The following is a 144,179-nucleotide window of genomic DNA, read 5'->3' as shown; positions in this document are numbered from 1 at the left end:
TTTTTAAGTCAAGACTATTTAAGTTGCTTAATTTTTTATGTGTCGGATTCCTTAATATGTATATGCAGCCTTTAAGCCTTGAAACTAAGCAAATAAACTGTGTCAGAAACAAGTTGTTATATGTCTGTGTGTATATATGTATATATATATTCATGCTCAAAAGTTTACATACCCCGGCAGAATATTTTCTTTCTTGGCCTTTTTTCAGAGAATACCACCAAAACTTTTTCTCCTCTCACCATTAGGGGTAGGGTGAAGTCATTTATTGTCAAACTACCGTGTTTTCTCTTTTTAAATCATAGTGATAACCAAAAACATCCAAATGACCCTGATCAAAAGTTCACATACCCTGGTGATTTTGTAATGATAGCATGCACAGAAGTTGACACAAATAGGTTTGAATGGCCACTAAAGGTAACATCCTCACCTGTGACCTGTTTGCTTGTAATCTGTGTGTGCATAAAAGCTGAGTGAGTTTCTGGGATCCAGACAGACTCTTGCATCTTTCATCCAGCCACTGACGTTTCTGGATTGTGAGTCATGGGGAAAGTGTAGGGAAGGTGACCTGACGGACGGACGGACTAGTCAGAGTGAAGAAAGATAGGTTTGCACAGTGTAGGTAGGAGACAGTGATTACAGTGGGGAAACAACTAGAAAAGTGTAGTGGACGTGCAGTACCTTGGGATGACCATTAGATGGCAGGGTGGAGTGTGAGCAAAGGACTTTACAGCAGCTTAGGGCTTTAGAAACCGTTGGTCATGGGGGGCGTGGTGACAGTTAGTGACAGTTTCAAGGAACCGGGGAAGTTATAAATTCTGAGGGAGGGTTCCAGAAAGTTCCAGTCCCCAGGGGGAGCCCAGGTGACAGGAGGACTTCGCCAGTCTGTGTGCCCTGAGGAGAATCCGACCAGGGGGACTGAGGAGAGGAAACGTCAGGGGGGTGGTCCTGACAGGGAAGGACCGCAGCAGAGACAAGGCTCTGGGTGGAAGACACCGTATGTGTAACGACGAGACTGATTAGTAAAGTGCTGTTGGTGTACGGGCCTAAGGCGGCCACAGTAACCGAGCTGTCAGGATTGTCACAGTGTGAGACGGGACGTGACGTGTAAGTACGTCCCTTGTGTAACATACGGTGTTGAAGCGGCCCTGAACACGGAGGGCAGAGAGAGATATCGCGGTGTGCCGCGAGGACCGTCAGTCGGACGGTGTGAAATAAACTTGGACCTGTTGCACCCAGAATCTGCCTCATCGTGTCTCTGTATCATCTCTGCGCGGTAAGAAGTGGGATCACCCCCTATCACCCCCCCCAGCTCGGCACCCCACCACCGACACTACATTTGGCGTAGTCGGCAGGATCGCCGCCGCTAATACGCTATCTTCTGCGGCAGGCCTGCAACTGAAGGACTGAGGAAAACTTAGACTGCTCTATTTCGGATTATAAACACCTGTGGACTAAAAATTACTGACCTGTGGATTACAAATTGGGACGCTGTGTCGGATCTGTGTTGCTTGCAGAGGATCCAAGGCAGTAGCTGATTCTGCCCAAGATGGCGGTATTACTTCAGCGCAGAGGAGAGGTCCGGGTGTTTGCAGTTGTTCAGAATGGACTGGGACCCCCTCCAACGTACCCCAAAAGGAAGCAGTATATGCCCGGAGACCGACGTTTCCATATATTGGACCCTGGCAGATGGATGGAAAGGTCTGCCAACGCCCCACCCAGCAGGAGGAGTGGCACAGAAGAAAAACTTGGCTGCGGCTGTCTGACGCCATTCGAGTGCTGCCCAACGGACGGTATGAGATGCTGCGGGTGTCGGGGCATCGGCCGCCTAGAGTGGCAATGGCGGCGAGAGATGGAGCTGCATCAGAAGTCATCTTCAGATTTACGGGCAGGCAGCGGGATGCTGAGCCGGGGAGCGGAGCCTGAGGGGAGTCAGCGAGAACGGCTGCCACCAATACCAGCAGAGGACTTCTCAGCGGAGCCCCCGAGTCCGGAGGGAAGGCCCGCAGGACAGTGGAGCAAGGAACGGAGGCTGCGGGGGAAACTGCGTGATGATGGAACGGAGGCCGCAGCGCCAGGGAAGGTGAGAGTACCCCCGGCCCTACCAGTGCCTCCGCAAGCGGCCCCCACCATTCTGCTGCAGCACGCGGCCCCCTGCGCACCGGAAGGCCTAGTTACCACGGGCCCCGTGGTGTATGTAGAGCTGAGCGAGGTCCCCGCTCATGTCCCCGAACTACCCCGCCCGGAGTCACCAGTGCAGAGCTCACCCAAAGAAGATGCTGCTGCGCTTTCCCTGCTAATAGCAGCTGCATTGTTGAAATCGGCCGTTACTCCGACTCCGTTGGAAGTAGTGGATGCGGCCTGTCCTGAGGCCGCGGTTATGCCGCTGCTGGAGTCGGCTGCGACCGATTTAGCGGGCCCTGTGATTCCAGCCCCCGAGGACCCGGTTCTCCCCATTTGCCACCTGACCCCAGCGGCTGCTGGGCCGCAGAAATCTTCGGCCGTTTCTGTCTTGCGGTCTTTTTCAGCGGAGTCCCGCCCACCGGACTCCAGGGCCCGTGCTGTTCCCTCCGTGTGGGAAGCGGAGGTGAACAGGAAGAAAAAGGCCCGGGAGCAGGAAGTGTGGAACCTGCTCCACACTCAAGAAGAGGACTTGAATGGACACCCTCAGTATCCCCGTGGAGCCCACACCTCTGTCCATTGAGAGTGGTATAGACTGTCAGGAGTTCGATGCACCGTTGTGCAGATTATAAGGACAGTTGCATTTAGAAAAAAGTTTTGTTGTTGTTTAACTGATGCAACTATTTTCTCTCTCTCTCTCTTTCTTTCTTCTTTCTATGTTCTTTATATACGAAAATATGTTTACCTGACAGAACGGGGATATGGAAAGCGGAGGAGTGTCCAGGTCCAAGGAAGGGGGGAGGAGGAAAGAAGACATGCAATGTTATGTTGTTATATGTTGGTTTTAAAATGAGCAAAAGAAAACGGAAAAAAAAAAATTATAAAAAAATGGGTACTTGTGCTATTATAAAGTTGTTTATTGTATAATATGCCAAAGTAAAATGCAACAGGTCCGGGTAAGGGAAGGTCTGCGGGACCAAAGGAAAGTGTGAGATCCGGTAGGGATCTAAGAGTTGAGGTCTGGGAGACCGGGACGCCGACCATGACATGTAATTGAAAGAAGGAAAATGAATGGGAAGACGTGAGAAAGACAGCCGTCCTAGGTCAGGTCCCCAACACCACGGACACCCCTGAAGAAGGAAAGGCGGGCGCCGGTAATGATCTGGTAGGTGAGTGGCCTCGATCATGGCGTACCGGATAGTGAAAGGTAACAGTAGGGGAGAGTAGGGGAAAGATACACGCCGTAGAGAGAATACGGGTGTACCTTGCCCAATTTGAAAGACGTTGTCATGTGGCGTGCGCGCTGGTGAGTAGCAGTAGGCTGCTCAGAGCATAGTGCTCCCAGTATAGTTCGGCCCCCGCAGATAGTGGGCTTGGCTCAACTTCTGGTCCGACAACAGAATGTAGGTGTAGATTCAGAACGACGAAGGCAGGGATGACGATTGTCGAGGACGACAATGGACAAAGGAAGGGGGAGTGTAGGGAAGGTGACCTGACGGACGGACGGACTAGTCAGAGTGAAGAAAGATAGGTTTGCACAGTGTAGGTAGGAGACAGTGATTACAGTGGGGAAACAACTAGAAAAGTGTAGTGGACGTGCAGTACCTTGGGATGACCATTAGATGGCAGGGTGGAGTGTGAGCAAAGGACTTTACAGCAGCTTAGGGCTTTAGAAACCATTGGTCATGGGGGGCGTGGTGACAGTTAGTGACAGTTTCAAGGAACCGGGGAAGTTATAAATTCTGAGGGAGGGTTCCAGAAAGTTCCAGTCCCCAGGGGGAGCCCAGGTGACAGGAGGACTTCGCCAGTCTGTGTGCCCTGAGGAGAATCCGACCAGGGGGACTGAGGAGAGGAAACGTCAGGGGGGTGGTCCTGACAGGGAAGGACCGCAGCAGAGACAAGGCTCTGGGTGGAAGACACCGTATGTGTAACGACGAGACTGATTAGTAAAGTGCTGTTGGTGTACGGGCCTAAGGCGGCCACAGTAACCGAGCTGTCAGGATTGTCACAGTGTGAGACGGGACGTGACGTGTAAGTACGTCCCTTGTGTAACATACGGTGTTGAAGCGGCCCTGAACACGGAGGGCAGAGAGAGATATCGCGGTGTGCCGCGAGGACCGTCAGTCGGACGGTGTGAAATAAACTTGGACCTGTTGCACCCAGAATCTGCCTCATCGTGTCTCTGTATCATCTCTGCGCGGTAAGAAGTGGGATCACCCCCTATCACCCCCCCCCAGCTCGGCACCCCACCACCGACACTACAAAAGCAAAAGAATTTTCAATGGATCTACTTTTGATCAGGGTCATTTGGATGTTTTGGGTTGTCATTATGATTTAAAAAGAGAAAACACAGTAGTTTGACAATAAATGTCTTTACCCAACCATTAACCAAAGCAAAATTTCTTCTGGGGTATGTAGACCTTGGGCACCGCTGGTTAAAATTACTGTTATTGTGATTTGTTAAGCAAGTTCAATATGATATGATCTCTAAAAGATCTAAAGAGGACACATTTCCTTTCTATTTTAGGCAAAAAAAATAGTCATTTTTTTATATATTAAAAAATGTTAAAAATGAAAATGGGCCGATGCAAAAGTTTATACAACCTTGGAGATTTGTGTGCTCAAATGACTTTGACCAAGGCTTCAGACCTTAATTAACCTGCCAGGTGATTCAAATTTCCCAGCTTTAGAAAACACAACCTCCTCTAACATTGTGCCAAAAAACAGCAGTCATGGGTTCTTCTAAGCAGCTTCCTAGCACTGAAAATGGTGAAGGCCCACAAAGCAGGAAAAGGCTGTAAAAACATAGCAAAGCATTTCCAAGTTGCGTTTTTCTCAGTACAAAATTTAACTAAGAAATGGCAGTTACCAGGAACAGTGTAGGTCAAAATAAGGTCTGGAAGACCAAGCAAAATTTCAGTGAGAGCTGCTCCTAGGATTGTTAGAGAGGCAAAACAGAACTCTGCTTAACCGCAAAAGACCTTCAGAAAGATGTAGCAGACAGGAGTTTTGTGGTAATAATAATAATAATCTCTTTATATAGCGCCAACATATTCTGCAACGCTTTACAGTTTTTGCACACATTATCATCGCTGTCCTGATGGGGCTCACCGTCTATATTTATCTATATCTTTGTAATGTGGGAGGAAACCAGAGTACCCGGAGGAAACCCACGCAAACACAGGAAGAACATACAAACTCCTTGCAGATGTTGTCTTTGGTGGGATTTGAAACCAGGACTCCAGCGCTGCAAGGCTGCAGTGCTAACCATTGAGCCGTCGTGATACATTGTGCTATTGTTCAGAGACACCTGCAGAAATATGGCCTTCATAGAAAGGTCATCAGAGTAAAACCTCTCCTGCATCCTCACCATAAAATTCAGTGTCAGAAGTATGCAAAAGAACATCTAAACAAGCCTGATGCATGAACAGTTAAGCAAGTTGAAGATGAAATGATTTCTAAAAGGCCTAAAGTTAAAGGTGACACTAATTAAGGTCTGAAACCTTGGTCAAATTTATCTGAGCACACAAATCTCCAAGGGTGCCATTTTTATTTTTGTAATCTTTAAAATGTAAAAGATGAATATATATATTTTGCCTAAAATACAAAAGAAAGTGACATATTTAACTTGAGGCCTTTTAGACATAATTTAATCTTCAATTTGCTTAACTGTTCACACAATAACAATAATTTTGACCATTGGTGCCCATGGGTGCCCAAACTTTTACATGCTAGTGTATATATATATATCACAAATATTCGAAAGTGGATATAAACTACATTATATTGAATTTAAATAATTCACAGAATTATATTGATAAAATCTCTATTCAATAAAGTCTTACAAACTTATGGTGATTTTTTTTATGCTGATTGATGATTTAATGTTTGTCTTCTTGAAACTGCATTTTATTATCCAGCAGCTCCACGGTTGGTTAAAAAGTATGCGGTCAAAAATAATTATTCCAAATAATGAAGTACTGGAGTGAAGCTGCACAAACTTTTGGTCTCTGTGCCAACGATGAGTTTTTCGTGAGTTTTTGACAGTGTGTATTTTTGCTGCATGAAAAATGCAGTCTTACAGTTCTAGCAAAGTGGATGGGATTTACAGAAATATCATTGCCTGCTGTGATTTTATTTTACTGAGCGTAAACTGACCTGCAGTGCGTGTTTCAAATCCGTGCAGATTTTTCCCATTTCTCGAATTAGATGCCGAAAATCCGCAAGTAAAAAACACACAAACGTTTATAGTGCATTTCTGCAGCAGAAACACAAAAAAATGCATGTAATTCACACATCACTCTATCAACAAATTCAATAAAAGTTTGTAAATGCTAAATACCAGGAAGTATAAAAAGACAAATCAGCTTTATTTAAAACATGACAAACCAACAACAGACAAAAACGCGATAAACCGCAAGTAATCTAATAGAAGTAGAACATCTGTAACACTCACCGATAGCTCATCGTGGGAAGGTAGCCTTGTAGGGAAGCAGGATTCTTGGCTAATGCAGCATCACACATTAAAGAAGTTTATGCCAGATTTACTGTGGCAAGTATTGTCTACTAGGACTCACTCAGATATCAATTTTCACCTACGTATTTTATCACGGCTAGAACATGCACTTAGTATGATCTATGAACTGTTCACACGACCTTATGTCTGCAAAACAAAAATGAAGACATTTGTACACACGTGGCCAAAATTGTTGGTACCCTCGTTTAAGGACAGAAAAACCCACCATGTTCACAGAAATAACTTGAATCTGACAAAAGTAATAATAAACCAACAATTTTGACCACGGGTGTATAAATAGGTGATTCGGATCAAAAATGGAATTCTGTGAATCAGTGAAAATCATTGATAACAGGCGTAGTCATCCATGTGATTAACGTCTGAATGAGGCCTAAAACGTTATCAAAATATCAATTTGCAGTCATAATCGGAAAAAGTAACTTATATGAATTCACATCTAAGAGGTTGGGGGATGGTGATTGAACATATGGCCAAGACATCGTTCGGCCAACACCTAAGGTGTATGGTGCGCTTTACTGCCTGATTGGAGTGGTCTTGACCATATCTCAAATAAGATTTACCTTTTAGGTTACTCAGTATATCCACAATGGATCTAGAGAGGGCTGATACTGCTATTGATAGGGAGTGTGCTCATTCTGGGTCAAGATCCAGTGGGAGCTCAGTGGTGGGGAATTACATGAAAGAATTTGCAAACCGGATGCCCAAGACCAAAACAGTTAGTGCAAAAGGGCTTTGACTACAAAATAATTTTGTACTACAGTGGAGGCATGCAAAATGCGTAACTACAACTGTTCCCTGCTATGGGGCCTGGCCTGCATGTGTTACATATGGCCGACAAAGATGCAGAAAGGGAATAAAGGTACAGGTACAGAATGAATCAAGAAAGTGGGAGAGTAATATCAGCAACACTGGCCAGTGGGAGTGCTGGTGGCCAACAGTGGAGTCCTGCTATGCTGAACGTTCTCCTTTACAAGAGGTAGGGCATAGAACAGCAAGGTCAAGAGAAATTGTTCTTTTTCCTTGAGTGGGCTAGCTGTGCCTCCTTCGAATCAGGAAGTAGGGCATACAAAAGTGAGGTCGAGCTGCATTGTTCTTTCTTTAAGTGGGGTAGCTGTGCCTCCTTCCCTTCAGGAATTAGGGTATATAACAGAGACGTTGAGCTGCATTGTTCTCTTTTCACTAGTAGTGTAACTGGGTGATGATTCAGCTCTGCATTCTGAGGAAGGTCTGACTCTTAAGGACATTAATCTATAGCAGGTTTAGCTCAATAGCTGCAATAAGGGAAAATGATATTGGGAGGTAGAATATCTACTTAGTGTTCACCTCCTAGTGGCAGCAGCTTTAACCCAGGGTCCTTTGTCATTAAATGCCATAGATGAGAAAATAGTTTCATATATTAATTACCGAATCCAATGCCAAAGCAGTATGTATACATAACAAATATGTTTACAGGACAAAACCAATTTTATATGTACCCTAAAGCTGCGCTTCTCAAACTGAGGCTAACCACAAAAGAAAGTGGTTGATGATCATATGCCTGCACCGTGCATTAAATAGGTCAGAAATCTAAGATCGCAGGTGGTTGAACACCCAGCACCCCCAAAACATAGAAGTGATCTATAATACTAAGCAGCAGCCACTAGACAATGTAACTGCGATGTTCTGCTCTTGCTGGAGGTGATAAGAGCTGATGAGTTGTAAAGGTCGGCTAGGGCCATAGTCAAGGACGCGGACAACGGGACACCTGATCCCTGGCCTCCCTTCAAAGACACACTACATTTCTCTTGTAGTACACTTGCCTCCACATTCCTGGCGCTGCTGAGGCCTACCCTCCTTTTTGTGGGATCGCCTTTGGCCTTGGATGAATGATCAGATACATGATTGGGAGTCGCCATTCACTCAGCCCTGGACGTCTGGTAGTTCCGGCCATGTTCGTCCCACGGGTGTTGTATCCCTCTGCGGACACACCTGCGCACTCCAGCTCCCGGTGACGCAGTTCCGGCGTGGCCTTATCTTCCGGCTCTGGGTCCTCCGGGGCTGTCTTTACTTCTGGTCCCCGCAGGATTGAAGAAATGGGCTCCGGACACAAAGGTTCCGCCTCTTGATGATGCTCCGACTCCTGTTCCAGTTGTTACGGAGGCTGCGGCCTAGCATACTGTGACTCCGGTGCGGGATGTTTCTCCAGCAGATGTTCCAATGGGGCGGTCCCTGGTTCTGGCTCTCGTGGATGGCGTTCCTACTTCAGATGACGTGATGGCTTGGGCCCTGATAGCCGCCAGGGAATATTCGTCCCATTTTCGTATGAGTCATGCCTCTTCCTGCTCCCGCCGCCACTTTCACTCTACTCGTCCGATGCCTCTACATTGGAGGGTACAGCAGTGATGTATCGTTGCCGATGTCACGTTTCGTACTGGCATCAGGCAGCTGCACACAGGTCTTACTTCTGGGCCCCACCTGTTCCAGGGTGGGGTCGCTTCCTGTCGCTCCTCCCATGTCCTTGCAACCTGTTGTAAGGGGCGAGTCTTTGTTCTTCTTCGCCGCGCCCACCGAGGGCAAAAAATGATGAATACAGTGGCTCAGAGTCCGCGTTGCCCATAGTTCATAGATACGATCACACACAAAGGTAAGGCACAAGGTTGAACTGGCCTGGCAGGGTGTCAGTGAAATCCCTGGTGGGCCATTGCTGAGGAGAGAGATAGAGGAGAAAATAAAAATGAAAAAATATATAGTGACTGTAGGCCCTTTAAACGTGCAGGGGCAATCGCACGCAGCTCAACCACCGTGATGCACAGCACAGTGGCGGGCTTGTCCAGGAAGCAGAGGAGCAGGGATTGCACCCAAGTCCAAGTCACAATTAGCAGACACAGCTGCATCCTTATCTGCTAAAAGTGATGTTACTCAGCGCACCCTGCATTGCTGCTTCCCGCTGTAGAAGCACTTGAATTGAGCATGTGAGCCGCATGCGAGATAAGCTAAGGTAGGGTAATAAATCCCCAAATGTGTTTATGAGGTTTTGTGTATATCCCTGCATGTGTATATATCTCTGTATGTGTTTGTTAATATGTCTGAGTTTCTGCGTGTGCGTGTCGGCCTGGGAGTGTATGTCTACGTGTAATGTGTATGCATTTCTGTGTGCGCGTGTGTCTTCGTGCACGCACCTGCATGTGTTTACCATTGCATTTCTGTGTATGCGCATGTCTTTGTATGTCTGGGTGTGCGTGTATGTGCGTGCACGTTTCTACATGTGCATTTCTGTGTATATGTTTCGGTATGCGTGTATGTGCTTGTTTCCCTGTGTCTGTGCGTGTACATTTCTGTGTCCGTATCTGCGTGTGTCTGTGCTTGACAGTCTGCGCACACATGTCTACATGTTTACTTGTGCACTTCTATGTATGCGTGTCTGCACGTGCGTATTTGCATGTGTGATTGCTACATGTTTAGGCACTGTATGTCCACATTTCTGCATGTGTCTGTGTGCCTACATGTACAGTACGTGTGTGTGTTTGTGTGCACGTCTGTGTGTGTGCGTATCTGAGTATGCCTTACTGTGTATGCGTGCGCGTGTGTCTGCCTGGTTGTTCATGTGTACGTGTCTGCAAATGCATTTATGTGTGCGTGTCTGCATGTCTACGAGTGCATTTCTGTGTATGCATGTGCATGTGTGTCTGCGTGCATCTATGTGCACATTTCTGTGTATGCGTGTGTGCATGTCTTTGTGTGTCTGCGTGAATCAGCGTATGCATTTATGTGTATGACTGTGTGCGAGTGGACGTCTTTGTGGGTGCATGTGTGCGCTTATCTGAGTGTGCATTTCTGTGTAAGTGTATGTGTCTGTGCATGACTCCATGTGAATTTTTGTGTCTGCATGAATGAATAAATAGTATGGTGTATGGGTGCGGGAACAGAATGGGGAAGAGCAATGTATGAGGAGACAGTATGGAGAGCGACGGAGGAATGTGTGAGGAGACAGTACGGAGGGTGTGGGGATGTGTGAGAAGACTATTGAGGAGAATGGTGTGAGGAGACACTATAGGGGTTAGAAAAGTGCTAAGGGACACAGAATCGAGACTAGGTAGTGTGGGGGAGGTATAGAACGGGGGCAATCAGGGAGGACAGTGTGAAGCCACAGCAATGCGTGAACAGTATGCTGAGTAGTGTGATGACGTGGCACAGTATAGCGACTGGGCAGTATAGGGGGGACACAGTGTGAAAGGATTCTGAAGAGGAGTCCCAGTATAGAAAAGAGAGTACAGTGTGACGGACATGTACCATAAGAGGGGTAGAGTATGGGTCATATCTTGTGCAGGGAGCATTGTGAGAGTTAATAGTTTATTCAGCCGCTTAGCCTCAGACAGATATTTATTCAGGAGCATGATAATTACTATGCTGTTTTTAAGGGCACAGTATCGGGATGTGCTGCAGAAGACCATTGAAGATGGGAATCTGCAGAGATGGAGCTGTGGGTGTGAAAAGGTATCATGGAGTCTGGACCAGATAGAGACGAAAGAAAGAAATCGACTCCAATCACAGATGTAAATGTTTATTTGTGATACTGCCTGCATCTCATCAGTGCTATGATTACAGTATGGTTCGCAGTCTGATGATGACTGGAAACGACAACTCCCAATATCTCCATTGTTAAGGACATACTAGGAGTTGTAGGTTCATGTGATAAAAAGATACAGTATATGGAGCTGACCTGACATTCCAATTGATGTACCATGTACTGATGGTGGTTCAGGTGATGTATTCATGTACTGGTGTGCTTGTGCACCTCTGTGTTTCTGGAATTATATGTATTTTTGAAAGATGTGTGTATGTATTAGTGTATTGTGGTGTGTAAATACATTCATATGTTTGGGCACATTTACTAAATCTATAAGGGCTCTTTATCGTGTGTTAGGAAATTCCATTTGTCTTTCCACGTTTAGGAACAGACAAGTGAAATTTGCTAACCTTGACATGACTGTCACTTTGGGAATGTGCTTTTATGGAGCAATCTACAGGGCAGATGTCGGCTGTGATACACTGCCGGCATCTGCCTGTAACAGCAGTGATCAGAGCTCGCCTTGATTGCTGCTGTATTAAGTATTTAAATGCTCTTGTCAATTTGGCCAGTGCATGCATTCACCTGCTCCCATCAGCCCCCTATGATGCAGGTTTCAGATGGGTTATGTGTTGCTGCCATGTTAGTCGTTCAATGAAGCCCAGCCTGAGGTTGGACTCATGGGACAATATTACAGCATGCTCAATTTGTAGTTACCTGTGACTGTAATGTCTCCATCTTGCACTGACCCTATGACAAGAAGCAAGTGGTGGCAGGGAAAATAAAACGTTATTTTCTCCCTCTAGCCAACACTTTTCCATGAAGCTGGCTAACCAGGCTTTAAATTCTCTTTACCTGCGGATTAACTCTAGATTGCAAATAAATAGCGTTTCTCAATGTGACAAGTTACACTTAAAGGGACTGTCAGTACAGAATGACTGTTCAAACTGAGTCGGTGCTTCAGGGTTGGGCCAAATATCTAAAATCACCTTGTCACTTACTTGTTTTCCCTCTATCTCCACCACCCTCTTATTTCATTGACAGCTCTCTCCTCATAGAGTCAGAGAAGGGTGGAAATAGATGGAAACCAAGCAGGTGGGAAGGTGTATATAAATGGTTGGCCCCGCCATGAAACACTTAGTGCCTGTGCTTGGTTTGAACAGTCATTCTGTGCTTACAGAGTCCCTTTAAAGAGGCGTCCAATACACTTGAAGGATTTCACTCTGACTCCTAGCATTTTATTTAATGCACTTGGCATTATATATGAATATATATCAGTATAATCCCGGCACGATCCTCCTCTAGAGAGGGTCCACTGTGGGATACAAGCAGCGTGTTTCATGCATTGGAGTTGCTTATGTGAAACTATCCTAGAGGTGTCCTCAAGGGATTTTGTTAAAGGGAATCTGCCATCGATTTTATGGTGTCCTAATGAAGGGTAACAAACTAGTGACCAATGCTCCATTGCAAAATGCTGGGTCACTCGGTTGAACCAAAATCTTGTATTGGAGGTTCCAGCAAATAATAATGAGTACTGAATATTCATGAGTTCCTGACTTGTTCCGCCACCCTGCTACTAAATAAGTTTAAAAACTCACCCCTGTAAACCATGTGCAGTGTGTACAGAAAGCAGTGAGTTCATGTATATCAGGACTCGTCATTCGCTGCTGACAGATTTTACTTAAAGTGTAGGTGTCATTTCTGTGTGAAGAACCTTTTTGGCAATGCTGTAACACTGTTTCTAAGGAGAGTCTGTCATCAGCATTTTACTAAGCCCTGAAAATGCCTGTGTGAAAGCCAAAAAACTCAGACAGGTGATAGTCAGTAATAGAACACAGGTAATCTACATTGACATGGAAAGTGCTTGTGTGTAAGCAGTCAGAAAGGCAGTTGAGATGGGCAGCATCAAAGATCGCACCCAGGGGGGTCGTAACTGAACCTACTCTCTAACTTTGGAGCGAACAGCTCTCTGCTGTCCCCTATCGTCTGGACAATTACAATTACATGATCGACCGACGATCAACGAAGGTTGATAGGTCGGTTATCGGGAAACTAACAGTAAGCATATGGTATATACACCTCCGATTCAAACACATAGAATATCTGTATATAACCCCAGTACCTTCACTGCTAACTCCACGATAACCCAAGACTAATCGCTATCACCACCATTCATTTTTTATACAAGCGGACTGGAGGCATGGTTCTGGTAGCGTATGGCTTCAGGGTGCGGTTTACAGAACAAAAGGAATAGAACTATTCAATTTTATATTTAATCCAAAACAACAGGCAGTGTTTATAAAAATAGATACAAAGGATTATACAGAGGTGACAAAACAATACAGCATATACAATTACAGTACATAAAATAAAACGAGATTAACAAAATAACTTACTAAACCGATCACAGAGATGATTAAGTTTAGCAAAGACCACTTCGACTGGAAGCACTCAGTGAATGGGATTCATGCATACACCAATGTGTATCTCTCTGCAGAAACACAGATCATAATATGTCTTGACCTTTCATCAGCACCTGAGTTACACCCACACACATAACCCCCCAGATGACCTCATGTAGGCCATGTTGTGGGATGCTCTCAGCCCTTCAGGATTTTATGAAATTCCCAACTTATGCGATATCTTTACTCCTGATGATCGCAAAAGTTCGATATCACTGCCATTTTTTTAAAATCAGGATTTCACCTTTCCATAGATAGTAAACATGACATGGCTGGTGTTGGTTATCTGTCCATTGTTGATTTGGGGCTTATAGGCAGTTGTGACAGTTATGAGAAAACATGCATATTCTTCCCCTATTAGCGCTAAAATTGAAAATGTATGTCCCATCACCATCGGATCTATACACACTCCAATAAATCTATCTGGACCCAGGAACCGGTTAGGCTATTGTAGATATAACAATTTCCCTGAGGAACAAAAGCTTATTTTCACATCAGGATGTACCTCCTGGGGACAAAAAGCCTCTTCCACTTTTCTATATATGTGTAAACACAAGTACCATTTTGTTATCCAACATCTACAAAGACCTTTCCTGCCTTAATTACCTGTCTACTAAAACTCTGTCTACACATAATAAACATCCTCGTTGGCACTGCAGGGGTCCTTTACTTAAAAAAGGAGCTGCCTGCATGTTAATTAAGATTATCAAATCCCATCTATACCTAATCTCCTACTTCTTTGGGCCCATTGTACATCTATTTCAAGGCAGCTTATATTGCAAGCTCTTGTATTACTACAAAAGAGAAAGGAGCAGGGAGGGTTATGAATGCCCCCCTCACTAGTGGCTTCAGAGTTCGTAATATTTTCTATGACAGGCAGTGATAGGACACAGATATTGTACATAGACATGGAGAGAGCCTGTGTAAAAGCAGTCAGATAGGCAGGTGATGGGCAGTGATAGGACACAGGTAATCAATGTAGACATGGACTGCATTAGTGACAAGAGGAAATTCCAAGCCTCTGCATGTTACACAGAGACTTAAGACTCAGGGCTTTGCTAAACATACTTTTTTATACTCTGTTTTCTACTACAGAGAAACTTACTTTTCTAATGAAGTATTTTACAAATATGTTTAACCCCTTCCTGACATATGATGAATTATCCCATCCAGGTGACCCGGGCCCGTATGACCGTGGATGGGATAGTACGTCATCGCAATCAGCTGCGCTCATGGGGGAGCGCAGCTGATCGCGGCCGGGTGTCACCTGATTATCACAGCTGACACCTGGCACTATGTGCCAGGAGCGGTCACGGACCGCTCCCGGCACATTAACCCCTGGCACACTGCGATCCAACATGATCGCGGTGTTCTGGGGGCATAGGGAAGCATCACGCAGGGAGGGGGCCTCCCTGTGTGCTTCCCTGAGATCCTCGGAACAATGCGATGTGCTCGCGTTGTTCCGAGGGCCTCTTCCCTGCAGGCCTCCAGATCCAAGATGGCCGTGGGGGCCTTTCAGGTCCTGCAGGGAGGTGGCTGGTCAGTGCCCGCTGATAGCAGGCGCTGAGAACCCGCCTGCACTGTCTGTCACTATATAGTAATGTCCCCCCATCCCCGAAGCAATGTATTAATGTTAAAAAAAAGTGTAAAAATAATTTATAAAAAAATTCCTAAATTAAAAAAAAAAAAAATTCCCTAATAAATTCTTTTTTGTAAATAAAAAAACAAAACAATAAAAGTACACATATTTAGTATCGCCGCGTCTGTAATGACCCCTCCTATAAAACTTCACACTAGTTAACCCCTTTAGTAAACCCCTTAAAAAAAAAACAAAAAAACAAAAACAAGGCAAAAAACAAAGACAGATATGAATAAACATGGTACCGCTGAAAATGTCATCTTGTTCCACAAAAAACGAGCTGCCATACAGCGAAAAAATAAAGAAGCTATAGCTCGCAGAATAAAGCGATGCAAAAATAATTTTTTTATATAAAATTCTTTTTATTGTATAAAAGCGCCAAAACATAAAAAAAAGATATAATTGAGGTATCGCTGTCATCGTACTAACCCGAAGAATAAAACTGCTTTATCTATTTTACCACACATGGAACGGTGTAAAAGCTCCCCCCCCCCCCCAAAAAAAAGGGAATTTGTGAATTGCTGGTTTTTGTTCATTCTGCATCCCAAAAATCAGAATACAAAGCGATCAAAAAATGTCATGTGCCCGAAAATAGTACCAATAAAAACGTCAATTCGTCCCGAAAAAAATAAGACCTCACATGACTCCGTTGGTCAAAATATGGAAAAATTATTGCTCTCAAAATGTGGTGATGCAAAAAATATTTTTTGGAATAAAAAGCGTCTTTTAGGCTATGTGCCCACGTAGCGATTTTTAAGCGTTTTTGCCGTGATTTTCGGCGTGAAAACGCTGCGAAAACGCTTAAAAATCGTGTACAGAACGCCCCCCATGCATTCCTATGGCATTCCGCACATGCTGTGCTAATGCTGCGCTTTTTTCCGCGGCTGAATCGCATCGCGGAAAAAATCGCAGCATGCTCATTCTTTTGTGCGGAATCGCAAAGAATTGCCGCAATTCCGCACCCATAGGAATGCATGAGAATCGCTTACTTTCCGCATGTGGCTATGCCCACCATGCGGGAAGTTAAGCGTCTCATGTGCGGATGGTACCCACGGTGTGGAGGAGAGGAGACTGTCCTCCAGGCCCTGGGTACCATACCCCTGTAAAAAAAGAATAAAAAATCGGGGTATATCTACCTTCCGGTTTCCCGCGCTGCATTTCCGGCCTAAGCGTTCCCAGTAATGCCTTGCGGCAAGGCCCTGTAATGACGTAGTCTCGCGTGACTCTAGCGGTCTCGCGAGATCGCTATAGCAACGCGAGACTACGTCATCACAGGTCTCGCAAGGCATTACTGGGAACGCTGAGGCCCGGGAATGCAGCGCGAAACGCCGGAAGGTAAATATACCCCGATTTTTTATTTTTTTTTAGCATTTTAACATCCTATCTTTTACTATTGAGGCCGCATAGGCGGCCTCAATAGTAAAAACGTGGTCACACTTGTCAAACACTATGTTTGACGAGTGTGACCAACCTGTCAATCACTTTCCAAGTGATGCTTCAAATCGCTTGGAAAGTGCTTGAATATCGCACGCGAAAATCGTGGCAAAATCGCGGTAAAATCGCGGTGAAATCGCACGGAAAAAACCGCGCGATTTCTGGGAAGGAGTCCGGTTTTTAGTGAGCGTTTTAAAATGCTACGTGGGCCCACAGCCTTAGCGTGTGACTGCTGCCAAATATAAAAACCTGCTATAAATAGTAAATCAAACCCCCCGTTATCACCCCCTTAGGGGAAAATAATAAAATTAAAAAAAATGTATTTATTTCCTTTTTCCCATTAGGGTTAAGGGTGTGTTGGGGTTAGGGTTGGAGTTAGAATTGGGGGCTTTCCACTGTTTAGGCACATCAGGGGCTCTCCAAATGCAACATGGCGTCTGATCTCAACTCCAGCCAATTTTGCATTGAAAAGTCAAACGGCGATCCTTCCCTTCCGAGCTCTGCCATGCGCCCAAACAGTGGTTTACCCCCCCATAGGGGGTATCAGCATACTCAGGACAAATTGCACATATTTTGTGGTCCATTTCCTCCTGTTACCCTTGGGAAAATGAAAAATTGGGGACGAAAAGATCATTTTTATAAAAAAAAAATGATTTTTTATTTTTACGGCTCTACATTATAAACTTATGTGAAGCACTTGGGGGTTCAAAGTGCTCACCACACCTCTAGATAAGTTCGTTAGGGGGTTCTACTTTCCAAAATGGTCTCACTTGTGGGGATTTCCACTGTTTAGGCACATCAGGGGCTCTCCAAATGGAACAAGGAGTCCGATCTCAATTCCAGCCAATTTTGCATTGGAAAGTCAAACGGCGCTCCATCCCTTCCGAGCTCTGCCATGCGCCCAAACAAAGTGCACTCAGGACAAATTGTACAACATTTGGGGTCCAGTTTATATTGTTATCCTTGGTAAAATAAAACAAATTGGATCTGAAGTAAATTTTTTGTGAACAAAAGTTAAAATGTTCATTTTTTTTAAAAATATTCCAAAAATTCCTGTGAAGCATCTGAAGTGTTAATAAACTTCTTGAATGTGGTTTTGAGTACAGTCAGGGATGCAATTTTTTGAATGGTATAACTTTTGGGTAGTTTGTATCATATAGATCCCTCAAAGTGACTTCAAATGTGATGTGGTCCCTAAAAAAAAAAAATGGTGTAAAAATGAGAAATTGCAGGTCAATATTTAACCTTTATAATTTCCTAACAAAAAAAATTTGTTAGAAATGTTAGTTATTAAGTATTTTGTGTGCCATATCTCTGTGATTTAAGGGCATGAAATTTCAAATTTGGAAAATTGCGAAATTTTCAAAATTTTCGCCAAATTTGTTTTTTTCACAAATAAGCACAAGTCATATCAAATAAATTTTACCACTATCATGAAGTACAATATGTCACGAGTAAACAGTGTCAGAATTACCAGGATCCATGGAAGCGTTTCAGCGTAATTGCCTCATAAAGGGACAGTAGTCAGAATTGTAAAAATTGGCCTGGTCATTAACATGCAAACCACCCTTGGTGGTAAAGGGTTTAAGGCTGGAGTCACACTAAACGTATGAAAAATCGGTCGGAATCTCCCTGCCGAGAGTCGTAGGAGTGTAATGCAAGTGTCATGCAAGTACAAACCGATTTCTCATACCTAGCATCCGTTTGACATCCGAATGCAATGCGATTTTAACCTGAGCTTTTACATACAGCAGTTCTCTGTCATTTACACATAGTTTTCAAAAGGAAATATTCTGTAAAACACACACATATTATACAGTGGGTATGGAAAGTATTCCGACCCCTTTACAATTCTCACTCTTTGTTCCATTGCAGCCATTCGGTAAATTCAAAAAAGTTCATTTTTCTCTCATTAATGTACACTCTGCACCCCATCTTGACTGAAAAATAAAACAGAAATTTAGAAATTTTTGCAAATTTATTAAAAAAGAAAAACAAATATCACATGGTCATAAGTATTCAGACTTTTTCTCAGTATTGAGTAGAAGCACCCTTTTGAGCTAGTACAGCCATGAGTCTTCTTGGGAATGATGCAACAAGTTTTTCACTCCAGAGATGCTCAATTGGGTGTAGGTCAGGGTTCTGGCTGGGCCAGTCAAGAATGGTCACAGAGTTATTCTGAAGCACACAGCTAAAATTACAAAGGAGTGGCTTAAGAACAACTCTATGACCATTCTTCTTGGTTGGCCATATCAACTAATCAGATTCCACCTTTCATTTTCCAAAAGCGCTCTAAAAATGATTGGCTGCTGTGGGAAACTAAGCCAATTTTCCTTCACATAATTTTGACAAATCTCCCCCATACACCTCCCTAGTGCAGAGTTTCCGTGTTCAGCTGTACAATAAGGCTGGGCAGGGGAGTATCCAGGGGGGGGCAGCCGGGGCAGTTGCCCCGGGCGCAGCCAGCAGGGGGGCGCAGTCGGGCCGCCTAATGCAAAGGTCTGCAGTGTCTCCCCCCGTCGGCTCAGTTCTGCCGCCCCCCGTCCTGTGTGTCGGCTGTTCTCTGTGTCAGCTGTCAAGCTGACAGCCGACGCAGAGAAGGAGGCCGCGCCGGCTCCCAGGCAGCAATTGTTGTACTTGGCGTCTATACAGACGCCAGTACAATTGAAGCTCTGACAAGAGCGCCGGGTCAGAGCGACGTCAGCAGCGTGATCAGGTCATGTGATCACGCTGCTGACGTCACTCCCCGGCGCCCAGAGCCAACGCTGGTGGTAAGTGTGCTCCTCTGTGGAGCTGAAGAACCACCGAAGATGGGGGGTGTTCATGAGTGGAGATGGGGGCTTAATGTGGGGATGTGGGTTAATGAGTGGGGGGATTAATGAGTAGAGGGTTAATGAGTGGAGATGGAGGTTAATGAGTGGGGATGGAGGTTAATGAGTGGGGATGGGGGTTAATGTGGAGATGGGGGTTAATGAGTGGAGATAGGGGTTAATGTGTGGGGGTTAATGAGTGGAGGGGTTAATGAGTGGAGATGGGGGTTAATATGTGGGGGTTAATGAGTGGAGATGGGGGTTAATGTGGGGATGGGGGTTAATGAGTGGATATGGGGGTTAATGAGTGGATATGGCGGTTAATGAGTGGATATGGGGGTTAATGAGTGGGGATGGGGGTTAATGTGTGGGGGGTTAATGAGTGGAGATGGGGGTTAATGTGTGGGGGGTACATAATGTGTGGGGGGATTTGGGAGTAGGGACGGGGGTTATTGAGTGGGGATGGGGGATACTTAATGTGTGGGGGGATTTGGAGTGGGGATGGGGGGTTATTTATTGTGTGTGAGGGATTTGGAGTGGGGATGAGGGATTTAATGTGTGGGGGGATTTGGAGTGGGGATGGGGATGTACTTAATGTGTGTGGCGGATTGGGGATGGGGGTTTTGGAGTGGGGGGATTTAATGTGTGGGGAGATTTGAGGACACAATGAAGAATATGTATGTATGAGGGCATGTATGAGGAAACAGTATGGGGCATGGGTGCAGACAGTAAGGGGTGTGAACGGGTAAATATATGTGGACACAGTATGAGTAGCGATGGGAAAAATGTATGTGGACACAGTATGGGGAGTCAGGGGAATGTGTGAGCAGACAGTATAGAGAGTGAGGGGGTAAATATATGAGGAGACAGTATGGTGAACAGGTGGGATGATAGAGGAGACAGTATGAGGATGGAGGGGAATAGTGTGAGGTGACAGTATATTGCAGATATTTTTATTTAGGAGCATTATAATGACACTTCTATCTTTAAGGGCATCGTGTGGAGAGTTGCTGCAGAAGACCGGAGAAGATGGAAGTCTGCAGAGACGAGATGTGGATGAGAAAACTCATCATGGGGTCTGGACAAGAAGAAGAAAAGAAGGACAACGACTCCAGAGATGACGTCATCTATAAGGTACTTGGATGTAAATGTTATTTGTGACACTGACTTATTCTCTTATTTTTATTTATGTTAGGAACATTAAAGGGGTTGTCCAGGTCGGTGATGAGTCTGCTGTCATTCTATGTGACTGCAGACTTCTGAATTCTCACAGTGCTCACTGAACGCTGTTAGGATTCTCTTGTGCCGGTAATATACATACATACATACGGTCACATGCTGACTAGACATGTGTGGCCTCACTCAATGAAAATGAATGGAGCGAGGCCGGGCATGTCTAGTCAGAATGTGGCCAGAAGTATACAAATCACATGCTTGTGCTGACATGACTGTACATCGGCAAAGGAGAATCCTAAATGTGTGCAGTGCATTAGTTGTGAGAATTCAGAAGCTGCAATGTCAGGACTCAGCTCTGCAGGTTCCAGTGTCATCACATAGACACTTCACTCATATGCGATTTTCATAGTTATGGTCTTGTGACAACTAGCTTCTCTGCCTGCTTTCAGTTTTTTATTGAACATTGAGAGCATTATGGAGAGCAGCTCGTGGGTACATGACTAAGTGTGCAAATCGCATATGTACTTGGTTGGGGGGGGGGCCCCGAAACAAATTCTTGCCCCGGGTGCCAGAAAGCCTAGATACGCCTCTGAGGCTGGGTAATCAATAATAACTGAAATTGAAAATGTAGCCTGATAAATAGAAATGATCTTATCTATGTCAATTATTTTGGTTACATCAGTTGCAGCCAGCACTGTGGTACTCAAAATCCACTACTCTTTAGATGTTTGTGTCCCCAACTGCATCCACCTCCCACCATTATCAACTACAATAAACAAGTAATAAAAGCATTTATTGTAGCTATAGTGTGGGCCCCTAGAGTCAATCCACTGGTGGGCCCTAGACACCGCAGTCTGGTCTTGGCGACCATGAACGATGTTTATTATGTCAACATGTTTCAAGGTTTTCAAACCTCTTCATCAGGACCGAACCACACTGTGGTTTTGTCCTGATGAAGAGGATTGAAAACCTTGAACATGGTGATGTAATACACCAAGGTTACTTACCGGTAGCCGGTTTGTCCGGAGCCCATGACGGCTCACATGAGAGAAGGGATCCGCCTGGTCAGAACAGGAACCCTACTGAAATAAAAGAGCGGTACCTCTCCCTCGCTTCAGTTGGCTTACAGAGCATGAGAGGACCCCCTGGTTAGTACCCATGGTAAAACTATCACATTATATTAACTCAAAACACCTGACTATAGTGCACACCAAAGGAGTGATAAGGGGGCGAATATACGGGTGCCGTCATGGGTTCCGGAAAAACCGGCTACTGGTAAGTAACCTTGGTGTTTTCCCTTCCCCCATGACGGCACACATGAGAACCTCTGTGGAATGAAACACCTTATGGAGGGACCACCGCTTGTAGCACCCTTCTACCAAAGGTTAGGTCAGCAGAGTAAGATAGATCTAGTCGGTAGTGTTTGAAAAAGGTCAAAGGTGAGGACCAGGTAGCGGCTTTACAAATCTGCTCAATCGATACCTCAGCCTTCTCTGCCCAGGAGGTAGTCATGGCTCTGGTGGAGTGAGTCTTTATGCCTTCCGGAATTGGAGCGCCACTCGCAGCGTAGGATAACATAATGGCCTCCCTGATCCATCTGGCAATAGTACTCTTGGCTACCCCGTACCCTTTTCTACTACCCTGTAAGGCTACAAGCAGGGACTGATCTTTCCTCCACTGACTAGTCACGGATATATATTGTAGTATGGCCCTCCTTACGTCTAGCGTATGGAACTTTTGCTCCCCAAGGTTCGTAGGATTATTGCAGAATGATGATAAGGTGATCTCCTGAGCCCTATGTAACTTAAGGAATACCTTGAGGAGATAGGCCGGATCTGGTCTTAGAACCACTCTGTCATCAAAAATGTTAGTATATGGAGGGCATACAGATGGAGCCTGTAGGTCGCTCATTCTACGGGCCGATGTTAAGGCTACCAGTAATACTGTTTTAAGTGTAATTTTGGTGACAACTCCTGTAATGGCTCAAAGGGGTCTCTGGTTAAAGCCTCCAAAACTAGATTTAGGTCCCAGGGAGGTATCATCGGGATAATGACCGGTCTAGACCTACTACAAGACTTTATGAACCGTGACACCCACCAATTGGACGCTAGGTTGCAGTTATATAGGGCCCCCAGAGCTGAAACTTGAACTTTGAGGGTGCTAGTCGCTAACCCGAGTTGCAGCTCCGCCTGTAGAAACTCTAGGATAGGCCCCATCGGAGCTACATCTCCTAAAGGTTCCTCCCAGGAAGTCTAGGAACTTTTTCCATGTTCTGCCATAGATTCTGGATGTGATAGGTTTGCTACTCTTCAACAGGGTGGAGACTAACCCTGGTGAGAATCCCTGGCGACTCAGTAGCACCCTCTCAAATTCCAGGCTATCAGATGGAAGCCCTTCACCTGAGAGTGGACCATTGGTCCCAGGGTAAGCAGGTCTGGAAACTCTGGTAAGATCCATGGATCTGTAACTGACATGAGCCTCAGAAGGGAGAACCATGGCCTCCTCGGCCAAAAGGGAGCTATGAAATTTACTCTCGCTTGATATTCCCTGATTTTCTTGACTACCATTGGGATTATTGTCATCGGGGGAACGCATAGGCCAGGGAGAACTTCCAGGGTATTTGTAGGGCATTTACTGCAAATGGATGTTCTTTTGGATTTAGGGAGCAGAACTTTCTCACTTTTCTGTTGTGTGAGGTAGCAAACAGGTCTATCTCTGGTGTTCCCCAAGCTTGTGCTATTTGTTGGAAAACCTGGGGGTTTAAGGACCATTTCCCCTGTCTCAGGTGTTTGCAACTCAGAAAGTCTGCTTGTATATTTTCTACGCTCCTTATATGTAGTGCCGTGAGAGATAATAGGTGCTGTTCTGCTAATTGGAATAGTAGATTTGACACTTCCATGAGGCCCCGGGACTTCGTCCCTCCCTGGTGGTTGATGTAAGCTATCACTGCTCGATTATCCGCCATGACTCGAGTATGGCGGCACCAAAGCAAGGGGAGAAAATATCTCAAGGTTTTTCCACTGCCCACAGTGCTTTCACATTTGAACCGTGATTCCTTTCTAGTGAGGACCAGGTTCCCTGTACTGAGTGGGATCTCAGGTGTTCTCCCCAACCTGCAGCACTTCTGTCCTCGACTGTTTTTTGCCACAGGACACCGGCTGTCAGATGCTCCTCTACAGTCCGCCAGATTAGGGAATCCCTTCCGGCCAAGAAAAGATATAGTTCTTCTAAATGTCCTTTCAATTGTCTCTGTGCTGACAGAACTTCCCACTGCAGCTGTCTTAGGGGGAACTGTGCCCACCCTACAGCCGGTATACAGCAGTGTAGCGTGGGGGGGCGGTCCACCCCAGGCGGCACGTGTGGGGGCGGCGCGGCAGCAGCAATTCCTTTCCTCTGTTGGAGAAGCGCGGAGGCACAGTGCAGCAGCCAGCAGGACCTGTCTGTGTGTCTCCACCGTGGGCGTGGCAGCGCACTTCCGGCCCGGCGAACACCGCTGATGGCAGCTACCAACAGACTTGTCCTGGGTCGGGGGCAATCGATCAGGGCACTGGATCCACCTGCCCGCTTTTTGGTAAGAGGGCACAGGAGTGCTTGCCTGTGTACGTACATCCATTGTGTGCATGTCACATTGGCGTCTATGTGGGTGTGTGGTGTGGCACTGCCCTGGTGCGGGGTGAGCTCTGTGCTGACCCGGGCTGATGGGCACATCTGGCTACAAGGAATGAATAGTCTTATGGAATGGCCACCAGGATTCTGGACTATGTGCCTGGGCAGGGACTGTAGATGTGTATGTGCCCACTGGGCACTGCCCAGAGATCTCTGCCCACCTGGTCCTGGGGTGTCACTGTAGATGTATATGCGCCCAGAGATCTCTGCCCACCTGGCGTCACTGTAGATGTATATGTGCCCACTGCCCAGAGATGTCTGCCCACCTGGTGTCACTGTAGATGTGCCGAGAGATGTCTGCCCACCTGGTGTCACTCTGTAGATGTGTATGTGCCCAGAGATGTCTGCCCACCTGATGTCACTGTAGAGATGTATATGTGCCCAGAGATATCTGCCCACCTGGTGTCACTGTAGATGGGTATGTGCCCAGAGATCACTGCCCATCTGATGTCACTGTAGATGTGTATGTGCCCAGAGATCACTGCCCATCTGATGTCACTGTAGATGTGTATATTCTCAGAGATCACTGCCCATCTGATGTCACTGTAGATGTATATGTGCCCAGAGATCTCTGCCCATGTGGTGTCACTGTGTGCAGCAGGCGTATGTTGTGTTCACTTACTGACTGATGGTTTCAATTGGCACTATATTTATCTGACATGACATCTTGACTCCTTTGCACTATTATTATGTGGCTGCATTCCACGCTAGAGTGTGTAATTTCATATGTCTTTAGTGCTGATATAATCCTATAACTGTTTGAATAGGGGGATAACAACCTTCTTATCCCATTACTCTAGACAGGTCATATACAACGCCTGTTGGATAATGGAAACTGGGCTAACCACTAATTCAGTGCACTGTTTGGTGTGAGGACCTACAGATACCATTAGATATTACTTACATGAGCTATAATCTGCCATATATGCCTACCTGCCTGAACACTTTATTTACCTGTGATTATTACTTGTGCACTTTAAGGCTGGGTCTGTTGTGTAATATAGTTGGTATTTGCCCAGCTAATAGAATATCGCTCAAATATATGGAATGACTATTGATTTGGGCTTGTTAATACGCGTCAATCTATAACCTCGCCCTGTCAGACTGTACTGCCATTAATTTGTTGAGCATCACTCACATTGGATAAATTTTCTATGATACTGGTTTGTTGGATATAATCCTGGAGGAATTCTATCTAGTAAGTGCAGTTGACTATTGTCTTTAAAAATTTGTATTTACTGTTGGAATACTGCATTATTTCTCCTGTTACTGTAATTGATACCAAGTCATACCTGAATCCCTCCTTGTTCACATTTTTAATTGATTTTATCTGTGTGTCCATGTATTTGTAAGTAAAATTGTTATATATTTTAACTATTTCCCTTATCTGGTTGTGCTCCCCCTCCCATATGTCAAAGTCTTTTTCTTATGGTATATGTACTTTGTTTTTGACATGATGAGCACCCACCCTTGATTATGATTCACTAGTAGTGCTCCTCTTTCATCCTCTTGAGTACTGCTTGTTGACATACACTGGGGTTGTGCAGAGGTTTACAACCCCAGTAGGTGAGTGACCATTTGGCCCTATACATACTCCTCATTGCGCCCCTTCTCTTTGTGTTTTTTTACATGCTGGCCATTAAAGAACGTTGAAACACAGCCTGCGGCAACGTTGATGCGCATCCTGCCAAATTAGTTTGGCCTATGCTTGTATTTTCAAGAATCTTTACGTGAGTTATAAGTGAAGGCATCATAATGAAGAGAGTAAAAGAGAGCGGTGCGGCATTCCGTAAAAAGAAAAAAGCCAAAGAAGAGGAGGCAACAAAGAATAAAGGAGCGCTATTAAAGTTTATCCGAAGGACATCTACGCCTACAGCCGAAGTGGCGGAAAAAAAAGGCGACATTCATGCTGAGAATGAAGATGAAGTTGATATTGCCAACGTTGATACTGATACTGCCGAAGGCGCCATTGACAGTGTCGATGCTGCGGAAAGTCGGTGATGCAGAAGATGGTGCGCGTGAAGTTGAAGAATTGGAAGGGCAACCACTAGTCGGTCTGAAAACGGACATAGCAACTGATTTTACTGATGTTGGTATGTGGCCTGTTAAGATTGACCATGAAATTCGCGCTATGATTGTCCGGCAGGGATATGCTGCTGTGCAGCACCTCGAATGTGAATTCAAGGAAGTAACGCGACCAGGAACTAAAACAAAAGGTGACACGAGGAAACTAACAAAAACATGTTTTTTTCGTGATTTGCGGAATGGAGAGAAAAGTTTGAGAGCATGGATGGTATATTCTCCTTTGAAAGAGGCCCTGTTCTGCTTTTGCTGCAGACTTTTTTCAACTGGGCTGTCCAGTTTTTCTGCTGCTAAGGGCTTCAGGAACTGGTGGAAATTAAATCCTAAAGTACATGAACACGAAGTTAGCACATCACATGCTCAGGCATTCCTCAACTGGAAGGAGCTAGAGATCCAGCTTGCTGAAGGAAAGACAATTAACAAAGCTATGGAAGGCATTATTGAGAAGGAGACTAAGAAGTGGCGAGAAATTCTAGCTAGATTACTGGATATCGTCAGATTTCTCTCCAAGCAGAATTTGGCACTACGGGGTCACCGGGAAGACATCTACAAAGATGAAGAAGGCCAAGAAAATAGAGGTAATTTTTTGGAATTGGTTCATTTGTTGGCCATGTATGACCCTGTGCTCCGCAAACATTTGGTAAAAGTTAAGCTGGGAAAGAAAATCGTTACTTCTTATCTGTCACCAGAAGTTCAAAATGAATTTGTGAGCATTTTGGCAGAGCATGTGAAAAAAAATGATCGCACAGGTAAAGGAAAGCAAGTATTTTTGCATAATTTTTGACAGCACTCTGGATATATCTCACAAGGACCAGATGAGCGAGGTGTTGTGCTACGTGAAACTGGACGGAAATGAAGTGAAGGGTAAAAGCGCAGAGGAAATTTCCAGACTGATATTGGCAGAACTGGAGAACGATGGGCTTCCGATAGATGATTGCCGTGGCCAGGCATATGACAATGCTGCTGTTATGGCAGGCCATCGATCAGGTGTCCAGAAGCGCATCTCCGAAATCAACCCGAAAGCTCTGTTTGTGCCATGCTCAAACCATTCCCTGAATCTGGCTTGTGTACATGCAGCTTCTGTGTCGATTTACTCTGTGACATGTTTCGGCACAGTGGACCGGTTGTTTTCCTTCTTTTTTGCATCTACGCATCGCTGGGATGTTTTGATTCAGGTGACTGGTCTAAGCATCAAACGGCTTGTGGAGACTAGATGGAGAAGTTGAGCAGATGCTGTAAATGTTGTGGCGAACAAATTATCAGAAGTCGTCATGGCCCTAGAACAGCTCACAGAAGAAGGAGAAAATGTGACGAAAAGAACGGATGCATCTTTGATTCTCACCTCATTACTGTCATTTCCGTTTCTGTCATTTCTGAGCCTTTGGAAATCTGTTCTGCCAGAAATCAATGATGCCCAGAAGTATCTTCAAACTAAAGGGCTGGATCTGCATCAAAGTTCTGTCAAGCTCAAAGCGTTGAGAGATTATCTCCTTTAGAATAGGGAAGAGATGGTGGACAGTGCAATGCACGAATTCAAGAAGCTCTGCTCTGAAATGTGGATAAGCATGGAGCGTAGAATTCACAAAAAGAAACAAACGGATGGTGACGGATCGACTGATGCAGTGATGACATTTGATGCTGAGTTGAGACGGGAAATGCTGTCTGTCAGACATGTTGACTGAAGAAATATACAGCAGATTTCAACAAGTTGATGATCTTGCAAAAAAATACGCTGTCCTTGCACCGTCAAATCTGCTTGATGATAATTACGACTGCCAGCTCAGCGAAGTTGATGACGAGGTGGAAAAAGAGGAATTCTTGGTCGAAAGGAGAAGATTGAAGTATTTTGTGGAAGCTTCAGGAAACGACGGAATCGACGGACCTTTAGAAGTTTTGAGCTTCATACAGAGATATCGCCTTGGAGATTCTGTCCCTAATATTGTTATCTTCCTTACCCGAGCTATTAGCCTTGCCAGCTGCGAGCGCTCCTTTTCCAAATTGAAGCTCATAAAGAACTATCTTCGATCTACAATGAGTCAAACAAGGCATACAGACTTGGCAGTCCTCTCCATAGAGAGGGAGCTTGCTGATGGTCTCAATTTTGATACTGTTATCAAAAACTTTGCAGAAAGGAAAGCACGAAGAGTTTGTTTGTAAATTTTGCATTGAAACTGAGTTCATGCATTGCAGCAGTTCTTTTTGTAGTCGAATTAACTATTGTGAACATGGCCTGAATAATGAATAATTGTTTGTGAGTGTTACGTGACTGTTACAAATAAAACAACTTTACCCAAGTTTCGAAAATAATTTGTACTTTGTTTTTTTTCTGTCTTATTAAAAATTATTATTAAAAAAGCCACTAGGTCTTCATCCAGCATCATCAAGCTAATCCAAACATATATATATATAGAGAACTGCAAGAAGATGAAAGTCAAGAAATGTAGAAATAAAAACAGCAGAGTTAGTAGCAGACTAAAAATTAGATGTTTGAGTGTAGTGTGGGCTCTTCGGAATCCGAAGTTCGGATGCTTCCGGATTATCAACGACCAAAGGGGCGGCAAATTTTTCGACCGCCCCGAGCGCCACAAACAGTTGCTACGCCACTGCCGTTATACATGATGTTAATGAGCCTAGAAGAGACATTGCGTTCCTCAGTGTCATTGCTGGCTGTTGTATTGCTGTACAAGCTAGGCCCCTTATCTTGACCACTTTGCTCTCTGGCAGGAGGCAGAGCTGTCGCTCGGAGTCCAGTATTAACCCTAGGAAGGATTGCATTTTTACTGGTGTTAATCTTGACTTGGGAATGTTTACTATCCATCCCAACTCTATTAGAGTTGACGTTACCTCTTTTACTTGCTGAGTGCAGTGGGCCTCTGATCTCCCTACCACAAGAAAGTCATCCAGGTATGGGACGATCACTATGTCCCTGTTAGGAGTGGCGGAAGGCACTAAATAAAAATATAAATAAAGTGCCTTCGCCACTCGGGGTCCACCCGTCAGAAGATGTAATAACTGCTGCTAGGTGACGACAGAGCAATCTGGCGGTACTGTGCACAGGGTTAACTGCACCCAAAGTGCACAGCACAGACTCTGTTGAACTCAGAGTCCCAGAAACAATAATAAACACAAAAATGCTGCGTCTGTTTAGGACACAGAACTACAGCGCTGCACCCGCGGTATCTGGTCACAGGAGTAGCACTAGATGGCGGTACTTACTCTGTCTAGACCTACCGACAAAGACTGGGTGTAGAGCGTCGCAACCGCGAACGCACGCAGGGCTGCAACTGCAGCGCGGCAAGAACGGAGCCGATGCAATGACACTGCTAACTAGCAGGTGCAATGCTGACGCTAGGCTGCTGAGGCGATGGAGCAATAGCGCGCTGGCGCTGATACTGGCAATAACTCAGGCACTCTCACAGACGTGAGGGTAGGGGTTTCCAATGAGTCATTCACCAATCCATGCATCCATCAACAAACACACAGCAGCAGTATGGCTATACTAGCGCATGGCGGAACAGCCATGCGCGCTTTTTATAGCGAACAGGACCTTCCGGAAATCTCCAGGTCTCCAAGAGGAGCCAATGGAATCCGACACAGTACCTGAACACCTGACTCCCGAACAGAAATGGGAGTTCGTCCCATGAGCATGCTCAGATGCAGGGGTAGAGGACTTAGCCTCTGGAGAGAGTTGCCGCAAGGCAATCTCCTCTGCAGTCTCCTCTACAGCAGATGAAGGGCAGGAAACTGCAGAATGGCAGGGGAAGAGTCTTGAGGAGATCATTTGCATATTCCCAGTGCCTTCTGGGATAAGTGAAGAGTCTCCGCGAGCTCAACGATCACTGGGTTTTGGCCGTTGCAGCTGAAAAGAGGAAATCGGAAAACCAGGGGAAGAGTCTTGAGGAGATCACTTGCATATTCCCAGTGCCTTCTGGGATAAGTGAAGAGTCTCCGCGAGCTCAACGATCACTGGGTTTTGGCCGTTGCAGCTGAAAAGAGGAAATCGGAATTTTGGCTCAGCTTTCATCGTTTTTAAGAAATCTCAAGATGGAAGAGGCCAGGAGCCATTTGGTGAGCTGCATTTCTTGCTACATGTTCACAGATTTACCAGTGGAAAAGCCAAACTTCACATGCCACAAATGCAAGCTTGTGTCCCTGTTGGAGGAAAAGTTGCAAAATCTCGAAGAGAGGTTAGCTACGTTGAAGATCATTAAGGAAGGTGAAGAGTTCTTGGACAGAGCAGAATTATCTCTTCATGTTACAGAAAGAGAAGAAATTCGAAGTGCACCTGAAGAAACAGAGGAATGGAGACATGTGACCCAGAGAAGCAGGAGGATCAGGAGGCAGTCAGCACCCATACTGCTCAGAAACCAGTACCAGGCTCTCACACCGGAAAACGATGAAGAAATACATCAGGATAAGACTTTGCCAACAAACAGCAACCTTGTACGCCTTCAGAGTCCTCCTGGATGGAGAAAGAAAAATGTTGTGAAGAAGAAACGGAGAGTGGTGGTCATGGGGGATTCCCTGTTGAGAGGAACAGAGGCCGCTATCTGCAGACCGGATATAACTTCAAGAGAAATGTGCTGTCTTCCAGGTGCAAAAATTAAAGATGTGTCTGACAGGATATCAGGACTCTTCAGACCTACAGATGACTACCCATTCCTGCTACTACATGTGGGGACAAATGACACCGCAAGAAACGACCTGGAAACCATCTGCAGAGACTTTGAAGACTTAGGCAAGAAAGTAAAAGAACTGGGAGTGCAGGTGGTCTTCTCTTCCATCCTCCCAGTGGATGGCCATGGAACAAGGAGGTGGAATAAGATTCTGCAGGTGAACAACTGGCTACGTCGATGGTGCCGTCAGGAACGATTTGGATTTCTGGATCACGGAGTGAACTACTTATACGATGGACTACTTGCTAGAGATGGGGTGCACCTTACGAAGACTGGAAAGCATGTATTTGGAAGTCGCCTTGCTAAACTTGTAAGGAGAGCTTTAAACTAGAACAACATGGGAAGGGAAGCAAAAGACCAGAAAAAGCCATACACCTGACAAATGCTATTGAGAACTCTGCTATTAGAAGTGGAAAGCAAGAACAAAGACGAAAGAATCTAATTAATAAAAATATTGGAGAAAGAGAAACCAATCACAAACTAAAATGTTTCTATACTAATGCACAAAGCATGGGCAACAAACAAGGAGAATTGGAACTACTAACACAGGAAAAGAAATATGATGTCATTGGAATCACTGAAACTTGGTGGGACAATACACATGATTGGAATACAAGACTAGAAGGATACAACTTATTTGCAAGAAACAGACTTGATAAACGAGGAGGAGGTGTCGCATTGTATGTTAGAAACACGTATATCTGCACAGAGATTGAAGCTTCAGAGACTGGGAGTTCTGTGGAAACTGTTTGGGTAAGAATACAAGGACAGAACAATGGAAAGGACACCATTGTAGGCATTTACTACAGGCCGCCTGTGCAAGCTGAAGATATGGATGAACTCTTTATGCATCAAATGGCCAAGTTCTCCAAAAAATATGACATAGTTGCCATGGGAGATTTCAACTATCCAGACATTTGCTGGGAATCTCTCTCAGGCAAAACTAACAGGTCAAGGAAATTCTTATCCTCTCTTGCTGACAACTTTATCTTCCAAAAGGTAAGGGAGAAAACAAGGGGAACTGCTACCTTGGATCTGATCCTTATAAACAGGGAGGAAATGGTTGAGGAGGTAACAGTGGCTGGGACCCTAGGAGGTAGCGACCATGCTATTTTGGAATTTTGGATAACTAGAGGCGGAAGACCTGTGAAGACTCAGACGTCAAGGTTAGATTTCAGAAAGGCAGATTTTAAGGGATTCAGAAAGAGAATTGGAGCGATCCAATGGCTGGATATCCTTAAAGACAAAAATGTCCAGGAAGGATGGGAAATCTTGAAAAATGAAATTCTCAAAGCACAGTTGTTAACAATTCCGAAAAGAGGGAAGAACAGGAAGCATTTAAGGAAACCAGGATGGATGAATACAGAACTTAAGCACATGCTAAAAAGGAAGAAAAAAAATGTTTATAAAATGGAAAGAGGGAGGCTTATCTAAAGAAGAATATAATGCTGTCTGCAGAACCTGCAGGGCACAAATCAGATTATCTAAAGCTGAAAATGAATTGAGGCTTGCAAGAGATGTCAAAAGCAATAATAAAGGATTTTGGGGATATGTCAAAAGTAAAAGAAAAGTCAAAGATGCTATAGGATTTTTACAGGATGAAAATGATGAAATGGTAAGACAGGATGTTGAGAAGGCTGAACTTTTAAATTCCTATTTTGCATCTGTTTTCTCTCAGAAAGGAAATGTAACATCAACTGTTATTCACTGTCCTATTAAGGGAATAGAAGAATCCAGGATATCTATAAACAGAAAGATAGTGAGGAAACACTTAGCTAACCTAAAATGAATTCAAGTCTCCAGGTCCAGATAAATTACACCCCAGAGTACTGAAGGAGATAGCAGAAGAAATTTTTGAACCCCTCTCCATAATCTTTGAAAATTCTTGGAGAACAGGAGAAGTGCCAGAAGACTGGAGAAGAGCAAATGTTGTTCCTATCTTCAAAAAGGGGAAGAAGGTGGACCCAGGCAACTATAGGCCGGTGAGTCTGACTTCTATACCAGGAAAGATCTTTGAACAAATTATTAAACAACATGTATGTCAATACCTGGATAAGAATGAAGTGATTAAACAGAGTCAGCATGGGTTTGTAACTAATAAGTCATGTCAGACTAACTTAATTTCCTTCTATGACGGTATCACTGATTGGGTGGATCAAGGAAATGCTGTAGATATAGTATATCTTGACTTCAGCAAAGCATTTGACAAAGTCTCTCATACAATCCTTATTGAAAAAATGGCTAAGTATGGAATGGACAAGGCAACTGTTAGGTGGATTCATAACTGGCTTAGTGATCGGACCCAAAGAGTGGTCGTAAATGGCTGCACATCCAGTTGGAAGAATGTCTCAAGTGGGGTACCACAGGGCTCTGTCCTGGGCCCTGTATTGTTCAACATCTTTATCAACGATTTAGATGAAGGAATTGAGGGTAAACTGATTAAATTTGCTGATGACACAAAGCTAGGAGGGATAGCTAATACTAGAGAAGAGAGAGAGAGGATTCAAAAAGATTTAAATAAACTGGAGAAGTGGGCAGCAACTAACAGAATGGTTTTTAACAGGGAGAAATGCAAAGTACTACATCTGGGCAATAAAAATGAAAAAAGCATATATAGAATGGGAGGAATAGGGCCAAGTGACAGCACATGTGAAAAAGACTTGGGTATACTAATAGATCACAGACTGAATATGAGTCAACAGTGTGATGCAGCAGCAAAAAAGGCAAATGCAATTCTAGGATGTATTAACAGAAGCATACAGTCTAGATCACGTGAAGTCATTATTTCCCTCTACTCCTCTTTGGTCAGACCTCATCTGGAATATTGTGTCCAGTTTTGGGCACCACATTTTAAAAAAGATATCAACAAACTGGAGCAAGTTCAGAAAACAGCGACCAGAATGGTGACCGGTCTGCAAACCCTGTCTTATGAGGAAAGGTTGCAGGATTTGGGAATGTTTAGTTTGCAAAAGAGAAGACTGAGAGGAGACTTAATAGCTGTCTACAAATATCTAAAGGGCTGTCACATTGTAGAAGGATCAACTTTATTCTCATTTGCACAAGGAAAGACTAGAAGCAATGGGATGAAACTGAATGGGAGGAGACACAGATTAGATATTAGAAAAAACTTTTTGAAAGTTAGAGTGATCAATGAGTGGAACAGGCTGCCATGAGAAGTGGTGAGTTCTCCTTCAATGGAAGTCTTCAAACAGAGGCTGGACAGACATCTGACTGGGATGATTTAGCGAATCCTGCTTTGAGCAGGGGGTTGGACCAGATGGCCCAGGAGGTCCCTTCCAACGCTACGATTCTATGAATGTGAGGATCTAGATTTCAGCAAAGGAGAGGCAGAAATCTGACTCCTAACAGTCCGGGATCGAAGGTATGACATTACTTCGACCATCACTTTGGTGAAGACCCTGGAATCTGTAGACAGGCCGAATGGAAGGGCTGTGTACTGATAGTGTTTGACCTGTCCCTGGACACAAAGTGCTACCTTCAGGTACTTCTGATATTTCCGATGGATTGGGATATGATAATAGGCATTTTTTAAGTCTATTACTGCCATGAGGCAGTGCTGGAACAAGATTTTTATGGCCGTATTGATTGACTCCAACTTGAAGGAGCAATTGTCTACCCACTGATTAAGCTTCTTTAGATTGACTATGGTTCTCCAAGAACCACCTGGTCTTTGTATCAAAAAGAGGTGGGAGTAAAACCCCCCCTTCCTTCCTCCTGAGTTGGGACTTGTTTCTGTACTAGTCCCAATACCTCTGTCTCCAGAGCCACTTGTTCCTCCTGGGACTTCCTTCGGGGTGTCATTATAAAAATTTGCCTGGGTGGAGGGATGAATTTCATTTTTAAACCGTCTTTAATTATATTTAAAACCCATGTACTGGGGGGAGATGCTCACCCAGGCCAGGAGCCTCAAGTTATATACTTACCAGTCGCCGTCTTCTGCTCTTCCCAGTGCTACTCCGCTATCTTGAGACCACAGCTCCTGAATGACTGGAAGTCAGAGGTAATGGTCACAAACTCAAAGGGTAAGTCTATGGGAGCCTGATTCTTTCCTCATTATGACTCTCATAGACTTACATTGAGAAGGAACCTATGGCTTGTCCAGGAAACAGTGGAGGGATCCGGCAACTCCATATTTGCAGAAGACAGCCAGAGCAGCATCAATAACAGTAGAAGACGCTGGTTGGTAAGTAGATTACTACGGGCAGGAAGCTTACATTACTGATACCACTCTGTCATTTTTTTTTTCACCTCCGGTGTGGTGCTTTAAGATGCCTCATTTATAAAACTATAACATACTGTATATTAACAACTTTATTTTTTTTATGACAATCTTTTTATTGAAAAAACAAATGATACAAAATATACTGAAAAATCAGGCAGGAGTGATCAACAGGATGGGTAAAAATAAAGCTATGTCACCACTGTATAGTCCTTCAATACTACATCATGCCTACTTTGTCACATAAAGTTAGACTTTACTTATAAAAATAGTTGCAAACCTTCAAGGGCTATTTCTCAAGTTTGTAAATTATCCTTTATACTTGGGATAGGGGAAAATTTCCCGATTGCTGGGGGTCCAATGAATGGGATCCTCACAGATTCCGAGAACTGCAGCTCTGAAGAGCCCCTTATGAATGGAGCAGTGACTGATCATGCGCACTGCCTCTCCATTCATTCATAATGGGAGTGCTGAAGACCAGAAAAGCCCTGCAATTGGCCATTTCCGGTGGTCCCATTAAGAATGTAGTGGCAGTGCGCATGATGGACGACCGCTCCATTCACAGCCCTGGTTCTCAGGATCAGTAGGGGTCACATCAGTTGGACCCTCAGCGATGGGGAATTTATCCCGTATCCATTAGATAACTTCCAAACTTGAGGACACCCCTTTAAGTGGTCAATAATATGCAATTGTTACTAATTCCAGCAACAACAGCTGATGTAGCCCCATAGTATTAGTATCTATAAACAAAATGTCGATCCAGCTTGGTCCTAGGTGTCAGGAATGAAAGTAGCCGGTTAACCAAGTAGTAAAGATCAGAAGAGACAATTTAACAATTTGTCAACTCCAATAAATCTCGAGGGCTATCCTCAGCATCATCCTCTGGACTGTTCCGGCTCAGTGCACTAATTATGGGGTGAGTCCAAGATGTGGCTTCTGTAACATGACTGCAAGAGAAGCAGACATTATTATTGATTTCATTATGCAAAATAAAATCAAACAGCTGATCCTCCTAATGAGCCACAGTAAAAAATACAAAGAATATAGAGTGCCTTGCGAAAGTATTCTGCCCCCTGAAACTTTTCAACCTTTTCCCACATATCATGCTTCAAACATAAAGATACCAAATGTAAATTTTTGGTGAAGAATCAACAACAAGTAGGACACAACTGTGAAGTTGAACGAAATTTATTGGTTATTTTACATTTTTGTGGAAATTCAAAAACTGAAAAGTGGGGCGTGCAATATTATTCGGCCCCTTTACTTTCAATGCAGCAAACTCACTCCAGAAGTTCATTGTGGATCTCTGAATGATCCAATGTTGTCCTAAATGACTAATGATGATAAATATATTCCACCTGTGTGTAATCAAGTCTCTGTATAAATGCACCTGCTCTGTGATAGTCTCAGGATTCTGTTTGAAGCAGAGAGCATCATGAAGACCAAGGAACACAACAGGCAGGTCCGTGATACTGTTGTGGAGAAGTTTAAAGCTGGATTTGGATACAAAATGATTTCCAAAACTTTAAACATCCCAAGGAGCACTGTACAAGCAATCATATTGAAATGGAAGGAGTATCATACCACTGAAAATCTACCAAGACCTGGCCGTCCCTCTAAACTTTCATCTCAAACAAGAAGACTGATCAGAGATGCAGCCAAGAAGCTCATGATCACACTGGATGAACTGCAGAGATCTACAGCTGAGGTGGGACAGTCTGTCCATAGGACAACAATCAGTCGTACACTGCACAAATCTGGCCTTTATGGAAGAGTGGCAAGAATAAAGCCATTTCTCAAAGATATCCATAAAAAGTGTCATTTAAAGTTTGCAACAAGCCACCTGGGAGACACACCAAACATGTGAAAGAAGGTGCTCTGGTCAAATGAAACCAAAATCGAACTTTTTGGCAACAATGCCAAATGATATGTTTGGCGTAAAAGCAAAACAGCTCATCACCCTGAACACACCATTCCCACTGTCAAACATGGTGGTGGTAGCATCATGGTTTGGGCCTGCTTTTCTTCAGCAGAGACAGGGAAGATGGTTAAAATTGATGGGAAGATGGATGGAGCCAAATACAGGACCAAGAAAACCTGAGCTGAAAACTGCTGTTCACAAACGATCTCCATCAAACCTCACTGAGCTCGAGCTGTTTGCCAATGAAGAATGGGCAAGAATTTCAGTCTCTCGATGTACAAAACTGATAGACATACCCCAAGTGACTTGCAGCTGTAATCGCAGCAAAAGGTGGCACAACAAAGTATTAAGTTAAAAGGGCCGAATAATATTGCACGCCTGAATCGGTTCTTCATATTGTTATGGAGTATCCCTTTTTTTGTATGGCTAAATTCCTGTTTTATCCTATCCCTACCCTTGTCTTGTCTTCCTTTTTGTTTAATCTGTTGTTATTATTATAAAAATAACAATATATGCTCCCTTGCATGGGAGAGTGATTCTTGTTTTTTTGCTTTCATGTTTTGTTTCAAAGAAAAATCTAATAGAAACTAAAAAAAACAAAGAAAACAACACTAATCTCAAGACTTTGCAGCGATTATGCATCCAAACAATATGCTATACTCCGATGTCACTGTTACTGCTAATCCAAAATGCACTGTGTGAACAATTATTAGGCCAGTGAGTATTTTGATCATATCATCATTTTTATGCAGATTTTCAAACTCCAATCTGTATAAATGTGAATGTTTATTGGATGAAGATCAGCTGTGTATTTGTGTTATGGGGAGGATGTGGCTTCGAGACACAACACCCTTTATCAAGGTGTGAAGAATTAGGCAGCTGGTTTTCCTCAGGCAAAATGAGCCAAAAACGGGATTTATCTGACTCTGAAAAGTTAAAAACTGTTATTGTCTTACCGAGGGATGCAGCACTCCTGAAATTGCTAAGATATTGGGGCGAGGTCACAGAACCATCAAAAGTTTTGTGGAAAACCGTGAACAAGAATGCAGAAAGCGTGTTTGGGAAAAAAAACACACATTGCCTGCCAAAGATTTGAGAAGGATCAATCGTGAAGTGACCAGGAACCCATTATCCGCCATTAAGTTCACTTTCCAGAATCTTCCTGGAGTTACCAGAAGTACAAGGTGTTCAGTGCTCAGAGACATGGCCAAGGTAAGGAGGCAGAAACCCGACCACCACTGAACAAGACACATGCCATAATTTCTTGGACTATAAGACACAGTTTTTATCAAGAAAATTTTTTTTTGCTAAAAAGTGCCTGCAACTTATAGACTGGAGGCAGCACTTGCTGCCTGCCCCCTGTTCTGTGTCCTTGATGATCTGGGAAAGATCTAAGAGAGCTGCTCCTCCCCAGATGACTGAGAGCAGTGTACCAAAAAAACATACATGGCGATGTAATGCTCCCTGTCCCTGCTAGACTGACCTGTCTGATCAGTGCAGTGCAGGAGAAAAAGGAGATCAACACTCTTGCTCTGGTGCCAAGATCATACAATTACTGTGCCAGCTGTGCCTCCGTTATCCACCCTCCCACGTTCGACTAGCTGCACATCTTGATTTAGTAGTTGCTGTGCATTTTTTCTCAAGTTAGTAAACAGTCATTTGGCATCACTAAAACATATAGCCAAACCTTCATGTGACATCACCTAGTGATACAGCAGTTACATTAACCCCTATACTTCCTTTTTAAACCTCCATTCATAAATTACAATTTGAAATGCAAAACTGTAAAAGTTAGTGTAATACACTCCACTGCTACGCATTGGATAGAGCATCATGGAAGTTTAATTGTTGGAAAACATTTTTTTTTTTCACACTTTCTTTTGTCTAAACCTGGGTGAGTCCAATAGTCCGAAGCGTCTTATAAATATGATAAGAAAAAACATCAAGACTGGGACAAAAAAAATCTAAAGATATATTTTTATAAGGTTTAAGAGTATGTGCCTACGATCAGGAACCGCTGCAGGTTTGATGGTGCGTATTTGCTTAGTTCTATTCCTCCCTTCTGTAAATGTAGTTTTTGTTTTTCTTGCCCAGATGTAGAATCTTGCATTTCTCCCTGTTAAATGTAATTCTATTAGTCACTGCCTATTATTCAAGCTTATGCAGATCCTTCTGAATCCTTTCTCTGTTTCCTCTAGTGTTAGCTATCCCTCCTAGCTTTGCATCGTCTACAAATTTGATTAGTTTACCTTCAGTTCCCTTATTTAGATCATTTATAAAAATGTTAAACAACACTGGGGTCAAGACAGAGCCTTGTGGTACCCCACTTGAAACGCTCTTCCAATTGGATGTGCAACTATTTATTACCACTCTTGGAGAATGATCACTGAGCCAGTTATGAATCCACCTAACCGTCGCCTTGTCAATCCCATACTAGGTCATTTTTTCAATAAGGATGGTATGAGATACTTTATCAAATGCTTTGCTGAAGTCGAAGTATACTATATCTACTGCATTTCTCTGATCCACCCAGTCAGTGATTCCATTATAGGATATTAGATTAGTATGACATGACTTGTTTGGTACAAACCCATGTTGGCTCTGGTTAATTACTGTATTCTTACCATACACGATGTTTAAGAATTTGTTCAAAGATCTTTCCTGTTACAGAAGGAAGGCTCACTGACCTGTAATTTCCTGGCTCTGTCGTCTTTCCTTTTTGGAAGATAGAGACAGCATTTGCCCTTCTCCAATCTTCTGGGACTTCTCCTGTTCTTCAGGATTTTTCAAAGATTCTGGCTAGTGGTTCTGCAATTTCTTCTGCTAACTCTTTCAGTACCCTAGGATGTAATTCATCTGAACCAGGAGAATTAAATTCATTTAAATTAACTGAGTGATCCTTCACCATCTCTCTGTTTTTAGATAGTGTGGATTCTTTTATTCCTTTGATGGCACGGTGAAGACCAGTTGATGTTACAATTGCTTTTTTCAGAGAACACAGATGTAAAATAGGAATTTAAAAATTTGGCCTTCTCAACATAATTTTTGACCACTTCACCCTTTTCATCCTGTAAAAATCCTATGGCATCTTTGACTTTTAATTTCCTTTTGACATACCCCCAAAATTATATTTTTACTGCTTTTGGTCTCCCTTGCAAGCCTCACTTCATTATTGGCCTTAGCTCTTCTAATGCTTGCCCTGCATTCCCTGCAGACATCATTATATTCTTCTTTAGATATGCCCACTCTTTTCATTTAATGTATAATTTATTTTTTCCTCTTTAACAAGTGTTTAAGCTCTGTGTTCATCCATCGTGATCTCTTTAAATGCTTCCAATTCTTCCTTCTTTTTGGGATTGTTACTGATTATTCAGTAAAAATTTCATTTAGCAAAATCTCCCATCCTTTTTGGACATTTCTGATTTTTGTCCTTTAGAACATCCAGCCATTGGACGTTTCCTACCTTCTTTATGAGTCCAATAGAATCTGCTTTCTGAAGTCCAACTTTAAAGTCTGAGTTATCGCTGGTCTGCCTCCTCTTGTAATACAAAATATGAGGATAGCATAATCGCTGCCTCCTAAATTCCCACTTCCTCAGCCATTTCCTTCCTGTTGGTAAGAATTAGGCCCAATATTGAATATCCTCTTGTTCTCTCTTCTACCTTTTGAAAGATACCTTTTGAAAGATAAAGTTGTTAGCAAGAAAAGATAAGAATTTTCTGGACCCATTACTTTTGCCTTACAGAGATTCTCAACAAATATCTGGATAGTTAAAATCTCCCATGATCACTGTCATACTTTTTTGAGAACAGAGACATCTGATGTAAAAAGAGTTCATCCATATCTTCAGTCTGTCCAAGTGGCCTATAGTAAACAACTTCAGTAGTGTCCTTTCTGTTCTTCGCTCCTTGTATTCTTACCCAAACAGTTTCTACAGAGCTACCAGTCTCTGAAACTTGGATTTCTGTGGAGATAAACATTTTCCTAGCATACAATGCAACACCTCCTCCGCTTTTGTTAATCCTGCTTCTAACAAATAAGTTGCATCCTTCAAGGCTTGTATTCCAATCATATATATCATCCCACCAAGTTTCAGTGATGCCTGACACCATACTGTCATTCTTGTTTTAGGAGCTCCAATTCTCCTTGTTTGCTTCCCATGTTCTGTGTATTTGTATATACACCTTTTAGTTTGTAGAAAAAAATGTATATTCGGGGGCGCTAGTACTGCTGAAGGAATACCCGCCGCACGACAGAACAACACACCACAAAATTGCAGATAAAAATTAAAACATCAATGTATGTCTGCGCTGAGATATCCTTATTTAGTTTGTACCCGGTTTCTCTGGCTCCTTCATTTTCATTTAGAGATTGTTGTTTTTGTTCTTTATTTCCACTTCTAATAGCAGGGTTCTCAAAAAAAATTAATTAGTTCCACATTTTTTCCTGGCTGTATACTTGCCATTCCATATTGCTCAGTCATGTCTTCCATCAACAGATCTGTTTTTTTAAGCAATGCACATGCCCAGACTAGCGGAGATTGGATGTACTGCTATTAAAAAAAGATTAATTACAAATGGAAGAAAAACGGATTCAAAAGTGAATGAGGAGTGCATTTATTTTTGCTCTGATGTCTATAATACTGGATCTGTTAAAAATGGATTACAACTTTACAACTAAAGATGTGAACAGAGCCTATTCCCAGTCACATGTGACTCAGACTGCTTACAAGGCTTTCCACAACTACTTACTTGATAAAGTACTTGATACCATCTGCTGTGTAAGCTTCTTCCCATCCATAAGGGAGACCTGTGAAGAGAAAGAGACATATCTACATTGATCAGCAATGTTCCCAAGCTGCCGATGGGAGCCAATGAGTGAACACATTGGAGTCAGAGATGAACAGAGGCATTTAAAGGGAATTTGTCAGTAGGATCAATCCTCCCAAGTCGTGTATATGGCACGTAGGTCATAGGAAGCCGAATACAATAATACCTTGATATCTTGTAGATTGTGAGCCCTCGCAGGCAGGGTCCTCTCTCATCCTGTACCAGTCGTGACTTGTATTGTTTTAGATTACTGTACTTGTATTTATTATGTATACCCCTCCTCACATGTAAAGCGCCATGGAATAAATGGCGCTATAACAATAAATAATAATAATAATATCTGTGATCCAATGTCTTATTCCAGAAGTCTACTATGAGAAGAGAGCTGCAGCTATCAAGTATGTAATGAGACAAAGCTCAGTTCTGCTGTACTCTGTTAGGCTAGTTTCACATTAGCGTTTTTTAGCGCTGCGTTTCGAGCGCAATAGAAACGCATGCAAAAAACGCATCATGCGTTTTGCATGCGATTGCTTTTTTAGGCGCATGCGTTTTAACCAGTTTCTTGCCATGTTAACTCTTAAAACGCATGCGATTTTAAAAGCAGGAGTGCGCATGTCCACGCGCATGCCTGCGTTCCCATAGACTGTAATGTGTTATTTTGGTGCATTCCGTGAGCATGAGTTTTTTTGACGCCGTTGGACGGACCCAAAAATGCAACAGGTTGCGTCTGGCGCGCCTAAGCGCACACTACAAAAAACAGCATGCGCACGAAAACGCATACGAGCGCGTGCAAAGCTAGAGCATGAGCCCGCCATGTTAAACATAGGGGAGCATGGAGGCGCACGATGCGCTGTGCTAAAAACGCTAATGTGAAACCAGCCTTAGCAATAATCACACACAGCTCTGCAGTAAGATCAGAAGATCAACCATTACATATCACACTGGTAATGTACCCTTTCATATAAAATAATCTCTGGAGGCAGATTCTTGTGAAGATCTCTGACCTGTCTCTAGCCTAGAACAGCTCATTTACATACTGAGAAAAACATGGATTTCTCTGTAATAAGACACCGGATCGCAGATATATCAGACTCAGGATGGTTGATCCTACCTTTAAATCATTAAATAGTTAACATCAGTGATTGCAGCATAGCCCCGGCGGCTGCTGACAGACACAGATGCCGGCTTTGTAATCTCAAACTAAAGGTAAAGGAATGATGCAACTGAAACGCCTTGGGATCCTGAGAAGCTGGCACAAGTGTAATATAGGTAGATGTGACAGGATAAGGGTTAATATCAGACTCACCGTCAGCTTCTATTAGTGAACGCACAAACACTGACAGGTCTTTCGCTTCTGATGCTAAAGCCGCTACGACACCCTGTCTATTTTTGCCCAGGATTTTCATTTGTGAAGACAGCATTGTGGCATGATCACTACAAGGTAGAGAAAAGAAAGTAATGTATTTACATTCCTATTGTAAAATTATTCTCCTAAATGGATCACAAAGTATTAGAACGTGTTCACACTGCGCCTTTCACTGGTGGGCAAAAATGTCAGTCAGATGACCCTCCTTTTCTCTGGAGTGGTGGAAACCTGAAGTGTCCTTTCTGTATTATTGGTTATATGATATCATTTTTCTGATATATAAAACTTTGTTGTCTTCGTAATGTTTTGTATTTCTGAAGTCTTTGAATTTCTGACCTATTTACTCACTAGTACAATAGCAGATTCATGGATAATTCTTTTGGTCCAGTATGCATGCGTGTCATGGGTCTCCCCCTCTGCCCGTCGGCCTTCTGTGTCTCATTGTGTGGGCCGGCCAAAGTGGACATGACGCCCTCGGCACTGCCCCCCATATGATGCCGTCAGTGACAGTGGCTGTCATGACTGCGCGTCACTTGTTGCTAGTATTAGGCTGTGTGCACAGGTTGCAGTTTTTGATGCATTTCCGCAGTGTTTTTGGATGCGCGGAATTGCATCAAATCCACAGTGTACTACAGTATCGAGGATAGTCAATGGGAATTTGAGATTTGCTGTGCACATGCTGCGGAAAAATCCAGGCGGATTCACAGCGTTTTTTTTTTCTGTAGCATATCAATTCTTTGTGTGGAAACGCAGCGTTTTTGCACCCATTGACTATACATTGAGTAAGGCAAATCCGCACATCATAAAATACATGACAATCTGCATCAATTCCACATGAAATCCGCAACTTGTGCACATACCCTTTATGTTCATGGCCAGTTTTGGCTAATAATGCGATTCCAACAGACCGGCAGCATATATCCTGCGCCTTAGCAATTTCTTGTTGCACGTATGCAAGTTTTCCTCCATTCATCTATTCTTTGATGTATATTTTCAATAAAGTGTTTAATATTTTATACCATATTGGACTGCTTTGATCGCTTTTTCCTTGTGTCATGGTTGTGTCTGACCGTTCAGGAACATGGTCTGATCATACCACAGCTCCTGAGCATCATGTGATAGCAGCTGATTCTTTGAGGTAAAACATTACTTAAAAACACCGGTCCCTGTGTAAACCACTTAACCCTTTCTGATGGATTGCAGCGGGGGACCTGACTGAGCAGCGAAGAGGTAAGGATATCATTGCTGTATTGTTTTATTTTTGTTACAGGTCGATGGTTTATTTTGGGATTACCAGAGCAATAAATCTTGTCAAAAACTTGGTGTCTTTTTTTCATTAAAATAATTTTTAATCAATGCCTCTGTGTGTTTTTTAACCCTTTCATAGTCTAGGGTTAATAATGGATAAGTGTCTAATTGACACCTCTCCATTATTAATCGGCTTAATGTCATCTTCCAATTGCAAGATGACATTAACCCATTAATATTAACCCATTAGCCACCGCTACAAGGCAATGGGAATGGAGAGGCTAAGTACCAGAACAGGCGCACTTTATAGATGCGCCTTTTCTGGGGGAGATTTTTGTAGCCGGGGGGGGGGTAAAAACAATGGTCTCTCTCAAGGCTATTAAAATCTGCCTTCACTCACCTGCTTTACCTCTCTGGTTGCGATTTTGCCGCGGGAGCCCACGCATTTTTTTCCAACAAATTAACCCCTTAATTTAACACCTAGACATCACAAATTATACACACAAGCCCTAATCTAATTATTAGTCAGGGACATATAAAAAAAAACATGAAATGAAATGGTTTACTGTATGTAAACCATGTGTCATTTCATGTTGGGTTGGGGAATGATTTTACAGAAGCCGGCAATTGATTTTGCGGCTATTCTGCTATGTAGAACTATATGAAATATATATATATATTGTGACAGGGCTGAGGGTCGTGTAATCGATGGGAGATATGTGTCTCATAAATGGCTTGTCTCCATAATGTAAGGCATAACAAATATTGCTGTATTATTATTGTTTGAACGTGAGGTGGTGGTGAGGTCACAGTCACGTGACCAGTCAGCTGCTGGATTCGTGGGTGTGGCTACACTCTTATAATGTGGCCTGCTCTTGAACCAGGCAGCTGTGTGTGAGGGGGTTATACACCTCCTGTGTGCGCTGAGGCTCGCGGACTGAGCCTGAAGGAAAGGACATTCGATGTTACTTTGTCTCCTGAACTGAAGGCTGTTTATTTTGGTGACGTGTTTGGTTTATGACGTAATAAACTGCCTGTCCTTTAAGGGAACCTGCCTCCTGACTGTCTCCCGTCGCACCTAAGCGAGTAGAATCCCTACAATTGGTGCTAGGCGTGCGGGCAGAGTTCCCAGCAGAGACGTGAGACCGTTGCTGCATGTCCTGTGTAAAGTTTTCAGCGAGGCAGCAAGCTCTACCCGGAATAATGGAGGACCTGCTGAAACACCTGGTCCAGGCCCAGACACAGCAACAGGAGGCCAGCAGGCTGTTCTTACAGCAGCTCCAGCAGAGCCAGCAGGAGCAACGACAGCTGATGCAGCTTCTGGCAACCGCCATGCAGGAGGGCAGGACGAGCGCCCCAACCCCAGGTCCGGCTGATGCCACCCTCGTCACGAAGGCGGTAAGACGTGCATTGCAAAAAATGACCCCTGAGGATGATGTGGAGGCCTTCCTGACGGTGTTTGAGAGGGTGGCTGAGAGGGAAAAACTTCAGCCAGAGCGGTGGGCAGAGGTACTGGCCCCATACCTAGCGGGGGAGCCCCAGAAGGTGTACTTTGACCTGACTGTACAAGACGCCAGAGAGTATCTCAAATTAAAAGCGGAAATTCTCGCACGCTTGGGGGTAACTATGACTACCAAGGCACAGCGAGTTCATCGCTGGGCCTATCACTGGGACAAACCGCTGCGCTCCCAAATGTTTGACCTGTTGCACCTGGTCCAAAAAATGGCTGCAGCCAGAGTCGGCTTCCCCTGCACAGATGGTAGAGCGAGTCGTGATGGATCGGTTTGTGCATTCTCTGCCGAGACCTCTACAGACTTGGGTTGCCCAGGGTGATCCCCAGAATGCCGATGAACTGGTAGGACTGGTCGAGATACCAGGGGATGGAAGGCTCCTTGGGGAAGCAGCCCATTACGTATTGGGGGTCCCAACAAGGGGCGGAGTCCCAAAAAGGGGTGGGTCGTCCAAGGTCAAAAGGGGCGGGGGAGGTGGTGCCCAAGGTCCCCACGGGTGATAATGTTTGCTGGAAGTGCCACGGGCCTGGACATATAGCTGCCCGTTGTTCCCAGACCACCGAGCAGATGGACTGCAGCATGGGACGCCGTAGTTCATACTACGCATATCCAGCTTGCAGTGTGAATTTGCCACCTAACGAGGGGCCACAGGCGTGTCCCGTGAAGGTGAACGGGCGAGCCGCAATGGCGCTTCTAGACTCCGGGAGCTTGGTGACCCTTGTGTGGGCCAGTTTTCCTCTCGACCTACTCCCGGGTAAAGATTGGCGTTCGGTGCATACATGGCGATGCAAAGGACTACCCTATGGCCAGGGTGAACATTGCAACGGCGCATGGCACCGAGTCGCATGAAGTTGGCGTTGTTCGAGATTTGTTGCATCCTATAATTATTGGCCGGGATTTCTGTCTGTTTTGGGATCTGTGGGGGAAGGGTTCTGAGTGTGGTAGCAAGAGCAGGGAACCAATCCACCTCAATGAAGTAAAGCCACCACCAGAGGCAGACGGGTTTCCTTTATGTGTCCTTGTTGGGGATGAAGAGGAAGGGTCCCCTGTACCTGACATCCCGGAGTTAGGGGTGGCCGGGGTGAATTTTGGGACTGCCCAACATAGGGACCCCACGCTGAGGGAAGCCTTTAACAATGTCACCGTCACTAATGGGGTTGCACAAGAGCTGGGAGCAGACACAAGGTTTCCCTATTTTATGTTGAGTGGGGAATTGTTGTACCGGGTTACGAAAATAAGGGAGGTGGTAGAGCAGTTAATAGTACCAGGCCCCTATAGACGGAAGGTGTTGAACATGGCCCATTCACACATCTTGGGGGGACACCTGGGGGTGGAAAAAACGCAGGAACGGATCGTACAGAGGTTCTATTGGCCTGGTTGTCACCAGGAAAAAGCAAACTATTGCAGGTCCTGCCCGAGATGTCAGTTAACTGCCCCCACATCTCATTTTCGGAACCCTCTTGTGCCACTGCCCATTATTGAGGTGCCATTTGAGAGAATTGCCATGGACTTGGTCGGTCCCTTAGTTAAATCAGCTAGGGGCCATCAGTATATATTAGTCATCCTGGACTATGCCACACGCTATCCTGAAGCCATTCCCCTGAGAAACTCCTCCGCGAAGAGTATAGCCTGCGAGCTGGTCCATGTGTTCTCCTGGACGGGTTTGCCGAAGGAGATCCTGACTGACCAGGGGACACCTTTTATGAGCAAGGTGATGAGGGAATTGTGCAGAGTCTCGCAAATCTCCCAGTTGAGGACTTCAGTGTACCATTCGCTGTTAAATGGCCTTGTTGAGAGGTTTAACAAGACACTGAAGAGCATGCTGAGAAAAGTCATAGAGAAAGATGGTAGAGACTGGGATTGTCTCTTACCGTATTTACTGTTTTCTATCCGTGAAGTTCCCCAGGCCTTCACGGGGTTCTCGCCCTTCGAGCTTCTGTACGGCCGGCATCCGCGAGGTCTCCTAGATATAGCCAAGGAAACCTGGGAAGCCAGTCACCCCCACAGAAGCGTCATTGAGCATGTGGCACTGATGCAGCAGAGGGTTGCGAAGGTGATGCCCATTGTTAAAGAACATCTCCGCCAGGCACAAGAGGCTCAGGCCAGGGTCTACAACCGGTCAGCCAGAGTGAGGCAATTCAATTCGGGAGACCGAGTTCTCGTGCTAATCCCGACGGTGGAGAGTAAGTTCTTGGCCAAGTGGCAAGGGCCATATGATGTGGTGGAGAAGCTGGGAGACGTAAACTACAAGATCCACCAACCCGGAAGACTGAAGCCATACTAGGTTTACCATGTCAACCTCATCAAGCCGTGGCAAGATAGAGAGCCAGCAGTAACTCTGTGCTTGCTGGGCAACCTAGAAGGGGAGGTTGGAGCGGTTACCATAGCGGACACGCTATCAAAGGCCCAGAAACAGCAGTTACTCCAGAAAAACAGGGACCTGTTCTCAGAGTTTCCGGGGTGCACGAAGGTAGTGGAGCATGAAGTTCTGACCGAGTCACATGTGCGGGTGAACGTGAAACCGTATCGCATTCCTGAGGCCCGGCGAGAGGTAATCTTCAAGGAGGTGCAGCGTATGTTGAAACTCGGGGTCACTGAGGAATCCAAGAGCGGCTGGTCGAGCCAGATTGTCCTGGTCCCAAAACCTGATGGTGAATGGAGGTTCTGCAACAATTACCGGAAGCTGAATGAGGTCTCCAAGTTCGACGCTTATCCCATGCCATGCGTTGATGAGCTCATCGAGAGTCTTGGACCTGCCAGGTACATAACCACTTTGGATCTGACAAAGGGATACTGGCAGATCCCCATGGCACAGGAAGCCAAGGAGAAGACGGCATTCTCCACACCAGACGGGTGCTTCCAGTATGTCCGGATGCAGTTTGGCCTGCAGGGAGCTCTGGCAACCTTCCAGAGGGCTATGGATAGAACCTTGCACCTCATAAGCTATACGCTGCCGCGTACCTGGATGATATCGTTATCTTTACCCCGAACTGGGAGTCTCACTTGGAAAAGGTCCAAGCAGTGTTTGACGCTCTAATGGAGGCGGGGTTTACAATAAACCCGAAAAAGTGTGCCTTGGGTAAGGAGGAAGCCAAGTACCTCGAATATGTAGTGGGGCATGGCGAGATCAAACCCCAAATCAATAAAGTGGAGGCAATTCAAACATGGCCGAGATCTGTCAAAAAAGCCTTACTGGGGATTGTGGGATATTACAGGAGGTTCATCCCAAACTTCGCCACAATGGCTGCACCGCTAACCGATCTGCTTAAGGGGACAAAGTCAGTGATGGTCAGCTGGTTCGAAGAAGCAGAGTCAGCCTTCCAAGAAATGAAGGGAGCTCTTTGTAAGCAACCCGTTTTGGTGGCCCCAGACTTTAAACGTGAATTTGTCCTCCAGACAGATGCTTCAGATGTCGGGGTAAGAGCAGTCCTTTCCCAAGAGATACGTCGGGAGGAGCATCCTGTTCTCTATTTGAGTAGGAAGTTGACTTCTTGTGAGAGAAATTACTCAGTTGTAGATAAGGAGTGTTTGGCCATAAAATGGGAAGTGGATACATTACGGTACTACCTGGTGGGACAGAAGTTTAGATTAATCTCCGACCATGCCCCACTCAGGTGGATGAGGGAAACAAAAGGTAAGAATGCTAGAGTCACCCGCTGGTTCTAAGCCCTACAAGACTTCAGCTTCCATGTAGAGCATAGGGCCAGGAAGCTACATGGGAATGCCGATGCCCTCTCCAGAATCCCTTGCCTGGTAGGTGAAAGTGCCAAGCCCCACGGCTTTAGGCAGAGGGGGGAGGTATGTGGCAGGGCTGAGGGTCGTGTAATCAATGGGAGATATGTGTCACATAAATGGCTTGTCTCCATAATGTAAGGCATAACAAATATTGCTGTATTATTATTGTTTGAAGGACCTGTGGTGAGGTCACAGTCATGTGAGCAGTCAGCTGCTGGGTTCGTGGGTGTGGCTACACTCTTATAATGTGGCCTGCTCTTGAACCAGGCAGCTGTGTGTGAGGGGGGTATACACCTCCTGTGTGCGCTGAGGCTCGCGGACTGAGCCTGAAGGAAAGGACATTCGATGTTACTTTGTCTCCTGAACTGATGGTTGTTTATTTTGGTGATGTGCTGTTTGGTTTATGACGTAATAAACCGCATGAACTTTAAGGGAACCTGCCTCCTGACTGTCTCCCGTCGCACCTAAGCGAGTAGAATCCCTACTATATATATATATATATATATATATATATATATGTCTCAATGACATGTATATATATACAGTATATGTATTCTATGTGTATATATCTATTCTTTCGTTTGGGTTTTCAGCTGTCATAGGGATCCATTATATGTCCGTTTTGCAAGCCTTTGAGAAAATCTCGGCATACAGATGCCATACGGATTACATACGGATACTTACATGCGCAAAATACGCGACCACACCTTGATTACGGATGACATATGGAGCACTATTTAGGGGACATTTCTCCGTATTACGCATAGAAAGTACGGACCGCATTTTGTTAGTATGACCCCGGCCTAAGGCAAAGAATTTCACTGCCTGTTTTTAAGCAATGTTTTACCTCAAAGAATCAGCTGCTATCACATGATGTAATGACTGTACACTCTTTTTTTGTTTCCTCCCCTGCCCAGGAGCTGTGGTATGTATCATTTCATGTCCCTATGACATATATATATTTTAACATCCAATTGTGGAACTTAGTAACCAGTTGGATACACATTTAAACTGAGGCTGCATGGTGTCTCAATGCTTGATACTACTGCTTTGCTGCACTAAAGGTCCTAGGGCCATTTTTTTTTTTTAATAGAGTTTGAAGGTGTGGAAATAAATGGCACTATATAAGTAAGCACAAAAATGAACAATAAGTAAATCATTCTGTATCTCCAAAATGTCCTTTCTGCTGATGTGGCCCTAAAACTTGTTCATATTTGCATCAAAGGCGCTATTGGGGCAAGGGAAGTTATTGCGGTGACTACGTAAGAGAGGGAAGGTTTTGCCATGATATTTGATTTTAAGTAGAAAATGCTTTGCATTTCACCTGTGCCATAAATCCTTACCACAGACTTAGTGTAGAGCCTGAATTGTCTGCCAGAGCCTCATGAGTATTCTGCAAGAAAAGGGAAGGTTTATGGAGTAAAAAAAAAATGGAATCACCTGATAAAATAGCATGGGTTGTATGGGTAATTGCATAAGCACAGGCTGAACATAAGAGAAACGACAACAGTATCTGTCAAGGCTGGAGTCACACTTGCGATGAATACGGACGAGTGCTATGCGATAAAACATCACATAACACTCGGACCAGTATTCATCTATGGTGCAGCTCCCATAAACGCTATTTTTCTCGGCCGTTTTGAGCATCCGAGTGAAATTGCAGCATGTGCGATATATGCTGACGCCGGCAATGGAGGAGAGGAGTTTCTCCGCCTCATCCGCAGCTGTGCTCCGATTCTCTCTGTGTGAGAGGCTTGGAGTACAGACGCATGACACTCGGCTCCCACTCGCAGCAGAGCAGGAACTGAGGGTCATTAGCATATCACATCTGATGTTCTCGCATCGGATGCCATATGCTAGTGTGACCCCGGCCTAAGTAAGCAAAACATACCGTAATTATTTGGCTGTGAACATACCAGGATATGGCCAATTTTATGTTTAACCCATTAGTAACGGAGCCAATTTTGTCCTACGTGACCAATTGGCATTGTTCAAATCTGACATATTTTCCTTTACTCTGGAATGCTTCCACATATCCCAGTGATTTTAAAATTTTGTTTTTCATGTCACATTGTACTTTATGTTAGTGGTAAATTTACTGTAGGTCAATATGTTACGTGTGTTTTTTTTTCTAATGAAAATATCTGAAATTTGACAAAATAAATAAAAATAAATTTATTTTTAATAAATGTCCCGATTCAACAAAGCAATTTCCCTAGAATTCGGGTGTAAATTAATCTGAAGAGTAGGAAAGTTTTGGTACAAATTTTTGGATGAAATTTTGCTTTCAACAAATATGTTAACCCTTCAGGTGCTTAATGCAAAGTGGAATTAAACTAAAATGTTGCTTTGACACCATTTTTTTTTTATTTTCACAAGCGGTAAGAGGAGAAATTGGACCCCACAGTTTATACTAAATGCGGCAATACCCCATTTGTGGTCGTAAACTACTGTTTAGGCACAGAGCACCTATTTGTAACATAAGTGGTAGTTTATTGATTGATGGCGGTCCGACCGCTGGGACATGCACCAATTGGCAGGAAAGGGAGCTTGTCTCCCCAAAAGAGTGGAACGGCAGTGTGCATGATCGAGCTGTGTTCCATTCATTACCTTTTGGGTATCCGGCTTTTACTGGCAGTCTTATAGGGAATGAATGCAGTGATGGTTGGACGCCCGACCTGCCGCACCATTTTGTAACAGGGATAAAAGTCCACAATTATGCTGCTTGTTGCAGGTCCCAGCAGTGGGACCACCGCCAGCCTGCATATTACGCAATAGCTTATTTAAAACCCCTTTGGAATAAAATGTCCTGAATACCTAAGCTTTATGGCAGTCTCTTACCTCAACAAACTGCAGCAGTTTTAATGTAGACATTTCATATGCCTTTCGCGCAGTCTCAGACTTGCGGAGTTGACAATCAAGGACTGTGATCCTGCGTTTCAAGTCTTGTATGCAGTCCTATGCAAGGGAAGAAACTGGAGCTTGTCATCTGACATGATGCATCACAGTTTTGCCCTAAACTTGGATGGCTACGGTCCAAGGAAAAAAACAAATCAGACGTGTAGAAGGGGGTAAAAGAATATCATTACTCTGCATGTGATTCAATGTTTTGTCAGATCGCACTCGGACTGAAAATTCGCTCATCTGCACCTTCCCTAAGGCCAACTTGGCACTCTTCACAAACAGAAACATCCCCGGCTTATAGAATGCTGTCAGAGGCCTCTCACCTAGCCAAATCGGTTCTCCTGCTTTATTCTGACGAGGAGCAAACACCCCTGAAATAAGTGTCTTTTTCTGATATGACTTCTTATCCCAAGTCATGTGGTAAGGCTCGTTAACAACATGATGTTGACTTTTAGGAATGCAACCTCCAGTAGGTGGCACTAGGGTTTCATGGTTTCATTTATACCCTTTAAGATTATTTCTCTGATTTTCTTTGTATTATATCGTTGACATATCTTCCCTCTGATGCTGCTGCCTGTTTTCTACCTTCAGGGCTGTGGAGTCGGAGTTTTGGTTGGAGTCGGTAGAAATGTACCGACTCCAGCTTTAAAAAAAATGTATTAATATTTCATAATTGAACTTTCATATGAATTTTATAAATGTTACTCAAATATATATGTTCTATCAAACTATGAACAACAGTGATAAGCAGTTCTGCTGGAGATAGAGACATTTCTTACTTCTTGTGTGTCACTGTTCTCCACTGCCCTTATCTAATCTTATACTTGGTTAACCTCATGCTGCCCCAACCCCCCTACTTACAATGTATGAAACTGAAAGTGAAAATGTGTTGCAAATTCTTAGTAGTAAAGCTCCTCCTCTAGACTAGATCATACTAGGTGTGCATCTTCCAAGCATCTCACAGCTGCCTGCTACTCAGAAGAGGAAGACTGTAAGAAGTATTATCCTTTCAACAAACTTTGCATCAGTTAACTGTGAGTACATGAGGAATAATAACAGTATTACTGACCACTATATCAGTTGTACGACCTGGCAATAATTTTGTACAATTGTTTTTAGGAAAAACAATTGTCATTTGGATTGTGAATGCAGAATTAAAAACCTGAGAATGTCAAAGAAGCATCACATTAAATCAGCTGTATTTGAACATTTCACCATCACTCAAGATAGAAAACATTATGTCTGTCAGTGTATGACAAATGATCCAGACGAAAACAAATGCTGTGAAGCCAAGATGAGTGCATATTCAGGCAAAGATAAAAATGCTCCTACCAGAGTTCTAATCTAAAGAGACATTTACAGCGCTTTCATCCAGAAGTACTGAAAGCAGTGGATGAGAAAGACTGCATCCAAACCAATGAACCAGTGCCCAGCTCTTCCAGCCAAACAAAGGAGCAGAGAACTTTGCAGCCATCAGTTACAAGATATTTTGTCAGTGACAAAGTTACTGTGACAATGACAGTAGATACATTTAAAAAACAGATCATAGAGCTTGTTGTAAAGGATAGTGTGCCTATTTCATTATTTTCACGACCAACTTTTATGTGTCTGAATGGGGAAATGGCCCGCAAGCTTGGTGTTTCTCTGGAGAGAGAGAGAGTATTAGAAAATTAGTAATCGAAGAAGCTTTTAAACAAAAGGAAGAACTTAAAAAAACTCTCAAGGGACACTTTCTGTTTCTTAAAATGGATGCCTGCACACGTCACAGAGTGAACTATTTTGCCATCAATGTCCGATTTGTTTGTGACAAAAATGAAATAGTTACCAAGACATTGGCAGTAAAAGACACCAAAGCTCATCACACCAGTGAGTTTCTCCAGGTCTTGGTGGAAAAGGTTCTGCAAGACTATGAACTTAAAAAAGAGCAAGTTCTTTCTGTCGTAACTGACAATGCTTCAAATATGATAAGTACTATTAAGCTAATGAATGAGAGTAATGATGGTGACCAGCAGCTAGAAGAACATTCTGTGTCCACAGACACAGAAATGTTTGAAATAGAGGAACACAGTATTCTAACTGAGGAGCAAACTGAAGTTGCTTCAGATGAACAGCAACATGATAGTTTAGATGATCTTGTTGAAACTGTGTCAATATGTTCTTTCATTCATCACATGCGCTGTGTTGTGCATACGCTACAGCTGGCTATAAGAGACAGTCTGCAAGAAGGACATGCTGCTGCACTGATTGGCAAGGTGAGAAAATTGGCTACTGTTGCCAGAACCCCTAAAGTTGACTCAATTTTGAAGAGACGTGCTGGAAAAGGGGCAATTATTGATCAAGCCACACGATGGGGCAGTACTTACTTAATGATTCAGCGCTTGGTTGAACTGAAAACCTTTCTTGTAGACATGGCTAACCCTCAACTGACGCTAAATGAAAGTCAGTGGAATCAGGTGACTGAGCTGGAAAAATTGCTAGAGCACCCATTTACAGTGACTAAAAAATTACAAGCAGAGGACTTAACTCCAGGTATTTTCTTAAAGGAGTGGAAGAACCTGATGTTTCGCCTGTCCCAAAGAGGAGGGTTAATTGCAAGTGGCATTGCTACATCAATGAAACGGAGAGAGGAGCTACTATTACAAAATAACATTCTTTTGGCAGCTGTTTATGTAGACCCAATGCATCGGATTCTTCTAGATGATCAACAGCTAAGTAAAGGAAAAGAAGCTCTGTTTGAAATAGCAGTAAGGATGAAAGGGTTGCAGAACAGTCAGGAGGAACAAGAAGAATTTGGTCGTCCTGCCACATCTTCACCCTCATCATCAACTGATGAAGAATTTAATTTCGAAAAATATTTGGATCACAAGGACCGTGCAAAGCGTTCCCGCTTAGAAGAAGAGTCATCCCCATCAAGGAACACAGCCAGTACATTTCAGCAGAATTTTTCATGTGCACTAAAAGAAATTGAGAAATTTGACCATTCATCAAAAATAACAGTGCAACAAGCGATTCCTCTGTATCCTGACATTGTCAGAGATGTTGCCCGAGTGGTTACTGCTTTGCCACCAACACAAGTTAGTGTAGAGAGGTTGTTCTCTGCTCTCAAAATAATTAGATCAGATTTGAGGGCATCCATGAAGGAGGATCTGACAGAGGCAATACTTTGTCTGAGGACAAATTTATAGATTTCTTCTTATTAACTGCATAAAAGTGTTTATTGCATATTTACTTACAGTTTAGAAAAGTTTATAAAAATTATTTGCTATATTCTAATTGTATTCTAATAAATGTAGTTTTTGCTCTAAGTGGTCTGATTACTTATATGATGGTGAGAAACTGAATAAGCACGATGTTTAATATTTTACAACAGTAAATTTGTTGTTATGAATTGGCCATTTATGAAGGAGTCGGAGTCGGAGCCGGAGTCGGAGCCTGATAAAATCCAGGAGTCGGAGTCGCAACTGTGGCTTACCGACTCCACAGCCCTGTCTACCGTTTCTATGTATTTTATATTTGACTAATAAAGACAATGATTTTTATTATAATTATCTGGTGTAGATTTCCCTTATTTAGGTAATAGCTCTTTATATAACAGATACCTCAGAGATCACAATGCTAGGATTTAAAGGGAAACAAGGAAAGTAACCCCCCGACTGCAGCAGTTAAAGTGATAAAAACCTAGTTGCTACAGCTCTGCGGCTGTCTCTTCTATGGATACAACCTCTGTGAAGGTTTAGAGGATTCATTAAAACAGGCTGGTGAGCTTACACTGGTGTGACCAGACTGATCAGACAGCCGACTCTTGAGCACCATGATTTCAGCTTCTAGAAGACGGATAACTTCTTCATAGTCCACTTCCATGCCACGCGCTTGTTTCTGTGCCACTTCTGCTAGATGAATCCTATTACGAAGCGCCCTTGTCTCCTCAATGGCAGCCTTGGCTTCCTAAACAGAAGTTATCATGTAATAGATCAGAATAAAGTAGGGAGCAGTTGCTATTACCAAGTCCTCTCCGATAGACCTACTGAATCACTCCATTAAATTCTGTCGATTCAGAGTATGCTACGTCTAACTACTTAAGCACCATCCTATTTTAGATATTTTATTTCCACATTCCAAGGGTCATACTTTTTAATCCCCCCATTGATATAGTCATATGATGACTTGTACTTGTAGGTTTTTTGGGAACTCAAAAGCTATTTAGTGGTACAGAGGACAGTAAAAAGGCTGATTGATAAGAGGGGTGATTACATGAAGAAAAGCTCCTGAACCCTGCTCCTTGGATGCAGTAGCGTACAGAGATAACACTAAAAGGTTTATTTGTAAGAGGGTGCTATCAAAAGAAAGTTCTTGTAACCCCTTGTTAGGGCTGGCGGAACGCACCAAATAATAAAAGATGGTAATAAGGTGCGTTCGCAGCCCGGGGTCCTCCGTGCAGGGGTGGTAAACTGCTGCTCAGTAATGGCGGACGCTATATGGCGGTATAATAGAAGAACACATGCGGGTTAACGTTACGCGGTGTGTACAGGGTCGGACTCTGTTGCTTCACAGAGCCGCACTACCGCTGAACATAAATGCCGGAGCCTGTTAAAGCTCACAGAGCTCGGCAAGGTAAACGCTCAGTATCAGTTCACAGAACTCAACCCCAAGGACACAGGGTCAGAGTCCCTCTAGACCAGGGTTCCCCAACTCCAGTCCTCAAGGCCCACCAACAGATCATGTTTTCAGGATTTCCTTTGTATTGCACAGGTGACAACATTATCACCTGAGCAATACTAAGGAAATCCTGAAAACATGATCTGTTGGTGGGCCTTGAGGTCTGGAGTTGGGGAACCCTGCTCTAGACCTACTAAGCGTGCGGCGTCGCAACTGCGGACGCCACTAATTGACGCTGGCGACCGTGGAGTGTCGACCAAGTGCACCATGGCGTACAGACCAAGCCACCACTTGGCGTTGATGCCAGTCTCTGACTCTGCCTCCTACTTGCACCTCAGCCTGGGCGCTAACAGTCTAGGCTACACAACATATGCGTACCAAGGGTAGGGGTTTCATAATGAGTCATTCACTTGAGACATTCATACATGCATACAACACTCACTCCACATGGTCTATAATCCTGTTATATATTAGTGCATGGCCGGGCGGCCATGCAAACCTTTTATAGTTGCAGCCTTCCGGGACCTTCCTTGTTGTCCAATCGGAGCAGCAACAGGACCCAAGCATGTGACCTCTGACCTCCAATGAGAGGTCTTCCCACGGGCATGCTCAGTAGGAGAAAAGTCCTACAGAAAGGACTACCAGAGAGTCATTTTGAGTCCAGAAAATTCATAATACTCAATCATATGTCATAAAAGACAAAAATGAATGATCAATATCTTTATTTCACAATACAAAAATCACCAACAATGATTCACAAGTTATAAAATGTAGATAACACAAGAACAGGCGGGCAGCTCCATAACCATATATGCCATGGTAAGCACCATAATTATGGACTAACAAAATGTCAACTCATGACATGCCTATGAATTTAGCAGTAAAAGTGCATAATAAATCATATCATAAATTGACAAATAAAGTAATACAAAGTATATGTCCATTGAAGCAAGGCTAAGGAATAGGGCGATAACATCAGAGTACAAAAACTCAAAGATAAGTTGCCAAAAAGTGCCGTGCGGCTTATGTGCTAAATCACAAAGTGTGCCTAAAAGGAAGCACCATAGCCCAAACATGAACAACCCTATTCCCCAACAGATCCTAAGCAATGCTTAGCCATAATGGATGCGTTACCAGAGCGCAGATGCCCCGACGCGCGTTTCGCTGTGGCTTCCTCGGGACAGGAAGCATTGTTGGTGATTTTTGTATTGTGAAATAAAGATATTGATCATTCATTTTGGTCTTTTATGACATATGATTGAGTATTATGAATTTTCTGGACTCAAAATGACTCTCTGGTAGTCCTTTCTGTATGACTTAGTATGTTTGAGAGTATCCTTTCAATAAGGAATATGTATCGAATAACCCAATTTTTCCTAAATGTATCTATTCAGTAGGAGAAAAGCAGGACTTAGTCCCAGGAGCGTCTGCTCGCTGCTGACTCATGCATTGTACAATAGCTGAGCCTGGCATTAGCCTGGGCAAGACGCTGGGAACCAACGTCTCTGCTGAGCAGGAACCTCTGCGGCTGCAGAAGAATGGGAAACCGCAGAGGACATGGCTTTAGATTCCCCCTGTGCAGTGGCGGGAACTCGACGCCTAACATTACCCCCCCTTCTAGGCCCCCCCCTCCTTAGGCCTCGCTTTGCTCAAAAGCTGCTATGAGCTGAGGAGCACAAATGTGTTCTACAGGTTCCCAGGTCCTGTCATCTGGACCATGACCCTTCCAGTCCACCAGGTAGTACTTTTTACCTCGTACCATCTTGTACCCGACAATGGCGTTCACCTCATAATCATCCGTAGATGAGCCCAATGTCCCGGCAGATGACTCGGAAAACTGGGACATGTGAACAGGTTTTAGGAGGGACACATGAAACGTGTCAGTGATACCGAGGCATGAAGGAAGAGCCAGGCGATATACCACAGGGTTAACCTGCTCCAGGACCTTGAAGGGACCTATTAAGTGAGGCGCAAACTTAGTGGACTCAACTCGCAGCCTGATATTACGGGCGGAGAGCCACACTAGGTCGCCAAGGAGAAAAGGTCGGAGCGGGGCGCCGGTGAGCATTGGCGGAAACCCTCATTCTCTTCTTGGAGGCCTGGATGGCATCCATTGTGTGGTCCCAAATGTCACGTGCCTCCACCGCCCAGTCTGCCACCCTAGAGTCGGTGGAAGACACGGGCATTGGCACAGGAACCAATGGTTCGAAAATTTGGTCAGGGCTATTTCTGCAATGTTGTTGTCACATTCTTTATAGTCTAACAGACTATGCAAAATACCTAAATCTTAAAATACCTCAATTTGGATTTTTTCAAACTTTGAGCGACGAGCGGCACGGGTTAACGTCGTTTGATCGAGCTCAAATTTTGGCTCTCTCAATATCTGGAAAGGGGAATCGTTTTGTGGGGTCCAAACGAACAAGATTCTGACATTTTTCCCCCCCCATATGAGATCCGGTCACCCTAGTGGGCAAGCTTACAAAATCAGCAAGGGATCAAATAATAATTTCCTTCACTATATATATATATATATATATATATATATATATATATATATATATATATATATATATATATATATATATACCGGGTGAGTCATAAAGGACGGACGTTTTTAAACTAATCATAAAATCGTTAAATATTTATTAAATATAAATGTATTCACAGATTTGGTTACGTATACTGACAAATATTTGACAAATTCAAGTGTGGAAAACAACATCTGCCATGTGGTGGCCATTATCAGTGATGCATTTCCAAAGGCGTTCTTGGAAGTTGGCATCAACACGTTCCAACACAACTCTGTCGATTTGGGCAACTTCCACTCGAATAGCTTCCTTCAGTTCTTGTAATGATCGAGGCTTAAGCTTGTATACACGTGATTTGAGGTGACCCCATAAGTAATAATCGCACATGGACAGGTCTGGGGACCTAGGAGGCCAATTAATATCGTCAAACCTGGAAATGATGCGACCAGGGAAGAGAGGGCGAAGAACGTTCATTGTTGCTCCGGCTGAGTGGGCCGTTGCCCCATCTTGTTGAAACCACACACTAGAGATGGGGATATGTTGCTGTCGTAACTCAGGAACAAAGAAGTTATTTATCATGGTGATATAACGTTGTGAGTTCACGGTAACAGTATTGCCATTATCGCCTTCGAAAAAGTACGGACCGATCACGCCATATTTGCCCATAGCGCACCACACCGTTACCTTAGGGCTGTGCAGCGGTCGTTCATGTAATTCTTTCGGATTTTCATAGGCCCAATAACGGCAGTTCTGCTGATTAACCATGCCATTGACATGGAAATGAGCTTCATCACTCATGAATAAAATAAGGTTGTCGTTTTGCTCAATAATTGCTTCCATCTCATGTGCGAACTTCAGTCGCGCTGCGTAATCCCCGCGCTCCAACTGTTGCACAATGGCCAATTTATAGGGGTGGAAATGCAGGTCTAAATGCAAAATACGCCTTACTGTACGATTACTGAGGGCAAGTTCTAAAGAATGTTTCCGAGCAGATCGACTCGGACTACGCAGCATGGCTTGCCTGACGCGTTCCACATTTTCAGGGGTACGTGCCGTTCGTGGAGCCCCCGGTGGTCGTTTGTTCATTAGTGTACCTCGTGTACGGAGTGCTTCAACCCAACGTAGGATAGTGTTACGAGCGGGAACAGCTTGATTTCTGTGAATATTGAAATGACGCCGAAACTCACGCTGAACGGCTGTGATACACTCATTATTCTTGACAAAACTGTCGTACGCAAAAACGCGATGTTCTATCGTCCACGGCACCATAGCTTAAACTGAAACTAAAATAAAAACAATGCTTTCACCTCACAAACATAACCCCGCCTCCCGCACATCTCTACCTCCACCTGGTGGTGAGTTATAGCCACTTCAAATACATCCGTCCTTTATGACTCACCCGGTATATATATATATATATATATATCTAGTACAGACCAAAAGTTTGGGCACACCTTCTCATTCAAAGAGGTTTCTACATTTTCATGACTATGAAAATTGTAGCTTCACTCTGAAGGCATCACAACCATGAATTAACACATGTGGAATTATATAATTGACAAAGAAGTGTGAAAAAACTGAAAATATGTATTATATTCTAGGTTCTTCAAAGTAGTCACCTTTTGCCTTGATTACTGCTTTGCACCCTCTTTGCATTCTCTTGATGAGCTTTAAGAGGTAGTCACTGGAAATGGTTTTCACTTCAAAGGTGTGCCCTGTCAGGTTTAATAAGTGGGATTTCTTGCCTTATAAATGGGGTTGGGACCATCAGTTGTGTTGTGCAGAAGTCTGGTGGATACACAGATGATAGTCCTACTGAATAGACTGTTAGAATTTGTATTATGGCAAGAAAAAATCAGCTAAGTAAAGAAAAACAAGTGGCCATCATTACTTTAAGAAATGAAGGTCAGTCAGTCCGAAAAATTGGGGAAACTTTGAAAGTGTCCCCAAGTGCAGTGGCAAAAACCATCAAGCGCTACAAAGAAACTGGCTCACATGAAGACTATAAATTAACACATGTGGAATTATATAATCAACAAAAAAGTGTGAAACAACTGAAAATGTCTTATATCCGAGGTTCTTCAAAGTAGCCACCTTTTGCTTTGATTACTGCTTTGCACACTCTTGGCATTCTCTTGATGAGCTCACATGAGGACCGCCTGTTGTGAGTTCATTTTCCCCTCCGTCACTGAGGCCTGGTGAACTCCCTATTCTAGTGAAGGAAGGTAGTGAGCCTGATTATCAGACACCTGGGACTAATGAAGACGATTGGCTGAGTGGAGTCACTGACTGGATTTAAGGCAGCCTACGCCCTTTCTGCCCTGCGGGTGATTTCTCTGTGGACTCTTGGACACCAGTCTGATTCCTGCTCTCCTAAAGCTAAGTTTTCTGTTTTGCCTTTTGCATCTAAGATTTGTTTTTGTTTTTCTTGCTTTTTGGATTCTGCCACTCCCTGCTGGAGTGTGCAGTGTTCCGTGAGCTCTGTCTTCTGAAAGTACCTGAGTGCTGATTTAGTTTTTGAAGCTTAGTTGCTTCAGGGCCATTTTTATATCAGCTTGTTGGCTTTTGTCTCTGATAGGGTTTTGGCAGATTGCAGACAGCAGCCTTCCTATCCGTTCCTATCTAGGTAGTTTTTGGGCCCCGTCTTTGCTCAGCCTGTCTTTCTGTCTGTGTAAGTGTTTTCATCTTGCTTCACCGTCATTATATGTGGGGGGCTGCCTATTGCTTTGGGGTCTGCTCTGGGGCAGTTAGATTTCCCCTTTCCTTCTTTAGGCCTATGTATCTCTCCGGCTGTGATCGAGGGGTCTAGGTCATCGTAGGAACCCCCCACGGCTACTGCTAGTTGTGTTGATAGGTTCAGGGGTCTGCAATCTGATAGTTGCCAACTTCTCTGGTTTTCAGGACTTAGCTAGCATTTCTGTTTTTGCCTCCTACGGTGACTCAATCATAACAGAATCACCCGCCTAACCGCAGATCTGGGGTACTCAATAGCAGGAAAGAATTGTGTTTAAAAAAAAAAAAAAAAAAAGGTGTGTGTATATTCTTTCCTCTATATCTCTGAGGCCGTAGGAGGAATTTTTTTTTCTCTCAATGGAGATAAAGCAAGTGTCTGATCGTGTGGAGCAGCTTGCTGCTGAAGTGCGAGGAATTTCCGCCTATCTTGCTCGTTCACATGCTGTTGAACCAAAGATCCCCACACCTGATGTAGTTTTTGGGGATCGATCTAAATTTTTGAGTTTCAAAAATAATTGTAAATTATTTTTTGCTTTGAAGCCTAACTCGTCAGGGAGCCCCACGCAGCAGGTTAAAATTGTCATCTCTTTGCTGCGCGGCGATCCCCAGGATTGGGCGTTTTCTTTGAAACGAGATGACCCTATTCTGACTAATGTGAACGCATTTTTTCAAGCCTTGGGGTTGCTGTACGACGAACCTAATGCTATTGATCAGGCTGAAAAGACCCTGTTAGCATTGAACCAGGGTCGAGAATCTGCAGAGTTGTACTGTCAAAAGTTCCGAAAGTGGGCGGTCCTTACTACCTGGAATGATAGTTCCTTGGCTGCTCTCTTTCGGAAAGGTTTGTCAGAAGCCGTAAAAGATACTATGGTGGGATTTCCTGTTCCCTCTGGTCTGGACGATTCTATGTCTTTAGCCATTCAGGTTGATCGGCGTTTACATGAACGCAGGATTACACGAGAGGTGTTGCCACCGGTTGAACAGACTTCTGAACCTATGCAATGTGATAGAGTTTTGTCTAAGGCACAACGTCAGGAATTCAGAAGGCGTAATAAGCTGTGTTTTTTCTGTGGAGATGCCTCACATGTTATTTCTGTTTGTCCTAAACGTGAGAAACGCTTTGCACACACGTTTTCTGTTGGTGGGGTTCAGCCTAAGTTTCTTTTGGCGATTACTCTGATCTGTTCCCTGTCCACATTTTCCCCCAAGGCTTTTGTGGATTCGGGAGCAGCGCTAAACCTAATGGACTTGGATTTTGCTAAACGTTGTGGATTTCCGTTGACACCTCTGCAGACGCCCATCCCTTTGAGGGGGATTGATGCTACCCCTCTGGCTAAAAATAAACCTCAGTTTTGGACCCAGTTGGTCATGCGGGTCGCCCCAGACCACCAAGAAAATTGCAGATTTTTGGTGTTGCATGGTCTGCATGATGCCGTTGTTCTGGGGTTTCCCTGGTTGCAGATTCATAATCCAGTTTTGGATTGGAAGTCTGTGTCTGTGGTGAGTTGGGGTTGCCGGTGTACCTTTAGTGAGGCTCCGTTTTTTTCCACCTCTCCTCAGTCGCATGAGGTTCCTGACTATTTGGCGGACTACTATGATGTATTTAGTGAGAATGAGTCTGCGTCCTTGCCTCCTCATAGGAGTTATGACTGTGCAATTGAACTAAACCCGGGGTGTAAATTTCCTAAGGGTCGGCTCTTCAATTTATCTGTACCCGAGCACGAGGCTATGCGGTCCTATATTAAGGAGGCGTTGGAGAAGGGTCATATTAGACCATCCTCTTCACCCTTAGGTGCCGGTTTTTTTTTTTGTGGCCAAGAAGGATGGTTCTTTAAGGCCTTGTATTGATTATCGTGCCCTCAATAAAATTACTATTAAATATCAGTATCTGTTACCACTGATTTCGGATCTATTCTCTAGAGTCAGAGGTGCTTGCTGGTTTACCAAGCTTGACCTCGGGGGCGTATAATCTTATCCGCATTAAGCAGGGGGATGAATGGAAGACGGCGTTTAATACTCCGGAGGGACATTTTGAGTACCTGGTGATGCCTTTTGGGCTCACTAATGCCCCTTCTGTCTTCCAGTGCTTCATGAACGATATTTTCCGAGACTTTGTCGATAAATTTTTGATTATCTATCTGGATGATATTTTGATCTTCTCCAAGGATTGGGATTCTCATATGGAACATGTTCGGACTGTGTTCCGGATCTTGAGAGAGAATTCTCTGTATGTCAAAGGATCAAAATGCCTTTTTGGAGTACAGAGAATTTCTTTTTTGGGATTTATTTTGTCTCCGTCAACTATTGAAATGGACCCGGCCAAGGTACAGGCCATTTAAGATTGGGTTCAGCCCACTTCTTTGAAGGCCCTCCAGAAGTTTTTGGGTGTTGCTAATTTTTATCGGAAATTTATAGCAAAATTTTCTAGTATTGCCAAACCATTGACTGACCTGACCAGGAAGGGTGCGGATGTGTTGAATTGGTCTCCGGAGGCGGTTGCTTCCTTTCAGGAGCTGAAGCGTAGATTTACCTCCGCCCCGGTTCTGCGGCAACCTGATGTTTCACTCCCGTTCCAGGTAGAGGTGGATGCTTCTGAGATTGGTGCAGGAGCGGTGTTGTCCCAAAAGGATCCGGTAACATCTAAAATGAATCCCTGTGCTTTCTTTTCCCGAAAGTTCTCTTCATCTGAACGTAACTATGATGTGGGGAATCGGGAGCTGTTGGCCATGAAATGGGCATTTGAGGAGTGGAGACATTGGTTGGAGGGAGCCAAACATCAAGTTGTGGTCCTCACTGACCACAAAAATTTGATTTACCTAGAGTCGGCTAAACGCTTGAACCCTAGACAGGCTAGGTGGGCCTTGTTTTTTACACGTTTTGATTTTGTGGTCTCTTTCCTTCCTGGAACTAAGAATGTCAAGGCAGACGCCCACTCTAGGAGTTTCTTTGCTGATTCTCCTGTGGTGACCAAGCCTGCCACCATCTTAGGCGAAGGGGTAGTTCTTTCTGCCATCTCGCCCGATTTGAGACTTGCTCTGCAAGAGTTCCAGGAGGACAAACCTGAGCGTTGCCCCAGTGGAAAGTTGTATGTTCCTGACCAGTGGAAGAAGAGAGTGATGTCTGAAGTTCATTGCTCTGCATTGGCTGGTCATCCAGGTATTTTTGGTACTAGAGATCTGGTGAGTCGCTCTTTTTGGTGGCCCACCTTGTCTCATGATGTCAGGAATTTTGTGCAGTCCTGTGGGACTTGCTCCCGGTCTAAATCTTGTTCTCGCTCTAGTGGGTTGTTGATGCCTTTGCCGGTCCCCAGGAGGCCATGGACCCATATTTCAATGGATTTCATCTCTGATATGCCGGTCTCTCAAAGAATGACTGTTATTTGGGTGATTTGTGATAGGTTCTCTAAGATGGTTCATCTTGTTCCACTCCCTAAGTTGCCATCTTCCTCTGAGTTGGTGCCTCTGTTTTTGCAACAGGTGGTTCGCTTGCACGGGATTCCTGAGAACATTGTATCTGACAGAGGAGTTCAATTTGTGTCTAAATTTTGGAGGACGTTCTGTTCCAAGTTGGGAATTCAGTTGTCCTTCTCCTCTGCTTTTCACCCTCAGACCAATGGGCAGACAGAGAGAACAAACCAAACCATGGAGTCGTATTTGAGATGTTTTATTTCCGCTGATCAGGATGATTGGGTTTCATTTTTGCCCTTGGCCGAATTTGCTTTAAATAATAGAGCTAGTTCTGCCACTTTGATGTCACCTTTTTTTTGTAACTTTGGTTTTCACCCTCGATTTTCTTCAGGGCAGGTGGAGCCTTCTGCCTGCCCAGGTGTTGACACTGTGGTGGAGAGAATGCACCAGATCTGGGACCAAGTGGTGGATAAGTTATCTCTCGCCCAGGAAAAGGCCCAGCGGTTTTCCAATCGACATAGGACCATTGGTCCCCAGTTTAAGATTGGTGATATGGTGTGGTTATCATCAAAAAATATTGCTATGAAGGTGGCTTCTCCTAAGTTTAAGCCTAGATTTATTGGACCTTACAAGATTTTGGAGATTATTAATCCGGTCTCTTTTCGTTTGGCTCTTCCTGTCACATTTAAGATCCATAATGTGTTCCATAAGTCCTTGTTGAAGAGGTTTGTTGAGCCAGTTGTGCCTGAGGTGGCACCTCCGGACCCTGTATCGGTTGAAGGTAACTTGGAATATGAGGTAGAGAAAATTCTGGATTCCCTTCTGGCTAGACGGAGACTCCAGTATTTGGTTAAGGGAAGGGTTATGGTCAGGAGGATAATTCCTGGGTCTCTGCCTCTGATATTCATGCCAAAAGATTGGTGCAGGCCTTTCATCGGGCTCACCCTGATCGCCCTGGTAGCGTTGTTGAGGGTTCGGTGACCCCTCCTCAAGGGGGGGTACTGTTGTGAGTTCATTTTCCCTTCCGTCACTGAGGCCTGGTGAACTCCCTATTCTAGTGAAGGAAGGTAGTGAGCCTGATTATCAGACACCTGGGACTAATGAAGACGATTGGCTGAGTGGAGTCACTGACTGGATTTAAGGCAGCCTACGCCCTTTCTGCCCTGCGGGTGATTTCTCTGTGGACTCTTGGACACCAGTCTGATTCCTGCTCTCCTAAAGCTAAGTTTTCTGTTTTGCCTTTTTGTATCTAAGATTTGTTTTTGTTTTTCTTGCTTTTTGGATTCTGCCACTCCCTGCTGGAGTGTGCAGTGTTCCGTGAGCTCTGTCTTCTGAAAGTACCTGAGTGCTGATTTAGTTTTTGAAGCTTAGTTGCTTCAGGGCCATTTTTATATCAGCTTGTTGGCTTTTGTCTCTGATAGGGTTTTGGCAGATTGCAGACAGCAGCCTTCCTATCCGTTCCTATCTAGGTAGTTTTTGGGCCCCGTCTTTGCTCAGCCTGTCTTTCTGTCTGTGTAAGTGTTTTCATCTTGCTTCACCGTCATTATATGTGGGGGGCTGCCTATTGCTTTGGGGTCTGCTCTGGGGCAGTTAGATTTCCCCTTTCCTTCTTTAGGCCTATGTATCTCTCCGGCTGTGATCGAGGGGTCTAGGTCATCGTAGGAACCCCCCACGGCTACTGCTAGTTGTGTTGATAAGTTCAGGGGTCTGCAATCTGATAGTTGCCAACTTCTCTGGTTTTCAGGACTTAGCTAGCATTTCTGTTTTTGCCTCCTACGGTGACTCAATCATAACAACCGCCCCAGGAAAGGAAGACCAAGAGTCACCTCTGCTGCGGAGGATAAGTTCATCTGAGTCACCAGCCTCAGAAATCGCAGGTTAACAGCAGCTCGAGACCAGGTCAATGCCACACAGAGTTTTAGCAGCAGACACATCTCTACAACAACTGTTAAGAGGAGACTTTGTGCAGCAGGCCTTCATGGTAAAATAGCTGCTAGGAAACCACTGCTAAGGACAGGCAACAAGCAGAAGAGACTTGTTTGGGCTAAAGAACACAAGGAATGGACATTAGACCAGTGGAAATCTGTGCTTTGGTTTGATGAGTCCAAATTTGAGATCTTTGATTCCAACCACCGTGTCTTTGTGTGACGCAGAAAAGGTGAACGGATGGACTCTACATGCCTGGTTCCCACCGTGAAGAATGGAGGAGGAGGTGTGATGGTGTGTGGGTGCTTTGCTGGTGACACTGTTGGGGATTCAAAATTGAAGGCATACTGAACCAGCATGGCTACCACAGCATTTTGCAGCGGCATGCTATTCCATCTGGCCATCATTTTTTTTTTTTCAACAGGACAATGACCTCCAGGCTGTGTAAGGGCTATTTGACCAAGAAGGAGAGTGATGTGGTGCTACGCCAGATGACCTGGCCTCCACAGTCACCAGACCTGAACCCAATCGAGATGGTTTGGGTTGAGCTGCACCGCAGAGTGAAGGCAAAAGGGCCAACAAGTGCTAAGCATCTCTGGGAACTCCTTCAAGACTGTTGGAAGACCATTTCCGGTGACTGAAGCTCATCAAGAGAATGCCAAGAGTGTGCAAAGCAGTAATCAAAGCAAAAGGTGGCAACTTTGAAGAACCTAGATTATAAGACATATTTTCAGTTGTTTCACACTTTTTGTTAATTATATAATTCCACATGTGTTAATTCATAGTTTTGATGCCTTCAGAGTGAATCTACAATTTTCAGTCATGAAAATAAAGAAAACTCTTTGAATGAGAAGGCGTGTCCAAACTTTTGGTCTGTACTGTGTGTATATATATATATATATATATATATTATAGGTAGATAGCAATTTAATATTTAGTAATTTGATTTAATTTTTCTGTGCCAAAAGTGTGAAAATTTTCCTGAGTTGCAAAATGTTGAGAAATTCCTGGCAGCAAAAGGGTTAAACGTAAGTTGAATCCATTTCCACTAAGATAATATTGCTGTGGTTAGTGCATAAGACTTCATAAGCCAGCAGTGCTGGTTATTAAAAAAACAAACAGCTAGACTGGAAACACTTGTGGTGTGGAAATGTTCAGAGAAGGCCTCATTAATCAGAAAAAGCGTAGGATATTGTGTAGGCGTTGGGTTCCGGGCGCTGCACAGCGGGAATCCCGAGCCTTGCCATCTGCAGTCTCCCATTCCCCTCCGGCCGCAGTGGAGCCTGCTCAGCAGACACCACGATCCCGGCGTTCTGCCCACACCAGCATCGTGGGTTCGGTTGCTGCTGCCACCTCTGGTCCAGTTATGGTAATGCAGCCGGTCCAGCAGCAAAAGACTCCAGAGGCTAAGTCCTCCCTTCGCTCCACTGAGCATGCTCAGGAGACGATCTCCCATTGGGGATCGGGAGTCACATGCTCAGGTCCTTCTCCAGTTCCGATTGGTCCATATGGAGGATCAGGAAGGTCCCGGAAGGGCATGGCGATAAAAGGCTCGCATGGCTGCCCCGCCAAGCGCTATGATAGACTCTGAGGTTAATGCATTTAGTGTATGTGTGATGCTGGATGAATGAGCCTAGTGACTGACACATTATAATTCCCCCCTCCTTGGATATTATGCATGTGTTAGGGTGAGGGATTAGAGTCAGTACGCTAGCTCTACACTGCATAGCGCCACAGTGTTGCTCCACATCCACCGCTAGCGCCAAGGGCGTCGGCCAGTATAGGCCTACTTGGCCACTGCTATCGCAGCGTCCGCTATTTACGCCGTGCGCTTTAGTAGCGCTTTCCAGCCCGGTTATTAGGCTGGTTAGTGGCGTCCGTCAGGGCGGATACTGCACACATTGCAGCAGTGGTTCACACCCCGTGACCTGTGACGCTAACAGGTTGCGGTTGTTCGCCGGCAGACACGTGTTACGTGAAGTAACGGCGCACGTGCCTGTTAGCACTGGCTCAGTGATTACGCACCGGTGTCCGGCTTTACTCCTACACGCCTTTCCCTCAGTGTTCAGCAGCAGTTGGTCACCTCTGCACAATGGGCCCTGGGATGCGAACACACCTTATATATTATTTCATCTTTATTATTTGGTGCGTTCCGCCAGCCCCGTAACATAATGGAAGTACCTGTCACATCCCATCTGACCTCATCGATGAGTCCTCTTCAGGTGCCAAGAATGAACATAAGGCGGCACTATTATATAAAGAGCCTGAAGGTGATGGATAGAGGGTAACAGGCATCGTACGGTTTAAAGGGGTTCTCCATCTTGTGCAATGAGTACATGTTAGAATGGTTTCTGATCCCAATATTTCCCCTGCTTGGACCCCAAGTGATCAGCAGCCATTATATTATTTTCCTTGCATATGTTTCCTGATTGATGTACTGTAAGTGAGGACCATACTCTGCATCACTGTGTATGGTGCCGGCATCTGTCGGGCTCTACAATTTAGAACAATTTGGGAGTCTTTTGTATCGATAGTTTTGAGCACCAAAATTAGGCCTCAGAATTGTGGAGGACGGCTATTGGGTGAGAGAAGGGCAGGTTATACCTGAAAGCACCTAGCCATTACTGTTGTTCCCTGTAGGCAGATCGCTGGCCGGCCACGCTTAGTATACATGTAAACCAAACCAGACCTACAACAAAAAAAGCTGTCCAAACATTAACCCCTTCAACCCGCAGCCTGTTTTCACCTTCATAACCAGGCGAAATGTTATAATTCTGATTAATGTTACTATTTGTTAACACGTGTGTAACGCTTTAACGGATCCCACTGACTCTGAGACCGTTTTTTCGGGGTCGGATTGGGAGACCTTGGTGGCCATTCAACTGGCCCACGACAACCAATCCACTTTCCAGGAAACTGTTCATGCAGGAATGCTTGGACCTGACACCCATAATTGATGGTATGGTGTGGTATATGGGGTATAAAGATAGTGGGGCCATTCTTCATCAATGGAAACCTCAATGCCACTGGATAGCTGAAATTGCCAGTTGAATGGCCACCAAGGACTCCTGATCTGACCCCCTTAGGCTTTTATCTTTGGGGTCATCTGCAGGCAATTGTCTATGCTGTGAAGATATGAGATGTGCAGCATCTCCAACAACGTATACTGGGAGCCTGTGCTAGCATTTCTTCTGCGGTGTTGCTATCAGTGTGTCAAGAGTGGGAGAAGATGGTGTCATGAAAGAATAAAGTTACATTAAAACCAAGCACACCATTGTTTTTCTTCTGAAGTTCTCAATAAGTTTGATGTGTCACATGACCCTCTTCCCATTGAAAAAAATAAAGTTGGAACTAAAATGGCCTCCATGGTCACCACCAATCTTGAAAAGTTTCCCCCCTCCCACAAACAGGAAGTTGATATCACCAACCATTCCCATTTTATTTAGGTGTATCGATATAAATGGCCCACCCTGCAGAATGCTGTAGATAAGCCCTGAAAGATGATGGCCGCATCTTATTTCGGCCAAAATTGCTGACAGGTTCCCTTTAAAAAATGTTCCTGTGATAAGATAATCTTATAAATATGCCCCTACTGTGTAATGGCCGTGTCTGACTGTGCAGGGACATGGGCTGATCATACCACAGCTCCTGGGCAGGAGAGGAAGCAAAAGAGAGCATACAGACAGAATCAGCTGTGATCCCGTGCTGTATAATTTCTGGGAGGTAAAACATTTCACTGCCTGTTTTTAATCAATGTTTTACCTCAAAGAAAGAATCAGCTGCTATCCAGTGCCTTCCTGTCTGTATACTCGCTTTTTCTTCCCCCCCTGCCCAGGAGCTGTGGTATGATCAGACCATGTTCCTGTACGGTCAGACACAGCCATGACACAGTGTACAGCAGGGGACATTTATAAGATTATCTCGGGACATGAACATCTTTTTGAAAACACATCCAATTGTGGATTGAATTATTATTCAAAGATCTATTTATTAAAATGTTTATTGAAATTAATTTTGTTTGTGGGAAAACCCCTTTAACCCCTTCACCACTTTGGGTTTTACTGTTTTTGCATTTCTGTTTTTCACACCCTTCTTCTCAGCCATAACTTTTCTAATTTTCTGTCAATATGGCCATTTGAGGGCTTCTTTTTTGCGGAACGAGTTGTACTTTTCAATGACCCCATTGGTTGTGCCATATAGTGTACTCGAAAACAAGAAAAAAATTCAAAGTGCGGTGAAATTGCAGAAAAACTGCAATTTCACACATTCTTTTTTGTTTTGCTTTATTACCATGTTTAGTAAATGCTAAAACTGACCTGCCATTATGATTCTACAGGTCATTACGAGTTTACAGACACCAAACATGTCTAGGTTCTTTTTTATTTAAGTGGTGAAAAAAAAACCTGAAAGTTTCTGAAAAAAAAAATTGCAATTTTCTGAGACCCGTAGCGTCTCTTTTTTTTGTGATCTGCAGCTGGATGAGGGGCTATGTTTTGCGTGCCGAGTTGACATTTTTAATGCTACTATTTTGGTGCAGATATGATCTTTTGATCGCCTGTTATTGCATTTTAATGCAGTTTTACGGTGACCAAAAGAATGTAATTCTGTCGTTTTGACTTTTTTTCGCGTTACACCGTTTACCAATCAAATTCACTTTTCTTATATATTGATAGTTGAACGTGTATTTTTTATTGTTTTGTTTTGGAAGGAACGAATATGTAGGTGACTTGAACTTTTATATTTTTTTTAATATTTTTAAAAAAATGTTTTTAATACAAATTATGCTGAATCTTTTCTCACAAACTTATATACTATTCTGCTCAGCTTCTCCTGGTCTATAACATGCTGACAACAGATCGGACTGAAGGTACAACATCACGGGTTCCCTTTTATTTACGGATATTCACTAGTGATTTGTTAAAATTTAGGGTCAAAAATCCCCAGCCCACCAATGTATAATGCACACATACCTTTTGGACATTACATAGCTCTGCAGAGAGCCGAGTGTTTCTCTTTTCGGATTCCATAAGTTGCTCCTGTGAAGTGAGCACATTGTATGTGTAGATTAGATCTCCATTATACTCTGTAAAGAGAAAACGGCAATGTGACAGCACTGTAGGAGTGCACCCCCGAGTGGGACTGCAGCGCCGTGGCAAGAATCACTAGGATTCCTACAGTGTGGAGTAGCCCAATCTGGTAGTGAGCACTGTGTTGTAGATTACTGTATGGCACCGGACATTTTGTCCATTTACCACCTACCTTCAGAGATTTTATCTGGTCGTATACGTCGTCCTTGTCTCTCTCCAGCTTATTTATGTCACTCTTGTCGGAGAGATCACACGACTGTATTTAAAATATAATCATGTTAGAAAAGTTAGGGGCCGATTTTTCAGTTTTTGTCTTCTTTCCCATAATTCTCTGCAGCATTGCACACTTTCATGCAGGACCTGCAAATTCATATTGCATATGCACAAACGGCTGTATACAGTCATGGCCGAAAGTGTTGGCACCCTTAAAATTGTTCCAGAAAATGAAGTATTTATCCCAGAAAATTATTGCAATTACACAGGTTTTGTGATACATGTTTATTTCCTTTGTGTGTATTGGAACAACACAAAAAAGATAAAAAAAAGGCAAATTGGACATCATTTCACACACAATGTGTATAACTGCAATAATTTTCTGAGAAAAATACTTCAATTTATGGAACAATTTCAAGGGTGCGAACACTTTCAGCCATGAGTTTATATCATTTTTGGAATTATTCACTATCACAAACAATATAATAATAGAAGAGTGATGCTGGTCTGTGACAACTCGTACAGTCCCATGGCTTCCAGTAATATCTATACAGTGATGACACTCAGATCTACCTCTCTGCTGTCCACAATCCTAGAGTGTCTATCAGCCATATCCTCCTTATCATCAAACTTCCTAAAACTTATTGTAGCCAAATCCCAACTCATTATCGTTCCTCCATCTCAACTTAATTTCCCTACCTGACCTATCTATCATAATAAATGAGAACACTATTTCCCTTATACCAGAAGTCTGCTGCCTTTGAGTAATCCTGGACTCTGCCCTGTCCTACAAACCACACATCCAAGCTATTAATACTTCCTGTCGCCTCCAACTCAAAAATATTTCCAGAATTCATCTCTTCCTTGTCTTCCGAGTCTATGCGTTTTTGAGTTGCCAAGCTCACCAGCGCACTCTTTATTTTGCAGAATATTTCCTAATATTTATGCCATCTCTCTGATGGATTTATTCTTTTTTTCAGCCTAATGATGGTCTGTTTCTCTTCTATTGAGAGCTGCTTTGACTCCATGTTGTGGGTTCACAGAAACAGCTTCCAAATGCAAATGCCACACCTGGAATCAGCTCCAGACCTTTTACCTATTTAACAGATGATGAATTTATGAGGGAACAACCCATGCAGCTCACTAGAGAGCTTTTGAGATAGAGGTAATTGTCCAATTACTTTGATCCCTTTAAAATGAGGCAGCTACATTTTAAAGAGCCGTAATTCCTAAAACATTTCTCCAATTAGAATAGAATGAATAATATATTAATTATATACACAATAGGAATAATATATTCATTTAACAAGCAAATGGATTATGTGCTGGAAAAAAGTGTGTGCAAATTACCAGTGTAAAATCCCATTAATCGGTAATTTATTAATTAACCCAATTTTGAGTAAAGAGAAAGGAGGTTCCCCATTTTCCAACCTCCAACCAGTGTGAAGAGCTGCTACAAAAGTCATCTACTGCTCTAAAAGATCTGGCATGTAAGCGCATTACACAGATAATGTATAAATTTTAGTAACAACTGTGTAATACCTCATTCCTCTGTCAAGGCGCTGTAGGGAAATTGAACATTTTCTGCCAGATTCCACCAGAAGGTCGATGTGTCTTGTTCTTGAGTTATTGCTGAGATACAATTTACATAACTTTACAGGAAAACAGAAGTAGGAGGACATCTTACCTGATGTGTGACGCTGTCCACAGAATGTGTGTTTTTAGATTCCTCTCCAAGTACATATTGTCCAAAATCTCTCTCTTCTAACTGCAGCTTTAACATCTCTTCAGCCACCTGAATAAAGTCTAGCACATGGGGGAAATGGCTTTAGCATCTAAACATGGGAAGGCACACGGAAGAAATAGTAGTACCATATATACTCGTGTATAAGCCGACCCGTGTATAAGCCGACCCCCCTAATTTTGCCACAAAAAGCTGAGAAAACTTATTGACTCGTGTATAAGCCGAGGGTGGAATCCATAGACTATGCCCCTATATGCTGCTCCATAGTTTATCCCCCATATGCTGCTCCATAAAATATGCCCCCATATACTGCTCCATAGACTATGCCCCCATATACTGCCCCATAGACTATGCCCCCATATGCTGCTCCATAGACTATGCCCCCATATGCTGCTCCATAGACTATGCCCCCCATATGCTGCCCCATAGAATATGCCCCATATGCTGCTCCATAGACTATGCCCCCATATGCTGCCCCATAGAATATGCCCCATATGCTGCTCCATAGACTATGCCCCCATATGCTGCTCCATAGAATATGCCCCCATATGCTGCTCCATAGACTATGCCCCCATATACTGCCCCATAGACTATGTCCCCATATGCTGCCCCATAGAATATGCCCCATATGCTGCTCCATAGACTATGCCCCCATATGCTGCCCCATAGAATATGCCCCATATGCTGCTCCATAGACTATGCCCCATATGCTGCTCCATAGAATATGCCCCCATATGCTGCTCCATAGTTTATGCCCCCCATATGCTGCCCCATAGACTATGCTCCCATATACTGTTCCATAGACTATGCCCCCATATGCTGCCCCATAGAATATGCCCCAAATGCTGCTCCATAGACTATGCCCCATATGCTGCTCCATAGTTTATGCCCCCCATATGCTGCCCCATAGACTATGCTCCCATATACTGTTCCATAGACTATGCCCCCATATGCTGCCCCATAGAATATGCCCCCATATGCTGCCCCATAAAATATGCCCCCATATGCTGCCCCATAAAATATGCCCCCATATGCTGCCCCATAAAATATGCCCCCATATGCTGCCCCATAGAATATGCCCCCATATGCTGTCCCATAGACTATGCCCCCATATGCTGTCCCATAGACTATGCCCCCATATGCTGCCCCATAGAATATGCCCCATATGCTGCTCCATAGACTATGCCCCCATATGCTGCTCCATAGAATATGCCCCCATATGCTGCTCCATAGACTATGCCCCCATATACTGCCCCATAGACTATGTCCCCATATGCTGCCCCATAGAATATGCCCCATATGCTGCTCCATAGACTATGCCCCCATATGCTGCCCCATATGCTGCTCCATAGACTATGCCCCATATGCTGCTCCATAGAATATGCCCCCATATGCTGCTCCAGTTTATGCCCCCCATATGCTGCCCCATAGTCTATGCTCCCATATACTGTTCCATAGACTATGCCCCCATATGCTCCTCCATAGAATATGCCCCCATATGCTGCTCCATAGAATATGCCCCATATGCTGCTCCATATACTAAGCCCCCATATGCTGCAAAAAAAAAAAAAAAAAAAAAGCCATACTCACCTCTCCTGGGTCCATCGCTGCTGTCTGCCGCTTCTTGTGTCAGTGACTGTTCAGCCAGCAGTGGGGCGGCACGCACTAATCACGTCACCGCGCCCCCTGCTGCCTAAATGTCACTGACACAGGATGCAGCAGAGACAGCGGTGAGCAGCGATAGACCGGGGGACAGGTGAATATCGCTATACTCACCCATCCTGCCGCGGTCTGTGCAGCCTCGCTTCTCCACTGTCTCCCTTCCTGTCTTCAGTGGTCAAGTGGTGCCGCTCATTACACTCATGAATATGCGCATATTCATGAGTGGTAATGAGCGGTACCCCGTGACCGCTGAAAACAGGAAGGGAGACAGTGGAGAAGCGAGCGAGGCTGCAGAGACCGCGGCAGGACAGGTAAGTATGATCTCTGACACCCACGCTCTCCCTCCCCCGCCGACCCCCAGGTATATGACCCGTGTATAAGCAGAGAGGGGGACTTTCAGCCCAAAAAAATGGGCTGAAAATCTCGGCTTATGCATGAGTATATACGGTAATTGCTTTTTTTGTATCATGATACAATACCCAATAATGGCACAAAATACCAATACTTGGAATTACCGTGGTCCAGTTCAGTAGAACAGATCCAAGTGTAGGAGCCATAATAAGTCCATGGCTGCTTTTATATGACCACGATACTCGTGCAACACCCTGGACCTCCTACAGCCTAAGCTGATCAGATTACTTTCCGTCAGACAACTTCTCCACTTCTCCTTTGCACCAGATTTAATACATCTCCCCCTATATCTATGGATATGCTTGACATAAGTGCTACAAGCTTTTCCCATTCCATACCACAAACATAGTCTCCAAACATGATGTTCCACAGCCTAAAATTAATCAAAGTGACGATGCAATAACGAATCAACAAAGCCCAGTACAAATGCATAAGAATACTAAGTATGTAATAAAATGGAAATTAAATCTAAGTCATATGGATGCCTGTGCACATGTAATATCTGCAGGAGCTCCTTACTGAGCAACAACGGTCACCAGAGAGTTTTGTGCAACGTCTGGAGAAAGTTGATAGGGTTTTATTTTGCATCAGGTAGATGTTTGGGTATTCTAAGCTTTACATGGTCGTCCAGTATTAGAAAAAAGGTCTGAATATATTGTACATCATGCATACTGGAGGTGTCACCAATTTTAAATGAAGAAAAAACAGATTTATAAGAGACGTTTATATTCAGTCATTAACACTCGAACAGCTATGTTCCACCTTGATAGCCCCATCCCCCGCTTTCTTATATGAACACAGTGTAAGAAAGCAGTTCCTCATCATTAGTGATGTATAAGTGGGGGCAGATGGTTCCACCTTCAGCTGCTTTTCCTTGTCAGTCTAAGGCTGCATGCTCTGTTCCTGAGTGCCGGCGACAGTGTCGGGTATATAGATGCGAGACTCAGCTGAGTTTCTCGCATGTGTGATCCCGGGCGAAGGGCTCGAGCAGACGACCATAATAATCAGTCGAATGCCATCTGTCATTACTAAATCAGAAACAATCCTGAGGTGACGTCTATATGTATGACATGCGCATTTTAAGATGGATTTGTCCTTTGTGTAAACTTTCCGCCAGATGGAATGCATCCTACAAAAGTAGTTTACAAGGGAGTGGTACCGATCAATCAAATATCACAGGGCTCCCATTGTTGGTGTCTTATCCCCAAATGACTCTCCAATGGCTGTCTTCCAAGGTCCTGTTATTACTTTCCACCCATGTGTGTCTGTGTGAAGGGCTGTCTGACCCCATCTTTTCCTGCACATGCTGCATCTGGTGGTACATAGTGAGTCACAATGCTGGGAGTGGGAGCTCCTGAGATGGTCGAACATCTCGGTCCCATAGCAGGGGTACTGAGAAGCACCGCTCACCACGACCAGGACTGCTGCTCACAGAGAGACGTTCCTCTGATGTGGTGGAGGAGGCACCCACACAGCATGGTGTGAGACTTCATCACAGTTAGCAGATAAATAAAGGGCGGGCTTGGAGTGCGCCATGGATTGTCTGGAGGCCTCCTTCCTGTCAAGTCTAGCTGTGTCCCAGGACTACATTACTTGCTAAGCCTCTTTAGTACGGGGAAGCTTTTCTTTCGATTGCAAAGTTTTACTTTCTGAGATACAACTGACTTTTTGACAGGAAGCACAGGGTGGGCCAACGTGAAGTTTAGCGCTGTGGAGGCAGATGTACCGCATTGTGCAACCTGTCACTAATGTAGAGAATGATTTACCCCTTCATGTATGAACCATGGTTAGTGTGTGGGTACATCTCTGCCAGGTTGTAATGTTGTGGCATGTGAGCTCACACAATGAGGCAATACAGTACATTACAGGTATGCATACATGGTGGGCTCGGTCCACACTACATCTGTGGTCACAGTCAGGATGGATGCCAGTGCACCCAAGGTAAAGAACTGTGTACCACGTGCTACACGTTTCTTTGCAGTAGTTCTCTGTATAGGAAAATGCAATCTGCTGCACTTTCCTATATCGTTAAAGGGAATCTGTCAGTAGGATCTACCATCCTAAGCCAGGTGTGTAATACAGGTAATACAGGTGTGTAGGACATAGAAAGATGAATGAAATGATATGGTACCCAGGTACATGCGATGCAATATCTTTTCCAGAGAAATCCACATTTTATGGGCCGAACACTGATATGGGAATCTGCCTCCAGAGTTTATTAGAAATGAAAAGAGTCCTCCCCATAGATCGTAATAGCTCATTTACATATAAGAAAAATGTTGATATCTTTGGAATAAGACATCAGATTGTAGCTATCAATGAGTCCTTGCATTCAGCTTCCTACGACCTACATGCCCATATAGACGGCTTAGGAGGGCTGATCCTACTGATAGATTCCCTTTAAACAAATGGTATGCAGGCATATACCAGACAGCAAAGGGCAAAAGAACAACATTTTGTCTGGTGAATGGTTGCCAGGAAAAGCTTGTATGATGTAGCCTAAGTGCACCTAGCCTTAGTGCCAGCTGCATCTTATGTTTGCTTCTGCATTGCAGATTTGCACCTGCTCTTCGATGCCAGCCTGTTACCTCCAAAACACACTGTGTCATTCTCATCCAAGTCCATGTGGCTTCTCATCAACTGCTTCTGTTCCTTTGTCAGGTTAATGCCTAGATACTTGAGAGCCTATGGAGAAAAACAAATTAAATGTCTGAGATTGGAGACAATGATGTGAATGGTGGCCATCTCTTTAGAGCACTGAGGAAGATCACTATTATTAAAGGGGCTGTCCAATGAAAGCAAGTTCTCACCTATCCTTAAGGCCCCTTTACATTTAGCGATGCACCAGCGATCCGACCCGGTCAGGATCGCTGGTGCATCGCTAAATGATCGCTAGTGAGCTTTCACACAGACGCAGCGCACGATACTTACCTTTCAGACACAGCGATCCTGACGTCCTCCCGCCCGCCTCCACGCAGCGCTCGTCGGCGCCAGCAGGAAGCTCAGCAGGAAGCGCCCGACGAGAAATGGAGCCGGACATGCTTGCGCGATCAGCGATGGACAGCCGGTCGGAGGTAAGTATCACACATAGCGATATCGCTAGCAATATCGCTATAACGTCACAAAATCGGTGACGTTATAGCGATATCGCTAGCGAAATCGCTATGTGTAAAACCCCCTTAAGGATGGGTGATAATTTTCTGAAAGGTGGGGAGCCGACCACTGGGCCCTGCAATGATCGGCAGAACAAGGAAATTTGATCCATGGCAGGAAATTAGGTCCTTGCCACAAAATGGAGCAGCAGGTCATTCATTCTATATGGGGCTGGTGGAAAAAGCGGAGCCCATCCCCACAGGGAATGAATGGAGTGGAGGTCAGACATGCGCACGGTCGCTCCTTTCTAACAGAAACACCTGCTAGAAGGACCTCATTCTGAGGATTGGTGCGGGTCCCTGTGGTCGCACCCCCACCAATCAACAGGTTATCACCTATCAAGTTTTAACCGGACTACACCCTCTACTTCTGGGCATTCTCTAGTGGTGGCTGCAGACAAGTTTTCTTTTAAAGGGGCTATCAAAGCAGTTCTACACCCACCTGGGGATGTTACAAACAATAAAAAGTTACACTAATCACCTATTATTTCACTGATCATTCAGTGTAGACCCTCCAGTGATGATTCCATTTGTTACTTACATGCATGTGACCGCTGCAGCCAATCAGTGGTTATTACTGAGTGGTTATACAAGTACTGCAGCATGTAACCACTGGTGCAGATACATGGCAGCACATATCCATTGGCCAGATCTAGTATGCTATGGTTTCCGGTCATCCATACGTAGGGAAGTCTGACCCATCTATTAGTTACAGTTATTACACTCCCCACACCGTGGAAATAAAGGAGGCTATCAATCATGGCTTGTGGGTGGTGGAAAGTTCCTCGTTGACGTCTCTGAACATTACAGTTAATATACCCAGCATGACCACATAAGGCCGTACAACCATAGCGCTGGAAATTACTCTTACCATTTCTAGTTTTTCTACTTTGAGTCGGACATCAGAGTTCAGAGAAATCATCTTTCGTCGGCTGTGTCCCTGATGTAGAACTAGAAATAAAACACCGGGGTGTGCGTTACTTACTGACGTCACATGGTGAACGCAAAAAGGCAGAAACCAGGCTACAATTCGCTGTACAAATTATTTAACCCCTCCAAGATCAGACAATATTTAGTTTTGGGAGTTTGCTTTTTTCCTCCCTTTTTTCCAACGGACGCAATTTTTTTTATTTTTCCGTTGACATGACACTTTTTTTTTTTAGCAGACGAATTGTTGTTTTGAATGACACTATCCATTTTTAACATTCAATGCATTGGAAAATCGAAAAACAAAATCCAAGAGAGGTGAAATTGTAAAAAAAAAAATTTTGGGGGTAGGTTGTATTTTATGGTGTTCATTCTGTGCTGAAAATAACTCAGGTCAGTACGATTATGGTGATGCCAAACTTGTATAGGTTTTAGTTTTTTTCATTTAAATAGGGAGAAAAAAAAATCAGAAGTTGTAAAAACAACTTTTTGGTTTGTTTCAAGATTTTTTGAGACTCGTAGCATTTTTATTCTTCCGTCGGCTGAGCTGTGTGAGGGCTGGTTTGTCTTTATTTCTTTTTTTAAGGATAGAAAAATAATCCGATTTGTGCAGCGTCGGTAAATAACAACATATGTTTATTATAACTGCATTAATAAAGTTTCACCATGTACCCATGAAATAATTAGAAGCCTGCTGACAGCTTTCAAGAACTGTACGTGCTCTTGTTCATTTATATTTTATTTTCACTTCTTACTTTTTTTTAGAGAGATAAGAAAGAAAAATGTAGATCTGTTGTTTAGATTATTTTTCTCATTATAGCGTTTACCAGGTTAATTCATTCTATATTTTAGAAGATCAGACTTTTGTGGTTGCAGCAATACCATAAACATTTATATTTTAATTTATTTCATTTCTTTGAGAGGAGAAAAGGATGGTCATTTTAATTTTTATGCTTGTATATATTATATATATATATATATATATATATATATACACATACAGTGGGGCAAAAAAGTATTTAGTCAGTCAGCAATAGTGCAAGTTCCACCACTTAAAAAGATGAGAGGCGTCTGTAATTTACATCATAGGTAGACCTCAACTATGGGAGACAAACTGAGAAAAAAAAAATCCAGAAAATCACATTGTTTCTTTTTCATTTTATTTGCATATTATGGTGGAAAATAAGTATTTGGTCAGAAACAAGCAATCAAGATTTCTGGCTCTCACAGACCTGTAACTTCTTCTTTAAGAGTCTCCTCTTTCCTCCACTCATTACCTGTAGTAATGGCACCTGTTTAAACTTGTTATCAGTATAAAAAGACACCTGTGCACACCCTCAAACAGTCTGACTCCAAACTCCACTATGGTGAAGACCAAAGAGCTGTCAAAGGACACCAGAAACAAAATTGTAGCCCTGCACCAGGCTGGGAAGACTGAATCTGCAATAGCCAACCAGCTTGGAGTGAAGAAATCAACTGTGGGAGCAATGATTAGAAAATGGAAGACATACAAGACCACTGATAATCTCCCTCGATCTGGTGCTCCACGCAAAATCCCACCCCGTGGGGTCAGAATGATCACAAGAACGGTGAGCAAAAATCCCAGAACCACGCGGGGGGACCTAGTGAATGAACTGCAGAGAGCTGGGACCAATGTAACAAGGCCTACCATAAGTAACACACTACGCCACCATGGACTCAGATCCTGCAGTGCCAGACGTGTCCCACTGCTTAAGCCTGTACATGTCCGGGCCCGTCTGAAGTTTGCTAGAGAGCATTTGGATGATCCAGAGGAGTTTTGGGAGAATGTCCTATGGTCTGATGAAACCAAACTGGAACTGTTTGGTAGAAACACAACTTGTCGTGTTTGGAGGAAAAAGAATACTGAGTTGCATCCATCAAACACCATACCTACTGTAAAGCATGGTGGTGGAAACATCATGCTTTGGGGCTGTTTCTCTGCAAAGGGGCCAGGACGACTGATCCGGGTACATGAAAGAATGAATGGGGACATGTATCGTGAGATTTTGAGTGCAAACCTCCTTCCATCAGCAAGGGCATTGAAGATGAAACGTGGCTGGGTCTTTCAACATGACAATGATCCAAAGCACACCGCCAGGGCAACGAAGGAGTGGCTTCGTAAGAAGCATTTCAAGGTCCTGGAGTGGCCTAGCCAGTCTCCAGATCTCAACCCTATAGAAAACCTTTGGAGGGAGTTGAAAGTCCGTGTTGCCAAGCGAAAAGCCAAAAACATCACTGCTCTAGAGGAGATCTGTATGGAGGAATGGGCCAACATACCAACAACAGTGTGTGGCAACCTTGTGAAGACTTACAGAAAACGTATGACCTCTGTCATTGCCAACAAAGGATATATCACAAAGTATTGAGATGAAATTTTGTTTCTGACCAAATACTTATTTTCCACCATAATATGCAAATAAAATGAAAAAAAAACAGACAATGTGATTTTCTGGATTTTTTTTTCTCAGTTTGTCTCCCATAGTTGAGGTCTACCTATGATGTAAATTACAGACGCCTCTCATCTTTTTAAGTGGTGGAACTTGCACTATTGCTGACTGACTAAATACTTTTTTGCCCCACTGTATATATATATATATTTTTTTTTTTTTTTTTTTTTAAACTTTTTTTTTCATATTTCACTTTATTTTTTTGCTCCCTTCATGGGACTTGAACCTGTGACTGTTTGATCGCTTATACTATATGCGGCAGTATTGCCGCATATAGTGCAAATATTGGTCTCCAAAGGAGCTCAGTCTGTGCATGAGCTTCACAGGAGTACCGCAATGGCAGTGACAGGGATCTTCAGCAGGACTCTGGCTGCCATGGTAACACATCAGGCACCAATGGGAGTTAGTGCACGCTCCAATCAAAAGATGATATGAGATTAACAGCAGCACTTAAATGGTTAACAGCAGTGATAGGAGCTCAGCTCCAGTTACACCTTATGAGCTCCCTCCAAAGACAGAAACCCCCCGCAATCAAGTACATGTACCTGATTTTGTCTGAAAGGGCTAAAAGGAATTGTTTGCAGGTCTAGACCTGCAGATCAGTCCCATTTAGGGATGAGCTACATCAGACCATGGGGCGATCCATGGTCTGGTACTGATTTCTGGGGGAAAAAAAATTTTTGAGCTGAAATCTATGGCTTGCTCTAGTTACTTGGAGAATGCTCGAGCAGATCATCCTGTTTTTATCAGACCCCTCAGACACAAAACTGTGCTTGAGGAGCTTATTTTAGGACTATATTTACTGAAACAATGGCATATCTTTGGAATGGTTCTCAAAAAACAATATTTTGCTGTGTATTTTGTAGAGGTAAGTAAAATTCAAGTGTCAGATCATAATAGTGAGAAGACTACCTGATGGAGACTCATCCGACTCACTCCTGTGTAGGGGGGCTGCTGTGCGCTGCTCTTTAATAAAGGCACTCTGACTCTGCTCAGAGAGAAAGGAGAAATTAATAACAAAAATTGAAATTAAAATGGATTAAAGCAAAACAAAGTCATATAAACAATATATGTTTTATTAATAATATCCAGGATTACAAAAATATTACTGGCAAAAATCACACAAGCAGGAGACCATGAGTAGTATTCTTATAACTATGACGTGCTGTCAGCCAGCTTTCCAGAGTTCACAATAGCGAACAGCATTAAGGTAATATGGTGACATACGAAGCCCCTTTTACCTGAGACGATAATTGACAAATAGTGCTTGTAGGAAAGCCCTTTCCCAATTATTGGAGGGTGCAAACATGCCAAAAAGCAAAATTCATGAGGCGAAGGGATTTTTAGGATTACAAAACATTGTTATCGGCAGCACGCCATCCTGTGTAATCAGCTGATGTGCTGCTGATAACATGCAATGTATATGGGCCCCGTTCCACATAGCAACGCACCAGTGATCCCGACAACGATATGACCTTGTCAGGATCGCTGGTGTGTCGCTACATGATCACTGGTGAGCTGCCAAACAGGCACGTCGCTTAGTTACCCGCTGTGTACCTTAGTTACCAGCGCACTGGTGCAGGGAGCTGGTAACCAAGGTACACATCGGGTTTCTAAGCAGCGCACGGCACTTAGAAACCCGATGTGTACCTTGGTTACCAGTGCCAGCTCGCTGATCGCTGGTGTTCCGCCTACCACACGCAGCGATGCGTGCTGGCCAGCGGGAGACCAGTGATCAAAATAATGTGCTGGCCATTCCAGGACGATCAGCGATAACCGGCGGGGGGGGGGGGGGGGGGCTGGGCGGTCACTGATAAGTGTCACACACAGCGATCTCGCTGGTGACATCGCTGTTGCGTCACAAAACTTGTGACTCAGCAATGTGTGACGGCGGCTTATAAGCACAGAATCATCATATTAGTGATCATTCTGTCCCCTACATTGCTCGTCCGCCTATGTAAACCGGACAATAAAAAAGCGAGTAACAACTTGAATATAGTTTATTGGAGCACATTTCTGACCTGCAATGTTGGCGAGACTGGGGGCCGCACTGCTCGCTCCAGACACAGACAGAATCTAACATCTGATTCTATGGGTGGGTTATTCCAGCCTGGGAGGTCAGAAATGTTAGATTAGGAGCGGCTCATCTTCTCATTGAGGAGGCTTACTTTTCTTAATGATCGACTATTCCAGGGATAGGCCATCAAATTCTGACCAGTCTGGATGCTGTTACTAGTAGCAGAGAAAGGAAGTTCTCAGATGATACGGGGTGGGTGGGACTACAGTACCCAGACGCAAATTATCCGAAGCTGTTGAGATCCACGAGCATCTGACAGCGGCAGAACGCCATGGGTAATAGCTGATCGGCGGGGGTGACAAGATAGGTGATAAATGTCTTAAACACTGGAAGTCACACAGATAAGGACCCCCATGGTCACTAAAATGAGGGGGGGGGGGTCACAATCCCCAATTCTTGGGGAAATGGTTGGATCATGCTTAATTCTATTCAATTTGGTGAGGTTGCAGTGCTTAGGACCCCCATGATCACTAGAATGGGGGGGGTCACAATTCCAAATTCTTTCCCATTTCTGTCTGAAATGGAAATGGTTGGAACATGCTTAATTCTGTTCAATTTGTTTTCTGTAGGAAAAGAGATTTTTAGAAATGAGCAGATTTTAGGGGGAGTTTTTATGGATGGCCAAGTCACACACCTCAGGTTACATTACTGGACCACCCATATACTCTGGAATGGAACCTGGGAACTCTAATTCATTTTTTACTTATGTGTCCCCAGTCATGGCCTCCTGTGCACATTCACATCCAAATGAGAAAGCAGATGGGGAAACGGGACTTACGGGGACGTTGGATTTAGAGGGGTTTGGTGTAGGAGACATCTTTGGCGGTAGGCTAGCTTCCCACGCCCCAGTTGATGCAGATAATACAGAGTCGCTGTCGTCTCCGTCAGGTCTGATAAAACAGATATCCCAAATGGAACATTTCCTACAGGGTAAAAAAAACCACATTCACCTACTTCTACACCTGAAAATGGAAACTTTTCCTTACAGTCACTTATATTACAGCGGGCTTCTGCTGGATGGTGCATACGCAGCTCCTGCAAACTCTATGCCCCTTTGCAGAAACACAGACCTAAAAATGGATGCGCCATTACATCCCTTTTTGGCCTGGAGATATAGGAAACCTGTCACATTGAACAAGAAATTTTATAGAGGGTGTTGTGGGAAAATATTCTGTGTGTCATGTCCGCCATGTTTGTCATGTCTGCCATGTCTGTTTTGTCTCAAGAACTCCTGGAGCGATGTGCATGTGCATATCTTGTCTGCTGTCCTGCATGTTCACTAGAGCAGTGTGCACACTCACCTCATGTCTGAGCTGCAGGATGCCTGCGTTTCTGCTCTGCCTTCTGTGATCTTCTCGTCATGTCTAGGATTCCTGATGTGTTCCTGCCTGGATACTGCACTGTCTGGTTCTGCAATCATCTCGTCATGTCTGAAACGTTGATCATGTGACCTTTCCTAGGATCCTGCACTGTCTGGATCTGCAGTCGTCTCGTCATGTCTGGAACTCTGATCATGTGACTGTGCTCTGTTATCCTGTGGATCTGAACCCGGAAGTGGTCCCCTGGTCCTGACCTGGAGGAGGAGGTGCTATGCCCTATATCAGGCCGCCCCTTCCTATGCTCTGGGCCTGAGTATTGTGTGGTGTCGCTGCATGGCTGCTTGGTCTGTGGGGCGCTTCCTCTATTCTGTGCCCTTGCACTCTGCTCTGCTGTGCATCTCTGCACACGCTCCGTGCTCGTATTCTGTCTCTTGTCTTGTGCCATGTCTTGTGTTGTCCTTCGTGCCATGTTCTGTCCCTGCTCTGCTTTGCCTTGTAGTCCTTGTCTGCTTCTGTTCCGTGTCTCTGTCCCTGGCGTGCCTCTCTGCTCGCGCAGGACTTTGCCTCGCCTGTCTCTGGCGTGCCTCTCTGCACGCGCAGGACTCTGCTTCGCCTGTCCCTGGCGTGCCTCTCTGCACGCGCAGGGCTCTGCTTCGCCTGTCCCTGGCGTGCCTCTCTGCACGCGCAGGGCTCTGCTTCGCCTGTCCCTGGCGTGCCTCTCTGCACGCGCAGGGCTCTGCTTCGCCTGTCCCTGGCGTGCCTCTCTGCACGCGCAGGGCTCTGCTTCGCCTGTCCCTGGCGTGCCTCTCTGCACGCGCAGGGCTCTGCTTCGCCTGTCCCTGGCGTGCCTCTCTGCACGCGCAGGACTCTGCCTCGCCTGTCCCTGGCATGCCTCTCTGCACGCGCAGGACTCTGCCTCGCCTGTCCCTGGCGTGCCGCTCTGCACGCGCAGGACTCTGCCTCGCCTGTCCCTGGCGTGCCTCTCTGCACACGCAGGACTCTGCCTAGCCTGTGCTCTGTCTAGTCCCAAGGTCCTTCCTTGGCCCGGCTCTGGGCTTCGGCCTACGCTCCGCTGCTAGACTGTCCCTGTCCCTGGCATGCTCTTTGCATGCGCAGGTTTCTGCCTTGTTCTTTGTATTGTCCCTGATGTTTCGTGCGCCCTTGCACTTTTCGCACTAGGCTTTGCCGTACTGTCTGTACGTGTCTCTGTCCTGTGTCTTTGCCTAGCCCTGCCTCGTGGCTCTGTGCCTCCTTGCACGTGGCTGGTCGTCTGTGCCTGCCTGGTGTGCCTCAGCCGTGCCCCGTCCAGTGCTATAGTGGTCTGGCTGCGTGGCCCCGTGGCGGTGCCGCCTCTAGTCGTGCCCGCCTGCAACTGCCATCGTCAGTACCACCTGCCGGCGCTCCCAGCCGTGGTCTCCGTGCTCCCTTGCACTCACGCTGGTTCTCGCACTGTGCCTTTTCGTGCTACTCTTGCACAACTCTTTGTTAACTTTGCTCTGCACTGATTCCTGTCTTGCCTGGTCCTTGAACCCTGTTCCTAGCGTGCCTCTCTGCACGCGCAGGACTCTGCCTCGCCTGACCCTGGCATGCCCTTTGCACTCTCAGGACTTTGTCTCGTACCTTGGCGTGTCTCTACACACGCACTCTGTCTCGTACCTTGTGCCTTGGCGTGTCTCTACACACACACTCTGTCTTGTACCTTGTGCCTTGGCGTGTCCCCTACACACGCACCTAGCCTTGAACCCTGGCATGTCCCCCTACACACGCACCTAGCCTTGAACCCTGGCGTGTCCCCCTACACACGCACCTAGCCTTGAACCCTGGCGTGTCCCCCTACACACGCACCTAGCCTTGAACCCTGGCGTGTCCCCCTACACACGCACCTAGCCTTGAACCCTGGCGTGTCCCCCTACACACGCACCTAGCCTTGAACCCTGGCGTGTCCCCCTACACACGCACCTAGCCTTGAACCCTGGCGTGTCCCCCTACACACGCACCTAGCCTTGAACCTTGGCGTGTCCCCTACACACGCACCTAGCCTTGGACCTCGGCGTGTTCCCTATCACGCACCATGCCCGGATATCTGTCGTGCCTCCTTGCCTGGAACCTGGTTTGCCTGCCGGATGCCCGGAACCTGCCGATTGCTGCCAGAGATCATGAGCTGGATGACTGCGGCCTGATGCCTTGATGATGTCGATCGTTGCAAGCAGTCCGGAGTCCGATGCCATCGTGCCGTTACCTGTACCTAGGCGTGCCACCTGGCACGTACCATGCTATGGACCTTGGCGTGCCCACGCGCGCACCTTGCACCTTTTGCTTGTTTACACTGTATGTGTTCCTGAGTTATCCTAATGAAGTTACCTTGCACCTACGTCTTGTCTTGCTTCCTGCTCGTCCTTGTCGTCAGACACTCGTCTGGTCCCAGCAGTCGTGGTGGCTCACCCACCTTGGTCTTGCCCCTGACACTCCCTGTATAGGGGGTGGATTCTCACAAGGTAAGCTCGCCCTCGGTGGGTGGGTGCCATGACCCAGAGGGTCCACTCAAAAAATGGGCTCAGCAGGAGCTGAGTCCGTCACACCGTGTAACCTGCATTTAATATCTTTCATTTTCAATATTGGAGTTAGGAGTCCAGTAGGCGGTCTATCAAGTGATTGACAGTTATCGCTGTATTAGACAAACACAGAAGGCTGTCAATCATTGAGTGAGACCGCCCACTGGACGTCTCAGCTCTGGAAAAAATGACATGTCAGTCAATAAGTCACAAGTCATACTGAATAATTCCACACAGAACTATATATCAATCTGTTCAGCTCCTCCTAGTCAGAGTTAAAATGGACAGTGTTTCCATACTGACAGCTGTCAGGAATCTGTGAAAAATGTCTTGCCTCCTTTAAGAGGAGATATCATAAAGACAGATTCATTAAAAATGCTGCAACACAACATCTACTGCTGAACAGCAGATTAGTGGAGCAATTGCAATTTATTTGCTGTTACTAAAGCTATTTCTAGAAAGCAACCAGACTCACAAGCATCCTACCTTAATTTGACTCGATTTAATATGTTTTTTGCCTCCTCGCAGGACACGCCAACCAATGGTTCCTTATTCACAGATACAAGCTGGTCTCCAGCTCTTAATCGTCCATCCTAATTCAAACACAAGACAATGACTGGCAAGCCTCTGCGCGTATCAGAGATAAGTCACACCCATGGCTATCTGGCAGTAGTTTACTCACTTCTTATGGACAGTACATGCACGCTCACATTAGCAGAGCGCCCGTGTGTACAGGGCAGGTCGGAGGGAATTGGCTGAAAGAGCATTTGCTCTACAGCTATCTAAAATGTTCTTTTTACAGTATGAGCAAGACACCAGGCGGTCACGCTACAAATGTCACATACTTCATGGACAGCGTAGCTGCGCGGTATTCAGCGGACACTGACCTTGTGACAGTCTCCTCCAGGGATAACATTCTTAATTTGGATTAAGGGTCCTTCTGTTGTGCTAATGCCACCCACAAGGCTCAGGCCAAGACTGGTTTCTCTCTTAATGGCGATAGTCTGGAGCAAGTCCAAGCTTCAGAGAAAACAACAAGGAACACAACTGATTCAGCAGTATATTATCTATAGACAAATGTTAATAATAAGTAAGTGCCCTGCAGAAAACCTCCTGTGCTACATCCACCCTGCTCCCCAACCTCTAAAAAAGGCAAAAGGAAAGAACTTGTCATGTCACCGTTACATTCGGATGAAATCATAGAATGTTTGAGTTGGAAGGGAGCTCCTGGGCCATCTGGTCCAACTCCCTGCTCAATGCAGGATTCACTAAATCATCCCAGTCAATGTCTGTCCAGCCTGTTTGAAGACTTCCATTGAAGGAGAACTCACCTCCTCATTGATCACCCTCAAGGTCAATTTTTTTTTTTTTCTAATATCTAATCTGGTATTAGCAGGCTGAGTTGTAGTTTTGGCTCAGTGGTTAGCACTGCAGCCTTGCAGCGCTGGAGTCCTGGGTTCAAATCCCACCAAGGACAACATCTGCAAGGAGTTTGTATGTTCTCCCTGTGTTTGCGTTGGTTTCCCCCGGGTTCTCCGGTTTCCTCCCACACTCCAAAGACATACTGATAGTAAATGTAGATTGATGACGTATGTAAAGGGTTGTTGAAATAATGGCGCTAAATAAGTAAAATAAATACAATGTCCTTAACGTTTGATATTGCATTTTGGGAACACTATGTTGACAAAAACAAACTATGGGATTTTCACTTTTTTTTTCTTAGCAGCATTTGCCTTATAGGTGAAATAATTTTATATTTTCATAGAGTGGGTATTGCCACATCTGCAAAAATACAATCTGTCATACATGTATTTTTATATCCACATTTTCAAAGACAGAAAAGGGGTGATTTCGAACTTTTGTTTTCTTTTTTTATGTATTTTTAAATCTTTTTACAACCATTTAGGAACAGACTCCTTACTGGGATTGCGCCACTTAAATGCCGCAGCCAAAGCACAAGCCTTAGCAAGGGTCAATCAATGGAAACATTTTAAAAATGTTTTTGGTCTGAGAAAATGGAGACACAAAAAAAAAAGCTTTTACAATTAGAATTGTGTAAGTCACTGAAATAATGTGGCAATCCCGAATGTACACTTACATATTTTTTATTTTCCCTGCTAAGAGGGCAACCCCTAATGGCACCACATCCTGAAAAGCCCTTGTGAAAAAACACACATTAAGGCAGGGGTGGACAACATGTTTTTGATCCAAGGGCCATATTACCGTACTAAATGAATTCCAAGGGCCGCAAATTTTTTTTAAAGGGTAGTCTCATGAATACATCACCAGAACCACCGTGAGTACATTAGTACATCACCAGAACCAAATTTTTAGTATTTGAGGATTTGGAGAGTTTCTGCTCCAAAATAAAATCAGTGTGAACACACGCTAACTTAAACTGTAACTGAGTTTTTCAGAGCAGAAACTCACCAAATCCTCCTCATAATCTCTATAGGTTTTGACACTTTTTAAAGTTTAACATAGCCATGAAACATGTTATTAATGGCTATGTGTGTGCAAGACCCAAACCACTGTCAGCATATGAATAGAGCGACTGTGTTCTGCTCCTGAGATCGGGGATCAAGTGATACACAATAGGAGTACTATTCCCCACACTCAGTTATTTTGTTTGTACTGTATTACTAGGTAATATAAAGAATATGGGCAAACTGCAATATCTCTTTTATAGTAAATAAGAGGGATTTACCAATATAAAGTTAAGTGGTAGAAGTGTACCTGCAATAAAAATTACAGACCTCTCCATTCTTTGCGGGTGTGACATTTTGCAAAATCATCAGTGCATCAAATACTTATTTTCCCCATTGTTAGTGAATTGAGCTCTTTGAATAGGGACGCTTTGTTTGGGGGATCTGGATCTCTGGATGTTTTGATGTATAGAAACAGTGCAATAATAACAGAGCAATAGATTTGTTATAGGGACTTAGGTATAGAACATTGGGATAGCTATTTGCCCAAGCATCACATAAAGGGATATAGATTACAGTTCCTATATATGGTGAAAAGACTTTCTACAGTAGAAAGGCATTGACATTTTAATCGGTTTAATAAAAGTTATACTTTATAAAATATTTAGTCCACGTCAATCAGTGATAAACAGGTAATCTCTTACCTTATGTCAATGACCTTCGCCATGACAAAACTTGTGTACTGGACCTGATTTGACAAAAAAAAAAAAAAAAATCATTTATACTGTAACATACACTACAACACACCAAGAAGGAAAAGTTGTGGAATTATGAAAATCACAGAATGGATAAATATGGTAATGGTATGGAAATGATGGGAAAAAAATGGAGACAAAATTTTCAAAACATCTCGATTTATTCATTATCTAGTCTGATTATCTTATGCAAAAATCCCTGCATTTAACCTCACTGATAGCAGCCAAGGTGTGTAGCAGCCAATGTTTTGCCACACTGAATGCACTCGGGCAAATCATCAAGATCCGCTGCTGGCAGCTTCCTTTGTAATAACTGTGTAATAATGTCTCAGATGTGCTGGATGGTAAACAATTCTGGAATATGATCAGTGTGAGGTTCTCTTATGAAAACCTTATCACGTGAGCTCTCGTCACCGCTATCAAAGACTGTTATGGTGAAGAAAAAGATGGCAATACATGATGAAATAGAGATATGTCCTCTTTAGGAAAGAGTCACACTTTTCTCTTGGGTGCAATGCCACGTAGGCAACGTCATGAAGAGGCCTTCACGAGGGAAGGTCATAACCAGCCTAGTCTTCATTCTAGGCACACAAACAGCTTGACTTGATTGATCTGATTGTGGAATCAGTGTTACGGCCATTTCTCTAAAGTGTCCCAGGATCCGTTTTTCAATAATACAACACCAGGCCGCACTTCACTTGTGCTACAACCAGCAGTCTAAACATGTTACCATGGCCTGTAGTGTCTCCACACTTATCAACCACCAAGCAAATCTGGGACATCATTGGTTGACAATTACAAAGGGAGCTGCCAGCAGCTGATCTTGATGATTTGCATGCCCAAATGTATTTAGTGTGGCAGAACATTTCTCAGACAACCAATAATGGAATAATGGGGGTGTTCGAATTTCAATATGAATTTTCAGTGACCACATGGATGGCAAATTGTTAGCACTAGGAGGTGATTGTGCTGCAGACAAACCATAATTGTTTCGACCACATAAAAATTCTGATCAGTGGATGAACAAGTGTTGGTGGGGTGGAAACTATGGTCTAGATGTGAATGTTATTGCTATACTCCCCTTGTTATCTGACACAATTTTTTTTTTGTGTCCAATTTTTTTAAAGAGGCACATAGCTTATAAATAATCTGGTTAATCTTTGGCTGTCCGTGCTCCAAAACTACTTTTGTGCCATCTCTGGTGTAAGTAGACCAATGGTAGCTCCGTATTATTCAACACCGGACACGTTACTCGCTATTTTTCAAAAGAAATAAAAAAAGTCAGAAATTTAGCTCAAATTTCGCTTTGCCAATTGTGTCTTTTTTTACATCAGAAAACTGGAGTACGTGGTTTAAATGGTGGATTACAAACACAACTGAGTTTGAAGGGGATGAAATTATCTATGAAACGTGCTTTCAAGATACCATACTATATAGAATAAGTGCAGCATGGGAGTTTATAAAATGCAGACGCTGCATGTCCCCATCCTCTAGAAAAGAGCTACACAACATTTTCTGGTCCAAGAGCCACATTGTCATATTGAACCAGTTCCAAGGGCCACAAAATACCTAACTTGGTGAGAGGATCTGGGCCATATATATATATAATATTGTAAGAACATGTGGTATATGTCACATATATACAGTACAGGTTACATGAATCCCACTGATCACGAAAATGAGGAATCACCTTCTTGAATGCTGCTCTCTCTATTGTACTGAGGTCAGCTGCTATTTCACTCCTCCCAAAAAACTACATTGATGAAGGCCTCAGTCATGTATTGTCACTCTTTCACATCATCTGCTCCTTTGTGGAGTGCTACTCTGGGGTCAGGAGACCCCCTATTCTGTCAATATTTGGGAGTTACAGAGATGGGCACATAGTGAACCATAGGTACTTCTGTAGCCACTCTACACTGCACCTCTTCTCTCTGGCCAGGAATATACATATTAGAAGCCACCAGACACAGACAAGCATGACTGTGGTCAGATGGTTGTTGGGGGCTGTACAGACTAACATCGTGGACCACATGTTGTTCAACCCGCACTTAGGCCTCTTTCACATCAGTCAAAATCCGCCAAAAGGACGGATGGCGGGAGAGAGAGAGGGAGAGAGGGAGATTGACTGATTGTAAAAAACTGAAGTGTGAAAGAGGCCTTACTTGAACCTGGCGGACCACACGTAACACGGTACCTAGTACATTGGCAGTTTAATGGGTTTCTATGGAGTCCACATTTGTATACAGGTGCTTGTCACAAAATTAGAATATCATCAAAAAGTTTATTTCTTTCAGTTCTTCAACACAAAAAGTGAATCTCATATTATATGGAGTCATTACAAGTAGAGTGATCTATTTCTAGTGTTTATTTCTGTTAATGTTGATGATTATGGCTTACAGCCAATGAAAGCCCAAAAGTAATCTCAGTAAATTAGAATAATTAACAAAAAAACACCTGCAAAGGCTTCCTAAGCATTTAAAAAGGTCCCTTAGTCTGTTTCAGTAGGCTCCACAATGGAGAAGACTGCTGACTTGACAGATCTCCAGAAGGCAGTCATTGACACACTCCACAAGGAGGGTAAGCCGCAAAAGGTCATTGTTAAAGAAGCTGGCTGTTCACAGAGTGCTGTATCCAAGCATATTAATGGAAAGTTGAGTGGAAGGAAAAAGTGTGGTAGAAAAAGGTGCACAAGCAACCGGGATAACCGCAGCCTTGAAAGGATTGTTAAGAAAAGGCCATTCAAAAATTTGGGGGAGATTCACAAGGAGTGGACTGCTGCTGGAATCATTGTTTCAAGAGCCAACACACAAAGACGTATCCAGGACATGGGCTACAAGTGTCACATTCCTTGTGTCAAGCCACTCATGACCAATAGACGAAGCCAGAAGTCTTACCGGGGCCAAGGAGAAAAAGAACAGGACTGTTGCTCAGTGGTCCAAGGTGCTGATTTCAGATGAAAGAAAATTGCATTTCATTTGGAAATCAAGGTCCCAGAGTCTGGAGGAAGAGCAATCCAAGCTGCTTGAGGTCTAGTGTGAAGTTTCCACAATCAGTGATGGTTTGGGGAGCCATGTCATCAGCTGGTGTAGAGACACTGTGTTTTATCAAGACCAAAGTCCGCTCAGCCGTCTACTAGGAAATTTTAGAGCACTTGAAGCTTCCCTCTGCCGACAAGCTTATTGAAGATGGAAATTTCATTCTCCAGCAAGACTTGGCACCTGTCCACACTGCCAAAAGTACCAATACCTGGTTTACAAACAACAGTATCACTATGCTTGATTGGCCAGCAAACTCGCCTGACCTATTGTCAAGAGGAAGAGGAGAAACACCAGACCCCACAATGCAGACGAGCTGAAGGCTGCTATCATAGCAACCTGGGCTTCCATAACATCTCAGCAGTGCCACAGGCAGATCGCCTCCATGTCACGCCGCATTGATACAGTAATTGATGCAAAAGGAGCCCCGACCAAGTATTGAGTGCATTTACCAAACATACATTTCAGTAGGCCAACATTTCGGATTTTACAATCATTTTTCAAGCTGCTGTTATAAAGTATTCTAATTTACTGAGATAATGGCTTTTGGGTTTTCATTGGCTGTAAGCCATAATCATCAACATTAACAGAAATAAACACAATAGATCACTCTGTGTGTAATGACTCTAAAATAATTTGAGTTTCACTTTTTGTATTGAAGAACTAAAATAAATTAACTTTTTGATGACATTCTAATTTTGTGAGAAGCACCTGTGTATACACAGAGTCATGGCCAAATGTGTTGGCACCCTTGAAATTGTTCCAGAAATTGAAGTATTTCTCCCAGAAAATTATTGCAATTACACAGGTTTTGTTATACATCGTTATTTCCTTTGTGTGTATTGGAACAACACAAAAAAAAAACAGAGAAAAAGGCAAACTGGACATAAGTTGACAGAAAACCCCCAAAATTTGCCAAACAAAACTGTTGGTACCTTTCCAAAATTGTGGGTAAACAACTTTGTTTCAAGCATGTGATGCTCATTCAAACTCACCTGTGGCAAGTAACATGTGTTGGCAATATGAAAATCACACCTGAAACCAGATAAAAAGGGGAGAAGTTAACTCAATCTTTGCATTGCGTGTCTTTGTGTGCCACACTAAGCATGGAGAACAGGAAATGAGAAGAACCAAAACTGCTGAACAATCTTCAGAGATCTTGATTTTCCTTTGCTAATGGTGTGCAACATCATTAAGAAGTTTAATCCATGGCACTGTAGCTAATCTCCCTGGACATGGACAGCAGAGAAAAATTGTTGAAAGATAGCAATGTAGGATAGTTTGGATGGTGAATAAGCAGCCCCTATCAAGTACCAAAGAAATACAAGCTGTCCTGCAGGCCCAGGGTGAAACAGTGTCAGCACAAACTGTCAACATTTGAGTCCCAGGAGGACACAGGGACATAAAAAGCTAGACTGCAGTTTGCCAAAGTGTATATAAGCCAAAATCCTTTTGGGAAAGCGTCTTGTGACAGATGATTTTGATTTGCAGTCTAGTGTCCAGTGTCAGAAAGCTGGGTTTGCATCCTAGTTCACGGCTCACGCGTCAACCAAATATTAAAGAAGTGGTCCACTACTTGGACAGCTTTTTGTCACACCTCTCACTTGGCCCCAATAAAATAAAGCTTACACTCACCTCCCATGCCGGCGCCGTTCCCACGATGCCAGCACTCGTTGTCCCCGGCGCTCTGGTGCTGTTGTTGTGACACTTGATCCCGATGCCCAATCAGCGCCGGCGTCACTGTTTCTGCCTTCGGACAAATCAAATATGAAGAGGAAGTCCGGGCTGCAGATGATCTCTGGCTTCATGTTCAATTTGTCCAAAAGCGGGTACAATTACGCCGGTGCTGATTGGGCACCGGTGTCATGTATCACACAACACCGCACAAGAGCCACGGGGTGAGTGCCGACACCGCAGGAACAAGAGGCGAGTATAGGCTATTATTTTATTGGGGCCAAAACATTTTGATCAAGAAGGGGATGTCTTAGTTGTGGAGGGCGCTAACAATTTTGTGCAGCCAATTTTTGGTGTTTTGTGTGAAATTATGTCCTTTTTTGTGTTATTCCAATGTACAGAAAAGGAACAAATGTGTGTATAACAAAATATGCGTAATTGAAATAATTTCCTGGAGGAAATACTTCTTTTCCTGTAACAATTTCAAGGGTGCCAACACTTTCGGCCATGGCTGTAACATATACCGTATTTTTCGGATGATAAGACACACTGTTTCCCCGAAATTGGGAGGGGGGAATGGGGGTGCGTCTTAGAATTCAAATATACCTTACCGTCTGCTGTGGGGCAGGATCTCAGGGTCGCTGCTGGAGGAAGCAAGAGTGGAGCGTTGCTGCAGGCCGGAAGGCTGGGATGAGGGGTTTTTCGGATATGCGATGCAGCAGGTGTTCAGTGGTGCAGGGGCTCTGAAGACATTTTGTGAAAGCCCAGAGCCCCCGCACTTCCATGGTTTACTATGTAGTGGACTCCGGGAGAATGGCTGCCGGGGCAGCGCATGAACAGATTGAGATCTTAGCAGTAAGATCTCAGGAGATGAGATCTCAGCACCAAGATCTCAGGAGATGAGATCTCAGCACCAAGATCTTCATCTGTTCATGCGCTGCCTGTGGCCAGCAGCAACGCTCCACTCTTGCCTCCGCCAGCAGCGACCCTGGGACCCTGCTCCACAGTGGCCTGCACCACTGAACACCTGCAGTGTCGCACATTTGAACACACCCCTTTCTCCCATTCTGGGGTCCGCAGCAGCGACCCTGGGACCCCGCTACACCACAGCCACCACCGCTGGTAAGCAATAAGACGCATGGATTGAAAGAAGCACCACCATTTTATAAAAAAAAGTTTTTTTTTCCTATTTTTATCCTCAAAATTTGGGGTGTGTCTTATAATTCGGAAAATAAACCCACAAACACGGGAGACAAGGGAAAATACAAACTCCTTGGAGATGATGATGGTGGGATTTGAACCCAGGACCCCAGCACTGGTAAACAACAGTGGTAACCACTGAGCCACTGTATACATATATAAAAATTGGAAAACAGGTGCAGCACTAGCAGCAGAAAACAGAAGATATTGGGTGCAAAGCCTTCCAGGCAAAACCAAACCTCGATGGTATCCAAAAGGATAGAGAAAGCACGACAAGGTCAATCTCTATATATAAAATTGAATGTGTGTGTGTGTCACCAACCAATCACGAAGCATCTTTCATTTCACGAGCTGTTTAAAAGAAGCTGAGCTGTGATTGGTTGCTATGAGCAACAGTTTTCTCACTCCACGACAATATCTCAGCAGACAGTGACCGGGTGGGAGAAATCTAGCATCTGCGGGAACATAAGCTCCCAGCCATTCTCTGCCCCCCAGAAAGGAGCAAAGAGCACATGACAGAAATGAATCACTCCTCCCATGGCCATGGCACATCTTCCCTCTTAAAGGGATCCCCGGTATGGAAGTTAGGGCAAATCCACTCTGCACTTTGGTTCTGACCCCAGGCCTCTCTTAAAGGGATCATTGGTATGGAAGTTAGGACCATTCCACTCAGCGTTCTGGTTCTGACCCCGGGCTCTCTTAACCCCTTCATGACCCAGCCTATTTTGACCTTAATGACCGGGCCATTTTTTTGCAATTGTGACCAGTGTCCCTTTATGAGGTAATAACTCTGGAACGCTTCAACGGATCCTAGCGATTCTGAGACTGTTTTTTCGTGACATATTGGGCTTCATATTAGTGGTAAATTTTGGTCGATAATTTTTGCGTTTATTTGTGAAAAAAATCAGAAATTTGGCGAAAATTTTGCAATTTTCAAATTTTGAATTTTTATTCTGTTAAACCAGAGAGTTATGTGACACAAAATAGATACTAAATAACATTTCCCACATGTCTACTTTACATAAGCACAATTTTGGAAACAAAATTTTTTTTGTTAGGAAGTTATAAGGGTTAAAAGTTGCCCAGCGATTTCTCATTTTTACAACAAAATTTACAAAAAAAACATTTTTTTAGGGACCACCTCACATTTGAAGTCACTTTGAGGGGGTCTGTATGGCAGAAAATAGCCAAAAGTTACACCATTATAATAACTGCACCCCTCAACCTACTTCAAAACTACATTCAAGAAGATTATTAACCCTTCAGGTGCTGCACAGGGACTAAAGCAACGTGGAAGGAAAAAATGGACATTTTAAATTTTCCAACAAAAATTTTCTTTTAGCATCAATTTTTTACATTTTCACATGGGCAATAGGATAAAATGGATACTAAAATTTGTTGGGCAATTTCTCCTGAGTACACTGATACCTCGTATGTGGTCATAAGCCACTGTTTGGGCGCACAGAAGGGCTTGGAAGGGCCATTTGACTTTTTGAATGGAAAATATGCTGGAATATTTAGCGGTTGCCATGTCGCGTTTGGAGAGCCCCTGTGTGCCTAAACATTGGAGCTCCCCCACAAGTGACCCCATTTTGGAAACTAGACCCTCCAAGGAACTTTTGTAGATGCATAGTGACCACTTTCAACCCCCAGGTGCTTCACAAATTGATCCGAAAAAAAGTACTTTTTTTTTTTTTCACAAAAATTTTCTTTTAGCCTCGGTTTTTTCAGTTTCACATGGGCAACAGGATAAAATGGATCCTAAAATTTGTTGGGCAATTTCTCCTGAGTACACCGATACCTCTTATGTGGTCATAAACCACTGTTTCGGCGCACGGCAGGGTCCGGAAGGTAAGGAGCGCCATTTGACTTTTTGAATGGAAAATTAGCTCCAATCATTATCGGACACCATGCCCCTGTCTGCCTAAACAGTGAAAACCCCTCACAAGTGACCTCATTTTGGAAATCAGACCCCTTAAGGAACTTATCTAGATGTGTAGTGAGCACTTTGAACCCCCAAGTGCTTCACAAAAGTATATAACAGAGCAGTGAAAATAAAAAATCATTTTTTTCCTCAAAAATGATTTTTTAGCACGCTATTTTTTATTTTCCCAAGGGTAACAGAAGAAATTAGACCCCCAAAGTTATTGTGCAATTTTTCCTGAGTACGCTGATACCCCATATGTGGGGGGGACCATTGTTTGGGCACACGTCAGGGCTCGGAATCGAAGTAGTGACGTTTTGAAATGCAGACTTGATGGAATGGTCTGGGGTCATCATTACGTTTGCAGAGCCCCTGATGTGCTTAAACAGTAGAAACCCCCCAAAAGTGACCCCATTTTGGAAACTAGACCCCCCAAGGAACTTATCTAGATGTCTGGTGAGCACTTTGAAACCCCAAGTGCTTCACAGAAGTTTATAACGCAGAGACGTGAAAATAAATAATTTTTTTTCCCACAAAAATAATTTTTTAGCCCCCAATTTTTTATTTTCGCAAGGGTAACAGGAGAAATTAGACCCCCAAAGTTGTGCAATTTTTCCTGAGTATGCTGATATGTGGGGGTAAACCACTGTTTAGGCACACGTCGGGGCTTGGAAGGGAGGGAGCACCGTTTGACTTTTTGAACGCAAAATTGGCTGGAATCAACGGTGGCACCATGTCGCTTTTGGAGACCCCCTGATGTGCCTAAACAGTGGAAACCCCTCAATTCTAAGGGCCCTGTCACACATAGCGAATAGCCAGCGATCCCGACAACGATATGAACGTGTCAGGATCGCTGGTGAGTCGCTACATGATCACTGGTGAGTTGTCAAACAGACAGCTTCACCAGCGATCAGCACCAGCGACGCCGAGCGGGCGCGTCGCTGTGTGCCTTAGTTACCAGCACGCTGATGCAGGGAGCTGGTAACCAAGGTACACATCGGGTTTCTAAGGGGCGCGCGGCACTTAGAAACCCGATGTGTACCTTAGTTACCAGCTCCCTGCATCAGCGCGCTGGTAACTAAAGTACACATCGGGTTTCTAGGGACCGCGCGCCCCTTAGAAACTCGATGTTTACCTTGGATACGAGCTCCTGCTCGTTGGTCTCCCGCCTGTCACACGCAGCGATGCGTGCTGGCCAGCGGGAGACCAGCGACCCCAGAAATGTTCAGAGGTTTCTGCAGTGATCAGCGATACCCGGCAGGGGGGCCGGTCGCTGATCGATGTTGTGACACCCCAGAGTCCGGTTGTCACAGTGACATCGCCTCCCTCTAAGAGGTGAAGTCATGCTTGGAGGCAGAAAGGGACCCCCATGCCAGGCAGCATAAATTAAATCACAATTTCCTGCTGCAGGTCAGAAAAGGGAGATGCCTTATAAATTCTGGCCAGCAGAGGGAGTTGGTGAGTCAGCTAGAGGTGAGCTGAGGGAGTTGTCATGGAAACGAAGCAGCTGTGAGCTGTGAGGAAAAATGACAGTTAAACGTTAGGTAAAGAGATCTTTCTGGAAGATCCTGTCAGATGAAGACAGGGAGCTGATCTGTGAAGAGGGAAAGGACAAGAGCAGAGACTGAGAGACTCTAGGGAAGCTAAAATACTGCATATAGCAGACCCCTGAGTGAAGCGCTAATAAAGAGAAAAGGGACATCAGAGTCCTAGGCAGACAGGAACTGTACGCACTGATAGCCGAATCTGAAAGTACAGGGGATTGTAAATTCCTGTGCACATTGAACACCTGAGGGCACGTCAGCGGATAAGGATCCCGGGGCTGATGGTGAAAAGGACGGTACCCGTGGAATAGGCTCACGCTGGCAGCCGTACAGGTTACTGAAACCATCACGAATAGAGGGTCGCAGCATAGTTATATACAGCGGACACCCACACACAAAGCGCAGAAAGGAAGGTCCTAAATCCCCACCTGGCAAGGTGGATCCCCTGAATGCCTCCAGGCGAGCCGGACTCATTCCATCACCTGCATATGGTACTCCGGACTGCAACCTATTACCAGTAAAAGGTAAAGAAACTGCACCTCTCTGTGTCTTTCTCTCATTTCTCTGCACCCCAACGCTCACAGCCATTTTTACTATTTATTTAACATCTTTGCCCTGGGACTACAGCCCTACCTGTGGAGGGCTACAACATCATAGCTGCGCCCAACATCCATCCCAGAGAAGCAACACCGCAGCGCTGGTCACCTCTGACTAGAATACCACAGGTGGCGTCACATATTTCACTATCTAATAACTTTATTTTCATTTTTACCACATAAATACCACACAACTTTCCCCTATTTTATTTTACTGGATGCCTCTGGGCCACGGACCGAGTCGCCGCCGCCGTGGTGACACCGTCCCCCATGGAAGTTGACGGGCCCGATTCCAAGCACCCCCAGGCCCCGCGGGGCGCTCCAACGTCACACACAGCGATCTCACTGGTGAGATAGCTGTTGCGTCACAAAACTTGTGACTCAGCTAGCGAGATCGCTATGTGTGACGGGGGCTTTACTCCAACCCTAACCCTAATACACCCCGAACCACAACCCTAACCCCAACACATCCCTAATCCCAACCCTAACCCCAACACACCCCTAACCCTAATCCCAACCCTAATCACAAGCCTAACCCTAATTGCAACCCTAACCCCAATCCCAACCCTAACCACAAGCCTAACCCTAACCACAAGCCTAACCCTAATTCTAACCCTAACCCTAATCTCAACCCTAACCCTAATTCCAACCCTAACCCTATTTCCAACCCTAACCCTTAACCCTAATTCTAACCCTAATGGAAAAATAAAAATATTTTCTTTATTTTATTATATGTGCCTACCTATGGGGGTGATAAAGGGGGGGGGGTTATTTACTTTTTATTTTACTTTGATCACTGTGAAAGTTTATCCCAGTGATCAAAATGAATGAATGGAATCTGAGAGGGAGCAGATGATGAAAGCGGCAGCCGATCGCTGCTGTCATTCAGCGGCGAGGGGCAGATCGCCCCCGTTAACCTTGTGTGTGTGTGGGGGGTGGCTTTGACGGGATGATATGGGATATTAGGTGGAGTAGTCTGGTGGCTCTGGCTGACGAGATGATGTGGGATATTAGTGGTAGTAGTCCGGTAGCTCTGGTTGATGGGATCATGTGGGATATTAGGGGTAGTAGTCTGGTGGTTCTGGCTGACGGGACGATGTGGGATATTAGGGGTAGTAGTCTGGTGGTTCTGGCTGACGGGACGATGTGGGATATTAGGGGTAGTAGTCTGGTGGTTCTGGCTGACGGGACGATGTGGTATATTTGGGGTAGTAGTCCGGTAGCTCTGGCTGATGGGATCATGTGGGATATTTGGGGTAGTAGTCCGGTGGCTCTGGCTGACGGGACGATGTGGGATATTTGGGGTAGTAGTCCGGTAGCTCTGGCTGATGGGATCATGTGGGAAATTAGGGGTAGTAGTCCGGTGGCTCTGGCTGACGGGACGATGTGGGATATTTGGGGTAGTAGTCCGGCAGTTCTGGCTGATGGGATCATGTGGGACATTAGGGGTAGTAGTCCGGTGGCTCTGGCTGACGAGATGATGTGGGATATTTGGGGTAGTAGTCCGGTGGCTCTGGCTGATGGGATGATGTGGGATATTAGGGGTAGTAGTCCGATGGCTCTGGCTGACGGGATGATGTGGGATATTAGGGGTAGTAGTCCAGTGGCTTTGATGAGATGATATGGGATATTAGTAGTCTGGTGGCTCTGGCTGATGGGATGATGTGGGATATTTGGGGTAGTAGTCCGGTAGCTTTGGCTGATGGGATCATGTGGGATATTAGGTGCAGTAGTCCAGTGGCTTTGACGGGATGATGTGGGATATTAGGGGTAGTAGTCCGGTAGCTCTGGCTGACGGGATGATGTGGGATATTAGGGGTAGTAGTCTGGTGGCTCTGGCTGATGGGATGATGTGGGATATTAGGGGTAGTAGTCTGGTGGTTCTGGCTGACGGGACGATGTGGTATATTTGGGGTAGTAGTCCGGTAGCTCTGGCTGATGGGATCATGTGGGATATTTGGGGTAGTAGTCCGGTGGCTCTGGCTGACGGGACGATGTGGGATATTTGGGGTAGTAGTCCGGTAGCTCTGGCTGATGGGATCATGTGGGAAATTAGGGGTAGTAGTCCGGTGGCTCTGGCTGACGGGACGATGTGGGATATTTGGGGTAGTAGTCCGGCAGCTCTGGCTGATGGGATCATGTGGGACATTAGGGGTAGTAGTCCGGTGGCTCTGGCTGACGGGATGATGTGGGATATTTGGGGTAGTAGTCCGGCAGCTCTGGCTGATGGGATCATGTGGGACATTAGGGGTAGTAGTCCGATGGCTCTGGCTGACGGGATGATGTGGGATATTTGGGGTAGTAGTCCGGTGGCTCTGGCTGATGGGATGATGTGGGAGATTAGGGGTAGTAGTCCGATGGCTCTGGCTGACGGGATGATGTGGGATATTAGGGGTAGTAGTCCAGTGGCTTTGATGAGATGATATGGGATATTAGTAGTCTGGTGGCTCTGGCTGATGGGATGATGTGGGATATTTGGGGTAGTAGTCCGGTAGCTCTGGCTGATGGGATCATGTGGGATATTAGGGGGAGTAGTCCGGTGGCTCTGGCTGATGGGACGATGTGGGATATTTAGGGTAGTAGTCCGGTGGCTCTGGCTGACAGGATGATGTGGGATATTTGGGGTAGTAGCCCGGTGGCTCTGGCTGATGGGATGATGTGGGATATTAGGGGTAGTAGTCCGATGGCTCTGGCTGACGGGATGATGTAGGATATTAGGGGTAGTAGTCCAGTGGCTTTGACGGGATGATATGGGATATTAGTAGTCCGGTGGCTCTGGCTGACGGGATGATGTGGGATATTAGGGGTAGTAGTCTGGTGGCTCTGGCTGATGGGATGATGTGGGATATTAGGTGCAGTAGTCCAGTGGCTTTGACGGAATGATATGGTATATTAGTAGTCCGGTGGCTCTGGCTGACGGGATGATGTGGGATATTAGTAGTCCGGTGGCTCTGGCTGATGGGATGATGTGGGATATTAGGGGTAGTAGTCTGGTGGCTCTGGCTGATGGGATGATGTGGGATATTAGGGGTAGTAGTCCGGTAGCTCTGGCTGACGGGATGATGTGGGATATTAGGGGTAGTGGTCTGGTGGCTCTGGCTGATGGGATGATGTGGGATATTAGGGGTAGTAGTCTGGTGGCTCTGGCTGATGGGATGATGTGGGATATTAGGGGTAGTAGTCTGGTGGCTCTGGCTGATGGGATGATGTGGGATATTAGGTGCAGTAGTCCAGTGGCTTTGACGGGATGATATGGGATATTAGTAGTCCGGTGGCTCTGGCTGACGGGATGATGTGGGATATTAGTAGTCCGGTGGCTCTGGCTGATGGGATGATGTGGGATATTAGGGGTAGTAGTCCGGTAGCTCTGGCTGATGGGATCATGTGGGATATTAGAGGTAGTAGTCCGGTGGCTCTGACGGGATGATGTGGGATATTAGTGGTAGTAGTCCGGTAGCTCTGGCTGATGGGATGATGTGGGATATTAGGGGTAGTAGTCCGGTGGCTCTGGCTGATGGGATGATGTGGGATATTAGGGGTAGTAGTCCGGTGGCTCTGGCTGACGGGATGATGTGGGATATTAGAGGTAGTAGTCCGGTGGCTATGGCTGACGGCATGATGTGAGATATTACCTGTCTGTCTCCTCTGTACATCTGTGACATGGTCTCCCGGTACTCACCCACACGCAATCTTCGATCCTCTCAAGATCTCCTTCTCTACTCCCCTCTTATCTCTTCTTCCCACAACCGCATACAAGACTTCTCCTGCGCATCCCCCCTACTTTGGAACTCTCTACCCCAACACATCAGACTCTCGCCTACCATGGAAATCTTCAAAAAGAACCTGAAGACCCACCTGCTCCTACAAGCCTACAGCCTGCAATGATCCTCGGTCTACTGAACCGCAGCACGACCCGCTCTACCCTCTCCTACTGTATCCTCACCCATCCCTATAGATTGTGAGCCCTCGCGGGCAGGATCCCCCTCTCCTTATGTACTTGTGTCTCCCTTGTCTTACACATTTTATTATACTTGTCTATATTTCCCCTTTTCACATGTAAAGCGCCATGGAATAAATGGCGCTATATAAATGCATAATAATAATATTAGAGGTAGTAGTCCGGTGGCTTTGACGGGATGATGTGGATATTAGTAGTTCGGTGGCTCTGGCTGATGGGATATTATAGTGATTGTGCTTTGCAGAGTGGGCGGGGCTATACACTCAGCTCTATATATAGATATAATCAGTATAATTTGTTATAACTATCCACAGTTAGTCACTATGCAAGGGCAGCGCCAGGCTCTTCAGCTAGTAAGATATATCAGGGCAGCACGGTGGCTCAGTGGTTAGCACTGCAGCCTTGGAGTCCTGGGATCAAATCCCACCAAGGACAACATCTGCAAGGAGTTTGTATGTTCTCCCCGTGTTTGTGAGTTTCCTCCCACATTCCAAAGACATACTGATAGGGAGTATAGATTGTGAGCCCCACTGGGGACAGTGCCAATAATGTCTGTAAAGCGCTGTGGAATTAATGGCGCTATATAAATGAGTAAAATAAATACCGTAAATGGTTTATTGAACCATTGTGATGGCGACATTTCATTCCAGATGTAGACCTTTCTCAAGCAGTGTGACAGGTGCATACAGATGTAATATATATACCCCCCCAGCCTAAAAACAGCAGTCTGCAGGTGGGTAATGGGGTTAATGTCACCTTTCTTTTGTAAGGTGACATCAAGCCCCGCTTAGTAATGGAGAGGTGTCAATGATCACTACATAGGAGCTCTGTCTGTAAATGTTATATATTCACTATATATAACATTTGATATTACAGTTGATAACCACACGTGTGGCCATCAATTGTAATATTAAATGAGGGGCGTGGACTGACACATTAGACCAACCTGTGGGAGGCGTGGGCTGGCACACTAGAGCAACCTGTGGGAGGCATGGGCTGACACATTAGACCAACCTGTAGGAGGCATGGGCTGACACTAGAGCAATCTGTGGGAGGCGTGGGCTGACACACTAGAGCAATCTGTGGGAGGCATGGGCTGACACACTAGAGCAACCTGTAGGAGGCATGGGCTGACACACTAGAGCAATCTGTGGGAGGCATGGGCTGACACATTAGACCAACCTGTAGGAGGCATGGGCTGACACTAGAGCAACCTGTGGGAGGTATGGGCTGACACTAGAGCAACCTGTAGGAGGTGCGAATTGGCACACCATAGCAATCTATGGGAGCTGTGGACTGACACACAAGAGCAACCTGTAGGAGGCGTGGGCTGGAACTTGAGAAACCTGTAGGCGGCATGGGCTGACACACTAGAGCAACCTGTGGGAGACGTGGGCTGGCACACTAGAGCAACCTGTGGGAGGCGTGGGCTGGCACACTAGAGCAACCTGTGGGATGACACTAGAGCAATCTGTGGGAGGCGTGGGCTGACACACTAGAGCAATCTGTGGGAGGCGTGGGCTGACACACTAGAGCAATCTGTGAGATGACACTAGAGCAATCTGTGGGAGGCGTGGGCTGACACACTAGAGCAACCTGTGGGATGACACTAGAGCAATCTGTGGGAGGCGTGGGCTGGCACACTAGAGCAATCTGTGGGATGACACTAGAGCAATCTGTGGGAGGCGTGGGCTGACACACTAGAGCAATCTGTGGGAGGCGTGGGCTGACACACTAGAGCAACCTGTGGGATGACACTAGAGCAATCTGTGGGAGGCGTGGGCTGGCACACTAGAGCAATCTGTGGGAGGCGTGGGCTGGCACACTAGAGCAACCTGTGGGATGACACTAGAGCAATCTGTGGGAGGCGTGGGCTGACACACTAGAGCAATCTGTGGGAGGCGTGGGCTGACACACTAGAGCAACCTGTGGGATGACACTAGAGCAATCTGTGGGAGGCGTGGGCTGACACACTAGAGCAACCTGTGGGATGACACTAGAGCAATCTGTGGGAGGCGTGGGCTGACACACTAGAGCAATCTGTGGGAGGCGTGGGCTGACACACTAGAGCAACCTGTGGGATGACACTAGAGCAATCTGTGGGAGGCGTGGGCTGGCACACTAGAGCAACCTGTGGGATGACACTAGAGCAATCTGTGGGAGGCGTGGGCTGACACACTAGAGCAATCTGTGGGAGGCATGGGCTGACACTAGAGCAACCTGTGGGAGGCGTGGGCTGACACTAGAGCAACCTGTGGGAGGCGAATTAACACACCATAGCAATCTATGGGAGCTGTGGACTGACACACTAGACCAACCTGTGGGAGGCGTGGGCTGGAACTTGAGCAACCTGTGGGCTGACACTAGAGCAACCTGTGGGAGGCGTGGGCTGAGAGATGATGGCAGTGGCTCGGTATAACTCCGTATGTGACGCAGCGGTGAGCACTGCAGTGTAGTGTGCAGATATTTGTCGATCATACACACCGCCATCACTGGCGCCCCGCACTCACTCACCTCTCCGTCAGCCGCCCGCGCCCAGCTGAGCTCCCCTGTCCCACCCCCAGGAGTCTGCACAGTGCGGGCCGGAGGGAGAATTGAGGTAAAGTATCGCGGGATGTGAGACCACGTGACCAGCTCTCGGCAACGCCGCGAGATGTCACTCTGGAGGCTGGGGTGCCGGGGACTCGGTGTGTGGGCTCTGCGGGCACCGACGAGATGTTGTCCCTTGGGGGCTCGGGGGTTCAAGGGCCAAAATCAACAGAAGCACCAGGCCTGGAGGACGCGGAACAAGACTGTGGTGACCTACGTGACCGCTGCGGTGGTGGGGATGGTGGGCATGTCCTATGCCGCCGTGCCCCTGTACCGCCTGTACTGTCAGGTACGATCTGTATGCCACCTCCGTGTGTGGTGTGCCCGGTACCGCCCCCTATGTGTGTATGGTACACTGTATGCCACCTCCGTGTGTGATGTGCCCGGTACCGCCCCTATGTGTATATGGTACACTGTATGCCACCTCCGTGTGTGATGTGCCCGGTACCGCCCCCTATGTGTATATGGTACACTGTATGCCACCTCCGTGTGTGATGTGCCCGGTACCGCCCCTATGTGTATATGGTACACTGTATGCCACCTCCGTGTGTGATGTGCCCGGTACCGCCCCCTATGTGTGTATGGTACACTGTATGCCACCTCCGTGTGTGATGTGCCCGGTACCGCCCCCTATGTGTATATGGTACACTGTATGCCACCTCCGTGTGTGGTGTGCCCGGTACCGCCCCCTATGTGTGTATGGTACACTGTATGCCACCTCCGTGTGTGATGTGCCCGGTACCGCCCCCTATGTGTATATGGTACACTGTATGCCACCTCCGTGTGTGATGTGCCCGGTACCGCCCCTATGTGTATATGGTACACTGTATGCCACCTCCGTGTGTGATGTGCCCGGTACCGCCCCCTATGTGTATATGGTACACTGTATGCCACCTCCGTGTGTGATGTGCCCGGTACCGCCCCCTATGTGTATATGGTACACTGTATGCCACCTCCGTGTGTGATGTGCCCGGTACCGCCCCCTATGTGTATATGGTACACTGTATGCCACCTCCGTGTGTGATGTGCCCGGTACCGCCCCCTATGTGTATATGGTACACTGTATGCCACCTCCGTGTGTGATGTGCCCGGTACCGCCCCCTATGTGTATATGGTACACTGTATGCCACCTCCGTGTGTGATGTGCCCGGTACCGCCCCCTATGTGTGTATGGTACACTGTATGCCACCTCCGTGTGTGATGTGCCCGGTACCGCCCCTATGTGTGTATGGTACACTGTATGCCACCTCCGTGTGTGATGTGCCCGGTACCGCCCCCTATGTGTGTATGGTACACTGTATGCCACCTCCGTGTGTGATGTGCCCGGTACCGCCCCCTATGTGTGTATGGTACACTGTATGCCACCTCCGTGTGTGATGTGCCCAGTACCGCCCCCTATGTGTATATGGTACACTGTATGCCACCTCCGTGTGTGATGTGCCCGGTACCGCCCCCTATGTGTATATGGTACACTGTATGCCACCTCCGTGTGTGATGTGCCCGGTACCGCCCCCTATGTGTGTATGGTACACTGTATGCCACCTCCGTGTGTGATGTGCCCAGTACCGCCCCCTATGTGTATATGGTACACTGTATGCCACCTCCGTGTGTGATGTGCCCGGTACCGCCCCCTATGTGTACATGGTACACTGTATGCCACCTCCGTGTGTGATGTTCCCAGTGTATATGTATTCATACCAGTTTTATGCCCCTATATTTTCACTCGTCTATATAATGTACTGTCTGACCTTTATATTGTATGTACTGTATACCAATTATGTACAGTTCTATTCAAAAGCTTTAGGCAGAAGTGGAAAAATGCTGCAAAATAAAAATGTTTCTTGCATGTTGTTTACTAGTATATTTTTATCAATTAACAATATGCAAACGTGAAATGTAAGAGTAATATTTGACATTACTGTCCATTGCCTTCATCAATTCTTCTAGGCTCAGTTTCACACACATTTTGTAGGAATTCTGCAGGGAGATTGTTCCAAACATCTTAGAGAGCTAACCACAGATCTGTGGAAGTAGGCTTGGTCATTTCTTTCTGTTTCTTTGCACTGAAGATTGTTCTTAATGATGTTGGCTGTATGTTTGAGATCGTTTTCCTGCTGCAGAATATATTTGGAGCCAATCAGACTCCTCCCTCATGGACGTTGAGGCCATAGATGCAGTGGCTGGTAAGGAAACTTAAAGGGAATCTGTCACCTATTTTTTCTCGTATAAGCTGTGGCCAACGCCATCAGGGGCTTATCTACACCATTCTGTAATGCTGTAGATAAGCCCCCGATGTACCCTGAAAGACAACAAAAACAAGTTATATTATACGCACCCAGAGGCGGTCCGAGTCTGATGGGTGTTGCTCTCCGGCGCCTCCCATCTTCTAGTGGTGACGTCCTCTTTGCTTCCCGTCGCGGCTCCTGCTCAGGTGTAATGTTCGATGTTGAGCAAAGTACAGCAGGGCACAGGTGCGGGACCTCTCTGACCTTTCCCTGCGCACTGCAGTACTGTGCTCTGCCTTCAACAGGGCAGATAAAGAACGCCTGAGCCGCGCTGGGAAGTAAAGAAGAGGACGTCATCGCTAGAAGATGGGAGGCGCTGGACCGGATCGCCCCTGGGTGAGTATAATATAACTCGTTTTTCTTCTCTTTCAGGTTACATTGGGGACTTATCTACAGCATTACAGAATACTGTAGAGAATCCCCTGATGGCGGTGGCCGAGTCTCATAGGGCAAAAATGAGGTGACAGATTCTCTTTGTCTAGAAGCTCCATCAGCCATTGGGACCAATCTACTATTCAGAGGTCTGACCAGAAGTTTTCAGGGAAGAATTATTACCAAAAGCTATACCTTCAACATGGAAACAAGTGACTGAACTATACATAAAAGCATAGGAACTGGACACAGAAAAATGACATCTGGTGCTCTGGACTGATTAGTCACAAAGTGTTATCTTTGGCTGCTACAGAAGGTGGTTTGTGTGTTTTGCCTGAGCGTAGCACAGTAATTAATGTGTCTGCAGGCAACAGTAAAGCATGGTGGAGGTTCCTTGCAATTTTGGGGCTGCATTTCAGAAAATTTGGAATTTCATCAATTTATGGTGTCTTCCTAGCTGAAATATACAGGCATATCCTTATCCATCCGGGAGGCATCTCATTGGGTCAAATTTATTCTGCAGCAGTATAAAGACCCTAAACATACAAGGAATGTCATTAAGAACTATCCTCAGTGTAAAGTAGGATAACGAAAACTGATGTGGCCTCCAGTGAGCCCTGATCTCAACACTATTGAAATGTTTAGAACAACGTTCTTGTTGAGTTCCTTAATAAACTGTGTAAGTGTACGTAGAGTGGCGGTGGGGAACCTCTGTCCTAGTAACTATATGATGTTCATGCAGAGGTGTTAGTTTATCTATGTGTACAGCATTCCCGTGTCTACGTGATGTACAGTGGTGTAAAAATGTTTGCCCCTTCCTGATCTCCTATTCTTTTGCATGTATGTCACACTTAAATGTTTCAGATGACAAAACAAATTTAAATAATAGACAAAGATAACGCAAGTAAACACAAAATTCGTTTTTTAAATAAAGGGCTTTAGTATTAAGGGAAAACGATATCCAATCCTACAGGGCCTTGTGTTAAAAAGTGATTCCCCCCCCCCCCCTTAAAACATAAATTAACTGTGGTTTATCTCATCTTTGTGAAGCAAAGTTAAATTACCCTAGCCACAACCAGGCCTGATTAATAATAATAATAATAATAATAATAAATTGTATTTCTATAGCACCGACATATTCTGCAGCACTTTACATTTCAGAGGGGACTTGTACAGATGATAGACATTACAGCATACCAATAATCACATAGATCATAACAAATACCAAGAGGAGTGAGGGCCCTGCTCGCAAGCTTACAGTCTATGAGGAAAGAGGTAGACACGAAAGGTGGGTGGTAACAATTGCCCTGATTATATGGACCAGCCATAATGTTAAGTGTGTAACAGTACAGACACAGAGGGCTGGATGGATGAATGGATGCATAAAGCATGTAGCACCATGATGCGGGGAACCTGGTTATGGTAAAACTTTTGACTGTGATAGATTAGGTTAATGTGTTGAGGCGGTAGGCCAGTCTGAATAAATGCATTTTCAGGGCACACTTAAACTTGTAGGGATTGGGGACTATTCGTATTGACCTGGGAAGTGCATTCCAAAGAATTGGCGCAACACATGTATAGTCTTGGAGATGGGAGTGGGAGGTTCTGATTATTGAGGAAGCTAACCTCAGGTCATCAGCAGAACGGAGGGCATGGGTACGGTGATAGAATGAGACAAGGGAGGAGATGTAGGGTGGTGCTGAGCCATGGAGTGCTTTGTGGGTGAGGGCAATAAGTTTGTACTGGATTCTGGAGTGGATGGGTAGCCAGTGTAATGACTGGCACAAGGTAGAGGCATCGGTGTAACTATTACTGCCACGCCTGTTCTCAATTAAGAAATCACTTAAATGGGACCTGCCTGACTAAGTGAAGTAGAGCAAAAGATCCTGAAAAGCTAGATGACATACCGTGATCCAAAGAAATTCTGGAGCAAATGAGAAAATAAGATCTATCTGTCTGGAAAAGGTTATAAAGCCATTTATAAAGCTTTTGGGTGCCAGCGAACCACAGTGAGAGCCATTATCCTCAAATGGTGAAGACATGGAACAGTGGTCAAGCTATCCAGGAGTGGCCGGCTGACCAAAATTACCCCAAGAGTGCAGTGACGAATCATCCAATAGGTCATGAAAGAGCACACAACATCATCCAAAGTACTGCATGCTTAATTTGCCTCAGTTAATGTCAGTGTTCATCCCGCCACTATAAGAAAGAGACGGGGCAAAAATGTCCTGCATGGCAGAGTTATATGATTAAAACCACTGATGAGCAATAAAGACTAGAGATGAGCGACTTTGCCTTTTTTAGGGTCGAGTCGGGTTTCATGAAGCCCAACTTTCTCAAAAGTCGAGTTGAACGAAATCGGCCGACTATCGTGAAAACACAGAGGTCCGACTGAATCACGAAACCCAATGCTTGTCAATGGGGAAGTAAAGTCGGCAGGGAGTGGAGGACAGTAAACACACCTACATGCCGGACTGCTTTTTAAAGTGCGCGAAAACTCTCTCCCTCTCCAGACGCTGACCATGTCGTCATCTCGTTGCCCACAGTGTCCATCCTTACTCATTGGCTGAGAAAAGGCGCCTGCAAGCATTATGGGAAGCGTGACTTTGGAGCTCGGGTCGACGACCGCATGGCCGACCTCACGCTATGGTCAGCTTTCGGTCGGCGAAACCTGACTTTGGCATAAGTCGGCCACTTACAAATCTGGCCGACCTGTTTCGCTCAACCCTAATAAGGACACAAAGGCTCGTCTCAGTTTTGACAGAAAACCTCTTGATGATCCCCAAGACTTTTGTGAGAATACTCTGTGGACTGAGGAGACAAAAGTTGAACCTTTTGGAAGGTGTATGTCCCAATACATCTGGCGTAGAAGCAACAGCATTTCAGAAAAGGAACATCATACCAACAGAAAAATGTGGTCTGGGGCTATTGTGCTGTTTCAGGACCTGGAAGACTTGTTGTTAAAGGAACCGTGAATTTTGCAGTCTACCAAAAAATCCTGAAGGTGAATGTCCGACCATCTATTCATGACCTCAATATGAAGCGCACTTCGGTTATGCAGCAGGACAATGATCCAAAACACAATATCATGTCCACCTCTGGCTTAAGAAAAACAAAATTAAGAATTTGGAGTGGCCCAGTCAAAGTCCTGACCTTAATCTGATTGAGGTGCTGTGGCCCAAAATTCCTCTAGAGAGTTGTAAAAAACTCATTCCAATGACTGTCAAACGCCTGATTGCAGTTGTTACTGTTAAGGGTGGCTCAACCAGTTATTAGATTTAGTGTGCAATCACGTTTTCTGAAACATTTAAGTGTGACAAACATGCAAAGAAATAGGAAATCCGAAAACACTTTTTCACACCACTGTAAACACAGCAGTATCAGTGTCTCAGATGTGATGTATATTCAGCAGTGTCAGTGTCTCTTGTGTGATGTGTGTATATATAGCAGTGTCATGGAGTGTCTCCTATGTGATGTGTATAGAGCAGTCACGGTGTCTCCTATGTGATGTATATACTTCAGACCTCCCACTTCTTGAGTTCTATAAATGTTTCATGAGCAGTGATGGATTTCCCACTGTGAGGAGACCTGCGCTGTAATATCCCTCTGTCTAGTACATCTTGTCCGTGGAAGTTTTTTTTTACAAAACTTACATCACAAAGAGTCACCTGCACTCCAGGATGATGCAATCCTGGAAAAGCAGTTGCGAGTAGCTACGTCATCCACATCACCTAACATCACAGCCATGCCAAAGAGAAGCATCTCCAGTCATCACATTAAAGGAGGAATTATTTAAGTGTTTAGCCAAATAAAGCGGGATAAAATTTAAAATTTTTAATTTTGTATGGCCCCCGAGTTCTGGTATAAATATCCAAATGGTCCTTGGTAGAAAAGAGGTTCCTCACCCGTGGTCTAAAGGAATTGATGATTTGATACGGATTTGAAGGAAATGTGTGGTCACACCAAATATTTGATTTATATTTCTCCTTTGTTCATTCACTTTGCATGTTTTTAATTTGTGAAAATAAATTAACACTTCTGTTTGTGAAAGCATTCTTACTGAGAATCATTTTTACCCCACCTGCCTAAAACCTTTGCACAGTACTGTATGTTGTATGCTCCGGCATTGCCACTCACCTGTCTATATAATATGCTATATGAGCTGAGACGTATGCAAAAATATCCAGCATTTTAGTAAAATAGGATTTATTTGTTTGTTTTTTTTTTTTAAATAAAGTGGATCTGTCTCCAGATTTAACCATATAAACTGCATACATTATAAATTCACATTCTTAGACCTGATGAGGCTGGTGGGTTTAAAAAAAGAAATGTCTGTATCGGAATGGCCTTACAATTGTTCTTGAAAGTTTCTTTGCGTGATATTAAACAGCTTATTTTAATATTTGTTTTCTAGAGCCATTCTGACATGGATTGTCAAAGTAAATACACCAGCCCCATCTGGTGTAATGGCTACTTTATTATGTATGGCGTTTGTGTGGTAAAATCTGATGACAGATTTACTTTAACTATAATGTAATGGTGGTCTCAAACCAGGAGCTCTAAATCTAGAAGGCTTACATATTTCAGGAAAGCCTTTTAAAGGGTGAGTCCTACTCTGGTCTGTTTCTTATCGGAGGTGAGCGGTGCAGGTGACCTTACAGCTAATGATACCTTATGGGATGTGAGTACGATCTGATATTGATGACTCCTCCTATGGCTAGGTTATCAATATGAAAGTAGTGGACAACCCCTTGTTAGGACAGTGTCTTAAGTAGCAGGTTATGGAGTGCACAATGAATGACTATTCTCCTCTACTGTTGTGTTTAGGCCACAGGCCTCGGAGGGACGGCCGTTGCTGGACATAGCTCAGAGCAGATCGAGTCTATGCAGCCTGTGAAGGATCGGGTGATTAAAATTACATTCAATGCAGATGTACACGCCAGTCTACACTGGAACTTCAGGCCGCAGCAAAAAGAAATCTATGTAAGTATGTGATGATGTGATCGGTCTGCTGCCATGTCAGTGGTGTGAGATCCTGACAGGGCATCGGCTTTTTAGAACGAGAAGGCATAAGGGCTTGTTCACATGTTGCTTTTTAGTTGTGGAGAAAACATATAGTTTTACAACACCAGAAAAGGGACTGGGATTTCTGAAACCTCGTGCACACTCTGGTTCAAATGTGCAAGGAAAAAATAAGCAGAGTGTGGGTTGTTTTTTTTTTTTTGTATTTTTTTTTTTAATTTGGAGCAGATTATTTCTTTATGGGTTTTTGCAGTATTTTTCAACTATTCAAATGAATGCTTCCCCTACGCCTCATTGGGGGACGCAGACAGTGGGTGTTATGCTGCTGGCCACTAGGAGGACACTAAGTAAACCAGAAAAAAAGTTAGCACTCCCCTGCAGTATACACCCCGCAGCTGGATGAGATTTCTCCAGTACTTACTTAGTGTCTATAGGAGGCACTTGGGTCTGGCTTCAGACCCCACCGTTTTTATTTTATTTTTGAATTTTCTGTAAATTTTTATTTTTTAATTAACGGAATGAAGTCGCGACGGTTCCTGTCTACGGCCCACTCTCCCCTGAACCAACAACAGGCAAGCACGCGGAGTGTACCTCCCCGTACACTTTCCTGCGACGTTTGTGGCTGATTACTCTGGCGATGATGGCGATGGGAGGATCGATTGATTCCCCCTTTAAGAACTCCAGCTCTGCTGCATCAGCCCAGGAGGTGCACTGGCACCTCACCCCCCCCCCCCCCCCTGCTCCCGTGTGGGCCAAAAAATTTAGTCCCCGGCTTTTCCGGCCCGCTAGGCCGCAATTTGAATAGCGCTGCCCACGCTAGCGCCGCCCCCGGCAAAAATTTAGTCCCCGGCTTTTCCAGCCTACTAGGCCACAATTTGAATAGTGCTGCCCACGCTAATGTCACCGCCCCCTCCTCTTGGCACCTCTCATTCCTTAAGAGACGCGCAGTCCTAATCTTGGGGGCCATGTCTTTTACCTCAGCCTGCTCTGAACATGAGCTGTGAGGCGTGCACTCTGCTGGATACCAGGTGACACCACAGGGCCACCGCTATTCCTCCCGGGAGACACAGCACAGGACCGTGGGTAAGCTGCATCTGCCCTCAGATTAAAGCTCAACCCCTTCCCGGCACATTCCTTGCAGCTGCAGACACTCTGCCATTAACCCTTTCAGGAGCGCTGTGTCTCAATCTAAGGAGGCTAAACGGGCTGCTAAGAAGCACACTGCGTTTTGTACCACTTGCAAGTCTGCCTAAACCAGTGCACAGACTAATCCGTTATGCACGAACTGCGACCTGGCCTGCGCCCCGGCCAGCGTTCCAGCGCCCCTCGCCGCAGCTGACAAGCTTCCTGCGTTTAGTACCTCTGAGTGGGCTGCGTCCCTGTCACGGTCGGTGGAGTCCCTGACCCAGGCTATATTCTCCCTCCGGGAGCACTCTTTAAGTCCGAAAGCATCCTTACCTCCCGAGGAGGGCTCTGGTGTCGGCCGGGAACCGTCCACCAGCAGGGGCCTTACTCGTTCATGGGATGGTCAGGTCTCTAGAAAGCGGACCCATGACGCGTCCCCTTGTCACGTTCGTGCCTCAGCATCGGCGACTCCTGTCTCTCGCTCTCCCTCTCCTGAGGTTCACAGTGAGCACGACTCTGAATTCGAATCTGACACGTCAGGCCCTCAGAATCCCCCAACTGATCAAGAGTCGCTTGATTCTCTTATAGAATCAGTCAACAGGATTCTGAAGTTGGATGAGGAAAATATTCCCGCTCCAGCACACCCTCATTTAAGAAAACCAAGCGTGTGCGCAGGTTATTTACCAGCCATCCGGAGTTTAAGGAAATTGTCCAGAAACATAGGGATCGGCCACATAAGCGGTTCACAGGGCAAAAGTCTACTGAGGCTAAATACCCTTTTGATCCAGACCTAATGAAGGATTGGTTACAGTCCCCTCTGGTGGACCATCCTGTATCGCGTCTTGCTTCTAAAACGCTCCTATCCGTTTCTGAAGGCTCCTCAGTCAGAAACCCCTCAGAACATCAAATTGACTACCTTGCCCGCTCAGTTTTTGAAGCTTCAGGAGCGGCGCTTTTTCCATCTTTCGCGGCAATTTGGGTCACTAAGGCAATGGCTGCTTGGGCAGAAGTCTTGATTACTTCCTTCCATAGCACCAATCTTCCTCTGTAGGCAACCACTGTCACCAGGCAGATAATTCATGCAGCGGACTTTGTAGTAGACGCTTCTTTTTGATGCTGCCAATTGCGCTGCTCAAACTGCCGCTAATTTGATCTCCATTAGAAGAGCCCTACGGCTCCGAGACTGGCGGGCGGATGCCACATCTAAAAGATTGTTGACTTCTCTCCCCTTTCAAACTGGTCGTCTTTTTGGAGAGAAACTGGACCACCTCATTTCTGATACCACCGGGGGGAAAAGCAAATTCCTTCCTCAACAAAAGGCTGTTTGGCCATTTCGCAACCAAAAGCCAACGCGTTTTTGATCTTTTCGCAACAATTCCGGTTGGTCCTCCTCTACCTTTTCTTTCGGATCAGGTCGGTCCCCGCACGGAGACAGAGGCTCCCAGGTCTCATACAGACCTAACCGCTCTTGGAAACCCAGGCCTAGGGCATCTGGATCTAGGGGACCCAGATCTCATAGATCTTCTACCCAATAGCTTGTTACGGTATCCGGTGGACACCGACAAAGTAGGCGGGCGCCTACTTTCCTTCAGCCACACCTGGCTCGCGGTCGTCCACGACAAGTGGGTCAGGGAGCTGGTGTCTTCCGGATACGAGAATCTTCTTCTCCCCCCACCCCAAGAAAGAGACGAGCCTTGCTTCGGGCTGTTCAGACTCTGCTAAGGGACAGAGTCATCATTCCGGTCCCTCATCACGAAAGGTTCAGGGGATTTTATTCAAACCTTTTTGTGGTTCCAAAAATGGATGGGACGATGCAGCCCATTCTGGATCTCAAACTGTTTAATCAGTTTTTCAAGGTACGGCGATTCCGAATGGAATCTCTCCGATCAGTTTTCGCTTCCATGGAAAAAGGAGTTCCTAGCATCCATCAACATCAAGGACGCTTAGGCCTGTTTCACACTTAATTTTTTTTGTCAGTTAAAATCCGCCAAAATGGCGGAAAGCGGATCCGTTGCTAACTGGTGTGAACGGATGGCACCAGACCGTTTTTTTGACGGATCCAATGAATGAAGAATTTTAAAGGAACCGCAGCCCGGGGGGGCTGTTGTAATGCTGATTTGAAGATGGCCGCGCATAGTGAGATCTCGGGAGACTAAACCGCAAATGTGAAACCGGGCTTACAGATGAACATTTGCAGACAGGCAGTTTCTCAGTGTGATATTGGCTGCTTCAGGTTCTCTCTCTGTGGAGACCCTCACTCAGTTACACCTCAGTGGCAGAGCTGTTTACTTCCCTGAGGCGACTTGCCCTCCCAGAAATGCAGTGAAAATCCTCTCACAATGGCTGCTGTTCACTGCCTTCCCTTCTGTCTCCCTGTGGCAGGGCTCAGATCCCGGTAGAGGCCTGTCTCCTGTCAGAGTCTCACATACCAGTCCTTGCTGCCATCACCATGCTTTTCTGACTGACTCAAATCTTACCGCCTTATAACAATTAGCTCCTCCCCATCACATGTGACTTTCCGAGAAGCAGTCATTGGTTGACTGCACTGTCAATACTCATTCTCATAAAACTCACTAAAACCCTTACTGATGTTGTCCATGTAAGAAAATTCACAATTAAGTAAGACAAGCAAAGAAATGGGAATAACATAGGAAAAACCACATACGTTGAAAATGCAGAAATAACGTAATAACAAAAATACTTCTGTCTGAAAAGCTTTGTGGTAGAGCAAAACTAAGCAGATTTTTTGGAATCTCCATAAAACAGACACATTACCTTTGCTGATGATTTCTATGTTGACCAGTGTTAGTAGCGGTCCCAGGGGTCAAACCCACAGCAGTGTTCTCGGCTAGTCTCTAGAGCCGCTCAGAGGAATGCGTTCTGAACTAACTTACTTGTTTCTAGTAGGGCCGGCTTTCCTCCTTGTGTGACAGTTCTGATGAGTAGCAGAGCTGTAGTATTAATTGAACTATAACGCACAAGTTCTGCAGTAACACTTTGAGATATCGGTGATTTGCTCTGGACGATACACAGCTATCACTAGATTTACACGTAGAGACAACCAGGCATTTGAGCGCACAGGTGCTGAATTTAGAGCCCTGATTAAGAGGCCTCTTCTGAAATTGGTGAATTTATAAAATTTATAGCCACAACTCTTCAGACGCTGAAAAGGAGGGAGGTAAGCAGTTAATTGCTGTATTGAAATCACTGGATTGGAGAGGGGGGTGGCTGGGATGTAAAGAGTTAATGGCTCTCCTGGAATGTAACTGGCACACTCTCAGCTGGGGTCTGGGCAGGTACTGGTGGTTAAGCTCTATGAAAATGTGCTGTCAACTATGAAAGAAAAACTCTGACATCTGAATGATGTCAGAATAAGCAAGACAATTGCAAACTTGCTTATTTTCATACAGTCTAACTAATTAGAGCAATTTATATTATTTTGAAAATACACCTTTTAAGGGCAACTGTTTTATGTGATTACAGAACCTTAAATGTGAGTGTTGATAACCAAGGAACCTTTTTAAGAAACATGTTTTTGTCTCCGCAGTTAGTTCCAGGCGAAACCGCATTAGCATTCTACAAGGCAAAAAATTCAACTGACAAGCCAGTGATAGGAATTTCCACATACAACGTGATACCCTATGAAGCTGGACAATATTTTAACAAAATTCAGGTGAGAAAATAGATGGGTTAAAGAGCATTTCCCCTAATGTTAAAAATAGGTACGCAGGACACATGCAGACGTTGGCAGAGCTGAAGGAAGAGGTGTGGCAGTAGGCGGGTCTTAACAGAGAAAGAAAGGAGGAAGTAGGCTGCCATCTGCAGCGCTACACAGCACAAGTGTGAGCCTAACCTTAACCCCTTTCTGACATCAGACGTAATATCCCGTCCATGGGACCCGGCCCCTATGCCCATGGACGGGATAGTAGGTCTAGCGCGATCAGCGGCGCCCACGTGGTGAGCGCCGCTGATCGTGGCCGGGTGTCAGCTGATCATCACAGTTGACACCCGGCACTATGTGTCAGGGGCGGTCACGGACCGCCCCCCGACACGTTAACCCCTTGCACACCGCGATCAAACACGATCACGGTGTACCGGGGGTTAAAGGGAAGCATCGGCAGGGAAGGGGCTTCCCTGAGCCCCCCACAGCAGCCCAATGTGCAGCACTGCTGCGGGGGGCTCTTTCCCTGCAGGTTCCCGGATCCAAGATGTCGACGGGGGCCTGCAGGGAGCTGGCTTCCTCAGTGCCTGCAAAGCGCAGGCAAGGAGGAAACCTGCACAGTGCCTGTGACAGATTGCTGATCTGTCACAGTGATCCAAACTTTTGGTCTGTACTGTATGTGTATATTTTTATATACACATTTTTATATAATAAATATATATAATATATATTTGTGTATCGGCAATGCCCACTCCACATAGCCCCACCCAATCACTAAGCATCTTTCATTTCACCAGAGCTATGTAAAAGAAGCTGAGCTGTGATTGGTTGCTATGAGCAACAGTTTTCCCACTCCACAACACCTCAGCAGACACTGACTGGGTGGGAGAAATCTAGCATCCCCGGGAACATAAGCTCCCAGCCATTGTCTGCCCCCCAGAAAGGAGCAGAGAGCACATGACAGAAATGAATCACCCCCTCCCTGCCAATATCCCCATCACACATCCTCCATCCCATAGGCACATCTTCCCTCTTAAAGGGATCTCCGGTATGGAAGTTAGGGCAAATCCCTCAGCGCTCTGATTCTGACCCCAGGCGTCTATTAATGGGATCATTGTTATGGAAGTCAGGGCAAATCCACCCCACTTTTTCAAATACAAAATGAAAGCGGTATTTTGATTTATTGATATGGGCAGCACGGGCAGGTTCTCCTTACACGAGTTCATAAATCTCGTCTCATATCTAATTATATTTTTTCCCCTTCTCACATGACATCACCACCTGAAAGAGGATATCCGCCCATCAAGGACCGGAAACCTACTGAATAAAAAGGCGGTACCTCTCCTCCGCATCAGTTTGGTTTCTTGTCCTTGTGTGAACCTAAGAGTGTGGTATTTGAGTTATCCAGGATCTGGAGGGTGCCCAGGATGGGATGCCTTCCGGAGGGTGAGGTAACATTGGCCAGGAGGTCGGTGCAACGCCGTGCAGGCCGAGACCTTTTGGGGCAAAGTCTCCGGCCGACACGAGGTCCCAGGACTGCATTCGCTGGGGTTGCAGGAGTGCCCTGGCGAGGTGCGCCGGGACTCGCTTCCAGGTAATCGCACGTGCGAGGGATACTGGTGTGATGCCGGCATGCACTGGCAACATATTCCGCAGCTCTTTACATTACAGAGGGGACATATACAGATCATAGATTTAGTTACTCTGTAATATCCATTATGTTTAATACACACAACATCCTGCAGACCTTAGGAGCCATTGTGCTGTAAGAGGAAGTGTGAAGGAACAGATGGACCTGAGCATTGATTGATTTGTGGTCTATGGGGGTATGTTTCCTTGTGGAAAGTGCCATGGAGAAACATTTTTCCCTTAGATTCCTGTCAGAGGCTTCCCACTTAGCCAAATCAGTTCTTGTCACTGTAGTTTAAATGTAGCTTTTTTCCTTTCAGTCCAGCAGAGGTTAATGTCCGTTTTCCTTGCTGCAGTTGCTGAGTTGCTAGGTCCGCTGATATGGGTGGTGACCACTCCCACCATCCTTTAATTAGTCACCTGATGCATCAGCTCACTGTTGGTGATAGTTATTCTATGGAAACCAGCCTTGCAGTTGCAGCTCTCTGGTGTCAGCGCTGTATAATCTACTTATGGAATTCAGCATCCTGTTTCTGTGTCTTCTGCCATGTGGAGCTTGGCAGCGGAGTATGGAAGTTAAGTGTTGTGTTTCTACCTTGTCTGTCTCGTGCTTGTCGCCACCCCGTGTTGTACCATCTGCAGTGGTGAGGATAGCTCCCTTGCCAGCCAGTGCACTAACCAGGGCAGTGCAAGGTGACAGCGAGGGATGAGGTTCGTGGCGGGGGGGGGGGGGGGGAAGGACCTGCTTTAGGGCTTTAGAGGAGTGCAGGGACTGGCTCAGGTTGGAGCTCAAGAGGTGTCTAGTGATGAGCGAGTATACTCGTTGATCGGGTTTTCCCGAGCATGCTCGGCGTGCTCGGAGATTTAGTTTTCGTCGTCTCATCTGCATGATTTGCGACTTGTAGACAGGCTGAATATATGTGGGAATTCCCTAACAAACAGACATTCCACACATGTATTCAAGCTAACAGTCGCAAATCATGCAGATGAGACAAAAACTAAATCTCCGAGCACGCCAAAACACTCGGACACCCGAGCAACGAGTATATTCGCTCATCACTAGAGGTGTCCCATCCCTCATTCCCTATCTGTAGGGCCTTCCTCTCCCCATTTCCATTGAGTGTGTGTTGTGCCATCCGCTGTCCAACCCCCTGTGAGATCGTGACAGTTCTGCTGTGCACAGAGGAGGGGCAGACACACCAAAACATATTTCTACAAATAGTATGTCTAATTTGGCTGCTTACTGTAAGTCATGTGACAAGGCTACGTAAAGGATCAATAATGAGTTTTAGGATTTTTACCCCTAGTAATTGGCACTAGATTTCCAGTCCTCTTCCTCTACAAAGAGGATATTTGCATATTTTATTGACCTGTGAACAGGAATATAATTTCCCATATTTTTTTTATTTTGCAGTGCTTCTGTTTTGAAGAACAGAGACTGAACCCACATGAAGAGGTGGATATGCCGGTGTTTTTCTTCATTGACCCAGAGTTTGCAGAAGACCCGAGAATGGCCTCCGTAGAGAACATTATGTTATCTTACACGTTTTTTGAAGCCAAGGAAGGCCACAAGTTACCGGTCCCCGGCTACAATTGATCTTACTGTATTTATGGACTGCTGCTCTATATTGACTGCCTATAAAAATAACAAATCACCAGAACTAGATACCTCTAAATTTTTATAATTAAAATAAGGAAAATGTGCAAAATATGCTGACTTCATCTTTTGCTGTGGCACAGGCTGAATGCAGAAGGATCTCTGCTTTCGGTAGTCTTCATGTGGTTATCTTTATTTTTCATTATTATTATTTTATATTAATAACATTGCAAACTTTGCACAGCTACAACTCGGCCAACAACAGTACGCATCCCAAGTGAAAATTACAAACTGCAAATAAATGAATAAATCTGTAAGACCTAAAGCACAAAATTGGTGCACCTGACACAGTAGTTAGAGGGCATGGGCAATGAGTTTTCCATAATTTCCAAAATAGCCTGATGGGCTAAATAGGGTGTAGTGGGATAGCAGGGAATGACGGAAAAAAAATGAAAAACCAGGTGATTTTCCATGACATGTTAACAGCAAGACTACATTTGTCTGAGCAACGCTTTAGCTACCCAGGTATGAGAGCTTCTCTTGATTCGACCAGCATTCTATGGTGTCTTGGACAACCAACCAATGATACCAGGTCTTCATAAAGGAGGAGATTGTGTTCTGTGACAATATCAGGTCCTCCATCCTCATAATCATATTACTGATCCTCAACCTAACAAGGAGAGATCTGGGCACCTCCACATGACAAGAATACATGAGTGAGTTGCAGTTGTCAGGTGCTGAAGGAACGAGCTTGTATCTTTGGGTAGGAATGTCACTGTGATGCACTTAAAGTAATTTGGGAGCAAGAGCGAGTTGGAGGCTCCTAAGTTTAGGGACTGTGCAGTGGAGACTATCCCCAAAAGATCTTTCTTTCACAAAGACAAGATAAGACTAGAAGGTATGGAATGTATTACCCTCCTCCTCCAAACAACTTTAGAACATGGAAGTAATGATTGGTTGTACTGTAGACTGTGTAAGTATAAAGGTACACAATATCCTCTGGATAATATCTTGCACGCAGGTTCCTGAAATTTAGAACAGATAGGTGACTTCTAGAAAAGCAGAAAAATCCTTTGCTTCTGCTCCTTCAAAAGGGAAAGATCAAGGTCTTGTTCCCAGTAAAGCATAATCCTTACCCTTCATTTAACACTTAATGAAGAATGATTGTAATTTTGTTTTTGCCAAGGATCCTAATAGGCTGTCAAAATACCCCATTATGGACATCATATATCCCCACTAGTCATGAGCGAGTATACTCGTTGCTCGGGTGTCCTCCGAGTATTTGGCGTGCTCGGAGATTTAGTTTTTGTCGCCTCAGCTGCATGATTTGTGACTGCTGGACAGCCTGCATACATGTGGAGATTCCGTAACAAACAGGCATTCCTCACATGTATTCAGCCTGTACAGCAGCCGCAAATCATGCAGATGAGGCGACAAAAACTAAATCTCCGAGCACGCCAAAATACTCGGACACCCGAGCAACGAGTATACTCGTTCATCACTAATCCCCACTCAGGGCAGGGCAGAGACCTACTAAGGGCTGGGAGCAGGGCTGAAAGCTAATAAGAAAGCGCTGCCCTTCCCATGATCAACATTAATTTCAGAAGGCTCCATGTTATTCTTAGTTTCCAGTGGCCGATGTGGGTGAGCTATCAGCTGATCATGGGAGTTTCTGATTATAGACTAGCATTAGCCAACTAATTGGACAGCCCCTCTAAGTGGTAAGTGAGCAATGAGACACCTTTAAGTCCTTACTCAGTTTGGCTATAGGAATGACATTCCAGTACCCAATTAGTATCAGTGAATACCTATATTGGATCTATTCTGTAAAGCTTTACCCCAGTTTTTTTTGTATCTATAGTAAAATATATATATTTATGTAGCGCTAGCACATTACACAGCACTTCAAGCCTCCAAAAACTTGTCGGTATTATATTGCTCACCCATAGACTATTCTGTGGTCTGAAGTCCATTTCATTGTTATGAAAGCCTCAAAACAGTATCAGTATAATATTGCTCATCTATAGGGTATTACCTCATCTTGTGTACATTTCGTTGGTATATTACCCTCAAAAAACGTGATCAAAATTTATCGGTATCATATTGCTCATCCATAGGGTATTCTGTGGTTTGGAGTACATTTAGTTGCAATATAAGCCTCCGAAAACTTGGTTTCAAATTTATCGGTGTTATATTGCTCGTCCATAGGGTACTACATCTTTTTGGGTACAATTCATTGCTATATAAGCCTCAAAAAACTTGTTAAAAATCTTAGGCTGTGTGCACACATTGCAGATTGGGTGTGGTGTTCTCACATTTTTTTGGTCGGATTTGTGACGAAACCTGAAGTGTCATGCACATGTTAAGTACGGTATTTTTGAGTTGCACTTTTTGTGCAGAAAATAATCTGTAGCATGTCAATTCTCTGGACGTTTTTGCCTTGTAGTTTTCACCATTGACTTCACTCACATCAACCAAAAACGCAGGGCAAAAAAGCACTAAAAACACGCATTTTTGTAGCTACGTTTTTCCTGCCAAGACAAAAGAAAAGAGACGGAGGCACCGCTGTAAATAATTCTGGGATCACCTCTAGCAAGTAATATACACTAATACAAAAACCAAGACAAGCTATATAAAGTGGACTCACCAGATATAATAAGATAAAATAATCCTTTATTGATGAACACTACACACAAAGAATAAATAGAAACAAAAGGTCAAGGACATGACTCCAATCATGATCAACCCAAATGGGGTGACCAACCCTGTCAGCCAGTGACTGAAGAGTAAAGCCCCCTTCACACATAGCGAGATTGCTAGCGATATCGCTAATGCATCACAGATTTTGTGGCGCAACAGCGATATCGCTACATGTGACACTTGCCTCCGACCGGCCCCCCGCTGGATATCGCTGATTGCACGAGAACGGGATGGTCCATTTTCTCATCGCCGGCTTCCTGCTGGCGTCGAGCGATGCATGGACGCGGGCGGAAGCCGTCAGCAGAGCTGCGTGTGACAGGTAAGTAACGACCGCCGCTGCGTTGCTGGTGAGATCTGCCTGTTTGGCCGCTCACTAGCGACCATTTAGCGATGCACCAGCGATCCTGACCGGGTCATATCGTTGTCGGGATCGCTGGTGCATCGCTAAATGTAACGGGACCTTAAATCTCTAAAGATAATGAATATGGCCCAGGTCAATTATAAAATGGAAATATTGCATAAATGTTTCACAATTGTCAGACTGTAAGAGTCCCCGCAAGAAGATATATCCATCATGGGTGTTTGCAAGGCTGTGCTGCTGGAAACAACTGGGTTCGGAAACAAGATAACCAAAAGGATATACACTGCTCAAAAAAATAAACGGAACACTTAATCAACACATTGTAACTCCAAGTCAATCACACTTCTGTGAAATCAAACTGTCCACTTAGGAAGCAACACTGATTGACAATTTCACATGCTGTTGTGCAAATGAAATAGACAACAGATGGAAATTATTGGCAATTATGAAGACACACTCAATAAAGGAATAGTTCTGCAGGTGGGGACCTCAGACCACAGCTCAATACCAATGCTTTCTGGCTGATGTTTTGGTCACTTTTGATTGTTGGTTGTGCTTTCACACTCGTGGTAGCATGAGATGGACTCTACAACCCACACAAGTGGCTCAGGTAGTGCAGTTCATCTAGGCTGGCCCATTAATGCGAGCTGTGGCAAGAAGGTTTGCTGTGTCAGCGTAGTGTCCAGAGGCTGGAGGCGCTACTAGGAGACATGGAGGGGGCCGTAGGAGGGCAACAACCCAGCAGCAGGACCGCTACCTCCGCCTTTGTGCAAGGAGGAACAGGAGGAGCACTGCCAGAGCCCTGCAAAATGACCTCCAGCAGGCCACAAATGTGCATGTGTCTGCACGAACGGTTACAGTAGAAACCGACTCCATGAAGATGGTACAGTATGAGGGCCCAACGTCCACAGATGAGGGTTGTGCTCACAGCCCAACACCATGCTGGATGCTTGGCATTTGCCACAGAACACCATGTGCTCTTCACAGATGAAAGCAGGTTCACACTGAGCACGTGTGACAGATGTGACAGAGTTTGGATACGCTGTGGAGAGCAATCTGCTGCCTGCAACATCCTTCAGCATGACCGGTTTGGCAGGGGCCTGTAATGGTGTGGGGTGGCATTTCTTTGGAGGGCCGCACAGCCCTCCATGTGCTCGCCAGAGGTAGCCTGACTGCTATTAGGTACCGAGATGAGATCCTCAGACCCCTTGTGAGACCATATGCTAATGCGGTTGGCCCTGGGTTCCTCCTAATGCAGGACAATGCCAGACCTCATGTGGCTGGAGTGTGTCAGCAGTTTCTGCCAGATGAAGGCATTGAAGCTATGGACTGGCCTGCCCGTTCCCCCGATCTGAATCCGATTGAGCACATCTGGGACATCATGTCTCGCTCCATCCACCAACGTCACGTTGCCCCAGAGACTGTCCAGGAGTTGGCGGATGCTTTGGTCCAGGACTGGGAGGAGATCCCTCAGGAGACCATACACCGCCTCATCAGGAGCATGCCCAGGTGTTGTACAGTAGGGAGGTCATACGGGCACGTGGAGGCCACACACACCACTGAGCCTCATTTTAATTTGTTTTATGGACATTACATTCCTCTTTAATTTTATGGGTGACTCCAAATCCAGGCCTCCATTGGTTAATAAATTTGATTTCCATTGATGATTTTTGTGTGATTTTGTACAGAACAAAGTATTCAATGAGAATATTTCATTCATTCAGATCTAGGATGTGTTATTCGAGTGTTCCCTTTATTTTTTTGAGCAGTGTATTAACCGCTTAGCGAGTCAATTTTTACAATTCTGACCACTGTCAGTTTTTGAGGTTATAGCTCTGGAACATTTCAACATATCCCACTGATTCAGAGTTTGTTTTTTTCTTGACATATTGTACTTCATATTAGTGGTAAAATTTCTTCAATATGACTTGTGTTTATTTATGAAAAAAAAATGAAATTTGGCAAAAATTTTGAAAATGTTTGCAATTTTCTAACTTTTAATTTTTGTACCCTTAAATCAGAGAGTGGTGTCACACAAAATACTTTGGAAACACAATTTTTTTGTTAGGACATTATAAGGGTTAAAAGTTGACCAGCGATTTCTCATTTTTCCAACAAAATTTACAAAACCATTTTTTTTAGGGACCACCTCACATTTCAAGTGAGTTTGGTGGGTCAGTATAACAAAATACCCAAAAGTGGCACCATTCTAAAAACTGCACTTCTCACGGTGTGCAAAACCACATTCAATAAGTTTATTAACCCTTCAAGTGCTTCAGAAGAACTAAAGCAATGTGGAAGGAAAAAATGAAGATTTTACTTTTTTCACAAAATATTTACTTTTGAACCAATTTTTTTTATTTTCACAAAAATATCAGGAGAAAATTGACCTCAAAATTTGTTGTGCAATTTCTCCTGAGTACAACAATACCCCGTATGTGTGGGAAAGCCACTGTTTGGGCGCATGACAGGGCTCAGAAGGGAGGGAGCACCGCTTGACTTTTTGAACACAAAATTGGCTGGAATCAATGGTGGTGCCATATTTTTTCAGTAAAATGCATTTTCTCCTCAGTTTGGAATGTTTTATTGTCACTCCTTAAAGTGTAGTAAAAGTGTGACACCATTGTTCTCAACCAGATCTGGGAGTCAGAGATGCCTTCAGATGCTGTTCAACTTCCATTCAGCACTTTTCCCATCCATTTGAACATTTTCACCGCCCCTAGACCTCTTTGTAGGGTCTGTGGGAAAAAAGCTCAGCTTCACCATTGACTCCCATTATACTCATTATTCGAAACGAGCATTCGAGTATTAGCAATTGCTCAGTTCAAGCAACGAGCATCCAAGCATTTTAGTGCTCGCTCATCCCTAGTAAAGATTAGCGAACTTGTTTGGAAAACATTCACCAATCTCAAAGTTGGCACAAACGTAACACATTCAGATTCATGTTCGGTTTCCTGAGCCTTTTTCCTCAAAGTCGGCAAAATTCGGTCACAGATCTGTAAATCACCGTGGCTCCACTAATGCTTTATTTTGACTTTGTCTTAGGCCTGTTTCACACATCCGTTTTTTGGCATCCGCCATCTGGTTTTTGCATCCGTTTTTGTGTGAAAAAACGGATCCGTTTCCGTTTTACCGCAAACGGATGCAAACGGATCCGTTTTTTTGACGGATCCGCGGTAACCGCTAATGGAAGTCTATGGGACCAAAAAACGGATCCTCCAAAAAAATGGCGGATCCGTTTTTTAACGGAAAACAACAGATTTGGACGGATTTTAAAAAACGGACGTGTGATCCAGGCCTAAGATAGTGGTGCTGTATGATGAGCAGGGGGGGACATGTTTTATGATGGGAATAGAGTATATTTTTTTATTTAAATAACCTAATGTGTGTGCACTCCGGCAACCAATCAGGGCGTAGAAACCATCCACTACTTCATGATAAAAGGGCTTCTGTGATTGGCTGTCTAACTCATGTCCCTCTCCATATAAAAAGCGGACATTTTTTTCTTTTTACTGGTTTGTGCTAATAGTCCTCCCAACACCTTCTTCTCTCCTCCACACTTATTCGCTCCTCATCCAACCGCCTCCAAGACTTCTCCCGAATTGCCCCTGTCCTCTGGAATTCTTTGCCCCAACAAGTCCGACTATCAACCACATTTTGATCCTTCAGATGGAACCTGAAAACCCACCTCTTCAAGAAAGCCTTCAGCCTGCAATGACCCTGCTACCTCCTACTCTCTCACCACTACCGGAGATATCTCCTCAACCAACACCGGAACTGCTGCAACCCACCAACCTACTGTCTCCTTCCCCACCATCCTGTAGCATGTAAGCCCGAAAGGGCAGGGTCCTCTCCCCTCTGTATCAGTCTGTCATTGTTAGTTTGTTTACTGTTAGTGATATCTGTAGTTTGTATGTAACCCCTTCTCATGTACAGCACCATGGAATCAATGGTGCTATATAAATAATTAATAAGAATAATAGTGTTGTGAAGTCGGTAGTCCACATTTCCTGTTCAAAATCGTTTGGGCTTAAACTGTGTTGCAGTCAGGAATCAAGAGGCCCCATTTGCTAATCAAAATAGTTAGGACTGATATTGGGGAACACTGTTGATTTAGTGACAGCTGACTGACAGTTGTTGGCCCAAGGTTGTGAGACAGCACGTTACAAGAGGGGAAGGGAACATACAACATGAATGGGGAAAAAGTGAAGTTGTGGTGGAAGGGGGAATAGGCTTGGTATTCAAAGTGTATGTGGATTAGGTGCAGTCTTGAAATAATAATAAATAATAATTTTATTTCTATAGTGCCAACATATTCCGCAGCACTTTACATTATAGAGGGGACTTGTACAGACAATAGACATTACAGCATAGCATAGCAATAAACACATAGATCAAAACAGATACCAAGAGGAATGAGGGCCCTGCTTGCAAGCTTACAATGTATAACGGAAAAGGGGAGACACGAAAGGTCGATGTCAACAATTGCTTTTATTGTTTTTATGGTTTGGACCTTCCCTAGTATAAGAATCGGGTGTTCCTGTTGCTGCATGAACCAGTTAACAGTCTAAATATGTAACAGTACAGACACAGAGGGCTATTAAATGCAAAAAGCATGTGAAACATGATGCGAGGAACCTGGTTATGTTAAAGAATTTAGAAATGAGCCACACAGGGATATTTACGTTAATGCGTTGAGGCGATAGGTCAGTCTGAACAAATGAGTTTTTAAGGCACGCTTAAAACTGGGGTTTGGGGATTAATCGTACTAGCCTGGGTAGTGCATTCCAAAGAATTGGCGCGGCTCGTGAAAAGTCTTGGAGATGGGAGTGGGAGATTCTGATTAACGAGGATGTTAACCTCAGGTCATTAGCAGAACGGAGGGCACGGGTAGGATGGTAGGCTGAGGCGAGGAAGGAGATGTAGGATGGTGCTGAGCCATGGAGGGCTTTGTGGGTGAGTGTAATAAGTTTATACTGAATTCTGGAGTGGATGGGTCCAGTGTAAGGACTGGCACAAGGTAGAGGCATCGGTATAACGATTGGTGAGGAATATGATCCTAGCTGCTGCATTCAGGACGGATTGGAGATGGGAGAGTTTGTTAAGAGGGAGACCGATTAGTAGAGAGTTATAATAGTCCAGACGAAAATGAATAAGAGAAACAGTAAGAGTTTTTGCAGAGTCAAAAGTAAGAAAGGGTCGAATTCTAGAAATGTTTTTGAGGTGCAGATAACAAGAGCGAGCCAATGATCGGATGTGGGGGGTGAATGAAAGCTCTGAATCAAGTATGACCCCAAGACAGAGGGCATGTTGCTGGGGAGTAATGGTGGAACCACACACGGAAATGGCAATGTTGGGCATAGGTAGGTTAATAGAGGGAGGAAACACAAGGAGTTCAGTTTTTGACAGGTTCAGTTTCAGATAGAGGGAGGACATGATGTTAGACACAGCAGTAAGACAATCACTGGTGTATTCCAAAAAGGCAGTCGTGATATCAGGAGAAGTGTATAATTGGGTGTCATCGGCATAGAGATGGTACTGGAACACAAATCTACTGATTACTTGACCAATAGGGGCAGTATACAAAGAGAAGAGGAGGGGGACTAGAACCAATCTTTGAGGAACCCCAACAGTAAGGGGAAGATGAGAGGAGGAGGAGCCAGCAAAAGATACAGTAAAGGTGCGGTTAGAGAGATAGGAGGAGAACCAAGAGAGAACGGTGTCCTTGAGGCCAATGGAACGGAGCATAGTGAGGAGGAGATGATGATCCACAGTGTCGAATGCTGCAGAGAGATCCAAGAGAATTAGCATGGAGTAATGACCATTAGCTTTAGCTGTTAGAAGATTATTAGAGACTTTAGTGAGGGCAGTTTCAGTAGAGTGTAAAGAGCGGAAACCAGATGGGAGAGGGTCGAGGAGAGAGTTATCTGAGAGATAGCAGATAAGACAGGTGTGGACCAGGCATTCCAGGAGTTTAGAGATGAAAGGATTGTTAAGAAAAGGTGATTCAAAAATTTGGGGGAGATTCACAAAGAGTGGACTGCTGTGGAGTCATTGCTTCAAGAGCCACAACACACAGACGTATCCAGGGCATGGGCTACAAGTGTTGCATTCCTTGTGTCAAGCCACTCATGACCAATAGACAATACCAGATGTGTCTTACCTGGGCCAAGGAGAAAAAGAACTGGACTGTTGCTCAGTGGTCTAAGGCAGACCTGGGCAAAGTACAGCCCGTGGGCCACATCCGGCCAAGATCCTAGACCAAGACAGCCGTGGGGCTGGAAACCAGAGGTCCACCGGTCACGCTGTGCCCGCCCACTGGCTCTCTCTGTTGTCTCCCTAGGCGCAGTCAGCATTGGTGAAGGAGGGGCCTCCGGCCACTTCCTCCACCTGTCAGCATGTGAGGCTCATGTAGTATATGGGAAGGCTGTGTGGTGGTCATGCTGTATATTGGGAGGCTGTATGAGGCTCATGCTGTACATGGGGAGGCTGTGTGAGGCTCATGCTGTACATGGAGAGGCTGTGTGAGGCTCATGCTGTACATGGGGAGGCTGTGTGAGGCTCGTGCTGTACATGGAGAGGCTGTGTGAGGCTCATGCTGTACATGGAGAGGCTGTGTGAGGGTCATGCAGTATATGGGAAGGCTGTGTGAGGCTCATGCTGTACATGGGGAGGCTGTGTGAGGCTCATGCTGTACATGGAGAGGCTGTGTGAGGCTCATGCAGTATATGGGAAGGCTGTGTGGTGGTCATGCTGTATATTGGGAGGCTGTATGAGGCTCATGCTGTACATGGGGAGGCTGTGTGAGGCTCATGCTGTACATGGAGAGGCTGTGTGAGGCTCATGCAGTATATGGGAAGGCTGTGTGAGGCTCATGCTGTACATGGGGAGGCTGTGTGAGGCTCGTGCTGTACATGGAGAGGCTGTGTGAGGCTCATGCTGTACATGGAGAGGCTGTGTGAGGGTCATGCAGTATATGGGAAGGCTGTGTGAGGCTCATGCTGTACATGGGGAGGCTGTGTGAGGCTCATGCTGTACATGGAGAGGCTGTGTGAGGCTCATGCAGTATATGGGAAGGCTGTGTGGGGCCCATGCTGTACATGGGGAGGCTGTGTGGGGCTCATGCTGTACATGGGGAGGCTGTGTGGGACTCATGCTGTACATGGGGAGGCTGTGTGGGACTCATGCTGTACATGGGGAGGCTGTGTGAGGCTCATCCTGTACATGGGGAGGCTGTGTGAGGCTCATGCTGTACATGGAGAGGCTGTGTGAGGCTCATGCAGTATATGGGAAGGCTGTGTGGGGCCCATGCTGTACATGGGGAGGCTGTGTGTGGCTCATGCTGTACATGGAGAGGCTGTGTGAGGCTCATGCAGTATATGGGAAGGCTGTATGGGGCCCATGCTGTACATGGGGAGGCTGTGTGTGGCTCATGCAGTATATGGGAAGGCTGTGTGGGGCCCATGCTGTACATGGGGAGGCTGTGTGTGGCTCATGCTGTATATGGGGAGGTTGTGTGAGGGTCATGCAGTATATGGGAAGGCTGTGTGAGGCTCATGCTGTACATGGGGAGGCTGTGTGAGGCTCATGCTGTACATGGAGAGGCTGTGTGAGGCTCATGCAGTATATGGGAAGGCTGTGTGGGGCCCATGCTGTACATGGGGAGGCTGTGTGGGGCTCATGCTGTACATGGGGAGGCTGTGTGGGACTCATGCTGTACATGGGGAGGCTGTGTGGGACTCATGCTGTACATGGGGAGGCTGTGTGAGGCTCATCCTGTACATGGGGAGGCTGTGTGAGGCTCATGCTGTACATGGAGAGGCTGTGTGAGGCTCATGCAGTATATGGGAAGGCTGTGTGGGGCCCATGCTGTACATGGGGAGGCTGTGTGAGGCTCATGCAGTATATGGGAAGGCTGTGTGGGGCCCATGCTGTACATGGGGAGGCTGTGTGTGGCTCATGCTGTACATGGAGAGGCTGTGTGAGGCTCATGCAGTATATGGGGAGGCTGTGTGGGGCCCATGCTGTACATGGGGAGGCTGTGTGTGGCTCATGCAGTATATAGGGAGGCTGTGTGGGGCTCATGCTGTACATGGGGAGGCTGTGTGTGGCTCATGCTGTATACAGAGAGGCTGTGTGGAGCTCAGGCTGTATATGGGGAGGCTGTGTGGAGCTCATGCTGTATATGGGGAGGCTGTGTGGAGTTCATGCAGTATATGGGGAGGCTGTGTGTGGCTCATGCAGTATATAGGGAGGCTGTGTGAGGCTCATGCTGTACATGGGGAGGCTGTGTGAGGCTCATGCTGTACATGGAGGGGCTGTGTGAGGCTCATGCTGTACATGGAGAGGCTGTGTGAGGCTCATGCTGTACATGGGGAGGCTGTGTGAGGCTCGTGCTGTACATGGAGAGGCTGTGTGAGGCTCATGCTGTACATGGAGAGGCTGTGTGAGGGTCATGCAGTATATGGGAAGGCTGTGTGAGGCTCATGCTGTACATGGGTAGGCTGTGTGAGGCTCATGCTGTACATGGAGAGGCTGTGTGAGGCTCATGCAGTATATGGGAAGGCTGTGTGGGGCCCATGCTGTACATGGGGAGGCTGTGTGGGGCTCATGCTGTACATGGGGAGGCTGTGTGGGACTCATGCTGTACATGGGGAGGCTGTGTGGGACTCATGCTGTACATGGGGAGGCTGTGTGAGGCTCATCCTGTACATGGGGAGGCTGTGTGAGGCTCATGCTGTACATGGAGAGGCTGTGTGAGGCTCATGCAGTATATGGGAAGGCTGTGTGGGGCCCATGCTGTACATGGGGAGGCTGTGTGTGGCTCATGCTGTACATGGAGAGGCTGTGTGAGGCTCATGCAGTATATAGGGAGGCTGTATGGGGCCCATGCTGTACATGGGGAGGCTGTGTGTGGCTCATGCAGTATATGGGAAGGCTGTGTGGGGCCCATGCTGTACATGGGGAGGCTGTGTGTGGCTCATGCTGTACATGGGAAGGCTGTGTGGGGCCCATGCTGTATATGGGGAGGCTGTGTGAGGCTCATGCAGTATATGGGAAGGCTGTGTGGGGCCCATGCTGTACATGGGGAGGCTGTGTGTGGCTCATGCTGTACATGGAGAGGCTGTGTGAGGCTCATGCAGTATATGGGAAGGCTGTATGGGGCCCATGCTGTACATGGGGAGGCTGTGTGTGGCTCATGCAGTATATGGGAAGGCTGCTTGGGGCCCATGCTGTACATGGGGAGGCTGTGTGTGGCTCATGCTGTATATGGGGAGGTTGTGTGAGGGTCATGCAGTATATGGGAAGGCTGTGTGAGGCTCATGCTGTACATGGGGAGGCTGTGTGAGGCTCATGCTGTACATGGAGAGGCTGTGTGAGGCTCATGCAGTATATGGGAAGGCTGTGTGGGGCCCATGCTGTACATGGGGAGGCTGTGTGGGGCTCATGCTGTACATGGGGAGGCTGTGTGGGACTCATGCTGTACATGGGGAGGCTGTGTGGGACTCATGCTGTACATGGGGAGGCTGTGTGAGGCTCATCCTGTACATGGGGAGGCTGTGTGAGGCTCATGCTGTACATGGAGAGGCTGTGTGAGGCTCATGCAGTATATGGGAAGGCTGTGTGGGGCCCATGCTGTACATGGGGAGGCTGTGTGAGGCTCATGCAGTATATGGGAAGGCTGTGTGGGGCCCATGCTGTACATGGGGAGGCTGTGTGTGGCTCATGCTGTACATGGAGAGGCTGTGTGAGGCTCATGCAGTATATGGGGAGGCTGTGTGGGGCCCATGCTGTACATGGGGAGGCTGTGTGTGGCTCATGCAGTATATAGGGAGGCTGTGTGGGGCTCATGCTGTACATGGGGAGGCTGTGTGTGGCTCATGCTGTATACAGAGAGGCTGTGTGGAGCTCAGGCTGTATATGGGGAGGCTGTGTGGAGCTCATGCTGTATATGGGGAGGCTGTGTGGAGTTCATGCAGTATATGGGGAGGCTGTGTGTGGCTCATGCAGTATATAGGGAGGCTGTGTGAGGCTCATGCTGTACATGGGGAGGCTGTGTGAGGCTCATGCTATACATGGGGAGGCTGTGTGATGCTAATGCTGTACATGGAGAGGCTGTGTGAGGCTCATGCAGTATATGGGAAGGCTGTGTGGGGCCCATGCTGTACATGGGGAGGCTGTGTGAGGCTCATGCTATACATGGGGAGGCTGTGTGAGGCTCATGCTGTACATGGAGAGGCTGTGTGAGGCTCATGCAGTATATGGGAAGGCTGTGTGGGGCCCATGCTGTACATGGGGAGGCTGTGTGAGGCTCATGCAGTATATGGGAAGGCTGTGTGGGGCCCATGCTGTACATGGGGAGGCTGTGTGTGGCTCATGCTGTACATGGAGAGGCTGTGTGAGGCTCATGCAGTATATGGGGAGGCTGTGTGGGGCCCATGCTGTACATGGGGAGGCTGTGTGTGGCTCATGCAGTATATAGGGAGGCTGTGTGGGGCTCATGCTGTACATGGGGAGGCTGTGTGTGGCTCATGCTGTATACAGAGAGGCTGTGTGGAGCTCAGGCTGTATATGGGGAGGCTGTGTGGAGCTCATGCTGTATATGGGGAGGCTGTGTGGAGTTCATGCAGTATATGGGGAGGCTGTGTGTGGCTCATGCAGTATATAGGGAGGCTGTGTGAGGCTCATGCTGTACATGGGGAGGCTGTGTGAGGCTCATGCTATACATGGGGAGGCTGTGTGATGCTAATGCTGTACATGGAGAGGCTGTGTGGGCTTTTGCTGTATATGGGGAGGCTGTGTGATGCTAATGCTGTATATGGGGAGGCTGTGTGAGGCTCATGCTGTATATGGGGAGGCTGTGTGAGGCTCATGCTGTATATGGGGAGGCTGTGTGAGGCTCATGCTGTATATGGGGAGGCTGTGTGATGCTAATGCTGTACATGGGGAGGCTGTGTGAGGCTCATGCTGTATATAAGGGGCTGTGGGGGGTTCATACGATATACAGAAGGGATTACACAAAATACGAGCATTGGCACAATTGGAGTGCCAGTAGATAGTGGCTCTAGGTACAATGTCCCCATCGGGGCTTAATGAACAATTATCTTTCACACCTTTTCTTTAATAGTCCTCAGTTCTCGTTTTTAATATTCATCTGCATGTTTGTGTGCATGTTTTTAATTTGTTTTTATGTTTGTTCATTTAGTTGTCCCAATGAGGTTGTGATTTTCTGGCACGTTGATGTATGGTCTTATAACCACACATGTATTGGGAATCAGGAATTTTGGAAGATTTTGACGCAGCCCTGGAAACTACTTGCTATTAATGCGACCAGCGGAATTTATGTTCATATCTCGTCTTTCTGTCATTGCTTTTTATGTGTGATGCTATGTACTATTGTTTAACTCATGAATAACATTATAGGGTTAAATCCATTCTACATATGCATTGGGCCCCTAGATGTAATTGTACATGGCCATGCGGTAGTCATGGTTATGACTAGAGGGGTAAATGTTTAATCCCTTTATATTTGTAGGAGGTTAAAATCTATTTTTATATGTCCATTGGACTCTTTAATGCACCTACATAACGCTGATTAGAGCCGGCGCAAGTATGGTAGGGACCGGAGGGTTAAGTTATCAATTTATAATTGTTAGGATGGGGTTAAAATTCCCCTTTGACCCCCAGGCCTCTTAACATATATATATAATTATAATCAGCGCTGGTGTACATTAATTATAACAATGACTATGAGGCTTTTTCCACACATGCGCGGTGGTGCCCTGCCTGCCATGTCCCTGAAGGCATCTGCACGGCCCCGCTGTGTGTTCGTGCAGCTATGGCAACGGCCGCTGTATCGACATGCATTGGGCTCCGAGATAGCCGGAAGTGATGCGGCGGGACTATTGGGAACTTCTGCGCATGCGCGGCTTTTAAAGATGGTGCATGCCACACTCTTCCCTAATTTTTGTCCCTATATAAAGGAAGCAGGTGCTGTAAGCAGCCACCACATAGCTCCCCCGAGGAAGCCTTGTTGATCGAAACACGTCGGGCGTTCGTGACGTGCATCAGGACCCCACATGGGTGAGGACTCTCATATTATGGCACTATAGATGGCACTTAGAGGTTTTGGCTAGCGGTTGTTTGGGCTAAGCATTTGCGCAGGGACACCACCATATATACTTCTTAATATAGATCCTTTAGTCTTACCTCCATAAATATGTTGGGAGTTTTGGATAATTTGGTTGCGTGTACTTTTGGCCGTGATATATGTGTGACGTTCAGCAACCGTTATTAGGGATATTTTTGATGGTTCTCCTTCTAATTTTTATTCCCAAACTTCCTATGCATGTAATGATGATTAATTGTAAATCAAATTATTAGTGTGTTCTATATATGTATAAAAACTTGTCTTGATCCCTCTTGTGTCTCTCTACATGGGATAATACACTCATTTTTACTGTGTTTGTATTGTATTTTGTGTAATCTCTAATAAAATAATACATTTATAAGAAAGTGACATTTTTGCATAAAATGGTTTCTTTTTTCAGGGTATTTAGACTCCAGGTTCTTTTCCAGGTTCAGTATTATGGGGAGTTGCCCATCTTTCAAGATGATGTATTGATAAATGACTTTATGGCAGGTATGATATTTTTTGTTGTACTGATATACAGAAGGGGCTGTAATTTGGGTTCAAAGATATGTAGGGGGGTGTCAGCATACTTAATTCTGCTCAATATTAAGTGATACAATTAATATTAATAAATTAATATTGAGTAGAATTAATCTCAAGCTATTGGTTCGGCCCTCCACAACAGTCATGGTCTCTAATGTGGCCCCTCGGGAAAATTAATTGCCCACCCCTGGTCTAAGGTGTTGTTTTCCGATGAAAGTAAATTTTGCATTTCATTTGGAAATCAAGGTCCCAGAGTCTGGATGAAGAATGGAGAGGCACACAATCCAAGCTGCTTGAGGTCTAGTGTGAAGTTTCCACAATCAGTGATGGTTTGGGAAGCCATGTCATCTGCTGGTTTAGGTCCACTGTGTTTTATCAAGACCGAAGTCAGCACAGCCGTCTACCAGGAAATTTTAGAGCACTTCATGCTTCCCTCTGCCAACAAGATTTTTGGAGATGGAAATTTCATTCTCCAGCAGGACTTGGCACCTGTCCACACTGCCAAAAGTACCAATACCTGGTTTAGAAACAACAGTATCACTGTGCTTGATTGGCCAGAAAACTCGCCTGACCTTAACCCAATAGAGAACCTATGGAGTATTGTCAAGAGGAAGATGAGAGACACCAGACCCAACAATGCAGACGAGCGGAAGGCTGCTATCAAAGCAACCTGGGCTTCCATAACACCTCAGCAGTGCCACAGGCTGATCGCCTCCATTCCATGCCACAATGATGCAGTAATTGATGCACAAGGAGCCCTGACCAAGTATTAAATGCATATACTGAATATACATTTCAGTAGACCAGCATTTCGGATTTCAAAATCATTTTTCAAGCTGGTGTTATAAAGTATTCTAATTTACTGAGATAATGACTTTGGTGTTTTCATTGGCTGTAAGGCTACTTTCACACTTGCGTTTTTTTGCGCTGCGCTACGTGCGCAGTGCAAACGCGCATAAAAAACACACCATGCTTTTTTTGCGCTGACGTGCGCATTACCATGTGCACGTCAACGCTCCCATAGACTATAATGTGTTTTTGGGTGAATTTTGTGCGCATTGCGTGCACATGTGTTTTTTTGAGACAGGTCGGACGCACAAAAAATGCAACAGGATGCATTTTGTGCGCCCGGGCGCACACTACGAAAAACCGCATGCGTGTACAAACGCTTACAAACGCATGTCTATGCGCACCCATGTTAAGTATAGGGAAAAAACGCATGCGCATGTTTGCACAAAAAAACCCAAGTGTGAAACCAGCCTAAGCCATAATCTACATTAACAGAAATAAACAATTGAAATAAATCACTCTGTTGGTAATGACTATATATAATATATGAGTTTCACTTTATGTATTGAAGAACTTAAATAAATGAACTTTTTGATGATATTCTAATTTTGTGAGATGCACCTGTATAATACATTGAGTGCTGTAATGTGTTCACACTGATGATTCATAAGTTATACTTTGCTGCCATCTACAGGTCAATGTATGTGTATGAAAGTTAGGTGATTAATTTCCTCTTAACAAGTTATAGAAACATGGATGGAGCCTCTCGGCTCAGTGCACACTTCCTGTGAGCTGGTAAAAAACAGTTTAGTCTGTTCCTGTCTTGTCAAGGCGAAGGAAGGAAGCTCCATTGCTCCAGTCGATGTTGAGGTGGCATCATTCACCACATAATCTCCTCCATAAAGGAGTGAAACCTCACACAGTGAGGAGCATAGCTCCCAAGCATCCCGTTTTCCACGGGACAGTCCCGTTTTTGCTCCGCCCACCCGCTGTCCCGCCTGGGACTCTATTTGTCCCGCACTCCAGGGAAATAAGCCGCACCCCCCATGCACCCCATCCTTGCCCTCCCGGAGACCCACCGCAGCCCTCACAGCCTGCAACAATGTCGCTAGGCTGTGTTTTCTTCTGTGGCACAGGACCTGTGATGAGGTCACAGGAGGGGAGGAGTCAGGGGTCACATGACCAGGAGCCTCGTGTCTGCAGGACTCTGCTGTGCTGGTTGTCTTGGTGCTGGCTGGATGAGGTGAGGTTTCTGTGTGGGGTCAGGAGGGGTTTACAGTGCGGATGTAGTAGAGCCATGTGTACAAGGTGTACAGAGTGGAGCCATGTGTGTACGAGGTGTATAGAGTGGAGCCAGATGTGTACGAGGTGTACAGAGTGGAGCCGTGTGTGTACGAGGTTTACGGAGCAGAGCCATGTGTGTGCGAGGTGTGCGGAGCAGAGCCATGTGTGTACGAGGTGTATGGAGTGGAGTCATGTGTGTACGAGGTGTACAGAGCCACATGTGTACGAGGTGTAGAGAGCGGAGCCGTGTGTGTACGAGGTGTACGGAGCCGTGTGTGTACGAGGTGTACAGAGCAGAGCCACGTGTGTACAAGGTGTACGGAGCCACGTGTGTACGAGGTGTACGGAGCAGAGCCGTGTGTGTATGAGATGTACGGAGCAGAGCCGCGTGTGTACGGCTTTCTATATGTTCTTTCTTTCTCTCTCTCTGTTTCTTTCCCCTCATTCTTTTGCTTTCTTTCTCTCTCTTTCTTTCTCTCTCTGTTCTTTCTTTCCCCTCTTTCTCTGTGTTCTTTCTTTCTCTCTCTGTTCTTTCTTTCCCCTCTTTCTTTCTCTCGCTAATCTTTCTTTCTTTCTCTAATCTTTCTTTCTTTCTCTCTCTGTTCTTTCTCGCTCTCTCTCTGTTCTTTCTCTCTCGCTCTGTTCTTTCTTTTTCTCGCTCTGTTCTTCCTTTCTCTCTTTCTGTTATTTCTTTCTTTCCCCTCTTTCTTTCTCTCTCCGTTCTTCCTTTCTCTCATTCTCTCTGCTCTCTCTCTCTTGCTCTGTTCTTTCTTTCTCTCTCTGTTCTTTCTATCACTTCTTTATTTTCTCTCTCTGTTCTTTCTCTCTCTCTGCTCTGTTTTTCTGTCCCCTCTTTCTTTCTCTCTGTTCTTTCTTTCCCCATTCTTTCTCTCTCTCAGTTCTTTCTTTCTTTCCCCCCTTTCTTTCTCTCTTTGTTCTTTATTTCTTTCCCCTCTTTCTTTCTCTCTCCCTCTCTGTTCGTTCTTTCCCCATATTTTCTCTCTCTCTCTGTTCTTTTTTTCTGTCCACTCTTTCTTTCTCTCTCTGTTCTTTTTCTTTATTTCTTCTTTCTTTCTCTCTGTTCTTTCTTTCTCTTTCCCTCTCTGTTCTTTCTTTGCCCTCTTTCATTTTTTCTCTTTTTTTCTGTCCCCTCTTTCTATCTGTTCTTTCTTTCTCTCTCTCTCTATTTCTTTCCCCTCTTTCTTTCTTGCTTCC

The 144,179-nt window shown here is 45.2% G+C and overlaps 2 protein-coding genes and 1 pseudogene across 4 annotated transcripts; 2 read left to right on the top strand and 1 right to left on the bottom strand.

Moving 5' to 3' along the window:
* The first annotated feature begins 26,519 nt into the window (after positions 1-26,519).
* Positions 26,520-27,696, top strand: LOC141099848 (zinc finger MYM-type protein 1-like; annotated as a pseudogene).
* Positions 27,697-35,460: 7,764 nt separating this feature from the next.
* STXBP4 (syntaxin binding protein 4) lies at positions 35,461-109,473 on the bottom strand. 3 transcript variants are annotated; one of them, XM_073588172.1, is made up of 18 exons: positions 109,389-109,473; positions 96,974-97,013; positions 92,893-92,936; positions 90,650-90,782; positions 90,249-90,355; positions 86,670-86,814; positions 84,727-84,802; positions 81,291-81,370; positions 79,856-79,952; positions 75,138-75,256; positions 73,410-73,493; positions 73,121-73,186; positions 56,669-56,845; positions 52,838-52,954; positions 51,340-51,389; positions 43,443-43,570; positions 42,059-42,116; positions 35,461-36,333 (listed from the first exon to the last, which is right to left on the bottom strand). In XM_073588172.1, exons 3-18 carry the CDS (start codon positions 92,913-92,915, stop codon positions 36,216-36,218), a joined length of 1,578 nt encoding a protein of 525 aa, XP_073444273.1. In that variant the 5' UTR covers positions 92,916-92,936; positions 96,974-97,013; positions 109,389-109,473; the 3' UTR covers positions 35,461-36,215. The 3 variants fall into 3 exon arrangements, with proteins under 3 accessions (XP_073444273.1, XP_073444274.1, XP_073444275.1); XM_073588173.1 differs by lacking the exon at positions 109,389-109,473 and adding an exon at positions 109,193-109,214; XM_073588174.1 differs by lacking the exon at positions 96,974-97,013 and having other exon boundaries at positions 109,389-109,450.
* Positions 109,474-109,486: 13 nt separating this feature from the next.
* Positions 109,487-125,268, top strand: COX11 (cytochrome c oxidase copper chaperone COX11). Its single transcript, XM_073588175.1, has 4 exons — positions 109,487-109,752; positions 116,948-117,103; positions 121,815-121,940; positions 124,972-125,268. Exons 1-4 carry the CDS (start codon positions 109,528-109,530, stop codon positions 125,152-125,154), a joined length of 690 nt encoding a protein of 229 aa, XP_073444276.1. The 5' UTR covers positions 109,487-109,527; the 3' UTR covers positions 125,155-125,268.
* Positions 125,269-144,179: the final 18,911 nt, after the last annotated feature.

This window comes from Dendrobates tinctorius, unplaced genomic scaffold (assembly GCF_039654945.1).
Source record: "Dendrobates tinctorius isolate UK_male_01 unplaced genomic scaffold, ASM3965494v1 ptg000103l, whole genome shotgun sequence".
NCBI lineage: Eukaryota > Metazoa > Chordata > Amphibia > Anura > Dendrobatidae > Dendrobates > Dendrobates tinctorius.
The sequence above is the reverse complement of the archived record's forward strand: the minus strand, read 5'-3'. Positions and strand labels throughout refer to the sequence as shown.

Excerpts from the sequence above, each read along its gene's own strand:
- COX11 (XM_073588175.1), top strand. The coding sequence starts at position 109,528 with ATGTCACTCTGGAGGCTGGGGTGCCGGGGACTCGGTGTGTGGGCTCTG. Across the intron at positions 109,753-116,947 it reads TGTACCGCCTGTACTGTCAG|GCCACAGGCCTCGGAGGGAC; the intron begins GTACGATCTGTA and ends TGTTGTGTTTAG. Across the intron at positions 121,941-124,971 it reads AATATTTTAACAAAATTCAG|TGCTTCTGTTTTGAAGAACA; the intron begins GTGAGAAAATAG and ends TTTATTTTGCAG.
- STXBP4 (XM_073588172.1), bottom strand. The coding sequence starts at position 92,915 with ATGGCGAAGGTCATTGACATAAG. Across the intron at positions 90,783-92,892 it reads GCGAAGGTCATTGACATAAG|CTTGGACTTGCTCCAGACTA; the intron begins GTAAGAGATTAC and ends TTTTCTCTGAAG. Across the intron at positions 56,846-73,120 it reads AGCTATGTAATGTCCAAAAG|GAAGCCAAGGCTGCCATTGA; the intron begins GTATGTGTGCAT and ends ACTTCTGTTTAG.